The sequence below is a fragment of the Palaemon carinicauda genome, chromosome 7 (genome assembly GCF_036898095.1).
Source record: "Palaemon carinicauda isolate YSFRI2023 chromosome 7, ASM3689809v2, whole genome shotgun sequence".
Taxonomy (NCBI): domain Eukaryota; kingdom Metazoa; phylum Arthropoda; class Malacostraca; order Decapoda; family Palaemonidae; genus Palaemon; species Palaemon carinicauda.
The window spans coordinates 41,036,765-41,180,943 of record NC_090731.1 but is presented as its reverse complement, the minus strand read 5'-3'; the positions used below and the strand labels follow the sequence as shown (position 1 = coordinate 41,180,943).

Genomic DNA, 144,179 nt, shown 5'->3' with positions numbered 1-144,179 from the left:
TTCAAGAGAAAAGCAGACCAGAAAAAGCTTGACCATTTCTTTCCATGTAGTCCCTCTTCTAGGTAGCTATGAGTGAACATATCTAGAAACTAGTTCACCTGTCACCTTGAAAAATATTTGGTACAGGCAAATCCCTTTCAAGAGACAAGCAGACCAGAAAAAGCTAGACCATTTCTTTCCACGTAGTCCATCTTCTAGTTAGCTAGGAGGAAAAAATCTAGAATCTAGTTCACCTGCCACCTTAAAAAAGATTTGGTAAAAGCAAATCCCTTTCAAGAGACAAGCAGACCAGAAAAAGTTAGACCATTTCTCTCCACATATTCCCTCTTCTAGTTAGCTCTGAGGAATAAATCTAGAAACTAGTTCACCTGCCACCTTGAAAAAGATTTGATATAAGCAAACTCCTTTCAAGAGACAAGTAGACCTGAAAAAGCTAGACCATTTCTCTCAACATAGTCCCTCTTCTAGTTAGCTATGAGGAATAAATCTAGAATCTAGTTCACCTGTCACCTTGTAAATGATTTGGTACAAGCAAATCCCTTTCAAGAGACAAGCAGACCAGAAAAAGATACACCATTTCTCTCCACGTAGTCCCTCTTCTAGGTAGCTATGAGGGAATAGATCTAGAAACTAGTAACCTGTCACCTTGAAAAAGATTTAGTACAAGAAAATCCCTTTCAAGAGACAAGCAGACCAGAAAAAGCTAGACCATTTCTCTCCATGTAGTCCCTCTTCTAGGTAGCTATGAGGGAACACATAAAGAAACTAGTTCACGTGTCACCTTGAAAAAGATTTGGTACAAGCAAATCCTTTTCAAGAGACAAGCAGACCAGAGAAAGCTGGACCATTTCTCTCATTGCAGTCCCTATTCTACTTGGCTCTGAGGGAATAAATCTAGAAACTAGTTTACCTGTTACGTTGAAAAAGATTTGGTACAAGCAAATCCCTTTCAAGAGACAAGCAGACCAGAAAAAGCTAGACCATTTTTCCCCACGTAGTCTCTCTACTAGTTAGCTATGAGGAATAAATCTAGAAACTAGGTCACTTGCCTCCTTGAAAAGGATTTGGTACAAGCAAATCCCTTTCAAGAGACAAGCAGACCAGAAAAAGCTAGACTATTTCTCTCCACATAGTCCCTCTTCTAGGTAGCTATGAGGGAATAGATCTAGAAACTAGTAACCTGTCACCTTGAAAAAGATTTGGTATAAGCAAATCCCTTCCAGGAGACAAGCAGACCAGAAAAAGCTAGACCATTTCTCTACATGTAGTCCCTCTTCTAGGTAGCTATGAGGGAACAAATCTAGAAACTAGTTCACCTGTCCCCTTGAAAAAGATTTGGTACAGGCAAATCCCTTTCAAGAGAAAAGCAGACCAGAAAAAGCTAGACCATTTCTCTCCATGTAGTCCCTCTTCTAGGTAGCTATGAGGGGATAGATCTAGAAACTAGTTCACCTGTCCCCTTGAAAAAGATTCGGTATAATGAAATCCCTTTCAAGAAACAAGCAGACCAGAAAAAGCAAGACCATTTCTCTCCATGTAGTCCCTCTTCTAGGTAGCTATGAGGGAATAGATCTAAAAACTAGTTCACCTGTCCCCTTGAAAAAGATTTGGTACAGGCAAATACCTTTCAAGAGAAAAGCAGACCAGAAAAGCTAGACCATTTCTCTCATCGTAGTCCCTCTTCTAGTTAGCTATGAGGGAATAAGTCTAGAAACTAGTTCACCTGTCACCTTGAAAAAGATTTGGTACAAGCAAATTCCTTTCAAGAGACAAGCAGACCAGAAAAAGCTAGAACATTTCTCTCCACGTAGTCCCTCTTCTAGTTAGCTATGAGGAATAAATCTAGAAACTAGTTCACCTGTCACCTTGAAAAAGATTTGGTACAAGCAAATCTTTTTCAAAAGAGAAGCAGACCAGAAAAAGCTAGACCATTTCTCTCCACGTAGTTCCTCTTCTAGTTAGCTATGAGGAATAAACCTAGAAACTAGTTCACCTGCCACCTTGAAAAAGATTTGGTACAAGCAAATCCCTTTCAAGAGACAAGCAGACCAGAAAAAGTTAGACCATTTCTCTCCACGTAGTCCCTCTTCTAGGTTGCTATGAGGGAAGAGATTTAGAAACTAGTTCACCTGTCACCTTGAAAAAGATTCGGTACAGGCAAATCCCTTTCAAGAGACAAGCAGACCAGAAAAAGTTAGACCATTTCTCTCCACGTAGTCCCTCTTCTAGGTAGCTATGAGTGAACAGATCTAGAAACTAGTTCACCTGTCACCTTGATAAAGATTTGGTACAGGCAAATCCCTTTCAAGAGACAAGCAGACCAGAAAAAGCTAGACCATTTCTTTCCACGTAGTCCCTATTCTAGTTAGCTATGAGAATAAATCTAGAGACTAGTTCACCTGCCACCTTCAAAAAGATTTGGTAAAAGCAAATCCCTTTCAAGAGAAGAGCAGACCAGAAAAAGCTAGACCATTTCTCTCCACGTAGTCCCTCTTCTAGGTTGCTATGAGGGAAGAGATTTAGAAACTAGTTCACCTGCCACCTTCAAAAAGATTTGGTAAAAGCAAATCCCTTTCAAGAGAAAAGCAGACCAGAAAAAGTTAGACCATTTTTCTCCACGTAGTCCGTCTTCCAGGTAGCTATGAGTGAACAGATCTAGAAACTAGTTCACCTGTCACCTTGAAAATGATTTGGTACAGGCAAATCCCTTTCAAGAGACAAGCACGCCAGAAAAAGCTAGACCATTCCTTTCCACGTAGTCCATCTTCTAGTTAGCTATGAGGAATAGATCTACAAACTAGTTCACCTGCCACCTTTAAAAAGATTTGGTAAAAACAAATCCTTTTCAAGAGACAAGCAGACCAGAAAAAGCTAGACCATTTCTCTCCACATAGTCCCTCCTCTAGTTAGCTATGAGGAATAAATATAGAAACTAGTTCACCTGCCACCTTGAAAAAGATTTGGTATAAGCAAACTCCTTTCAAGAGACAAGCAGACCAGAAAAAGCTAGACCATTTCTCTCCACATAGTCTATCTTCTAGTTAGCTATGAGGAATAAATCTAGAAACTAGTTCACCTGTCACCTTGAAAAAGATTTGGTATAAGCCAATCCCTTTCAAGAGACAAGCAGATTAGAAAAAGATACAGCATTTCTCTCCACATAGTCCCTCTTCTAGGTAGCTATGAGGGAATAGATCTAGAAACTAGTAACCTGTCACCTTGAAAAAGATTCAGTACAATGAAATCCCTTTCAAGAGAAAAGCAGACCAGAAAAAGCTAGACTATTTCTCTCCATGTAGTCCCTCTTCTAGGTAGCTACGAGGGAACAGATAAAGAAACTAGTTCACTTGTCACCTTGAAAAAGATTTGGTACAAACAAATCCTTTTCAAGAGACAGGCAGACCAGAAAACGCTAGACCATTTCTCTCTACGTAGTCCCTCTTCTAGGTAGCTCTGAGAGAATAGATCTAAAAACTAGTTCACCTGTTACGTTGAAAAATATTTGGTACAAGCAAATATCTTTCAAGAGAAAATCAGACCAGAAAAAGCTAGACCATTTCTTTCCACGTAGTCCCTATTCTAGTTAGCTCTGAGGAATAAATCTAGAAACTATTTCACCTGCCCCCTTGAAAAAGATTTGGTACAAGAAAATCCCTTGCAAGAAACAAGCACACCAGAAAAAGCTAGACCATTTCTCTCCAAGTAGTCTCTCTACTAGGTAGCTATGAGGAATATATCTAGAAACTAGTTCACCTGCCACCTTGAAAAACATTTGGTACAAGGAAATCCCTTTAAAGAGACAAGCAGACCAGAAAAAGCTACACCATATCTCTCCACATAGTCCCTCTTCTAGGTAGCTATGAGGGAACAGATCTAGAAACTAGTTCACCTGTCCCCTGAAAAAGATTTAGTATAGGCAAATCCCTTTCAAGAGAAAAGCAGACCAGAAAAAGCTAGACCATTTCTCTCCATGTAGTCCCTCTTCTAGTTAGCTATGAGGGAATAGATCTAAAAACTAGTAACCTGTCCCCTTGAAAAAGATTCGGTACAATGAAATCCATTTCAAGAGACAAGCAGACCAGAAAAAGCAAGACCATTTCTCTCCATGTAGTCCCTCTTCTATGTAGCTATGAGGGAATAGATCTAGAAACTAATAACCTGTCCCCTTGAAAAAGATTCGGTACAATGAAATCCATTTCAAGAGACAAGCAGACCAGAAAAAGCAAGACCATTTCTCTCTATGTAGTCCCTCTTTTAGGTAGCTATGAGGGATTAGATCTAGAAACTAATTCACCTGTCCCCTTGAAAAAGATTTGGTACAGGCAAATCCTTTTCAAGAGAAAAGCAGACCAGAAAAAGCTAGACCATTTCTCTCCATGTAGTCCCTCTTCTAGGTAGCTATGAGGGAATAGATCTAGAAACTAGAGACCTGTCACCTTGAAAAAGATTTGGTATAAGCAAATCCCTTTCAGGAGACAAGCAGACTAGAAAAAGCTAGACCATTTCTCTCCATGTAGTCCCTCTTTTAGGGAGCTATGAGGGAACAGATCTAGAAACTAATTCACCTATCCCCTTGAAAAAGATTTGGTACAGGCAAATCCCTTTCAAGAGAAAAGCAGACCAGAAAAAGCTAGACCATTTCTCTCCACGTAGTCCCTCTTCTAGGTAGCTATGAGGGAATAGATCTAAAAACTAGTAACCTGTCCCCTTGAAAAAGATTTGGTATAAGCAAATCCCTTTCAGGAGACTAGCAGACCAGAAAAAGTTAGACCATTTCTCTCCATGTAGTCCCTCTTCTAGGTAGTTATGAGTGAACAGATCTAGAAACTAGTTCACCTGTCCCCTTGAAAAAGATTTGGTACAGGCAAATCCCTTTCAAGAGAAAAGCAGACCAGAAAAAGCTAGACCATTTCTCCTCATGTAGTCCCTCTTCTAGGTAGCTATGAGGGAATAGATCTAGAAACTAGTAACCTGTCACCTTGAAAAAGATTTGGTATAAGCAAATCCCTTTCAGGAGACAAGCAGACCAGAAAAAGCTAGACCATTTCTCTCCATGTAGTCCCTCTTCTAGGTAGCTATGAGGGAACAGATCTAGAAACTAGTTCACCTGTCCCTCTGAAAAAGATTCGGTACAATGAAATCCATTTCAAGAGACAAGCAGACCAGAAAAAGCTTGACCATTTCTCTCCATGTAGTCCCTCTTCTAGGTAGCTATGAGGAAATAGATCTAAAATCTAGTTCACCTGTCCCCTTGAAAAAGATTTGGTACAGGCAAATCCCTTTCAAGAGAAAAGCAGACCAGAAAAAGCTAGACCATTTCTCTCATCGTAGTCCCTCTTCTAGGTAGCTATGAGGGAAAAGATCTAGAAACTAGTTCACTTGTCACCTTGAAAAAGATTTGGTACAAGGAAATCTCTTTCAAGAGACAAGCAGACCAGAAAAAGCTATACCATTTCTCTCCATGTAGTCCCTCTTCTAGGTAGCTATGAGGGAATAGATCTAGAAACTAGTTCAACTGTCACCTTGAAAAAGATTTGGTACAGGCAAATCCCTTTCAAGAGACAAGCAGACCAGAAAAAGCTAGACCCTTTCTTTCCACGTAGTCCCTCTTCTAGTTAGCTATGAGGGAATAAGTCTAGAAACTAGTTCACCTGTCACCTTGAAAAAGATTTGGTATAAGCAAATCCCTTTCAAGAGACAAGCACACCAGAAAAAGCTAGAAAATTTCTCTCCAAGTGGTCCCTCTTCTAGTTAGTTATGAGGAATAAATCTAGAAACTAGTTCACCTGTCACCTTGAAAAAGATTGGGTACAAGCAAATCTTTTTCAAAAGACAAGCAGACCAGAAAAGGCTACACCATTTCTCTCCGCGTAGTCCCTCTTCTAGTTAGCTATGAGGAATAAATCTAGAAACTAGTTCACCTGCCACCTTGAAAAAGATTTGGTACAAGCAAATCCCTTACAAGAAACAAGCAGACCAGAAAAAGCTAGACCATTTCTCTCCACGTATTAACTCTTCTAGGTTGCTATGAGGGAATAGATTTAGAAACTAGTTCACCTGTCACCTTCAAAAAGATTTAGTACTGGCAAATCCCTTTCACGAGAAAAGTAGACCAGAAAAAGCTAGACCATTTCTCTCCACGTAGTCCCTCTTCTAGGTAGCTATGAGTGAACAGATCTAGAAACTAGTTCACCTTTCACCTTGAAAAAGATTTGGTACAGGCAAATCCCTTTCAAGAGACAAGCAGACCAAAAAAAGCAAGACCATTTCTCTCCATGTAGTCCCTCTTCTAGGTAGGTATGAGGGAATAGATCTAAAAACTAGTTCACCTGTCCCCTTGAAAAAGATTTGGTACAGGCAAATCCCTTTTAAGAGAAAAGCAGACCAGAAAAGCTAGACCATTTCTCTCATCGTAGTCCCTCTTCTAGGTAGCTATGAGTGAACAGATCTAGAAACTAGTTCACCTGTCACCTTGAAAAAGATTTTGTACAAGGAAATCTCTTTCAAGAGAAAAGAAGACCAGAAAAAGCTATACCATTTCTCTCCATGTAGTCCCTCTTCTGGGTAGCTATGAGGGAATAGATCTAGAAACTAGTTCAACTGTCACCTTGAAAAAGATTTGGTATAAGCAAATCCCTTTCAAGAAACAAGCAGACCAGAAAAAGCTAGACCATTTCTTTCCACGTAGTCCCTATTTTAGTTAGCTATGAGGAATAATTCTAGAAACTAGTTCACCTGTCACCTTGAAAAAGATTTGGTACAAGCAAATCCCTTTCAAGAGACAAGCACACCAGAAAAAGCTAGACCATTTCTCCCCACGTAGTCTCTCTTCTAGTTAGCTATGAGGAATAAATATAGAAACTAGTTCACCTACCACCTTGAAAAAAGATTTGGTACAAGCAAATCCCTTTCAAGACACAAGCAGACCAGAAAAAACTAGACCATTTCTCTCCACATAGTCCCACTTCTAGGTAGCTATGAGGGAATAGATCTAGAAACTAGTAACCTGTCACCTTGAAAAAAGATTTGGTACAAGCAAATCCCTTTCAAGACACAAGCAGACCAGAAAAAGCTGGACCATTTCTCTCCATGTAGTCCCTCTTCTAGGTTGCTATGAGGGGATAGATTTAGAAACTAGTTCACCTGTCGCCTTGAAAAAGATTTGGTACAGGCAAATCCCTTTCAAGAGAAAAGCAGACCAGAAAAAGCTAGACCATTTCTCTCTACGTAGTCCCTCTTCTAGGTAGCTATGAGTGAACAGATTTAGAAACTAGTTCACCTGTCACCTTGAAAAAGATTTGGTACAGGCAAATCCCTTTCAAGAGACAAGCAGACCAGAAAAAGCTAGACCATTTCTTTCCACGTAGTCCCTCTTCTAGGTAGCTATGAGGGATAAATCTAGAAACTAGTTCACCTGTCACCTTGAAAAAGATTTGGTACCAGCAAATTCCTTTCAAAAGACAAGCAGACCAGAAAAAGCTAAACCATTTCTTTCCATGTAGTCCCTCTTCTAGGTAGCTATTAGGGAATAGATCTAAAAACTAGTTCACCTGTCCCCTTGAAAAAGATTTGGTACAGGCAAATCCCCTTCAAGAGACAAGCAGACCAGAAAAAGCTAGAAAATTTCTCCTATCGTAGTCCCTCTTCTAGGTAGCTATGAGGGAATAGATCTAAAAACCAGTTCACCTGTCCCCTTGAAAAAGATTTGGTACAGGCAAATCCCTTTCAAGAGACAAGCAGACCAGAAAAAGCTAGACCATTTCTTTCCACGTAGTCCCTCTTCTAGTTAGCTATGAGGAATAAATCTAGAAAATAGTTCACCTGTCACCTTAAAAAAGATTGGGTACAAGCAAATTCCTTTCAAAAGACAAGCAGACCAGAAGAAGCTAGAATATTTCTCTCCACGTACTCCCTCTTTTAGTTAGCTATGAGGAATAAATCTAGAAACTAGTTCAACTGTCACCTTGAAAAAGATTTGGTACAAGCAAATCTTTTTCAAAAGACAAGCAGACCAGAAAAGGCTAGACCATTTCTCTCCGCGTAGTCCCTCTTCTAGTTGGCTATAAGGAATAAATCTAGAAACTAGTTCACCTGCCACCTTGAAAAAGATTAGGTACAAGCAAATCCCTTTCAAGAGACAAGCAGACCAGAAAAAGCTAGACCATTTCTCTCCACGTAGTCCCTCTTCTAGGTTGCTATGAGGGGATAGATTTAGAAACTAGTTCACCTGTCGCCTTGAAAAAGATTTGGTACAGGCAAATCCCTTTCAAGAGAAAAGCAGACCAGAAAAAGCTAGACCATTTCTCTCTACGTAGTCCCTCTTCTAGGTAGCTATGAGTGAACAGATTTAGAAACTAGTTCACCTGTCACCTTGAAAAAGATTTGGTACAGGCAAATCCCTTTTAAGAGACAAGCAGACCAGAAAAAGCTAGACCATTTCTTTCCACGTAGTCCATCTTCTAGTTAGCTAGGAGGAAAAAATCTAGAATCTAGTTCACCTGCCACCTTGAAAAAGATTTGGTAAAAGCAAATCCCTTTCAAGAGACAAGCAGACCAGAAAAAGCTAGACCATTTCTCTCCACATATTCCTCTTCTAGTTAGCTCTGAGGAATAAATCTAGAAACTAGTTCACCTGCCACCTTGAAAAAAGATTTGATATAAGCAAACTCCTTTCAAGAGACAAGTAGACCTGAAAAAGCTAGACTATTTCTCTCCACATAGTCCCTCTTCTAGTTAGCTATGAGGGATAAATCTAGAAACTAGTTCACCTGTCACCTTGAAAAAGATTTGGTACAGGCAAATCCCTTTCAAGAGACAAGCAGACCAGAAAAAGCTAGACCATTTCTTTCCACGTAGTCCCTCTTCTAGGTAGCTATGAGGGATAAATCTAGAAACTAGTTCACCTGTCACCTTGAAAAAGATTTGGTACAAGCAAATTCCTTTCAAAAGACAAGCAGACCAGAAAAAGCTAAACCATTTCTTTCCATGTAGTCCCTCTTCTAGGTAGCTATTAGGGAATAGATCTAAAAACTAGTTCACCTGTCCCCTTGAAAAAGATTTGGTACAGGCAAATCCCCTTCAAGAGACAAGCAGACCAGAAAAAGCTAGAAAATTTCTCCTATCGTAGTCCCTCTTCTAGGTAGCTATGAGGGAATAGATCTAAAAACCAGTTCACCTGTCTCCTTGAAAAAGATTTGGTACAGGCAAATCCCTTTCAAGAGACAAGCAGACCAGAAAAAGCTAGACCATTTCTTTCCACGTAGTCCCTCTTCTAGTTAGCTATGAGGAATAAATCTAGAAAATAGTTCACCTGTCACCTTAAAAAAGATTGGGTACAAGCAAATTCCTTTCAAAAGACAAGCAGACCAGAAGAAGCTAGAATATTTCTCTCCACGTACTCCCTCTTTTAGTTAGCTATGAGGAATAAATCTAGAAACTAGTTCAACTGTCACCTTGAAAAAGATTTGGTACAAGCAAATCTTTTTCAAAAGACAAGCAGACCAGAAAAGGCTAGACCATTTCTCTCCGCGTAGTCCCTCTTCTAGTTGGCTATAAGGAATAAATCTAGAAACTAGTTCACCTGCCACCTTGAAAAAGATTTGGTACAAGCAAATCCCTTTCAAGAGACAAGCAGACCAGAAAAAGCTAGACCATTTCTCTCCACGTAGTCCCTCTTCTAGGTTGCTATGAGGGGATAGATTTAGAAACTAGTTCACCTGTCGCCTTGAAAAAGATTTGGTACAGGCAAATCCCTTTCAAGAGAAAAGCAGACCAGAAAAAGCTAGACCATTTCTCTCTACGTAGTCCCTCTTCTAGGTAGCTATGAGTGAACAGATTTAGAAACTAGTTCACCTGTCACCTTGAAAAAGATTTGGTACAGGCAAATCCCTTTTAAGAGACAAGCAGACCAGAAAAAGCTAGACCATTTCTTTCCACGTAGTCCATCTTCTAGTTAGCTAGGAGGAAAAAATCTAGAATCTAGTTCACCTGCCACCTTGAAAAAGATTTGGTAAAAGCAAATCCCTTTCAAGAGACAAGCAGACCAGAAAAAGCTAGACCATTTCTCTCCACATATTCCTCTTCTAGTTAGCTCTGAGGAATAAATCTAGAAACTAGTTCACCTGCCACCTTGAAAAAAGATTTGATATAAGCAAACTCCTTTCAAGAGACAAGTAGACCTGAAAAAGCTAGACTATTTCTCTCCACATAGTCCCTCTTCTAGTTAGCTATGAGGAATAAATCTAGAATCTAGTTCACCTGTCACCTTGTAAATGATTTGGTACAAGCAAATCCCTTTCAAGAGACAAGCAGACCAGAAAAAGATACACCATTTCTCTCCACGTAGTCCCTCTTCTAGGTAGCTATGATGGAATAGATCTAGAAACTAGTAACCTGTCACCTTGAAAAAGATTTAGTACAAGCAAATCCCTTTCAAGAGACAAGCAGACCAGAAAAAGCTAGACCATTTCTCTCCATGTAGTCCCTCTTCTAGGTAGCTATGAGGGAACACATAAAGAAACTAGTTCACCTGTCACCTTGAAAAAGATTTGGTACAAGCAAATCCTTTTCAAGAGACAGGCAGACCAGAGAAAGCTAGACCATTTCTCTCATCGTAGTCCCTATTCTACTTGGCTCTGAGGGAATAGATCTAGAAACTAGTTCACCTGTTACGTTGAAAAAGACTTTTTACTATAGTCTATGGGTATCATCAATCACTTTGTTTATAATTCTGTACGTATTGTTTTTGTTATAATTCTTGTTAATCTAGTTTTTAAGTATGCTGTCTCTTTTTTATTTCTATTAATTCTTATGCTGTCTGGAGACATTGAGCGAAATCCGGGACCAGTACGTCCTAGATTTCGTCAATGTCGTCTTCTGTATTGCAATATTCGTGGTCTTCATGCAAATATCCAGGACCTTTCAGTTGCGTCCAGACAGTATGATATTCTTTTGTGCTCAGAAACTTTGGTTTCTAATATGAGGCACTCATCTGAGCTCCTTATAACTGGTTTTAAGAAGCCAATAATGTTGAAACGTGATGCCATCCCTAGGGCCAGGGGAATGGCGGTGTATATTAGGACCGAGTACCCTGCTTCTCATAAGTCCTGCTATCAATGTGGATGTCATGAGATTCAGGTAATAAAAGTTTGTGGCAGGCATAACAACTTTTATTTGTGTTCGATCTACCGGAATCCAGACATAGATGATTCTATCTTCGATTGTCTTCTTACCATTATGGCTAACATACAAGAAGATGATAGAAAGGCTTCTTTTGTCTTTGTTGGTGATTTTAATGCTCACTATAGGGAGTGGTTAAGTTCTATCTCTCCTACCGATCGCCATGGCTTAAGAGCTTTAGACTTTGCCTCTGAATCAGGCTGTGAGCAAATCATAAATGAAGCTACTCACAGGTCTGGTAATTGCTTGGACCTCGTATACACTGACTCCCCTGGCGTTATAACTAGTAAGGTTGGTTCTCCAGTCGGGACATCTGATCATGCCTTGATTTCATTATTAGTGAAGACTGAGCAGCCTGTCCCTGATATATCATATTCTTGTAAAATTTATATGAAATCCCAAGCAGACTGGAATGGGATTTTACATGATCTTTTGTGCTTGAATTGGTCACAATTATATAATAGTGTAGATCCTGTTGTCCCTTTGAATGAGAATCTAGTCAACATAATTGATAGGCGTATCCCTTCTCGTGTGCTAAGGTATCGAGTGAAGGACAAACTGTGGTTCAATGATGATTGTAGACGTGCTTATTTGGAGAAAAAGGAGGCCTATCATCTTTGGAAGGGGAACAGATCAGATTTGACCTGGAACAACTATACTCAGCTTCGAGCTTTTGCTCAGAGAGTTTATGCCTCAACTGAAAAGGAGTACAATTTAACCATAAAAGAAACACTTTCTGGTACAACTCAGGAACATAAATGGTGGTCTACCCTTAAATCTGCACTCTTTGGTGTAGATGCAACAGTTCCTCCTTTACTTAAACCAGATGGCTCAGTCACTCACTGTCCAAAGGAAAAGGCAACCCTTTTGGCTGATGTTTTTGACAGTAAACAGAGTAATGAAAAACTTGAACTTCCTCATTCCTGTTTTCCTGAGGCTAAACTAACTAGTTTAGCTTTTCGATCTCGTGAGATTAAAGCTCTGTTGATGGACCTTGATGCTTATGGAGGTGTAGACCCAAATGGTATTTTTCTTTTGTTTTTTATAAAGACAGCAGATTTCTTAGCTCCAAAGTTATCTGTTATTTTGCGCAAGTTAGCAAGAAGAGGAGCTTTTAGCACTAGTTGGAGAATTGGTAATGTTACTCCTCTATGTAAATGTGTTTGTGGTAGCTCAAGTCCCACTGATTACCGCCCAATTTCCATAACTCCCATATTATCTAAAGTTTTTGAACGTCTTCTGGCAAAACGTCTTAATAGGTTTGCTGAAGGTAATCATCTATTCCCTAGTTTGCAATTTGGTTTTCGTAAAGGCCTTGGAGCATGTGATGCCCTTCTTACAATCTCCAATGCTGTACAGAAATCCCTTGATTGTGGTCGGGAAGTTCGTATGATTGGCCTTGATTTTAGTGCTGCCTTTGACCGTGTTAATCATGAGGCCCTTGTTTTCAAACTGAAACAGTTGGGAGTGGGTGGGTTGTTTCTTAGCATTATTATTGATTTTTTAAGTAATAGATCTCAAAGAGTTGTTGTTGATGGGCACCATAGTGATTATAGGAATGTGATATCCGGTGTTCCACAGGGTAGTGTTCTAGGCCCATTACTTTTCATACTATATACACATGACATGTGGTTTGGCCTAGAAAACAAGCTTGTTGCATATGCAGATGATGCTACTCTCTTTGCATCAATTCCATCCCCTGAATGTAGATCTAGGGTTGGTGAATCCCTTAATAGAGATTTAGCTAGAATTAGTGCATGGTGCAAATTATGGGGTATGAAGTTGAATCCTAACAAAACTCAAAGTATGATTGTAAGTAGGTCAAGGACGGTGGCTCCTCAACATCCGGATCCCAGTATTGATAATGTTTCTTTAAATATGTATGACTCTTTCAAAATTTTAGGTGTGATTCTCGACAGTAAATTTACTTTTGAGAAACATATAAGGTCTGTGTCTTCTTCAATTGCACAAAAAATAGGCTTATTGAGAAAGTCTTTCAAGATTTTCGGTGATCAATCTATTCTGAAGAAGTGTTTTAATTCTTTCATTCTACCTTGTTTTGAGTATTGTTCTCCTGTTTGGTCTTCAGCTGCCGATTCTCATCTTAATTTGTTGGACAGAAACTTACGGTCTATTAAATTTCTTATTCCTGATCTAGATATTAATCTCTGGCACCGTCGTTCAATTAGTTCATTATGCATGTTGCATAAGATTTTTCATAACTCTGACCATCCTTTACATTCAGATCTCCCTGGACAATTCTATCCTGTTCGTAATACTAGGCAGGCAGTTAATTCTAATAGCCAGGCCTTCTCCATCACGAGACTCAATACTACGCAGTACTCTAGAAGTTTTATTCCAGCTGTTACCAAGTTGTGGAATGATCTTCCTAATCGGGTGGTTGAATCAGTAGAACTTCAAAAGTTCAAAGTTGGAGCAAATGCTTTTTTGTTGACCAGGCTGACATGAGTCTTTTTATAGTTTATTTATGACATATTTGTTTTTGATGCTGTTAATAGTTTATATATGACATGTCTGTTTTGACGTTGTTACTGTTTTTAGAATGATTTATTGTTAATTTGTTCTCTTCATTTATTTATTTCCTTATTTCTTTTCCTCACTGGGCTATTTTTCCCTGTTGGAGCCCCTGGGCTTATAGCATCTTGCTTTTACAACTAGGGTTGTAGCTTGGATAGTAATAATAATAATAATAATAACAAGCAAATCCCTTTCAAGAGACAAGCAGACCAGAAAAAGCTAGACCATTTTTCCCCATGTAGTCTCTCTACTAGTTAGCTATGAGGAATAAATCTAGAAACTAGGTCACTTGCCACCTTGAAAAGGATTTGGTACAAGCAAATCCCTTTCAAGAGACAAGCAGACCAGAAAAAGCTAGACTATTTCTTTCCACGTAGTCCCTCTTCTAGGTAGCTATGAGGGAATAGATCTAGAAACTAGTAACCTGTCACCTTGAAAAAGATTTGGTACAAGCAAATCCCTTCCAGGAGACAAGCAGACCAGAAAAAGCTAGACCATTTCTCTACATGTAGTCCCTCTTCTAGGTAGCTATGAGGGAACAAATCTAGAAACTAGTTCACCTGTCCCCTTGAAAAAGATTTGGTACAGGCAAATCCCTTTCAAGAGAAAAGCAGACCAGAAAAAGCTAGACCATTTCTCTCCATGTAGTCCCTCTTCTAGGTAGCTATGAGGGGATAGATCTAGAAACTAGTTCACCTGTCCCCTTAAAAAAGATTCGGTATAATGAAATCCCTTTCAAGAAACAAGCAGACCAGAAAAAGCAAGACCATTTCTCTCCATGTAGTCCCTCTTCTAGGTAGCTATGAGGGAATAGATCTAAAAACTAGTTCACCTGTCACCTTGAAAAAGATTTGGTACAGGCGAATCCCTTTCAAGAGAAAAGCAGACCAGAAAAGCTAGACCATTTCTCTCATCGTAGTCCCTCTTCTAGGTAGCTATGAGGAACTGATCTAGAAACTAGTTCACCTGTCACCTTGAAAAAGATTTGGTATAAGGAAATCCCTTTCAAGAGACAAGCAGACCAGAAAAAGCTATACCATTTCTTTCCACGTAGTCCCTCTTCTAGTTAGCTATGAGGGAACAAATCTAGAAACTAGTTCACCTGTCCCCTTGAAAAAGATTTGGTACAGGCAAATCCCTTTCAAGAGAAAAGCAGACCAGAAAAAGCTAGACCATTTCTCTCCATGTAGTCCCTCTTCTAGGTAGCTATGAGGGGATAGATCTAAAAACTAGTTCACCTGTCCCCTTAAAAAAGATTTGGTACAGGCAAATCCCTTTCAAGAGAAAAGCAGACCAGAAAAGCTAGACCATTTCTCTCATCGTAGTCCCTCTTCTAGGTAGCTATGAGGAACTGATCTAGAAACTAGTTCACCTGTCACCTTGAAAAAGATTTGGTACAAGGAAATCCCTTTCAAGAGACAAGCAGACCAGAAAAAGCTATACCATTTCTTTCCACGTAGTCCCTCTTCTAGTTAGCTATGAGGGAATAAGTCTAGAAACTAGTTCACCTGTCACCTTGAAAAAGATTTGGTACAAGCAAATTCCTTTCAAGAGACAAGCAGACCAGAAAAAGTTAGAACATTTCTCTCCACGTAGTCCCTCTTCTAGTTAGCTATGAGGAATAAATCTAGAAACTAGTTCACCTGTCACCTTGAAAAAGATTTGGTACAAGCAAATCTTTTTCAAAAGAGAAGCAGACCAGAAAAAGCTAGACCATTTCTCTCCACGTAGTTCCTCTTCTAGTTAGCTATGAGGAATAAATCTAGAAACTAGTTCACCTGCCACCTTGAAAAAGATTTGGTACAAGCAAATCCCTTTCAAGAGACAAGCAGACCAGAAAAAGTTAGACCATTTCTCTCCACGTAGTCCCTCTTCTAGGTTGCTATAAGGGAAGAGATTTAGAAACTAGTTCACCTGTCACCTTGAAAAAGATTTGGTACAGTCAAATCCCTTTCAGGAGACAAGCAGACCAGAAAAAGTTAGACCATTTCTCTCCACGTAGTCCCTCTTCTAGGTAGCTATGAGTGAACAGATCTAGAAACTAGTTCACCTGTCACCTTGATAAAGATTTGGTACAGGCAAATCCCTTTCAAGAGACAAGCAGACCAGAAAAAGCTAGACCATTTCTCTCCACGTAGTCCATCTTCTAGGTTGCTATGAGGGAAGAGATTTAGAAACTAGTTCACTTGTCACCTTGAAAAAGATTTGGTACAGGCAAATCCCTTTCAAGAGAAAAGCAGACCAGAAAAAGTTAGACCATTTCTCTCCACGTAGTCCCTCTTCCAGGTAGCTATGAGTGAACAGATCTAGAAACTAGTTCACCTGTCCCTTGAAAATGATTTGGTACAGGCAAATCCCTTTCAAGAGACAAGCAGACCAGAAAAAGCTAGACCATTTCTTTCCACGTAGTCCCTCTTCTAGTTAGCTATGAGGGAATAAGTCTAGAAACTAGTTCACCTGTCACCTTGAAAAAGATTTGGTAAAAACAAATCCTTTTCAAGAGACAAGCAAACCAGAAAAAGCTAGACCATTTCTCTCCACATAGTCCCTCCTCTAGTTAGCTATGAGGGAATAGATCTAAAAACTAGTAACCTGTCACCTTGAAAAATATTTGGTATAAGCAAATTCCTTTCAGGAGACTAGCAGACCAGAAAAAGTTAGACCATTTCTCTCCATGTAGTCCCTCTTCTAGGTAGCTATGAGGGAACAGATCTAGAAACTAGTTCACATGTCCCCTTGAAAAAGATTTGGTACAGGCAAATCCCTTTCAAGGGAAAAGCAGACCAGAAAAAGCTAGACTATTTCTCTCCATGTAGTCCCTCTTCTAGGTAGCTATGATGGAATAGATCTAGAAACTAGTAACCTGTCACCTTGAAAAAGATTTGGTATAAGCAAATCCCTTTCAGGAGACAAGCAGACCAGAAAAAGCTAGACCATTTCTCTCCATGTAGTCCCTCTTCTAGGTAGCTATGAGGGAACAGATCTAGAAACAAGTTCACCTGTCGCCTTGAAAAAGATTTGGTACAATTAAATCCATTTCAAGAGACAAGCAGAGCAGAAAAAGCAAGACCATTTCTCTCCATGTAGTCCCTCTTTATAGGTAGCTATGAGGAAATAGATCTAAAAACTAGTTCACCTGTCCCCTTGAAAAAGATTTGGTACAGGCAAATCCCTTTGAAGAGAAAAGCAGACCAGAAAAAGCTAGACCATTTCTCTCATCGTAGTCCCTCTTCTAGGTAGCTATGAGGGAACAGATCTAGAAACTAGTTCACCTGTCACCTTGAAAAAGATTTGGTACAAGGAAATATCTTTCAAGAGACAAGCAGACCAGAAAAAGCTATACCATTTCTCTCCATGTAGTCCCTCTTCTAGGTAGCTATGAGGGAATAGATCTAGAAACTAGTTCAACTGTCACCTTGAAAAAGATTTGGTACAGGCAAATCCCTTTCAAGAGACAAGCAGACAAGAAAAAGCTAGACCATTTCTTTCCACGTAGTCCCTCTTCTAGTTAGCTATGAGGGAATAAGTCTAGAAACTAGTTCACCTGTCACCTTGAAAAAGATTTAGTATAAGCAAATTCCTTTCAAGAGACAAGCAGACCAGAAAAAGCTAGAAAATTTCTCTCCAAGTGGTCCCTCTTCTAGTTAGTTATGAGGAATAAATCTAGAAACTAGTTCACCTGTCACCTTGAAAAAGATTTGGTACAGGCAAATCTTTTTCAAAAGACAAGCAGACCAGAAAAAGCTAGACCATTTCTCTCCGCATAGTCCCTCTTCTAGTTAGCTATGAGGAATAAATCTAGAAACTAGTTCACCTGCCACCTTGAAAAAGATTTGGTACAATCAAATCTCTTTCAAAAGACAAGCAGACCAGAAAAAGCTAGACCATTTCTCTCCATGTAGTCCCTTTCTAGGTAGCTATGAGGGAATAGATCTAGAAACTAGTTCAACTGTCACCTTGAAAAAGATTTGGTACAGGCAAATCCCTTTCAAAAGACAAGCAGACCAGAAAAAGCTAGACCATTTCTCTCCGCATAGTCCCTCTTCTAGTTAGCTATGAGGAATAAATCTAGAAACTAGTTCACCTGCCACCTTGAAAAAGATTTGGTACAAGCAAATCTCTTTCAAGAGATAAGCAGACCAGAAAAAGCTAGACCATTTCTCTCCACATAGTCCCTCTTCTAGTTAGCTATGAGGAATAGATCCAGAAACTAGTTCACCTGTCACCTTGAAAAAGATTGGGTATAAGCAAATCCCTTTCAATAGCAAAGCAGACCAGAAAAAGCTAGACCATTTCTCTCCACGTAGTCCCTCTTCTAGGTAGCTCTGAGGGACTAGATCTAGAAACTAGTTCACCTGTTACGTTGAAAAAAGATTTGGAACAGGCAAATTCCTTTCAAGAGAAAAGCAGACCAGAAAAAGCTAGACCAGTTCTTTCCACGTAGTCCCTCTTCTTAGTAGCTATGAGGGAATAGATCCAGAAACTAGTTCACCTGCCACCTTGAAAAAGATTTGGTACAAGCAAATCCTTTTCAAGAGACAAGCAGACCAGAAAAAGCTAGACCATTTCTCTCTACGTAGTCCCTCTTCTAGGTAGCTCTGAGGGAATAGATCTAGAAACTAGTTCACCTGTTACGTTGAAAAAAAGATTTGGAACAGGCGAATTCCTTTCAAGAGAAAAGCAGACCAGAAAAAGCTAGACCATTTCTTTCCACGTAGTCCATCTTCTAGTTAGCTATGAGGAATAAATCTAGAAACTAGTTCACCTGCCACCTTGAAAAAGATTTGGTACAAGCAAATCCCTTTCAAGAGACAAGCAGATCAGAAAAAGCTAGACCATTTCTCCACACGTAGTCTCTCTTCTAGTTAGCTATGAGTAATAAATCTAGAAACTAGTTCACCTGCCACCTTGAAAAGGATTTGGTACAAGAAAATCCCTTTCAAGAGACAAGCAGACCAGAAAAAGCTAGACCATTTCTCTCCACATAGTACATCATCTAAGTTGCTATGAGGGAATAGATCTAGAATCTAAATTTAGTAACCTGTCACCTTGAAAAGGATTTGGTATAAGCAAATCCCTTTCAGGAGACAAGCAGACCAGAAAAAGCTAGACCATTTCTCTCCATTTAGTCCCTCTTCTAGGTAGCTTTGAGGGAACAGATCTAGAAACTAGTTCACCTGTCCCCTTGAAAAAGATTTGGTACAGGCAAATCCCTTTCAAGAGAAAAGTAGACCAAAAAAAGCTAGACCATTTCTCTCATCGTAGTCCCTCTTCTAGGTAGCTATGAGGGAACAGATCTAGAAACTCTTTCACCTGTCCCCTTGAAAAATATTTGGTACAGGCAAATCCCTTTCAGGAGACAAGCAGACCAGAAAAAACAAGACCATTTCTCTCCATGTAGTCCCTCTTCTAGGTAGCTATGATGGAATAGATCTAAAAACCAGTTCACCTGTCCCCTTGAAAAGATTTGGTACAGGCAAATCCCTTTCAAGAGAAAAGCAGACCTGAAAAAGCTAGACCATTTCTCTCATCGTAGTCCCTCTTCTAGGTAGCTATGAGTGAACAGATCTAGAAACTAGTTCACCTGTCACCTCAAAAAAGATTTGGTATAGGCAAAACCCTTCCAAGAGAAAAGCAGACCAGAAAAAGCTAGACCATTTCTTTCCACATATTCCCTCTTCTAGTTAGCTATGAGGAATAAATCTAGAATCTAGTTCACCTGCCACCTTGAAAAAGATTTGGTAAAAGCAAATCCCTTTCAAGAGACAAGCAGACCAGAAAAAGCTAGACCATTTCTCTCCACATATTCCCTCTTCTAGTTAGCTCTGAGGAATAAATCCAGAAACTAGTTCACCTGCCACCTTGAAAAAGATTTGGTACAAGCAAATCATTTTCAAGAGACAGGCAGATCAGAAAAAGCTAGACCATTTCTCTCTACGTAGTCCCTCTTCTAGGTAGCTCTGAGGGAATAGATCTAGAAACTAGTTCACCTGTTACGTTGAAAAAGATTTGGAACAGGCAAATTCCTTTCAAGAGAAAAGCAGACCAGAAAAAGCTATACCATTTCTTTCCACGTAGTCCCTCTTCTAGTTAGCTATGAGGAATAAATCTAGAAACTGGTTCACCTGCCACCTTGAAAAAGATTTGGTACAAGCAAATCCCTTTCAAGAGACAAGCAGATCAGAAAAAGCTAGACCATTTCTCCACACGTAGTCTCTCTTTTAGTTAGCTATGAGTAATAAATCTAGAAACTAATTCACCTGCCACCTTGAAAAGGATTTGGTACAAGAAAATCCCTTTCAAGAGACAAGCAGACCAGAAAAAGCTAGACCATTTCTCTCCACATAGTACATCATCTAGGTTGCTATGAGGGAATAGATCTAGAATCTAAATTTAGTAACCTGTCACCTTGAAAAGGATTTGGTGTAAGCAAATCCCTTTCAGGAGACAAGCAGACCAGAAAAAGCTAGACCATTTCTCTCCATTTAGTCCCTCTTCTAGGTAGCTCTGAGGGAACAGATCTAGAAACTAGTTCACCTGTCCCCTTGAAAAAAATTTGGTACAGGCAAATCCCTTTCAAGAAAAAAGCAGACCAAAAAAAGCTAGACCATTTCTCTCATCGTAGTCCCTCTTCTAGGTAGCTATGAGGGAAGAGATCTAGAAACTCTTTCACCTGTCCCCTTGAAAAAGATTTGGTACAGGCAAATCCCTCTCAAGAGAAAAGCAGATCAGAAAAAGCTAGACCATTTCTCTCCGTGTAGTCCCTCTTCTAGGTAGCTATGAGGGAATAGATCTAGAAACTAGTTCACCTGTCCCCTTGAAAAAGATTCGGTACAATGAAATCCCTCTCAAGAGACAAGCAGACCAGAAAAAACAAGACCATTTCTCTCCATGTAGTCCCTCTTCTAGGTAGCTATGAGGGAACAGATTTAGAAACTAGTTCACCTGTCACCTTGAAAAGATTTGGTATAGGCAAATCCCTTTCAAGAGTAAAGCAGACCAGAAAAAGCTAGACCATTTCTCTCATCGTAGTCCCTCTTCTAGGTAGCTATGAGGGAACAGATTTAGAAACTAGTTCACCTGTCACCTTGAAAAAGATTTGGTTCAAGCAAATACCTTTCAAGAGACAAACAGACCAGAAAAAGATATATCATTTCTCTCCATGTAGTCCCTCTTCTAGGTAGCTATGAGGGAATAGATCTAGAAACTAGTTCAACTGTCACCTTAAAAAAGATTTGGTACAGGCAATCCCTTCCAAGAGACAAGCAGACCAGAAAAAGTTAGACCATTTCTTTCCACGTAGTCCCTCTTCTAATTAGCTATGAGGAATAAATCTAGAAAAACTAGTTCACCTGCCACCTTTAAAAAGATTTGGTACAAGCAAATCCCTCTCAAGAGACAAACAGACCAGAAAAAGCTAGACCATTTCTCTCCACATAGTCCCTCTTCTAGTTAGCTATGAGGAATAAATTTAGAAACTAGTTCACCTGTCACCTTGAAAAAGATTTGGTATAAGCAAATCCCTTTCAAGAGACAAGCAGACCAGAAAAGGCTAGACCATTTCTCTCCACGTAGTCCCTCTTCTAGTTAGCTATGAGGAATAAATCTAAAAACTAGTTCACCTGCCACCTTGAAAAATATTTGGTACAAGCAAATCCCTTTCAAGAGACAAGCAGACCAGAAAAAGCTAGATCATTTCTCTCCGCGTAGTCCCTCTTCTTAGTAGCTATGAGGGAATAGATCCAGAAACTAGTTCACCTGCCACCTTGAAAAAGATTTGGTACAAGCAAATCCCTTTCAAAAGACAAGCAGACCAGAAAAAGCTAGACCATTTCTCTCCACGTAGTACCTCTTCCAGTTAGCTATGAGGAATAAATTTAGAAACTAGTTCACCTGTCACCTTGAAAAAGATTTGGTACAAGCAAATCCCTTTCAAGAGACAAGCAGACCAGAAAAAGCTAGACCATTTCTCTCCACGTAGTCCCTCTTCTAGTTAGCTATGAGGAATAAATCTAGAAACTAGTTCACCTGCCACCTTGAAAAAGATTTGGTACAAGCAAATCCCTTTCAAGAGACAAGCAGACCAGAAAAAGCTAAACCATTCCTCACCACGTAGTCCCTCTTCTAGGTAGCTATTAGCGAATAGATCTAAAAACTAGTTCACCTGTCACCTTGAAAAAGATGTGGTACAAGCAAATCCCTTTCAAAAGACAAGCAGACCAAAAATAGCTTGACCATTTCTCTCCGTGTAGTCATTATTCTAGTTAGCTATGAGGAATAAATCTAGAAACTAGTTCACCTGCCACCTTGAAAAATATTTGGTACAAGCAAATCCCTTTCAAGAGACAAGCAGACCAGAAAAAGCTAGATCATTCCTCACCACGTAGTCCCTCTTCTAGGTAGCTATTAGGGAATAGATCTAAAAACTAGTTCACCTGTCACCTTGAAAAAGATTTGGTACAAGCAAATCCCTTTCAAGAGACATGCAGACCAGAAATAGCTAGACCATTTCTCTCCACGTAGTCTCTCTTCTAGTTAGCTATGAGGAATAAATCTAGAAACTAGTTCACCTGCCACCTTGAAAAAGATTTGGTACAAGTAAATCCCTTTCAAGAGACAAGCAGACCAGAAAAAGCTAGACTATATCTTTCCACGTAGTCCCTTTTCTAGTTAGCTATGAGGAATAAATCTAGAAACTAGTTCACCTGTCACCTTGAAAAAGATTTGGTATAAGCAAATCCCTTCCAAAAGACAAGCAGACCAGAAAAAGCTAGACCATTTCTCTCCACGTAGTCCCTCTTCTAGTTAGCTATGAGGAATAAATTTCGAAACTAGTTCACCTGTCACCTTGAAAAAGATTTGGTATAAGCAAATCCCTTCCAAGAGACAAGCAGACCAGAAAAAGTTAGACCATTTCTCTCCACGTAGTCCCTCTTCTAGTTAGCTATGAGGAATAAATTTAGAAACTAGTTCACCTGCCACCTTGAAAAAGATTTAGTACAAGCAAATCCCTTCCAAGAGACAAGCAGACCAGAAAAAGTTAGACCATTTCTCTCCACGTAGTCCCTCTTCTAGTTAGCTATGAGGAATAAATTTAGAAACTAGTTCACCTGCCACCTTGAAAAAGATTTAGTACAAGCAAATCCCTTTCAAGAGACAAGCAGACCAGAAAAAGCTAGACCATTTCTCTCCGCATAGTCCCTCTTCTTAGTAGCTATGAGGGAATAGATCCAGAAACTAGTTCACCTCCCACCTTGAAAAAGATTTGGTACAAGCAAATCCCTTTCAAAAGACAAGCAGACCAGAAAAAGCTAGACCATTTCTTTCCACGTAGTCCCTCTTCTAGTTAGCTATGAGGAATAAATTTAGAAACTAGTTCACCTGTCACCTTGAAAAAGATTTAGTACAAGCAAATCCCTTTCAAGAGACAAGCAGACCAGAAAAGGCTAGACCATTTCTCCCCGCATAGTCCCTCTTCTTAGTAGCTATGAGGGAATAGATCCAGAAACTAGTTCACCTGCCACCTTGAAAAAGATTTGGTACAAGCAAATCCCTTTCAAAAGACAAGCAGACCAGAAAAAGCTGGACCATTTCTCTCCACGTAGTACCTCTTCTAGTTAGCTATGAGGAATAAATTTAGAAACTAGTTCACCTGCCACCTTGAAAAAGATTTGGTACAAGCAAATTCCTTTCAAGAGACAAGCAGACCAGAAAAAGCTAGACCATTTCTTTCCACGTAGTCCCTCTTCTAGTTAGCTATGAGGAATAGATCTAGAAACTAGTTCACCTGTGACCTTGAAAGAGATTTGATACAACCAAATCACTTTCAGGAGACAAGCAGACCATAAAAAGCTAGACCATTTCTCTCCATATAGTCCTTCCTCTAGGTAGCTATGAGGGAATAGATCTAGAAACTAGCTCACCTGTGACCTTGAAAGAGGTTTGGTACAAGCAAATCCCTTTCAAGAGACAGGCAGACCAGAAAAAGCTAGACCATTTCTCTCCATATAGTCCCTCTTCTAGGTAGCTATGAGGGAATAGATCTAGAAACTAGTTCACCTGTCACCTTGAAAGAGATTTGGTACAAGCAAATCCCTTTCAAGAGACAAGCAGACCAGAAAAGGCTAGACCATTTCTCTCCACATAGTTCCTCTTTTAGGTAGCTATGAGGGAATAGATCTAGAAACTAGTTCACCTGTCACCTTGAAAGAGATTTGGTATAAGCAAATCCCTTCCAAGAGACAAGCAGACCAGAAAAAGCTACACCATTTCTCTCCACATAGTCCCTCTTCTAGGTAGCTATGAGGGAATGAATCTAGAAACTATTTCACCTGTCACCTTGAAAAAGATTTGGTACAAGCAAATCTCTTTCAAGAAACAAGCAGACTAGAAAAAGCTAGACCATATCTCTCCGCGTAGTCCCTCTTCTAGGTAGCTATAAGGGAATAGATCTAGAAACTAGTTCACCTGTCACCTTGAAAAAGATTTGGTACAGGCAATTCCCTTTCAAGAGACAAGCAGACTAGAAAAAGCTAGACCATTTCTCTCCGCGTTGTCCCTCTTCTAGGTAGCTATGAGGGAATAGATCTAGAAACTAATTCACCTGTCACCTTGAAAAAGATTTGGTACAGGCAAATCCCTTTCAAGAGACAAGCAGACTAGAAAAAGCTTGACCATTTCCCTCTGTATTGTCCATCCTTCAGATACCTTTAAGAGAACTGATCTAGAAACTGGTCCACCTGTTACCTTGAAAATGATTTGGTACAGGCAAAGCTTTATCAAGAGACATCAGACCAGAAAAGCTAGACCATTTAGACAGGGTAATATCTAACTAGTAGTTTTCTCTTTAAGCTCAGCGGAAGAGAGATGCCCTATATAGAGGACCAACGGGTTTGTATACAATCGGTTTTTTTTTATATTTAATTGTCCCCCGATGAATTCGTGGAACGTATCTCTTGTGTTTTTGTTGATTATATTTCTCTTTGTGGCGTCTTGTGTTAGACTTGTTCCTTTAGCCTTGATTGGTAATCCTCAAGACGCTTTTTATCACACACGCACTCATCCATATAATGACGAAATTTTTCATTTAACTTTAGCACTTTCCTATACTCCTGTGCCAAGAGATTTATCTTTTCTTTTTCCCTTCTCGGTTCCTGATGGAGCTCTTTTATTTCTCGGCTCCGATGGGATTGTTCCTCTCGGCTCCGATGGGATTGTGCCTTTGTTTTCTCTCTCAAAACCTCATTTCTTTTTCCCGCTCTTTTCGCAAGACTTCGATCTGTTGTTTGAATGATTCGTTCACTTTGCCTATTTTTATCAAGATGTCTTCGCAGTGCCGCATGTGACTCTCACACGCTGCCACTTTGACTTCAATTCTGTGCAAGTCTTGTTTCCTGAATTTCAATTCGCTTTCCAAATTGTCCTTTTGTTCATTGATATGTTTTAAAAGCTCTTTATATTTTCTTATCGCCTGTTTGTCATTTTCCCAATGCTTCATACAACTTTTCATTCTCCATTCAAGATCAGAATTCGCTTTTTTCAGTACCATTACATCGTTGTTCAACTCCGCTCTTTCTTTTATTAGTTCAGCGTTACGCCTCATTTTGGAAAGTTCATTCTTCATGGCTTTGTCGATGTTTACTAAATCGTCTCTCTTTTGTTTTACAAGCTCTTTATGTTTTCTTATCAGCTGTTTGTCATTTTCCCAATGCTTCATCAAACTGTTCATTCTCCATTTAAGATTAGAATTATCTTTTTTCAGTGCCCTTACATCGTTCTTCAACTCCGCTTTTTCCTTTATTAGTTCAGCGTTACGCCTCCTTATTTTGGAAAGTTCTTTCTTCATGGCTTTGTCGATGTTTACTAAATCGTCTCTCTTTTTCTGTTGAGTTACCAAAAATGATGGCCATGTAATGAGATCGTCATTCGGTGGTCTCTTGTCCTTTTCCTGTTTTAGGAAATTCGACTCACCTCTCTTGTGTTCTGCTTGAATCGGGGACTTGGACTTCCATTTCTTGTCCCCTTCCTTAATTGGGAACTCCCATTCCCATACACTGTCATTTTTCTGTGTAAGGAAACTCCACTCCCATTTCTTGTCTTCTTCCTGAATCTGGGAGTTGGATTTCCATAAACTGTCATTTTTCTGTTTAAGGAAACTCCACTCCCATTTCTTGTCCTCTTCCTGAATCGGGGACTCTGATTTCCATTTACTGTCATTAATCTGTTCAAGGAAACTCCAATCCCATTTCTTGTCTTCTTCCTGAATCGGGGAGTCTGAGTTCCATATACTCTCATTTTTCTGTTTAAAGAAACTCCAATCCCATTTCGTGTCCTCTTCCTGAATCGGGGACTCGGATTTCCTAATATCTTTAGGATTTAGGAAATCCGAATTCCATATATTGTAATTCGTCTCCAATCCATTGTTGGGTTGACTCTGGAAATAATCCTCCTGGCTTTTTTGGGCCGGTCTTCGATCGCCTTTCTTCCAATTCTTGTATATGTCCTCTAGCCATAGTTTCTCCAGAGTATCCAGCTGCTTTCCTTTGGCCATCGTCTCATGGTCTTTACCTATCCAGATTTTCTCCGGGGGTAACTCCTTGAGCATTACATTTTTTTCTCTCATTTTCAGTTCTCTCTTTAACATGGTGTTTTCTATGGCGTAAACTCGTTTCTCTAACTTTTCGATTTGAACCCTCTGCTCCAGTTTATCTATAACCGATATTGCCTCGTCCAACGTTTCGGAGAGATCTCGAGAAGTCTTCGTCTCCGGGCGTTTCTCTGACTTTCTGTCAGGGGACGCGAATTCCTCAAGCAAGAGGAATCCACAGGCGAATGCCAAAAGACGTAGAAATAAATATTTCCCATCGAGGGAGCCATAACAATAACGTAAAATTGTACGGCAAAAGCCACTCACAAGCATCATAAACATGTTTTTACTCTGATAGTAATGTACTTTCATTCAGCATTAGATTTTAAAAAAATGGCCATCCCATGATCAGATCCAAGAAGCATTCTTCAATAGATTTCGGAGACAAAAATGGAATCTTAAACGCTATTGTCAAAGGATGTGTATCTTCAAAACGTTTTCATATAGTCTTCAGAAGACATTTGAAGGCGTTTTGAATCTTTTCGATTCAGATGAAATCTAAAGACGTTTTGAACCTTTTCGATTCCATAGACATCGGAAGACTTTTTGAATCTTTTCGATTCTGAACACATCTGAAGATGTTTCGAATCTGTTCGATTCTGAAGACATCTGAAGACTTTTTTCATCTTTTCGATTCTAAAGGCACCTGAAGACTTTTTTCCATCTTTTCCATTCTGAACACGTCTGAAGACCTTCGATTCGGAAGGCATCTGAAGATTTTTTGCATTCTTTCACGGTTTCTCAGGCATGCCAACCATTCGAAGTCGGGGAGGCGAATTTCGTTGTTATTGTTCAAGAAGAAAGCGTGTGATTGGCAGTCCTATCTTATCGTTCGTATTTCCGAATCTTCTTCTTCTTCTTGTAGTGTTGTAAGTGTTATAAAATTGTTGTTAAGGTGGGTTTACACGGTCGAACGGTTCGTCGAATGCAGTGTTTGAAGTGATGTTCGAACGTGTGAACGGGGTATTTGGTTGATGAACACGTTCGTCGAACGGTTCGAAGAAAGTCTATTCTTGCCTGACTTTTGTGGTCGGGGCTTCATTGTCCGCAAAGCTTATGCATTAGTGCCTGACTCTGCTTCTTCGAACCGTTCGACAAACAGGTTCGACAACCGAGATCAACAAACCGAACCCGCTTTTAGAATGATGCGAAAAAAAAGAGGATGGGAGGAGGGTCGTTGGAACCAAACTTGCAAAAATGACAGTAGGCCAAATCCACCTGATGGACACACACACACACACACACACACATATATATATATATATATATATATATATATATATATATATATATATATATATATATATATATATATATATATATATATATATATATATATATATATATATATATATAACGGATTTTGAGCGAAGCGAAAAATCTATTTTTGGGTGAGATAGCCATGGCGTCCTGATGGAAGGTTCCTTTTTGGTAGCTTCCTTGGGTATATAACTACTAAGATATTCCCAGAGAATTTAACCACAGGTTATCACAGAATTCTAACTTCTGGAGCGAGTATCCTAAAGGTTTCCCTTTAACACATCGTATATCAACAGGGGACACATGTATTAATGCGCCACATAGCTATCTGCACCCCATACAGAGTTAACACTTCGATATGGAGGGACAGAGAATAGCTGGGGAGCTGTTCCACAGCTAATCTCGTCCGTGGCTACTTTTGGTACTCGAGACGTAAACAAACGGGCGCCATTGCTAAATGACGTCACGTCCGTCCTCATCCTGAAGCCAGTTGCTTGCCGATCACCATGATACAGCAGCTCAGGGTGGGACCTGACAAACTGAACGAAGTAGCAGGGAGGGTCCATCAGGACGCCATGGCTATCTCACCCAAAAATAGATTTTTCGCTTCGCTCAAAATCCGTTTTTTGGGCTCAAGCCATGGCGTCCTGATGGAAGAGTACCAGAGAATCAATGTATCGTGGTAGATTTTCCCCTTGTAGTGTAAGTGCCTAGGGCTTTGACAGGATAAGCATAGTAACCTCAATAAGAGAACTGATGGGAAGAAACTTCCTGCCCCCCCCCTGGCAGCGAAGTCCCAACGGACCATGCCGAAGATCAAAGTGGTCATCGAAGGGCTACTCACCTTGCTGGGAGAACATGAAGAACTCGGAGACAAGACTGAATGGTTGGCATTCATATAGGAACATTCACAAAGGCAGACAAGTGGTGGTTAGACACTGTATGTGAATAGAGTCGTCTGGTCTCTAAGGTATGATGTAAGTAAGTATTCGAGTAGGAATATTACATTGCAGAAGTGAGTATATGATAAGGGTTGAACCCTTAGTCATCTTCATCGACATAAGAGGAAGGGGATAATAAAACTATGACAGTCATGTATTTCATAGTATAAGTAGGAGCGGATTGAGACGCACAAGTGATAAAATAGAAATTTTATTTCACCATTGCAGAACATGTTAAGGAAATGCAATAAAATTGTAAAAGTTATTTACAATAAATTATAATGTACATAGTCATGAAAGACTTGCTCTTGAATCTGAAAGGGAATTTCAAATTATTAGTAGGCACTCGTTTCAGAGGAACGTCAGTCTATTAAAATAAAACACATCATGCTCTAGGCATGCGGCACTCATGTGACGACTATGACATTTCACCTGGGAGAAGAACAGTCTATGAAAAAGCACTAAGTGTTTTTTAAATCACTACGTATCACGCGAAGGTCAACATAGGCACCCGAGGAGTTAGAGTCCCAAGTAACTCACTGTTCTATGCAGAGTTAGGTGCAGGTTTCATAACACTACCTGCGGCTACCACAAATGTTTGACTTCGTGCACTTGTTTCGCATAATGTTTGAAGAAAACACGCGAGGATTTCCAGCCTGTGAAACTCTTAAGACTTTCGAAATCCATACTCTGAAAGAAATTCAGAGACGATGCAACTTTTCTAGGATCGTGACCGGCGGGTGAACTGTCAGGATCCGCTCTGCGAATAAAGTAGGTGATTTTCGCTCTTAGTTGTTACAGTGACAGGTCGCTGTCCGAAGTTTCTCCTTTAAAGAGTTGGCCTCCACCAAAGTCCGAAGTTCTATGAAGATAGACCTTGAGGCTCTCTACTGGACATAGAGAGGCATCTTCTTTCAGGGGGCATATTCTCCAAGGGCCCCATCTTTTGGTGGGTAATTCATTTTTGGCGAGAAACGTCGGATCCGGTAAGAGGGTAAGGTCACCTGAATCTGTAAACAGGATGTGGCCCTCGTCCCTTGATAATGCCACTATTTCGCTGACTCGGGCTCCTGAAGAAAGAGCTAAAAGAAAGATAACTTTCTAAGTCAGATCCTTGAGAGGGCACGAATCATTGTCCAAGTTGAAGGCAAAATGGAGTTTATTGAAGATGTCGTTGGACAGATCAATCTGGAAGGCATACATTAGTGGTCTAGTCAAGGCCGATTTGCAAGTAGAAATCGTGTTGGCTGCCAAGCCCTGTCCGTGAAGGTGAATAAAGAAGGACATGCAAAAATCAATGGTGATTTCCGAAGGATTTTTGCCTTGACGAATGAGACCCATTTTCTCCAGGATGATTCGTATTGCCGTCGTGTGGATTCGATCTTGTATTCCTCGAGGAAGTCTAGACTTTTCTTCAAGATCCCAAACCTTTTCTTCGCGGCTAGGGAGAGAAAATCATGAGATGAAGGTCCTTGATTTTCGATGATGAAGCGAAGACAGTCGACTTCTGTACTTGCTGGGAGAGTACTGGGCCCGGGAGAGGGATCAGCGTGGGCTGCAGCTCTAGGACCAGGGGGTACCAATTGCTCCGGGGCCACTTGGGAGCCACTAGGGCCGCTGTCCCTTTGAAGGTTCTCAGCTTGGAGAGGACTTTCAGCAGAAGGTTGGTGGGAGGGAACAGGTAGATCTTGGACCATCTGTTCCAGTCCAGTGACATGGCGTCCACTGCTTCTGCCTTGGGGTCCTCGGACGGGGCTACATATCGAGGAAGTTAATTATTGTCGCTCGTTGCGAAGAGATCGGTCTGAAGTTCTGGGACTTGGTGAGAGCTGAAGGAGAATGATCTTGCGTCTAGAGACCATTCCGACTCTATCGGACTTGTCCGGGATAGAGCGTCCGCCGTCACGTTGCGGGATCCTTGTAGGTGAACTGCAGACAGGTGCCATTTCTTCTTCTCTGCCAGACGGAAGATTGTCAGAAGCACCTGATTATCTGGGGCGATCTTGAGCCTTGGCGATTGAGACATCGAACTACCACCAAGTTGTCTAGGGATAGACGAATATGGATCGAGGGAGGAGGGGAGAGTTTCTTCAGCGTTAGAAGGACCGCCATGGCCTCCAAGATGTTGATGTGAAACGTCTTGAATAGGGGAGACCATGTGCCTTGAGCCTATTTTTGGTGGGAGTGACCTCCCCAACCCTCCAGCGAAGCATCCGTGTGTATGTTGAGTGATGGAGGTGAGTGTTAAAGAGGAATGGACCTTTTCAGGGCCTTTGCTTCCGACCACGGCTTGAGGAGCAGCCGAAGTCTGTTTGGGAGCCGTCTCTTGAGGTCTCTTCGAGCGATGGATGCGGAACGTCTCCAGACTCCCGCGGCATCCTTTAGCTGTGCACGTAGCACTGGGTTTGTCACTGAGGCGAACTGTAGAGAGCCTAGAACTCGTTCCTGCTGACGTCTTGAGATCCGTTTGGATTTCAGCAGTCGCTTGACAGACCCTGCTATTTCCTTCCTTTTCTTCTGGGGGATGGAAAGGCGGTGTGACTGAAGGTTCCACTGGGTTCTTAGCCATTGGAACCTTTGAGCTGGAGAGAGGCGAGATTTCTTCGCATTTATCTTGAATCCCAGGTGTTCTAGGAACTGGGTGACTTTGTTGCAGGATTTTAAACAATCCTCGGGCAATGGAGCCCAGGCTAGCCAGTCGTCGAGGTAGGCCATCATCTGGACGTCTCAGAGGCGCAGCTGTTGAACGATGGCATCTGCCAGCTTTGTGAAGATCCGAGGGGCCACGTTGAGGCCGAAGGGCATGGCCCTGAAGGCGTAGCTTTTCCCTTTGGAGTCGAAATCCTAGGTAGGAGGAAGCGTGGTGGTTCATTGGAATGTACCAATAGGCATCCGCCAGGTCTATGGAGACCGTGTAGGAACCCTGAGGCAGAGGGGTCCTTATCTGATGAAGAGTCAGCATCTTGAACTTGTTGTTCGCTATGAACTTGTTGAGGGGGTATAAGTCTAGAATGACTCTGAGATTGTCGGAGTCCTTCTTGGGGACGCAAAACAGTCTCCCTTGGAACCTGGTTGACTTTACCCTCCTAATCACCTTCTTGTTCAAGAGATCTAGGACATATTCTTCCAGAAGGGGGGGAGATTGTTGGAAGAATTGCTGGAAGGTTGGGGGTGGTTGAGTCCAACTCCAGCCTAGACCCTTGTCGACGATGCTGTGTGCCCAGGGATCGAAGGTCCGATGATCCTGGAATTGGCGGAGTCTTCCTCCCACCGGAAGCACTTCATTGCTTCTGGTGTCCCGAGGGTGTACCACCTCGGCCGCTAGCTCCCTTTCCTCCTCTGCCTCTGGAGGGACGGCGAGATGCATCTCTTGCCTGCACCTCTGCTTGAGCCTCAACCTTTGGGACGAAAGGTAGTCGTCTGTTGCTCAAAGGCAGGGGTGAAAACCGGTGATTGGGGCAAGACCGGTTGGGTGACCAGCTGAAAGGTCTGTTGTGGCTGAGCAGCCACTTGGGGAGTAGCGGGTCCCGGAAACTGCCGTCTCTGTTGACGTTGTTGAGGTTTCGGCTTGGAGGATCTCCTCTTAGGTTGAGGGCCGTCGTCCTGAGAGGATTTCCTTTTCTTCGACATGCCCCACTTGTGGAGAAGGTTCCTGTTCTCCATGGCGGCCTTGTCGGTAATCTCTTTCACCAGATCAGAGGGAAAGAGGTGCTTACCCCAGATGTTGGAGGAAATCAGCCTCCGGGGTTCGTGTCTCACTGTGGCACTTGAGAACACGAATTCACGACAGGCTCTCCGAGCCTTCATGAAGCTGTGTAAGTCCTTGACTACAGTCGCCAGATGCGTCTTGGCGAGCACCATGTAGTGGTCGGGGACTCTAGTGTCACCGGCCATGACGTCAAGCTGGACCTGGAGGGACATGGATGCGGCAAGCCTTTCTTTCGTATCTTGTTCCCGACGAAGGAGGTGGTCATTAAGTTTCGGGAGGTTTCCATTAAACTGACGTCCAGCAACGTCAGGATCTAGTTTTCCCACCAGTAAGGTATGTTGGACATCCTTCCAGTGTCGAGCATCGGGGGGAGTGACCAGGGAGAAGGGTCTGCACTCCTCCAGTGCAGGGCAAGGTTTCCCTTCTTCCACTGCCCTGTGTACCGCTGCGAAGGCCTTTTCCATGAAGGGGAGGATCGCATCATCAGGTGCGACGTAGGTAGGGTGCTTCTTGCTCAACGCCGGAAGCTTTGAGCAGGTAAAACCCCTACTTTTAAGGGTGTTGGCCATCATAGCCTGGGCCTTCGGGAGATCGAACACTATCACCTCCTTAGGTTCGGTCTCTTCTTTAGAGGCAGGTTCGGATCGAAGCCGGACGTAACAGTCCGGGTAAGCCTCAAAACTTGGGAAGAATTCCACTTCTTCCAGGACAACCGAGCCGACCTTCTCACTGATGAAGATCCTGCCCGTTGCGATCGGCATATGCTCGGCATACCTCCAGGGGTTGGCGTGCGAGCATGCAGGGAGGTCCTTAACCGAATTCCTTTTCGGCTCCTTGGAACTTCCCATGGTCCTGATGTATTCGTGTGTCTCACGGAGTTTCTTGTCCATGATGGCTTCGAGCGTCCGAAACATCTCCTGGGCGCTGGTTGGGATGGGGTCCGGGGTGGCGGAGGTAGACGGGAGTGATACTTCCGTCGGTGTAGGAGTTGGGGTGGTGGTGGAAGGCGGAGCGACCTCTTGCTCCGACCCAGCGTATTCCACTTGGTCCTACTCAAAGTCCAATTCTTCGGCCATGAGGTTCCTCTCCGTTGTCTCCGACACTTCCGACATACATTCCGCGTTGTCGGTATCCAGGCGACACTCGTGCATGGACTGAGCCATGACAACATCGGGTTCCACCGTGATCTGGACGATGGGGATCTGATCCTTGGGGACCACAGAGTCTGAGGATACCTTTGGGAACAGTAAGGCCCTCAAGTCTTCGGTGGCAAGGTACGGTCCAGTGGCGTTCTTCTGGAAGCCCCGCACCCATTTGCGTAGCTTCTCTTGAGATGCGTCCCTAACCTCCGCTGAGGGAGGGTTATTGAACGCCTCGACCAGGCGTTCCTGGTAGACCGTACAGTTCAGTGGGTCCCAGAACTTCAGATCACCTTTTTTGTTTGCACAAGGGGCGTGAGCCCTACACGCCGTGTGCCCATAAAAGTGCGGGCGCTTCACTCCACAGAAGCCATGGTCGCACTTCACGTACTCCTCCTGTAAGAGAAAGAGGACATGAGTATGGGGGAGTCATAAGGATGACTTCTATTTTAAGGTTAAGTATTAAGTGATTAATCTTTAACCTAATATTCAGTGGTAGAAATACTGTGACGTTCAGAGAGTGAGCGGAAAAGAAGGAGATAGACACATCCTCCGTGTAACCCGCCCAGCCGGTTACCGTAACCTTATCCGTAGGCAATTTGTTGTGACCGAGGACACAGGGCAGAATTCAGCATAGCATGCCGTGAAGGCAGTGGGAATTCTAGTGGGGATTGCCAATGATATAGAACTGGGACTGAGGCCCCTCAGACCCAAGGATTGGGAACGTAGAAGATCCCATAGGGTAACGGTTTCCGGTAACCGGCCATGCTAAGATACACGTAGCATGCTGGAAATCTGTGATATGCAAGAAGACAGCATGGATACTAATGGAACGGTAAGGCAATACCTATCCATTATGTAATCAAACCATCTGGTTGCGATGTAGGGCTATCAACATCAGATGATAGCTAATAGAAGGGGGTGCAAGTCGCTTGACGCCTCCGGAAGGCTCCGGCAGACCGCCGGAACGCCGGAGGCCGCTCCAGCAGAGTTTCTGGCATTAGGGAAGACAATATAGAAGTCAAGAGTAATACCAGGGTGGCGGCCGCCGGCGGGGAGCGGCGGCTCCGGCAGCCGGAGGTTGCCGGATTGGTGACAGGAACAAGGATGGTTATAGCAGAACCGGACTGCCGGCAGCGGATGCCGGCACTCCGGGGGCCGGCCGGTGGACGGACGACTGAAGCTATGAGGAAAGAGGGAAGGCCATCGGCTAGGCGCCGGTGGCAGGCGGCAGTCCCCCGGCACACGTAGGACTGACGGCCCAGAGGGCAAGGGGTAAGTCACCAAGGTAGGAGGTGGGTATCACCGACAGTAGAGGCGGCAAGGGACCGGCACCAGGCTAGTGAAAGAGACAGAAGGGGAGGATGTAGGGGTCCGGCCACGGACCCCAAGGCATCCCACCTGAGTGGGTGTACCCATGATAGAGGCTAGCCCTATCACCCAGAAGCAGGGGCCGCAGAGGACCGGGAGCTAAGGGAGCCCAAGGGAGGGCAGGGAACACCCAAGAGGGGGGAGAACCCCTGTAGACAGAATGCATCCAGTGGTTAACCCCATAGGACACTATGAAGGGTATATGTACCAGAGCAGACTGCACACAGGAGCTCAAGGTAGCCCTATCACTCCACCCTAAGGAGGAGTTGTAGGACAGGGGACAGATGGGTATAGACTAACCTAAGTATAGGCTAGGCCATACAAGAGATAGGTGGGGAGGGGAGAAGAGAAGGGTCTTCTGTGGAGGAGGTTCTGTACCAGAGTGGCCACCAAGGAAGGGAGGACACTCCCTAACCTAAAGTAAGGCAGCCTGTCTGAAAACGGTGCATGGGTATCGTTTCAGCAAGGTACAGAACTAACCCCTCCAAAACCTAACCTAGAGCAGGGATGTTACACCCTGAACTAGGAAGGATAGAAGGCGTATCGCTATTGCAGGGAAGGTCGGAGACCTAGCCCCAGCAATAGAGGAAGGACTAGCCGTTCCTCATTCTCGGACGCAACCCTAAGGGGGGATCATTCCCTTAGGGAGGACAGAGAAGCGATAAAATACTCTGATATGAGCTTGATCCCCTTACGTGGTAGGGGGAGCAAGGCTACACAGAGGGGATGCTCTAAGGCAGGAGATGAAGGAAGCATATAGGGGTCCTACTTGTAGGTTAGGTTAGAAAGACACACTATCTAACCTGTCCCTTATATGGTCCCTGAAGGCGAAAACACTTGCATCACAGTCAATAGTATTGTAAAATAATGCCACTATCTTCATAAATAAACCTAGGATCACTGATAAATATCATGCATGAACACTGATATAGGCGCTCTGGCCAGGGCTATACTAGCCACCTAGTATGAGGTCAGTTGATGACAGATAATAAAGCGTCAAAACACGATATAAAAGTTCCTAGCTATGAAGACTAAATAACTAATGGTATCGATTAGTTAATGAGGCCGGAAAACGCTGTTGAGGCTATCTAAATAAGGCATGTAAAACAACAGCCACGCCATAAAATGGCCGGTCCGGTTGAGGCACAGCTCTGCCACAAAACATCAAATATCTCGAAAAGTAAAAGTTACTTTACGGTCAGAGCTTATTTAAACAATACTGGATCCTTGTACTCAACTTTCCAGAAGAAGGCGAGGCCGAGGGTAGAGACATGGCTAAGATGCAAGTTGATAAAGATCACACAGGGAAAAGTCCGACTAGTAAGGCAAGCTACTAAATGAAGGATGGGGACGGACGTGATGTCATTTAGCAATGGCGCCCGTTTGTTTATGTCTCGAGTACCAAAAGTAGCCACGGACGAGATTAGCTGTGGAATAGCTCCCCAGCTATTCTCTGTCCCTCTATATTGAAGTGTTAACTCTGTATGGGGTGCAGATAGCTATGTGGCGCGTTAATACATGCGTACCCTGTTGATATACGATGTCTTAAAGGGAAACCTTTAGGATACTCGCTCCAGAAGTTAGAATTCTGTGATAACCTGTGGTTAAATTCTCTGGGAATATCTTAGTAGTTATATACCCAAGGAAGCTACCAAAAAGGAACCTTCCATCAGGACGCCATGGCTTGAGCCCAATATATATATATATATATATATATATATATATATATATATATATATATATATATATATATATATATATATATATATATATATATATATATATATATATATATATATATATAGGACCCTATATGGAACATAAGGATATGTTGTTTTATTTTGATTGTTTATTCTTCTCATGCAGCTTATTTATTTCCTTATTTCCTTTCCTCACTGGGCCATTTTCCCTGTTGGCACCCTTGGGCATAATTGTAGTATCTTGCTTTTCAACTAGCTTTTAATGATATATATATATATATATATATATATATATATATATATATATATATATATATATATATATATATATATATATATATATATATATATATATATATATATATATATATATATATATATATATATATATATATATATATATATATCCCAAAATTAGGACAGCCAATGAAACTAGACATAGGTATAGGTATCTGGTTGCATTTATAAGAAGGGCAATGCACATGAACCAAGGATTTTTAAAATCCATACTGAGCACACTACGTTGCCAAAAACTGATGATAGTAAGGTGTTATCCTATCTGATTTCAAAGTAGAGTAGAATGAAAGTAAAGATTGAGAAATTCATTATTAATTTGTATATGGCACAGGTAAAATAGGATTAATTACAATAATAAGAATAAGTTAAGAAGCTTTGCACCTATCTTTAAGGGGATAGACTCGAATGCCCACAAGTCGCAACACCGCAAAATTCAACCAGGACGGAATGTGTAAGTTTCAGTTTTTCTCGTCTTGTGATAAATCATTCATCATTATTCATTAAAGTTGTTGACGAATAGTTTGTTAATAATAAAAGTAAGTATCTGTATGAATAATAACTGGTTGCTGACAGTACTTATAGTGGAACCCCTAAATGGTCATTCCTAAGAGGATCAAGGTTAAGCTCAGATTTTACCTTTACGGTCTGTACTAGATTCATTGGATTATATTTATATATTCAAGTGACTTTTAAAAGCCCTTATAGCTTATATGTGAAAGATTTAGTTTGGTGTTCTAGCTATTCTTGAGAGTATTTTATTTTTGTTGATATTTACTTCTCTTGTAGTTTCCTTATATCCTTTCCTCACTGGGCTATTTTCCCTGTTGGAGCCCTTGGGCTTATAGCATTCTGCTTTTCCAACTAGGGTTGTAGCTTAGCAAGTAATAATAATACTAATAATGCCCCTTTTTTACATATTATAAGGGTATATCATTATTATCATTGTTTTTGTTATTATTTTTATTTGTATTTCTTTTATTACTCTTGTGTGTTAATATAGGCTGCATTATAATTTGAATATCCTCTACTGTCACTGGTATTATTATTATTTTTAATATTATTATTATCATTATTAATATTATTATTACCGGGGTGTATGTATGATAGCAGCCAGCAAAGAATACGGCAGTAAGGGGTTTACCACACCCCCTGTTAGGTTAGGACACGGCTTGTAGGATAAGTTATATGGGGAAGTTTAAATTAGGCGGTGCTCTCATGTAGAGGCTTTGCAGAAAAACGTCTTATGAACCACAAGAAACTTGGAAGAAAAATTCCCGTTTTCTTTGCATGGGTGGAGGAACTGGCCGCTGATCTACAAAGGCACCTTATTATCATTACTAGCTTAAGGACACGGCTTGTACTGGGGAAAAAAATTCCCGTTTTCTCTGCATGCTGGAGGAACTGGCCGCTGATCTACAAAGGCACCTTATTATCATTACTAGCTTAAGGACACGGCTTGTAGGATAGGTTTAAGTTAGGTGGGTTCTTGTGTAGAGGCTTTGCAGAAAAACGTCTTACGAATGACTAGAAACTGGGAAGAAAAATTCCCGTTTTTTCTGCGTGCTGGAGGAACTGGCCGCTGATCTACAAAGGCACCTTATTATCATTACTAGCTAAGCTACAACCTCATGTATACAGTAAAACTAATTTTCTTCAAGACAGTTTTTAGAAGAGCCAGAAACCGATAACCCCCTTGTTCCAGTCACTGACAAGGCAAGTTGGTCAGGCTTTGTCGTAGATTTTGACCCCTTTGTGTATCTCGTCAACGATCAATAACTTTATTTCCTCGAACAGGTGGTCAAAGTGGTCAGTCCAGGTGTACCAGGTTTTAGGAGATCACGGAAGGGAAGTAGGCCTATTCATTGGCTGAGGCAAATATGTAAGATGCTTGGTTGACCACCAACTACGAATGTCTGGGATGTTGCATGGCCACAACTGCCCCACGGTATTATAAATGTGATCAGGTAACAATCACGACATGCAAGATATTATGGTAACCATTCTATGCGTCAAAGATGGTCTTGTAGATGTGAGGTGGTACAGTACGTGCTTGATGAAACGGTGATTGGGTGTACTGGGGCTCACGATCAGCGTGGCAGTTGAGTGCCTGAAAATCCACACTCCGCAAGCCACTATTATGTGACACCAGCTAATGGGAGGGCCAGCGGGGACCTGTTCAATAACTCCAAGGTGTACATCTTAGTCAAGGCCTGCCTTGACATCCTGCTGCCAGTGGATGGGTATCGGAATGGGAGTGTGGTGGACAACTGGTGTAGCATCGGGATTTACCGTGAGGCACATCGGAGAGCTAAGCATCATCGGGAGCTTCTGATGTTCACACGGTAAAGATGCTGGAATGGTAATAATTAACATGCCAACGCTCTAGTTTCTCATGATTACCCTTGTCAGCACCTAATGGCAGCGATGTAGGATTGGGTGGGGGTTGCCAGTGCCATGGACAGCCTCAGGGCCGGGTAGAGAGAGGAGTCCAGAGGTGCGTGAAGTGTCTGGTGGTGAAATCTCACCAATCATGGAAAATTGGTTTGAGAGCATATAGAGGGTGACGCAAACCTGCTTTGACAAAAAGAGTTGATCAGAAGAATCCATGAAATACACTGAAGTACTCTCAAAAACATTTTTTTGATCAGAAGAATCCATGAAATAAACTAAAGTACTTTCGAAAAATATTCTTTTAAACGAGGATACCTTAAGGAAGATAGGAGTTGCCGCAAGCGGTAATGAGAGAAAAAGAGAGAAACTCCCCCGGTGGAGGGCGCCGCTGCTTCGTTAGAAGCGACTGTGTCCGCACCTATGGGAAGTCCCGTCAGTTAATCATTTTTTCAATATTAAACTTACCCGATAATCATGTAGCTGTCAACTCCGTTGCCCGACAGAATTCTATGGAGGGATACGCCAGCTATCACAATACTAGAAGGGGGTGTATTTACCAGCGCCACCTGTGGCCAGGTACTCAAGTACTTCTTGTTGACACCTCCTCAATTATTCCTCTGTCGTGCTTCCGGCAAGACGTTCTGGGATACGCTTATGTTCTTGGAGTATTTTCACGACTTTGGTGAAGTATTTCTCTTTGATTTCGGCTGTCGCTTTACTGGAAACTTCTATATTAGCTTAGTTAGCTTTTGGAATTAATTTGATTAATTTTGGTGACGAGAGAGTATGAACTCTCGTTCACTTTTCAATGGCCGACCCTTCCCTTAGACGGAAGTGTTGGTGTCTAAGAGAGTATAGACTCTCTTTCTTAATTTTGCTTAACAAAAGTTATAGATTTATTTTATATCTCTCCGCCTCTTATAGGCCTCTTCGATTAACTTCCTTTTATTATAAACTCATTAAAATTAATTTTTATATTTGTTTATATTCGACCTTCCTAATAGTAGGCGGTCTTTTACCGAAGTTAATAAACTTTGAGCCCGTCATTTCGGTTTTACCTGTTAACATATTATGCTATTTCCGCCACAGAGTTTGAAAGATTTTCTTTGACAGTCTCGTACTGTTTTCAAAGCTGAACTAACGTTTTGTTTTGTCTCTGCAGTTGTTGACGTTCAGAACGTTCAACTTGCACTCTATCGTTCACGTTGCAGTAAGAGTAACCGTGTCTAGCGTTTTGTTTATTCTTTCTTAAACTTAATGGTTTTGATCCTAATAAAGGAACTTTTCAGTTTTTTTTTTCCTTTAACAATAATATGTTTTAACGATATATATGATTGGGCTCTTCTCTCAGGTTCTAAGCAAGAGAGAGAGAGAGAGAGAGAGAGAGAGAGAGATAGAGACGGAGGGAGAAAGAGGATAAACGTTTCATTCAAGCCTGCCAGGCGTACGAGTAACGTCGTTATCGTTTTTTTTTTTGCTCTTCTCCCTAGTCTCTTTAGGGGAAGAAACTAAACGTTTCTAGAGTGATCTAGTGTTTAGTCTCTTTCCAACCACTGAATTATCTTTTATTAGATTTTTCTGTTACATTGTAATTCTGTTTTCGCAATTACTAACTTTGAGAAAGGATAGAATTGCGTATTTCAGGTACAAACCACTTAAAGTTTCGAGTTCAGTGAAATAAGTGCAAACAGAAATCAAAGTGATAAGTGATTAGTGCGTGAGGGTACTTTTGTGCGCGCCAGTCGTCCTCCCAGTCCGGGACCTCTTGCAAGCTCCCAAGCCCAGGGGAGAAGCAATGTCGAAGGGCATAAGGGTTCAGCAGGCCTTGATCGGCGCACAGAAGTATTCTCGGTGGTTGTGGGCGTGTCTTACCGAGACCGTCACTCCCACCCGCAGACGATTGAGCCCTTATTTTGCTCGTCTGCAGAAGAGATTAGGGGAGAAAATAAAAGCAGAGTAACGCTGGTCTCAGGTCTCAAGACTTCTTAAACGTTAAGTCCAGACCTATGCCAGACGTACGAAGTTAAAGTTCACAACCCGAATGCATCCATACAGTCACAACTTTCGGTCTTGATGCGTGAGTGTCGGGCTGAGAGTGTTGCACCTCCTCCTCCGCCTACACTCCCTCCACCTGTTCTCGCTCCGCCTGTGCTCGCCCAGCCTGCACCTGCTCCGCCTGTGCTCGCCCAGCCTGCACCTGCTCCGCCTGTGCTCGCCCAGCCTGCACCTGCTCCGCCTGGTTGCAGCACCATATGCCAGGCGTACGATGTTGTGAACTCTACTACAGTCCATGCAAGCACAGCTTTCGGACTTGATGAGTGAGTGTCGGGCTGAGAGTGTTGCTCCTCCGCCTCCGCCTACACTCCCTCCTCCTACACTCGCTCCGCCTGATCACAGTACCATCTGCCAGGCGTACGATGTTGTGGACTCTACTACAGTCCATGCAAGCACAGCTTTCGGACTTGATGAGTGAGTGTCGGGCTGAGAGTGTTGCTCCTCCGCCTCCGCCTACACTCCCTCCTCCTACACTCGCTCCGCCTGATCACAGTACCATCTGCCAGGCGTATGATGTTGTGGACTCTACTACAGTCCATGCAAGCACAGCTTTCGGACTTGATGCGTGAGTGTCGGGCTGAGAGTGTTGCTCCTCCGCCTCCGCCTACACTCCCTCCACCTACACTCGCTCCGCCTGATCGCAGTACCACCTGCCAGCAGTTCCACCTGCCAGGCGTACGATGTTGAGACACGTGCTGAGTTTGCTGTTCCCTGTGGTGTTCAGCCTCCGCCTTTCTTAAGGCAACCTTTACATTGGGATCAAGAGGATTATACCTCTCTTCCTCCGCCTCCACTTGCTGCTCCACCAGTGATGCAACACTCGGTTGAGGTACAACAACCTCTCCCGTCCATGAGTCAGTTTCCTCAGCTCTTGCTGCAGCGAGCTCAACCCTCCATAAGGCAAGCACCACAACACCTTAGCCTTGCGCCTCAGGAGCCTCAGCTTGCGAGACATTTACCTTGTTCTGCGCAGCCTCTTCCTCATCGCGCTCCGCTCACACCACAGGAACTGGAACTTGCTACTCCGCTTCCGCCAACCGCTCAGCAAGCGCAACCCTTGGGTTCAACCACTCATGCTAGGAGTCAGCCTCCTCCACCCATGCGCCTTCCTTCTGCTTGTCTTTTATTCAGCCTTTGCAGACTGAGCCTCAGGTGTTCCCTCATCGGAGTCTTGAAGAGGAAACCACACTATTGTTGTTCCAGCTCGTTCTGACTCTGCTGTTCAGCATACCATGGTTTAAACCCCATGCAAGCATGCATAAAGCACTCTAGCACTGGTCATGGAATTTCTGAGAAATGTTAAACGCCATGCACACGCTCTGCTTTCCTTTCAACAACATGCTCTGCATACAGCATGCTCTGCATTCAGCATGCTCTGCATACAACATGCTCTACATACAGCATGCTCTGCATACAGCATACTCTGCATACATCATGCTCTGCATACCTTACCGCATGCTTCTCAACACATCTTGGGTTGTTGCCAACTCACTAGACTGTCAAGCAGTTTCATAACGTTGCCTTCTAGTCTGCTGCTTTGCACCAGTGAACCCTCACTCAGAGAACTTAGCTTTTCTAGGATAAGGTCCCTGTAGATGAGAAAGTTCTTTTCTCCCTCCTTCTGATATTCCCTTGAGGACTCTGTCATTTGGAGGGAGCCTTTAGCTGCATAACCTCTTATGGACTTTTATTTAAGCATAACATGCTTACAGGGAAGGTAATGGTTACACTTCAGCCGCTAATCCCGTCTGTTTCCACACCTGCTCCCATAGACCTTGAGCTGTGTTGCATGACATGCAGTCCAAGCTTAGTCCTTGTTAGAGGATTTTTTGTTTACGGAGTCAATGTGTCACGGGGAAGACGTTCAACAACCAACAGAAGGGACTTGTTGTGACGCAGTGCGGCAACCTCAGCAACCCGTTAAGGAGTTGTCTGTACGACCCAGACAGTCTAGACAGATTCGGGTTGTCACTGTACTTCCTCGCTTGCCCATGATTGACGGTTTACAGACTGTGCAGCAGTATCATGATCTTGTGTCCGGCTCCGTCAGACGACTGGCTTTTAAGAGCTCCCTCAAGTCGTCGCTGTCTGGAGATTTTCAAATGGACTATGGATCTGACCAAGGAACTGGGCCTCCTGGTCAATTTTGAGGAGTCTCAGCTCGTTCCATCCCAGACCATTGTCTCCTTGGGTATGGATCTTCAGAGTCGAGCTTTTCGGACTTGTCCGTCGGCCCCAAAGGATCTTCCAAGCCCTAGAATGCATCCAGAGCATGCTGAGAAGGAACCGATGCTTAGTCAGGCAGTGGATGAGTCTAACAGGGACACTTTCATCGCTGGCCCTGTTCATCGAGTTAGGGAGACTCCACCTCCCCCCCCTTCAGTATCATCTAGCTGCTCACTGGATAAAGGACATGACGCTAGAGACGGGCTCAGTTCCTGTTTCCGAAGAGATGAGGTCTTCTCTAACGTGGTGGAAGAACAGCATTCTTCTCAAGGAAGGTCTACCTTTGGCTGTTCAGACCTCCGACCACCGTCTCTTCTCGGACGCATCGGACACGGGCTGGGGTGCGACACTGGACGGACAGGAATGCTCGGGAACATGGAATCAGGAGCAAAGGACACTTCACATCTATTGCAAGGAGTTGTTGGCAGTTCATTTGGCCTTGATAAACTTCAAGTCCCTCCAGCTTAACAAGGTGGTGGAGGTGAACTCCGACTACACCACAGCCTTGGCTTACATCTCCAAGCAGGGAGGGACTCATTCGAGGAAGTTGTTCGAGATCGCAAGGGACCTCCTCATTTGGTCAAAAGATCGAAAGCTCACGCTGGTAACGAGGCTCATTCAGGGCGATATGAATGTCATGGCAGATCGCCTCAGCCGGAAGGGTCAGGTCTTCCCCACAGAGTGGACCCTTCACAAGAATGTTTGCAGCAGACTTTGGGCCCTGTGGGGTCAGCCAACCATAGATCTATTCGCTACCTCGATGACCAAGAGGCTCCTCTTGTATTGTTCTCCGATTCCAGACCCAGCAGCAGTTCGCGTGGATGCCTTTCTGCTGGATTGGTCCCATCTCAACCTGTATGCATTCCCGCCGTTCAAGATTGTCAACAGGGTACTTCAGAAGTTCGCCTCTCACAAAGGGACACGGCTGACGTTGGTTGCTCCCCTCTGGCCCGCGAGAGAATGGTTCACTGAGGTACTGCAATGGCTGGTCGACGTTCCCAGGACTCTTCCTCCTAGAGTGGACCTTCTGCGTCAACCTCACGTAAAGAAGGTACACCCAACCTCCACGCTCTTCGTCTGACTGCCTTCAGACTATCGAAAGACTCTCAAGAGCTAGAGGCTTTTCGAAGGAGGCAGCCAGAGCGATTGCCAGAGCAAGGACGACATCCACTCTCAGAGTCTATCAGTCTTAATGGGAAGTCTTCCGAAGCTGGTGCAAGGCCAATGCAGTTTTCCTCAACCAGTACCAATGTAACCCAGATTGCTGACTTCCTGTTACATCTAAGGAACGTAAGATCCCTATCAGCTCCTACGATCAAGGGTTACAGAAGTTTGTTGGCAGCGGTTTTCCGCCACAGAGGCTTGGATCTTTCCTCCAACAAAGATCTACAGGACCTCCTTAGGTCTTTTGAGACCTCAAAGGAACGTCGGTTGTCCACTCCAGGCTGGAATCTAGACGTGGTCCTAAGGTTCCTAATGTCATCAGGATTTGAACCGCTCCAATCAGCCTCTTTTAAGGACCTCACATTAAAAACTCTTTTCCTCGTGTGCTTAGCAACAGGTAAAAGAGTAAGTGAGATCCACGCCTTCAGCAGGAACATAGGTTTCACATCTGAAACGGCTACATGTTCCTTGCAGCTCAGTTTTTTGGCTAAAAACGAGCTTCCTTCCCGTCCTTGGCCTAAGTCGTTCGAGATCCCAAGCCTGTCCAACATGGTGGGGAACGAACTGGAGAGAGTACTTTGCCCAGTTAGAGCTCTTAAGTACTATCTAAGAAGGTCAAAACCATTACGAGGACAATCAGAAGCCTTATGGTGTGCTATCAAGAAGCCTTCTCTACCAATGTCTAAGAACTCAGTTTCTTACTACATCAGGCTTCTGATTAGAGAAGCAAATTCTCATCTGAAGGAAGAAGACCTTGCTTTGCTGAAGGTAAGGACACATGAAGTGAGAGCTGTGGCTACTTCAGTGGCCTTCAAACAGAACCGTTCTCTGCAGAGTGTTATGGATGCAACCTATTGGAGAAACAAGTCAGTGTTCGCATCATTCTATCTCAAAGATGTCCAGTCTCTTTACGAGTACTGCTACACCCTGGGTCCATTCGTAGCAACGAATGCAGTAGTAGGCGAGGGCTCAGCCACTACATTCCCATAATCCCATAACTTTTTAACCTTTCTCTTGAATACTTTTTATGGGTTGTACGGTCGGCTAAGAAGCCTTCCACATCCTTGTTGATTTGGCGGGTGGTCAATTCTTTCTTGAGAAGCGCCAAGGTTAAAGGTTGTGATGAGGTCCTTTAGTATGGGTTGCAGCCCTGTATACTTTAGCACCTTTGAGTTGATTCAGCCTCCCAAGAGGAACGCTGCGCTCAGTAAGGAAGACGATCTTATTAAAGGCAGAGTAACGGTTCAAGTCGACTTCCTTACCAGGTACTTATTATTTCATTGTTATTGTGGATAACTGATTATATGAAATATGGGATACTTAGCTATCCTTTAATCTTGTACACTGGTTTTCACCCACCCCCCTGGGTGTGAATCAGCTACATGATTATCGGGTAAGTTTAATATTGAAAAATGTTATTTTTATTAATAAAATAAATTTTTGAATATACTTACCCGATAATCATGATTTAATCGACCCTCCCTTCCTCCCCATAGAGAACCAGTGGACCGAGGAATAATTGAGGAGGTGTCAACAAGAAGTACTTGAGTACCTGGCCACAGGTGGCGCTGGTAAATACACCCCCTTCTAGTATTGTGATAGCTGGCGTATCCCTCCATAGAATTCTGTCGGGCAACCGAGTTGACAGCTACATGATTATCGGGTAAGTATATTCAAAAATTTATTTTATTAATAAAAATAACATGTTTTACTCGTTTGTCCTCCAACGGAGGCTGAACAAGCAGAAACAATGTCAAGTCAAAGGCCAGTTTAATAAGGCTAACAGTAGAGATGAAACGTCTGCTTTTAGCAAGCCAAAATAAAAAAGTGGCTTGTTTTGGGAACTGCGTGTGTGAGCGGGGTGGTTGGTCCTAACCCCTGCTAACTAGCGGTGGGTAGTTAGGCCTACACCTCGCTAAAAGTCTATTGACTGGTTTTAGATGTCGCTGAAATATATTTCCATAGTAAAGAGCTGAAAGGTTTGTACAGTATTTGGTGCCGGGACAAAACTATCTTACAGTTCAGTATCTCCTAGCATTTATCTCACTTACAGATAGAGTTTATCATTACAGATGACAGATTAAAAATAATTTAGAATGATGGTTTGTATGCTGTAGAAAAAGTCTATTAATAATGTAAATGGTTTTATGTTTTTATGCAACCTGTATTTAGTTTCTTTCTTAATCATAACAGGTATATAGCTATGAAAGACATCATTAGGGGAATATTTCCTCTTGGGAGCCAAAATCTGCATAACCTTCAGTTATATCATAAACAAAGCTTCTCTCCAGTTTCCACATCATTGATCATTGGAAGACCACAATCAAACAAGACTGCAATGCTTATGCAGGTAATATAGCCAGTGTTATTTTAGAAAAGGAAGTCTGAATTCTGTAACAATGGTTGCATATTTTTTTCAAGAGTTTAGTTGGATTGTTTCATATTAATCTGCCGCTGTATATGTAAAATGATAAGTGACGATAATTATGTGTAGTACTTACTAGAACACCTGTAATACCAGCAATACTTTTTGTTCCTACATGAATTCAAACGATCGTGCCCTCATGTCAGTCTCCTAGACTCTCCCTTTTGACTTCAGCTACTAGCAGTACTGTATACACATACTCTTACTGCCTCTCAAATTTTAGCTGTTTTAATCCTTTTGCTTTCACATTTTAGATAATTGGATAAGTGTGGAGACACAGTTGTGTTTGGATAAACCTGGAAAAATTAATAAGGTGTACAATACAGTACAAGGATGACCTGCATAAATAGGACAGGTTTATTTGCAAACTGCTATTGATCTCATCTTTGTGAATGTTCGCATCATCCTCTTGTTATGTGAGGCTATACAATGACAATGACAGCCTAAACCTAAAGAAGTTTGTCTTCCATGAGCATCGCTGATACGCCATGGAGAGGAGAAGGTTTTTTACCACTGCCAGAACTTCTAAAGATCATTCCTGCTTCTTTTTTGGTGATGCTGAACAGTGTGGCACCTGATTTTGTTGGTGCGGCTTTTGAAGAGTCCCCTGTGGTCTCATCCTCCGTGGGAGCATCATCGTTGGTTTCCAAGACCTTGACCCGGAAGAAGGCTGGCAAGAAGAATAATGTGCACTTCCCTTCTTCTAGTTCATCATCATCCTCTTCCTGTTACTTTTAAGAAGTTATATAAAAAGTTGGGGGAGACTGATTGACAGGAAACACATATGACTCTGGGTGATTTCTCCCCTCTCAAGTGTGAGAAATGGTATGGTACTAAGAGCCAAGTTACACCAGGAAGTTCTATTACTATGTGATACGGGGTCTTACACTCTTGCTATCGGTGCTTGATCTTATACCGAACCAATTACACACTGTCAGTTGGAATGAAGGGCCCAGCCCCTCTTTCCTTCCCCTTTTCCTGGGTGCTAAACCAATCTGTATTATCTTATGAGAGGGAGAGAAGCAATGTGGTATCTCAGTACATGATACGGGGCCTTACACTTTTGCTATCAGTGCTTGGTGTTGTTCCAAATCAAGCACGCTATGTCAGTATGGCCGTCCTTCATCCATTCCTTCCAATGGACAATTGAGGTAAACCTCTCTCTCTCTCCTTAGGGATACTTCGGTTCTAAAGAGAGAGATATTTGCTCGTGGTGGGGTAAGTTACGAGGCATTCCTTCATGAATCATGTGAGCATCATGAGAACTATGATCATTGGTCTCCACGTGGTTGGTCCTAGCGTGATTAATAACCACCTCGTCGGTCATTGCGTTTTCATTCTTGATGCAACCCTCGGGGCCACAGGTAACGCTCCATATCCTATGTAGGGATATAGGTTTTCTCGTGCCTGATTACCAGTTAGTCCTCTCGTGCCTGATTACTAGTTAGTTCTCTCATGCCTGATTACCAGTTACTCATGGCATGGGCCTAACCTAATGCTTGTGTCATCATATTCATTTTCAGACGGTTAGGGGATGGCAAGAATCGTCACCTTCACTCTTGTACAGAACAGACGCTGTGGCATTTCAGGGGAAAGATAATACCAGCCACAGTCTCCTATTATAGGACGATGGTTTGTATCTGTGTAGGAACAAGCCACAAATTTTAAAAGTAATTTATATTTTTCCTTACTACAGTGTACAGACATGAATTCTTTAAGTTACTGTACACTTCTGCATTTACCTCCCTGCTGATTAAAAGGTTTGACTGCCATATTCCAGCCTTTGCTCTTATCCATCTCTTATAGTAATTGACTCAGGTTTGTGTAGTTAGGAAAAATACAAATTATCTAAAAAAAAAAGAAAATCACATTTCTTTAAAAAAATTCTGATATTCAATTTTGATATTCTCAGTTGTTTGAGTTAACTGCAGTAGTTTACATAGACCTAATCTTGTAGCCAACATCATTATGATGATGGTAATTGCCAATAAGTGTATAGTGTATTACCATATGATTTTTTCTCTAATCTCATTTTGTTTGAGTGTTTTAAGATCAATGAGGAAAAGCTCTTATGATAATTTGGCTATGAATCTTTAAAAGTTAATTATTGAGTTTATACAAATTTTGCATTCTTTTCCAGGCAGCTATAAGTGAGGGAGCAAGTGGTAAGCAAGTCCTTTTCATAGCGCCTAGTAAAATAACAAATTTGCCACTCAGTGTACATGGGATGTTACCACCTACATCTTCTACCATGAAAAATATTCATATGTTGTAAGTTGATTTGAAGGATATATATTTTAGATTTTAAGTTATGTGCCATATATAAGAATAACTAATTGTTTTAGCGCAAATACAAACCATTGTGTTTTACATAAGATGGATTATAAGTGAAGCTGGAGAATAGTTATTGAATTTTTATAACGAGGTGTAAACAGGTGGCTAGTAGTTACAGTGTACCTGCCGGGAAGCTCCGCCCCAGTGCTTGCTCACTGAGCACTCAATCTGATTTCAGCCGTCAGTGAGAGCATACATTCTTTCAGTGGCTGGAGTTGTTTGCTTATTGATTTTTTCTTTTCTCTCTCCAGCATGTTTATGATTGTTTGTTGCTGGGAGCACATCTACAGTTATGCAAACTTGGCTTTAACTCTTGGACACTTGGTGATATACGAGAGCCAGATATGTGCTCATTTATAACATGCACTACAACAGTGCTCTTAACATTAGTGTGGTCAGTACTTATCAAGACCAGCCTTTGGTCTCGTGTTCACCTATGGCATACACAACAGCAATTCGCTCCCACACTGACGTGCCTAACATAGGCACATACAGTTTTAGAGGAATGCATGATTTTATGGATCCACGCACTCTACAGTAAGGAGACAACTTATGTTTCCCAATGCGCATACCCTCAAGCCCACACTCATGATCTTGACCTAAGGAATGGAACAGATTTTGTTCAGATCCCGGGTCACAGGATATGCCAGACGCTAAGATGTTTCCAATTAACTTTTCTCCCCTACCTGTAAAGTTTCATGCCTCAGAGAAAGTAAGGATCTTTGGTCGGTACTGAAGAACCGATCCCACATGCCAGAAAGGATTCTCGAGCTTTTTATATCTCCAAAAGATACAGTATATCCTTACGTCCTGAATTTGTGTGCACGATTACAGGCACAGGTTCAATTATCACGAAGCGAGGATATCAGAGAAGCTCATTTGAAGCTATTGCCTTTTGCAGACCAAGAAGGAGAACTGACGAAAAACATACCAGGGCGCTATTTGACAGGCATTCAACTTTTATTTAATGGGTTTTGAGCAGAGGAAACTTCAACCTTCAGACGCTTATTGTTGAGGTCATTTACTCCTGGGAAATAAACCAGCACCCCTCACTCCTATTGGCTACCTCCAAGCACATCTCTCTCTCTCTCTCTCTCTCTCTCTCTCTCTCTCTCTCTCTCTCTCTCTCTCTCTCTCTCTCTCTCTCTCTCTCTCTCTCTCAAAAATGGGAGGGGTGCTCTGTCTGAAAAGGTTGAGATTGTTGCCTTCTATCCTCCCGAGAGAAGTTGTTTGTTGACTGGGGCAGCTTGGTTTGGAGGTATGATGCTGATTTCTTCACAAGTTGTATTGTGAAATGTTGCTGGTCCTGTTAAAAGGTCAGAGCCTTATAGTTGAAGGTTCTCCCCTTTCTTGGGAGGGACCAAAAGCTTTTTCTCTAGTTCTGTGGTAGTGAAGTATTAGCTGTGTGGGAATTAGCCTTAGCTTTACCTACTAAGAATTGAGGAATAGGAATTCACATAGAGGATAGCTGTAGAGGAATTCTATCAAACTCGGCCAAATCATGGCATTTTGATCTCAAAATTTGCTTTCACAAAGTACTGTAAAGCCTCTTAAGTAAGCTTGCTCAACAATTGCTAGAGCTGCTCTGGGAATCTAAGATCACCCAACAGCCTCCACTTCCATAGAAGACAGGACCAACACTAGACTAAGGATAGTTTGCCAGGCACCAAACTGCTGTCCTAAGATACTCTGGAATGGATGAAACTGTCTCCCAGTTGGAGTATGCCCGTGCAAGCCTCTCATTTCTTTGGGAGAAAGACCTCACGAAATCCCTTACGCTCAGTAAATCCTTCAAATTCTTTTGGATTGACCCATTAGAAGGGGATGCATATTTTAGGTAAGGAGGAATCCACTTTTAGCAACATCGCTCTCATAGAACCCAAATCCATCTTTACTATTTTGGTCTAGAAGGGAATGTTTTAGCCTGGTACTATCATTCCGTTCACAAATGAATCTACTAGACTGTAATCGAGAGACATTTCCAACATCTGAGACTGCTTCTGTAAGATTGTTAAGAGCAGTCTTGTTTATCAATGTTAAAAGCTCTGTTAAGAGTAGTCTTGTTTATCAACGGTAAAACCTCTGGGATTAAGCTGGGAACAAATTCTAGAGGATGGGTTTTTTATATGCTAACATGATTAAGGAAATGTAGCATAGTTCTTGAATTCCATATCATCGAAGGGAATATTGTAGCTCCTAGTTTGAAAGGAGAAAATAGAATTCTCTTTCAAACCTGCTGTAGTATGAACCCTATGTAGGCAGAGAAAGCAATTTATACATTCCCAAGCCCTTTCTCCAGAGGCACAGCACACAATATGGTAATGGCAGCGGGCATGGGGCCATCTTGGGAAGGTTAGCTTACTGCACCCAACTTGGTTTCTTATAACTTTGATTTCACTCATCTGTAATAGAAACTCCTAAATAAAAATGATTATTAGGGATCTCCTTAAGGACACAAGGTTACCTTCCTCTATCTCCAGGGTATCATATACAGTGGAACCTCTACACACGAACGTATCTACATCCGAATTTTCCAACATCCGAAGTAAAATTCGAGCTAATTTTTGACTCTACACCCGAATTTTATTTCGACACACGAAGTAAACATTACGCCATTGAGTGTCGAGTGCTCAGTTCTCTATTCTTGTGTGTATCATGTGGTTGTCCTCTGTTTGGTCTGTTATTAACAGTGCTTACTTTCTTCCTTTTCTCATATTTCCTTTTTGATTTTACCTATAAACTCCAAAATCAAACCAAACAAGACCCCAACGGCGGAGCTTCCCAGCACCGGCGGAAGAGGGCAATGCCTGTCGGGCAGGCAACAAGGCGGGCCTTGACATAACAAGAACCCGGCAGCCCGATGCAACCAACATCGGAGAAGCCGCCTGTCTCATATGTCTTGAGCCGCGGTGAAAATGATGTGGGCCAAGTGTGTGTGCGTGGCCGTTGCAAAGCCACGACCACCCAAAACAATATACCTAGCTACTGGCATTCTGTCGTTTCCTCCACCCTTCTTCATCTCTTTCTCACCATCATCATCATCACCACCACCAGCAAGTCCTGAGGCGACAGCACTGTGGGTGAAGGGGGCAGGCCTGGATAGCTGGAAGCCCTTAGCCCACGACTGCACTCAGGCGGCGAGTCTAAGATTCAGTCGCTCTCTGGTGACGGTGCCGTGACACCAGAGTTCGGCAGCTGGACTCGTGACTGGGCTGGCCTATTGAGGACACCGCAGCCCACCCCACATGGGGAGGCCCCTAGAAAAGGTGGGGTAAACATCGGACACGGCAAACCTGTCTGGTCAGCTCACCGCGGCTGGCGGACATCCCACTAATGCGGTCGAAATAACAAGAAAAAAAATATTAACCTTAGGTGCGTGGAACACCCGCACCCTTCAAGACGTGACGAACACCAACCGCCCGGAACGACGTACAGCCCTCGTCTGCAAGGAGCTAGCCCGCTTCAATGTTGATGTGGCGGCTCTTAGTGAGACCAGACTACCCGAAGAGGGCAACATCAGGGAAGCTGGAACAGGCTACACCATCTTCTGGAAAGGCAAGGCCCTAGAGGAGCCTCGCATCCACGGTGTCGGCTTCGCCATCCGTTCCCAGCTAGTGCAGCAGCACAACCTCGCTCCCAAGGCCATCAGTGAGCGCCTGATGACTGTCCGCATCCCCATCACGCGGGACAGACATCTCACCCTGATCTCTGTCTACGCCCCGACTATGACCTCAACCGATGATAACAAAGCTGCCTTCTACACCCAGCTTGACCGCACCATCCAGGCAGTGGCCGCCAATGACAAGCTCGTTGTGCTTGGCGACTTTAATGCCCGAGTAGGCAAAGACCATCGCCTGTGGGAGGGAATCATCGGCTGCCATGGCATTGGAAATTGCAACGCCAATGGCCAACTCCTACTGGGTCTGTGTGCAGAACACCAACTTGTGGTAACCAACACCATCTTCCAGTTACCAAAGCGACAAAAGACCACATGGAGACACCCACGGTCTAAACACTGGCACACCCTGGACTACGTCCTAACCAGAGCCAGAGACCGAGGAGACGTCCGCATCACCCGATCCATGCCCGGAGCGGACGACTGCTGGACGGACCACAGACTCCTCATCTCCCGACTCTCCGTGACGACCCTACGACCACCCAGAAGGGCACCTGACAGCGTACCACACCAACGCTTTGATTGTAGTAAGCTCCGCAACCCACAGGTGGCACAGAACTACAAGGAGGCCTGCGAACAATACCTCGCAGACCCTGTGGGTCAGGCCACTGTCGAGTACCACTGGACCACCCTCAGAAACGCCATGGCCCGTGCCGCGGAGGAAACACTAGGCTTCACCACCAAGAAACGGCAGGATTGGTTTGATGAGAATGATGCTACCATCTCTCTTCTCATTGAAACCAAACGACAAGCACGCCTGACTTTGGAAAACCAACCAACAGCAGCTAACAAATGTGCTCACAAGGTGGCTGAAGCTGGTTGCCAAAGAGGTATCCGTGAAGCCCAGAACACCTGGTGGCAAAGAAAAGCTGCAGAAATACAGAGTTTCGCTGACCAACGTGACCTGCGCAGCTTCTATGCAGCAACAAAAGAAATATTCGGTCCCACACGGTCATCAGTGGGCAGCCTAAAGGACGCGGATGGGGCCACGACCATCACCGACAGCGAGGGCATCCTGGCCAGGTGGAGGTCTCACTTTGAGAACCTCCTCAATGACCAAGCAGACACCCCAGACGATCTCCTGCGAATGACCCCGCAGCATCCTGTCCGTCACTGGATGGCACTACCACCCTCCATCCATGACTTCAACAAGGCCCTGCAGCGCATGAAGCCCGGCAAAGCCCCAGGCCCAGACAACATCCCGTTGGAGCTCCTCACTCACGGTGGCCCCGGCTTGAGGAACCGTTTGATGCTCCTTATACTGAAAATATGGGAGACCAAGACCCCCCCCCAGTGACTTCCGCGATGCAAACATCACTACCATCTTCAAGAAGGGAGACAGGGAGAACTGTAACAACTACCGGGGAATATCACTACTAAGCATCGCGAGTAAGATTTTCGCTCGGATTCTCCTTGACCGCCTCCTTATTCTCGCAGAAGACGTCTTGCCAGAGTCCCAGTGCGGCTTTCGACCTTCCCGCGGGACCATAGACATGATCTTCTGTGCGCGACAACTACAAGAGAAGAGCCTCGAACAACAGCAGCCCATAATGTTCAATCTTCTGGAATTTGAAAAAGGCCTTCGACAAAGTACCTCGACCTGCCATGTGGGCTGTCCTCAAAAGATATGGCTGCCCACCCGATTTTGTCAAGCTGGTGCGTGCCCTCCATGACGGAATGGTTGGGAGAGTCTGCCACCAGAACTCTCTTTCAGACCCATTCCCCATCAACGGCGGCCTGAAGCAGGGCTGTGTTCTGGCCCCGACGTGTTTCTCGCTATACACCGCAGCAATGCTCAACGAGATTCCCCCAGACACACCCTCAGTCGACCTACGTTTCCGCATGGATGGAGGCGCTTTCAACCTCGCTAGACTCCGCGCCAGAACCAAGACCACCTTGTGTGCAGTGCGAGAACTGCAGTATGCTGACGACAATGCCACCCCAGGTCAGACGGCAGAGGACCTGCAGTCGTTAGCTGATGCATACAACTCTGCCTACGAACGCTTTGGCATGCAAGTCAACTCAGACAAAACCAAGACCCTCGTCCAACATCCACCAGGACTGATGCTCCCCAACTTCAATACCACAGTGAATGACCAACCGTTAGAACAGGTGGACCAGTTCTCCTACCTAGGGAGCATCCTAACATCAGCTCCCACAAGCAAAAAGGACGTGGAGAACAGGATCAGGGCAGCCCACTCTGCCTTTGGCTGACTCAACCGCCGCGTATTTAACAACCACGCACTGACAATGACCACCAAAATAATGGTGTTCAGGGCAGTAGTCCTCTCCACGCTCCTGTATGCATGTGAAACATGGACGCTATATAGTAACGATCTTAAAAACCTAGAACGCTTCCAACAAATGAAACTAAGGTAGATCTTGAAAATCCCCTGGGAGAGCCACACCACCAACATTGAAGTCTTAGAACGTGCCTCGCTGTCCAGCGTGGAGGCCACCATCATCCGCCACCGCCTCCGCTGGCTAGGACACGTGCATAGGATGGAGCCATCTAGGCTCCCAAAGAAAATATTCTACGGAGAACTGACCCAGGGCACCAGACCACGAGGAGCCCCGAAAATGCGCTATAAAGACCAACTAAAGCGCACCCTGGCTCTAACTGACATCGATCCTTCCTCATGGGAAGAAACAGCCAGGGACAGGAAAACCTGGAGGAGTACAGTACACCATGGCACCGTGGACTTCGAGGAGAGGAGGAGACAAAATGAGGAGGCTAGGAGGAGAAGAAGGAGAGAGCGATTAGAACAGCCCCGCCCACCACCTACCCTCCCTTGTGAACACTGTCCGCGACTCTTCCACCACAGACTAGGACTTAACAGCCACATCAGGCATAAGCACCCACCCCATAGAAAGGAGGCTGATGGCTAACAACAGAACCCAATACTCGGACACGAGTGGGCGCCGACGACGATAATCATGGTGCCTAAGAAGCTAAGTTTCAGTACAGGAAGAACGCAATTCTTTCATTAGAATTGAAGCAAGAAATTATAGAAAAACATGAGAGCAGTGTGCATGTGAGTGATACTGTATGGCTAAACAATATGGCTGGAATAGGCCTATTATCTCGAGGATCATCAAGGTGAAGGCAGCCATTAAAGCAAATAACCATCGAAGGGGATCACCATTATTACAAGACATCTTAGCAATACCCTGGAAGAGATAGAACGCTTTTTGTTGATAGGGATAAAGGACAAAGAGATTGTTGGCAACGATCATTTGTGAGAAGGGCTAGCGTGATGAACAGAAAGAAAGAAAAAGTGAAGCAAAGAAAACCATGATAGCATTAACAAGCTCTTTTAAATAAGACTTCTCTCTTTTTCTGTTTCTCTCTAAACATAGCATTAACATGTTCTTTAAATAAAATCTCTCTCTCTCTCTCTCTCTCTCTCTCTCTCTCTCTCTCTCTCTCTCTCTCTCTCTCTCTCTCTCTCTCTCTCTCTTCTTCGCTGTTATAGTGTTAGATACGTCTAATATTTTTTTTCCGAGAGAGAGAGAGAGAGAGAGAGAGAGAGAGAGAGAGAGAGATTAAACAAAAATGTGTTTAGAGTACATATGATTTTTAACAGCGTCAACGAGTTGAAAAACAATTAAATGTAACTAAAAAAGTAATAACAGCTAATCTGAATTCCTTTATTAACTAAAACAGGAATTGCTGCGCTGTAAGAGAGACGGTCGGGGAGGAGGTAGAGATGGTGACTGCGATAACATACCGTAACTCGTCACTGAAAGTGATGAAAATAAAAAATCAAAAGAAAATAAATTTAAAAAATATGAAATATAAAAATAAAAATAAAATAAATAAGCTAAGTTAGATTAAAATTTCCGTAGTGTAAGTTACGGTATGTTATCGCAGTCACCATCTCTACCTCCTCGCCGATCGTGTCTCCTCGTGCGTGTGTGTGTGTTTGCGCATACACACACGAGTGTGTTTGTATCAATATTTGTTTTAGTTAATAAAGAAATTCAGATTCGCTGATATTGTTTTTTTAGTTACATTTAACTGTCTTTCAACTCGTTAACGCTGTTAAAAATCATATGTACACAACACATTTTTGTTTAATCTCTCATTTTTGTTTAATCTCTCATTTTTGTTTAATCTCTCATTTTTGTTTAATCTCTCTCTCTCTCTCTCTCAGAAAAAAATAATAGACGTCTCTAACACTAACAGTGAAGAAGAACAAGAGAGAGAGAGAGAGAGAGAGAGAGAGAGAGAGAGAGAGAGAGAGAGAGAGAGAGAGAGAGAATTTATTTAAAGAACATGTTAACACCATGTCTACCTTCTCGCCGATCGTCCGTCTCCGGCGTAGCAAATCCTAAACCTGCGTTGGCCTGTCTCTAAGGTAAAGTGCCAATAAAACACATTTTTTATTTATTATTTCTTTATAATTATCTTTTTTACATGCTTCTTACATATTATGCAGTAATGTTTTTGTAATGTGTAATTATATGTAGCCATTTATTAAGGATTTATTATGGGTTTTTAGGCTGAGGAACGAATTAAATGAATTACCATGTATTCTTATGGGAAAATTCGTTTTTCAATAGTAATCTTACCCGATGATCATGTAGCTGTCAACTCCGTTGCCCGACAGAAATCTAAGGTCGGGATACGCCAGCGATCGCTATACAGGTGGGGGTGTACACAACAGCGCCATCTGTGAGTAGGTACTCAAGTACTTCTTGTCAACAAGAACTCAATTTTTCCTCTGTCGTGCCACCGGCAATACCTACTTGGATACGCTGTTGATTCTGGAGTTGTTTTTCACGATTTTGGTGATGTATTCGCTCTAGATTTTAGCCTTCGCTATTCAGGAAGCTTTATCATTAGCTTAGCAAGCTTTTGGAATTAATTTGGATTAATTGTTAACGAACTTTGCTAGGTTTTGGAATCCCCCCTTGACTATTTCTACAATTCAAGATGTCTGACCAGTCTCAAGTCCCTAAGTACAGGCAGTGTAGTGTTAGGGCTTGTACTAGGCATCTTCCGAAGGCCTCCATAGATCCTCACACCGTTTGTTCCAATTGTAGGGGTAAATCCTGTCAATTGGAAGATCGATGTGAGGAATGCGCTGGGCTTTCGGAATTCAATTTTAACCAATTCCTTAAAAATGCACGTAGGCTAGAGAAGGATAGAATCAGGAGGAGTTCTTCTCGCTCTGTGGATTTTTCCTCTCCCCATGCCCCTCAACCTTTTCCTTCCCCTGTAGTGGTGACTCCCGACCCTGCTACTAGTGCTCAACCATCCATGGCGGATATGATGCGTGCCATTCAGGCTCTCGGTGACAGAGTGGAGTCATTGGCTAATGACCGTAATCAGCTTTTGGCAGATGTCAAAGAGCTGAAAGCGAAAAGTGCAGTGGGAAGTGTTGTTAGTGCAAGTGAAGTGAAAAGTGTCAGTGTCAGTGTTGCGCATGAGGGTACATCTGTTCGTGCCAGTCGTCCTCCCAGTCCGGGACCTCTTGCAAGCTCCCAAGCCCAGGGGAGAAGCAATGTCGAAGGACCAAAGGTTTCGGCAGGCCTTGATCAGCGTACGGATGTACCCTCAGTGGTTGCGGATGTATCTGTCAGAGATCGTCCCATCCACAAACAGACGAATGAGCCCTATCATTCCTCGTCTGTGGAAGAAGTTTCAAGGAGGAAACGATGGACCAAGGTCTCACGACCTCTCAAGCGTAAGGTCCCTTCCGAGCGAGTCCAACGGCCCAGGTGTAGCCACTGGGTCAGTTCCGACTCGCCGCAGTCTTCCGATGACTGCACACCTCCCAAGAGAGGTAGAGTGGTTCCACAACAGGCTACTGCTCCGTCTGTTGCTGCTCCAACCACGGTAGACCCTAAGTGGTCCATGCTGCAGACTATGCAGTCTCAGCTTGCTGCATTCATGCAAGAGTATCATGCTGAGAAGGTTGACACTGCACCTGTTAACCTACAACCTGCCACGGTTGTGCGCTCAGCAGATACTGCGGCTGCCTGCTCCCACACTCCACCTGTGAGAGCTCCACCACCGATGCGCAGTCCACCCTGCCAGACGCATGTTCTTGCTGCACCATCCGTTGACATGCGGGAGCTACCGCATCAGCAGTGGGAAGGTGCTGTAGAGCTGCCGTGTTCCGACACTATGCGGCATGCTCCGCAACCCACGGCAACCCCTCCCACGCACCAGCACTCTGCTTTTGTTGTTGCCAGCTCGCAGACTGACCAGCAGCGGCATGATGTTGGATCCGCAGCAGCTACGCATGCACCCGTGCTGCCGGATTCAGCCGTTCAGCTTTCTGCTCCACCTTTGCCACTTCCTACTCAGCTTTCGGATGATGGAGTATCGGATGACGAAGCTGCACATTTAGATGAACCGCACTCCGACTTTGAAGGGCCCAAGTCTACGCCTCCCTCCTTAGACTTTCGTAAAGTCCTTGCCTTGTTCAGGGACTTGTATCCAGAACAGTTTGTGTCTGCAACCCCTCGCTCTCCTCCCTCCGAGTTTGCTCTGGGCATGCAGTCTGCTGCTCCTGCCTTCACCAAGCTTGTCCTCGCACGCTCTTCCAAGAGAGCTTTGAGGGTTATGGGAGAGTGGTTGCAGTCCAAGAAGCAACTGGGAAAGACTGCTTTCATCTTTCCGCCTACCAAGCTTGCTTCCAAGTCGAGCGTCTGGTATGCCACGGGAGAGGAACCCGGCTTGGGAGTTCCTGCCTCTGCCCAGGGCGACTTCTCAAGTCTGGTTGACTCTCCCCGCAGGCTGGCTATGAGACGATCGAAGATCTGCTGGTCCTTTTCTGACATGAATCATCTGTTGAAGGGAGTCTTTCGTGCTTTTGAGATCTTCAACTTCCTCGATTGGTGTTTGGGAGCGTTAAGCAGAAAGACTTCCCCTTCGGATAAGGACTCTGCCATGCTGATCATGTCTAGCATGGACTAAGCCATTCGGGATGGGTCTGGTGAACTTGCGGCTTCGTACGTGTCGGGAGTGCTTAAGAAGAGAGAACATCTTTGCTCCTTCTTGTCGTCTGGTATCACTCCTTTCCAGAAGTCGGAGTTGTTGTTTGCTCCTCTCTCCAAGTGTCTGTTTCCAGAAGAGCTGATCAAGGGGATGGCTGCCTCGCTTATCCAGAAGGATACCCATGATCTGATGGCTTCTTCCGCACGTAAGGCTAAAACCTTACCTTCCGTGCCTAGACCTTTCCGTCCTGCAGCAGTAGACACACCAGCAACTAGGTTCATCCCGCCCTTTCGTGGCAGAACCTCCAGCAGAGGAGGAACCCGTGCCGACAGTCACCGTGGCAAATCCAAGAAGGGTTCCAAGTCCGCAAAAGGCAGGATCTGACTGCCTTCCTCTCCAGACAGCAGTGGGAGCCAGACTCAAGAACTTCTGGCAAGCTTGGGAGAGCAGAGGTGCAGACGCTCAGTCTGTGAAGTGGCTAAAGGAGGGGTACAGAATTCCGTTCTGCCGCAGTCCCCCTCTAGCTACATCTCCCATCAACCTCTCTCCCAACTACAAGGAGAAGGACAAGAGGCTAGCGTTGCAACAAGAGGTGTCGCTCTTGCTACAAAACGGAGCGGTAGTCATAGTCCGGGACCATCAATCCCCGGGCTTCTACAACCGTCTCTTCCTGGTAGCGAAGAAGACAGGAGGTTGGAGACCGGTGCTGGACGTCAGTGCTCTCAATGCTTTTGTCACCAAGCAGACGTTCACGATGGAGACGACGAAGTCGGTCCTAGCATCGGTCAGGAAGGAGGACTGGATGGTCTCGTTAGACCTGAAAGACGCATACTTTCACGTCCCCATCCATCCAGACTCCCAACGTTTCCTAAGGTTCGTCTTTGGAAAGGTTGTGTACCAGTTCCAAGCCCTGTGCTTTGGCCTAAGCACGGCACCTCTTGTGTTTACCAGACTGATGAGGAATATTGCCAAATTCCTTCACTTGGCAGACATCAGAGCCTCCCTCTATTTGGACGACTGGCTTTTAAGAGCTCCGTCAAGTCGTCGCTGTCTGGAGAATCTCAGATGGACTATGGATCTGACCAAGGAATTGGGCCTCCTGGTCAATATAGAGAAGTCCCAACTCGTCCCATCCCAGACCATTGTCTATCCAGGTAGGGAGATTCAGAGTCGAGCTTTTCGGGCTTTTCCGTCGGCCCCAAGGATCAATCAAGCCCTAGAATGCATCCAGAGCATGCTGAGAAGGAACCGATGTTCAGTCAGGCAGTGGATGAGTCTAACAGGGACACTTTCATCGCTGGCCCAGTTCATCGAGTTAGGGAGACTCCACCTCCGCCCCCTTCAGTATCATCTAGCTGCTCACTGGAGAAAGGACATGACGCTAGAGGCGGTCTCAGTGCCTGTTTCCGAAGAGATGAGGTCTACACTGACGTGGTGGAAGAACAGCATTCTTCTCAAGGAAGGTCTACCATTGGCTGTTCAGACCCCCGACCACCGTCTCTTCTCGGACGCATCGGACACGGGCTGGGGTGCGACACTGGACGGACAGGAATGCTCGGGCACGTGGAATCAGGAGCAAAGGACACTTCACATCAATTGCAAGGAGCTGTTGGCAGTTCATCTGGCCTTGATAAACTTCAAGTCCCTCCAGCTAAACAAGGTGGTGGAGGTGAACTCCGACAACACCACAGCCTTGGCTTACATCTCCAAGCAAGGAGGGACTCATTCGAGGAAGTTGTTCGAGATCGCAAGGGACCTCCTCATTTGGTCAAAAGATCGAAAGCTTTCGCTGGTAACGAGGTTCATTCAGGGCGACATGAATGTCATGGCAGATCGCCTCAGCCGGAAGGGTCAGGTCATCCCCACAGAGTGGACCCTTCACAAGAATGTTTGCAGCAGACTATGGGCCCTGTGGGGTCAGCCCACCATAGATCTATTCGCTACCTCGATGACCAAGAGGCTCCCGATGTATTGTTCTCCGATTCCAGACCCAGCAGCAATTCACGTGAATGCCTTTCTGCTGGATTGGTCCCATCTAGACCTGTATGCGTTCCCTCCATTCAAGATTGTCAACAGGGTACTTCAGAAGTTCGCCTCTCACGAAGGGACACGGTTGACGTTGGTTGCTCCCCTCTGGCCTGCGAGAGAATGGTTCACCGAGGTACTGCAATGGCTAGTGGACGTTTCCAGGACTCTTCCTCTAAGAGTGGACCTTCTGCGTCAGCCTCACGTAAAGAAGGTACACCCAAGCCTCCACGCTCTTCGTCTGACTGCCTTCAGACTATCGAAAGACTCTCAAGAGCTAGAGGCTTTTCGAAGGAGGCAGCCAGAGCGATTGCCAGAGCAAGGAGGACATCCACTCTCAGAGTCTATCAGTCAAAATGGGAAGTCTTCCGAAGCTGGTGCAAGGCGAATGCAGTTTCCTCAACCAGTACCTCTGTAACACAGATAGCTGACTTTCTGTTACATCTAAGGAATGTAAGATCCCTATCAGCTCCTACGATCAAGGGTTACAGGAGTATGTTGGCAGCGGTCTTCCGCCACAGAGGCTTGGATCTTTCCACCAACAAAGATCTACAGGACCTCCTTAGGTCTTTTGAGACCTCAAAGGAACGTCGGTTGTCCACACCAGGCTGGAACCTAGACGTGGTTTTAAGGTTCCTGATGTCATCAAGATTCGAACCGCTTCAATCAGCCTCTTTTAAGGATCTCACGTTAAAGACTCTTTTCCTCGTTTGCTTAGCAACAGCTAAAAGAGTCAGTGAGATCCATGCCTTCAGCAGGAACATAGGTTTTACATCTGAAACGGCTACATGTTCCTTGCAGCTCGGTTTTTTGGCTAAAAACGAGCTTCCTTCCCGTCCTTGGCCCAAGTCGTTCGAGATCCCAAGCCTGTCCAACTTGGTGGGGAACGAACTAGAGAGAGTACTTTGCCCAGTAAGAGCTCTTAAGTACTATTTAAGACGGACAAAGCCATTACGAGGACAATCAGAAGCTTTATGGTGTTCTATCAAGAAGCCTGCTCTACCGATGTCTAAGAACGCAGTTTCTTACTACATCAGGCTTCTGATTAGAGAGGCACATTCTCATCTGAAGGAAGAAGACCTTGCTTTGCTGAAGGTAAGGACACATGAAGTTAGAGCTGTCGCTACTTCAGTGGCCTTCAAACAGAACCGTTCTCTGCAGAGTGTTATGGATGCAACCTATTGGAGAAGCAAGTCAGTGTTCGCATCATTCTATCTCAAAGATGTCCAGTCTCTTTACGAGAACTGCTACACCCTGGGACCATTCGTAGCAGCGAGTGCAGTAGTAGGTGAGGGCTCAGCCACTACATTCCCATAATCCCATAACCTTTTTAATCTTTCTCTTGAAATACTTTTTATTGTTGTTTTTTGGGTTGTACGGAAGGCTAAGAAGCCTTCCGCATCCTGGTTGATTTGGGGGGTGGTCAAATTCTTTCTTGAGAAGCGCCTAGATTAGAGGTTGTGATGAGGTCGTTTAGTATGGGTTGCAGCCCTTCATACTTCAGCACCTAGGAGTCGTTCAGCATCCTAAGGGGACCGCTAGGCTCAGTAAGGAAGACGTACTTAAAAAAGGCAGAGTAATAGTTCAAGTCGACTTCCTTACCAGGTACTTATTTATTTTATGTTTGTTATTTTGAATAACTGCTAAAATGAAATACGGGATACTTAGCTTCTAATGTTAACATGTATGCTGGTCTCCACCCACCACCCTGGGTGTGAATCAGCTACATGATCATCGGGTAAGATTAATATTGAAAAATGTTATTTTCATTAGTAAAATAAATTTTTGAATATACTTACCCGATGATCATGAATTTAAGGACCCTCCCTTCCTCCCCATAGAGAACCAGTGGACCGAGGAGAAAATTGAGTTCTTGTTGACAAGAAGTACTTGAGTACCTACTCACAGATGGCGCTGTTGTGTACACCCCCACCTGTATAGCGATCGCTGGCGTATCCCGACCTTAGATTTCTGTCGGGCAACGGAGTTGACAGCTACATGATCATCGAGTAAGTATATTCAAAAATTTATTTTACTAATGAAAATAACATTTCTACATCCGAACATTTTCTACATCCGAAGTTGGTTCTGGAACGGATTAAATTCGTATGTAGAGGTACCACTGTACAGTAATTAATTGGTATTAAGTTCGACGATAAAATAATTAAGACTAGGATCTAAGTAAAACATAAAATTCTGTCATTTGATTTAGTGGCCATTTTGGATTTTCAATTGGCCAATCACCCAAATTTTGTTTGTATGTATCATTAATATTAAAGCTATTAAAATGATTATTGATTATTATTGTTATTATTATTATTATTGTTATTATTATTATTATTGTTATTATTATTATTATTGTTATTATTATTATTATTGTTATCATTATTATTATTATTATTAAAATCATTATTAATTAGAATTATTATGAGGAGATTAATTTTATTGAATAAACCTTAGTCAAACTCTACAGATGGAAGAGTAGGGGATGTAGCCAAAACTAGTAATTATCTTTCCCTAACTACATAGCAGTTTAAACTCATGATTTAATAAAGTTGATGAGTAAGAAAAGATAATAGCGAGAATACAAAGAAATAAAACTCTGGGATGCCTGAAACCTTCTTCTGTGGATTGGATGTAGTGTTATAGCAGCCAGAAGATAATATCCTTTAGAGTTAATAATTGGGTGTCTAGAATTCATGAAGATCAGAAATAAGGGTTCTTTATAAGTGCTGTAGCTGTATTAGAATAAAAAAATATTGAACTTGTTTTTACAATTGAAAATAACAAAGATAAGATAGATAGATACTGTAATAAAGCAATATATTTTTTTAATATAGTAAGCAAAACAACATTTGCAATAACCTGATATTTATTTCATATGAAACCAATGTATTTGTTAACCCTTTTACCCCCAAGCTATTTGGAACTTTCCAACCCTTAACCCCCAGGCGTTATCGTTTTCAAGCGCATTTTGCTATATGTTTTTTTTAAATTGCTCTAACAGCCTTAATTTTCATCATAGAGAGGTCAGGTTGGTCTCATTCTTTTGGAAAATGCCTGAAGTTTCTCATAAAGTTATAAAAAATATGAAAAAAAGGGAGATAGCAGTTTTTTGCAAGGACTTACCAGTACGTCCATGGGGCTAAAGGGATGAGTTTTGTGAAACGTACCGGTACGTCCATGGGGCTAAAGGGATGAGTTTTGTGAAACGTACCGGTACGTCCATGAGGCTAAAGGGAGGAGTTTTTTTAAACGTACCGGTACGTCCATGGGGCTAAAGGGATGAGTTTTGTGAAACGTACCAGTATGTCCATGGGGCTAAAGGGAGGAGTTTTGTGAAACGCACCAGTACGTCCTTGGGGCTAGAGGGAGGAGTTTTGTGAAACGGACCGGTACGTCCATGGGCTAAAGGGAGGAGTTTTGTGAAACGTACCAGTACGTCCATTGGGGGTAAAAGGATTAACTTTTCTAGCTGGAAACCATAGGCATGGGATTCAGTTTAGGCCGACCCTAGGGCAAAATTTAATAAAATTTGACTTACAAACAGCTTCTAGGAACCCATTAAAGTTTATAGGTCGAGGACCTAATCTAAAACTTGGAGATCAATATTATTGCAAAATCACAGGTGTAATTCATTGCTTACGATTCTATTTTATTCTTATCTTTACAAGGTACGCAACATCAACAATTGAGCTTCAAGGATACTTGGCTTCATTACATTTGATGCCTCGAGGGGATCTTCCTTCACTAATTGTTGTAGATGATCTGCAAAGTTATGTCCCCATTAATTATATAGAGTAAGTAAAAGATTTGAGATGTTAGTTTTAATTTATCATCGATATCATACAGGATATCAAATGGTTGGAGAATAAAAATATCTCGGCTGAATCCCTCGTCAGGCTGGGAGGAGCTGAGAGAGGAAAGGTCCTATTTTGTTCCTTTGTTTGATGTATGCTAGCCCCCAAAATTGGGGAAGTGCTTTGGTAAATAGATAGATTGTTATTCTTGACTTTGTATTGGGTTCAACACAAGATTTCATTTTCTGTTATTCTTGACTTTGTATTGGGTTCAACACAAGATTTCATTTTCTGTTTTTTTTTAAATAATTATCCAAAGATTTTTATTCTTAACCTTTGAATGGCTTTATTTTAGTTATTTTATCAATTTACTTTCGGTGATTTTGGCTTGTACTAAGAAATCTTATCTTTAAGTTATTTTTAATATTGTAGCTTGAACAGCTTGTGTATTGATAAGTTCCTCTCAACGAAAAAACAGACTTTTTTATCCTTGCATTTACTTATTGAAAGAATTGTTTTCCAACATTCACTTCACATTTTAGCACACTAAACAAATTGGATTCCTGAAGGCAAATGGTTTTTTAGTGAGTTCCCCCCTCTCCTTGGAAAATGAATCATCTTTAGCTAAAACCTTGAGATTCCAGATTTGTGATTGTAGTCTCGTCAAATTAGTCTATAGTAACTATAATCTATCCTGCCCGTGGCTTAGAAATATATTCCCATGTATAGTTGGTTCTCAACTTAAAATTGTTAAATTTTGTCCTGCAGTAGGCCTAACCTGAAACCCATGCCTATGATATCCAGCAACAAAGGTCAAAAAATAATTTGGTTTCATATGAAATAGATATCAGGTTAATACAAATGTTGTTTGTTCCGTAACCGAAATACAAACCACGCTATTTACAAAGGGTATTACTTTTAGCGCAGCTGAAATGACGAGCCAATAGTTTTTAACGAGGGTTAATTACCCCCGCGCTAGTTAGCGGGGGGTGGGGAAGGGTAGCTTGCTACCCCTCCCCCCTCCACACACCAGTGACTTGCTTCACTTCACTTTTGGCTCGGCGGTGATCAGATGTGTCTGTTCATCGCCTTCGTGACAGCCTTTAATTTTCTGCTTTTTCTTTTCAGCTTGTGTGATTGGTTGGAAGTTGACCTTCAGTTATTTTCTTTTATTTACTATGCGTACATGCCCTGGAGTTGCCGGCCGTCCTTGTGGGACTTTCATGTCGGACGTTATTGCGGATCCTCACACCCTCTGCCCTCAATGTCGGGGCCGACGGTGCGACCAGGATAACATGTGCCGTGAGTGCAGGGAGTGGTCTGCCTCCCAGTGGGAGAGGTTTGGCCGTCGGCGTAAGAAGAAGTCCAAGAGAGACCGTTCTCCTCCGGGGTTAGCCTTGAAGGAGGAAGGTTCTCGGGACTCTTCTTCCGCCGCCCAAACCTCCTCCGAAGCTCCCCCTCGTCAGCCTCCTAAGGAGAGTCGTCCGAGTGGGAGCGCAGGCCCTTGTTCTGTTTCCCTACCTTCGGTGGGGGGAGAGGGCGTCGCCTCCCATAGCGAGGCGGTTCCCCCTCCTCCTCCGGGGGAGGTTATTGATAATAATGCCTTATCCAGTGATGATCTTTTACAGATTTGGTCGTCCCTGGGGCTTAAGGGCTTGCCCTCCAGGGTCGCTCTTATTGACCTTGTCTCGTTGAGGGCCGCTGTTAAACAGTCGCCGGTGGTAGCGGAGGTAGACCCTCTGTCTATTGTCGACGTCGTGGTGACAGAGGCCTCCGACGTGGCTGGGCCTTCCGACGCAGGTGCTGTTGCTGGTGATGGTGCTAAAGGCTCTCCTCCTTCCGTGCATCCTTCGAAGGGGGAAGTGAGTCCTTCGGTCTCGACTGCTGCCCAGCTTCCTTCTGAGGGAAGTGTTTTGACGGAGACTCCCCTTCGGAGGACCGATGGTCCCGACGATCTCCCCCGAGGCCGCCTCCGCCGTAAGGCTCACCGCCCTCTACGCCAGGGCTCACCTGCTCCCCAGCGATCTCCTGCTCGCCAGCGATCTCCTGCTCGCCAGCGATCTCCTGCTCGTCGACGATCTCCTGCTCGCCAAGACTCTCCTGCTCGCCGACGCTCACCTGCTCGTCGGCTCTCTCCTGATGTTCGCCCCCCTCGCCAGCGCTCTCCTGCTCGTCAGCTCTCTTTCGAGCGTCAGCGCTCATTTGAGGACCATCGCCCTGCGGTCTCTGACCACCCTTTAGTTCCTGCTGAACTCCCTGCTCACATCTGCCTGGTCCTGTGGCTACGCAACATCGTGCTGCGCGTGTGTCAGAAACACATGTTCGCCAACGCGCCAGCGATCTTCCCGTTCCTGCTCGTGAACGCGCCGCACCAGCTGTCCTCTCACAGGACACGCGTCGACCTTCTGCTCGCCAGCGATCACCAGCTCGCCAGCGATCACCTACACGCCAGTGATTACCTCCTCGCCAGCGTTCACCTGCTTGCCAGCGCGCACAGGCGATCTTAGTATCGCCTATTCAACAGCGACAACGAACGCACCGACGTTCGCCAACGCTCCTGAAGGAACATGGTTCGCCAGCTTCTAGCTCGCCATCGCGCGATCGCCCGCCTGCATATGCCGCTCGCCATCGCTCGCCATTGCACGACCCTCCTGCGGATGCTGATCACCATCGCACCCCATCACGCGATCATTCACCTGCGCATGCTGCTCGCCATCGCACAACCCTGAACGATCGCCCGCTTACGCATGCTGCTCCTCATCGCACAACCCTGAACGATCGCCCTCTTGCGGATGCTGATCACCATCGCACCCTATCACGCGATCATTCACCTGCGCATGCTGCTCGCCATCGCACAACCCTGAACGATCGCCCGCTTACGCATGCTGCTCCTCATCGCACAACCCTGAACGATCGCCCTCCTACGGATGCTGATCACCATCGCACCCTATCACGCGATCATTCACCTGCACATGCTGCTCGCCATCGCACACCAGTGCGTCGACATACCACATCGCGACATCGCCAGCAATCTTCCTCACCTACGCGGCAGCACGATCCCTCGCCGTAGCGCCAACGCTTGCATTCGTCGCCTCGGACACGTGTTCATTCACCTGCCCACCCTCGCGCCCACTCGCCTGCGCGCCCGCGCGATCGCTCGCCTGCGCGCCCGCGCGACCGCGCGACCGCTCGCCTGTGCGCCCGTGCGACCGCTCGCCTGTGTGCCCGTGCGACCGCTCGCCTGTGCGCCCGCGCGATCATCCACCTGCGCGCCCGCGCGATCGCTCGCCCGCACTCCCGCGCGACCATTTGCCCTCGCGCGACCATCGTTCGCGGCGAATTCCACAGCCGGTGGTAGCAGCAGGGACGCGTGCTCCTAGACGGCACTCGGGATCACCTCCATCCAAGCACAGGTTGGTAGTGCAGAATGAAGACAGGTCAGTACAGCATTCTTCCCCACCTTCTTTTCAGGCAGGTACCGTCGTGTCCACTCCAAAGGATCGCCCGATCCCTTTCTCTTTAGCGAGGATTTAGGACTCTGTGTCCTTGGAGCAGCAGACTTGGTTTGGTCCGCTGGCACGGGTGTTAGTGAAGGTTATGAAACCAGCACTCGCCGGCCAGGGTGACAAACCAGTGGCTGTCTCTCCTACGCTGAAGAGAAAGAGAGGAGTGGACTTCGTGGTGACTTCCCCTAGGGCGAAGTTGGTTCCCCAGAGGTCGGTCTCGAGGGTCCCTTCTCCTGCACGAGTACTCTCTCCTTCTCCCGTGGACGAGGCCTTTCCGTCCTCAGGTGAGTCCAGTGGGGCGGTAGTCTTTCCCTCGGCACCAGGGGGGGAGACTTCGCTTCAGGCAGGAGAATCGTCTCGTGAGGAAGGGGACCCTCGAACCTCGTTGTTGGGATCCTGTATCCCTCCCATGAGGGAACCCAAGGATTCCAAGACCGTCCCTAAATCCTCTGCAAGGATTCGTCAGGAACCCAAGACTACCCAAGGGAATGTCCACGTGTCACCCCAGGAAGAGATTCCTGGGGCAGGAGACTTAGCTGCCAGCCCGCAGGGAGGAGAACAGCAAGAGTCCGAACATGCCTTCTGGCAGGTCCTAAGCCTGATAAGGACACTTAACAGACTTACGGATCCAGTCATCGCCCCCCGTGAAGGCAAAGACACGATTCTGGATGAAGTGTTTGACGTTCGGAAGGCCCCTAAGACCAGTGCAGCTCTGCCCTGGTTTTGGGGGCTGAAGAGTGCCAGAGCTAGGGCCAACGCTCAGCTCGCACTTCTTGCCTCCTCCAGTCGTTCCACTACCGGGAACAAGCTTATCCCTCCTCCTCGCCTTCAGCAGAGGAGGTATTTCGAGATCCTGGGTGAGCACAACCTCGCTCTTCCTCTCCATCACTCTGTGGAGGAGCTGGCGAAGGGAGTTCCCCTGGAGAAACTCTCTGCCCGGCAGGTGTCGTTCTCGGCGGCGGAGATCCTTAACCACGAGAAGGTCGCTAAGTGTGCCATGCAGGCCACTTCGTGGCTGGACTTCTGGCTAGGATCTCTGGGCATCCTATTGCGATCGGAGGACTTGTCCAAGGAGACCAATAGGAAGGCCCTAGAGACCTTCTTGCTCTCGGGCACCCGCTCCATCGAGTTTTTGGCGCACCAGGTTACCACCCTGTGGGCCAACTCTGTGTTGAAGCGTCGCGATGCTGTGTCCGAGAGATTCCATCCGAAGGTCCCCGCCGTGGATGTGTGTAGGCTCCGACATGCTTCCCTCCTGGGGGAGAGCCTGTTTGAGCCTCAAGACTTGGAGTGAACGGCTGAGAGGTGGAGGAAATCCAGCACGGACTCCCTCCTCCACAGGGCCCTTACAACTCGGCCCTATAAGCCTCCAGCCCCGCCACAACAGCAGCAACAGCCTCATAAGGCTCCCAAACAGGCACCGGCAGCTAAGAAAGTGGTGTCTAAGCCCCAGCCCTTTCCAGCCAAAGTCAAGAGGGGCGGTAAGTCCTCCTGGGGAGGCAAGACTCCTAGGGGTGGCGGCCGCGGCCGCAAGCCCTAGGGGTGGCAGTCCCCCTGCGTGTCCACCTGTGGGGGGATGCCTTCAGCGTTGCGTCCGCAGGTGGCAGCAACACGGGGCCGATGCTTGGACGGTCTCGGTGATCGGCCAAGGTTATCGCGTCCCGTTCACGTCATCTCAACCTCCCCTGACAGCGAATCCAGTGTCGTTGAGCTCCTATGCCATGGGATCAGCAAAGGGGCTGGCCCTTCAGGCCGAAGTCGAGACCATGTTCGAGAAGGGTGCTCTCCAGGAGGTCGTGGACGGCTCTCCAGGCTTCTTCAGTCGACTCTTTCTTGTAAAGAAGGCTACTGGAGGCTGGAGACCCGTCATCGATCTCTCGGCTCTGAACAGGATTGTCAAACAAACCAGGTTCAGCATGGAGACAGCAGACACGGTCAGACTTGCGGTGAGACCACAAGACTTCATGTGTACACTGGATCTAAAGGATGCGTACTTCCAGATCCCAATCCATCCGTCTTCCAGGACGTACCTGAGATTCTGCCTAGACAACAAGATCTACCAGTTCAAGGTGCTGTGTTTCGGTCTCTCCACAGCTCCCCAGGTGTTCACCAGAGTGTTCACCCTGATTTCGACTTGGGCACACAGGAACGGCATTCGTCTCCTTCGTTACCTAGACGATTGGCTGATCCTAGCAGACTCGGAGTCGACCCTTCTCCGGCACCGAGACAGGCTTCTAGATCTTTGCCAGGATCTGGGGATCGTGGTAAACCTCGAGAAGTCCTCTCTGCAGCCGTCCCAACGACTGGTTTATCTAGGCATGCTAATAGACACCAATCTCCACAAAGCCTTTCCATCAGACGACCGGATAGCAAGGCTGAGGAGGGTGGCGGAACCTTTCCTCAGGAGAAAAGAACTCCCCGCCCAATCGTGGTTGCGTCTCTTAGGCCACCTATCCTCCCTGGCCCGTCTGGTTCCAAACAGCCGCCTCAGAATGAGATCCCTTCAATGGCGGCTCAAGTCCCGGTGGAATCAAGGATCCGATTCCCCGGACATTCTGATCCCAATGGGGTCTCTGGAACAGACGGACTTGCGGTGGTGGCTGACCGACGAGAACCTGCGGAAGGGAGTGAGTCTTCTCGTCCTCCCCCCGGAATTGACTCTGTTTTCGGACGCGTCAAAAGAAGGGTGGGGGGCGCACGTTCTGAACCAGAGGGCCTCAGGCCTTTGGTCAGAATCAGAAAAGTGCCTACACATCAACCTGCTAGAATTGAAGGCCGTCTTTCTGGCCCTTCAACAGTTCCAACGGTTCCTGGCGGGTCACTCCGTGGTGGTGATGAGCGACAACACCACGGTAGTGGCTTATATCAACAAGCAGGGAGGCACTTTTTCGCAACAGCTATCCCATCTTGCAGTAGATACTCTGAGGTGGACCGAATCCCACTCGATAACACTATCAGCTCGCTTCATTCCTGGCAAGAGGAATGTGCTCGCCGACAGTCTGAGCAGGGCTTCGCAGATAGTGAGTACCGAGTGGTCTTTGGATCCTCAGATAGCCAACAAAGTCCTGACTTTGTGGGGTTCCCCGACGGTGGACTTGTTCGCGACAGCCTTGAACTTCAAGCTGCCCCTGTACTGCTCACCAGTCCCGGACCCCAAGGCACTCTGGCAAGATGCTTTCCAGCAACGGTGGGACAACATCGACGTGTACGCCTTCCCACCATTCTGTCTGATGAGAAGGGTGCTCAACAGGACCAGACTATCGGTCAAATGTTCCATGACTCTAGTAGCTCCGCTATGGCATCACGCGGAATGGTTTCCGGACCTTCTGCAACTCCTGACGGAACTCCCAAGGGAGCTTCCTCCACGACACGAGCTTCTCAGACAACCCCACTCCGTTGTCCCTCACAGGGCCGTAGCCTAGCTTCGGCTTCACGCCTGGAGACTATCCAGCGTCTCCTCGCGGAGAGAGGCTTTTCGCAACAGGTTGCGGAGAGAATGTCTCGGCACCTGCGAAGGTCCTCTGAGGGAGTCTACCAAGCGAAGTGGAGAGTCTTTTGTGGTAGGTGTCGTGGAAGGGGTATCTCTCCACTCGATGCTACTATTCCAGCAATAGCGGACTTCCTCGTGTATCTGCGAGAAGAAATACGCCTTTCTGTTTCGGCAGTGAAAGGCTATCGCTCAGCCTTAAGCTTGGCCTTCAGATTGAAGGGCGTGGATATTTCTTCATCGCTAGAACTCTCTTTACTCATACGTAGCTATGAGCTTACCTGCCCCCAGTCGGAAGTGACACCCCCTCCTTGGAACGTGGTTCGCGTCCTCAGGTCTCTCAAGAGACCTCCCTTCGAGCCATTACGCCAGGCCTCCGATCGCCACCTGTCTTGGAAGACGGCTTTCCTACTCGCCTTGGCCTCGGCCAAGCGAGTTAGTGAACTTCATGGTCTCTCGTACGACATCGCCCATTCAAGGGGGTGGGGGGAGGTAACGTTCAGGTTCGTTCCTGAGTTTGTGGCCAAGACTCAGAATCCTGGAGTGCCGGATCCTCGGTTCGACTCTTTCAGGATCACGAGTCTCCGTTCTGTAACAAACGACCCAGACCAGCTGCTACTATGCCCAGTGAGGTGTCTGAGGTACTACTTGAAGAGAACGGCTGCAGTCCGTCCTCATGTGCGAGCTTTGTTTGTGAGCACAGGCAGGACAAAGAGGAGGGTCACCAGGATCACCATCTCAGCTTGGATTCGAAGGGTTATCCACCATGCTCTGAATCCTGACCCTCCTCCATCACGTCGCCCTCGGGCCCACGATGTCAGGGGTATTGCTACATCCCTGGCCTTCAAGAGAAACTTCTCTGTGACGCAGGTACTTCAAGCTGGGGTGTGGAAGCGTCAAACGATACGATACGATACGTTCTCTATCGGCCCTGTGGTGGCTGCACAACAGCTGGTCTAACCTCAGGCTCCTTTTTGGACAAGTAGCAGTAGGTTGAGGGCGTTGTTACCCGGTCTTAGTCTGCGTGAATGAAAGAGTATGTCTGACCCTTCCTTCTTTCTTCATTCTCCCCTCTCTTGGGGAAGCAGCATCCTGGTCCTCGCATAGCTGACCTCGACCTCTGCAGGTAACCCATGCTTCTTTGTGCTCCTAGTATTAAGCTTAATACTGTTGCGTCTCCCATACCCTGACGAGGTGGTATGGGGAACGTCCTATCCTAGAATTCCTATCTGAAGGTCTCAAGGTCAACTTCATAGGACGAGTCACACTCTCCTCCTCACACTGCTTATGTAGGCCACTCGTTCCTAGCGATGCTAGGAACCTGTGAGGTACAGGGGCTCCCTCTCTCTAGTGCTGCTCACTGAGGGATCGAGCCCCCGGGCAAGCCGAAGTCAGTAAGGCTGGGGACTTTCCACCCTTCCTAAGGGGTAAGTCACCCTTTGTAAATAGCGTGGTTTGTATTTCGGTTACGGAACAAATGACAAATTCGAAGATAATTTATATTTTTCCTAACCATACAAACCTTAGCTATTTACACATATGTGCCCGCCATCCCTGACCCCCAAGTCAAGTCCTACCTCTAAGTGAAGTGAAGCAAGTCACCGGTGTGTGGAGGGGAGAGGGGTAGCAAGCTACCCTTCCCCACCCCCGCTAACTAGCGCGGGGGTAATTAACCCTTGTTAAAAACTATTGGCTCGTCATTTCAGCTGCGCTAAAAGTAATACCCTTTGTAAATAGCTAAGGTTTGTATGGTTAGGAAAAATACAAATTATCTTCGAATTTGTCATTTTGCTTAATGTATTAAACGATATCTTGTTTTATTACAGTATTTCTTTATCTCTGTTATTTTCAGTTGGATTTATGATTGTATCTGAATGTTTGTAAGTGAGGGACCTTCTAGATCAAGTACCCTAATTAGCAGTTGTTCCGTAACCGAAATACAAACCACGCTATTTACAGAGGGTGGGTTTACCTTTTAGCACAGCTGAAATGACGAGCCAATAGTTTTAACGAGTGTTAATTACCCTCGCGCTAGTTAGCGGGGGGTGGGGAAGGGTAGCTTGCTACCCCTCCTCCCTCCACACACCGGTGACTTGCTTCACTTCACTTTTGGCTCGGCGGTGATCAGACGTGTCTGCTCATCGCCCTCGTGACAGCCTTTAATTTTCTGCTTTTTCTTTTCAGCGTGTGTGTTGGTTGGAAGTTGACCTTCAGTTATTTCTTTACAATGCGTACATGCCCTGGAGTTGCCGGTCGTCCTTGTGGGACTTTCTTGTCGGACGTGAATACGGATCCGCACACCCTCTGCCCTCAATGTCGGGGCCGACGGTGTGACCAGGAGAACATGTGCCGTTAGTGCAGGGAGTGGTCTGCCTCCCAGTGGGAGAGGTTTGGCCGTCGGCGTAAGAAGAAGTCCAAGAGAGACCGTTCTCCTCCGGGATTAGCCTTGAAGGAGGAAGGTTCTCGGGACTCTTCTTCCGCCGCCCAAACTTCCTCCGAAGCTCCCCCTCGTCAGCCTCCTAAGGAGAGTCGGCCGAGTGGGAGCGCAGGCCCTTGTTCTGTTTCCCGACCTTCGGTGGGGGGAGAGGGCGTCGCCTCCCATAGCGAGGCGGTTCCCCCTCCTCCTCCGGGGGAGGTTATTGATAATGCCTTATCCAGTGATGATCTTTTACAGATTTAGTCGTCCCTGGGGCTTAAGGGCTTGCCCTCCAGGGTCGCTCTTATTGACCTTGTCTCGTTGGGGGCCGCTGTTAAGCAGTCTCCGGCGGTAGCAGAGGTAGACCCTCTGTCTATTGTCGACGTCGTGGTGACAGAGGCCTCCGACGTGGCTGGGCCTTCCGCCGCAGGTGCTGTTGCGGGTGATGGTGCTAAAGGCTCTCCTCCTCCCTCCGTACATCCTTCGAAGGGGGAAGTGAGTCCTTTGGTCTCGGCTGCTGCTCAGCTTCCTTCTGAGGGAAGTGCTTTAACGGAGACTCCCCTTCGGAGGACCGATGGTCTCGACGATCTTCCCCGAGGCCGCCTCCGTCGTAAGGCTCACCGTCCGCTACGCCACAAGGGCCTCCCTTTTAAGAGGCGCCTTTTTGGGTCTTCATCCTACGGGGGGGACTCTCCTCGTCAGCCTCAACCTACAGCTCCACCCTCCTTGAACCTCTCTGCAGACCGCTCACCATCTCCTGCCAGATCTTCGCCTTCTGGAGAACTCGTCACCCGACGGGCAACGGTCCCTTCGGGGCTAAGGGATCCTTCCCTTACGCGAGCAGTGCTAGCGCACAAGCGCTCTCCTGCTCGCCAGTGCTCTCCTGCTCGCCAGCGCTCTCCTGCTCGCCAGCGCTCTCCTGCTCGCCAGCGCTCTCCTGATCTTCAGCGCTCTCCTGCTCGTTGACGATCTCCTGCTCGCCGACGCTCACCTGCTCGTCGGCTCTCTCCTGATGTTCGCCCCCCTCGCCAGCGCTCTCCTGCTCGTCAGCTCTCTTCCGAGTGTCAGCGCTCATTTAAGGACCATCGCCCTGCGGTCTCTGACCACCCTTTAGTTCCTGCTGAACTCCCTGCTCACCATCTGCCTGGTCCTGTGGCTACGCAACATCGTGCTGCGCGTGTGTCAAAAACACATGTTCGCCAACGCGCCAGCGATCTCCCAGTTCCTGCTCGTGAACGCGCCGCGCCACCTGTCCTTTCACATGACACGCGTCGACCTTCTGCTCGCCAGCGATCTCCAGCTCGCCAGCGATCACCTACGCGCCAGCGATTACCTCCTCGCCAGCGTTCACCTCCTCGCCAGCGTTCACCTGCTTGCCAGCGCGCACAGGCGAACTTAGTATCGCCTATTCAACAGCGACAGCTAGCGCGCCAACGTTCTCCAACGCTCCTGAAGGAACATGGTTCGCCAGCTTCTAGCTCGCCCCTGCACGATCGCCCTCCTGCGGATGCTGATCACCATCGCACCCCATCACGCGATCGGCCACCTGCGCATGCTGCTCGCCATCGCTCGCCCCTGCACGATCGCCCTCCTGCGCATGCTGCTCGCCATCGCTCGCCCCTGCACGATCGTCCTCCTGCGGATGCTGATCACCATCGCACCCCATCACGCGATCATTCACCTGCGCATGCTGCTCGCCATCGCTTACCATTACGCGGTCATTCACCTGCGCATGCTGCTCACCATTGCACGCCAGTGTGTCGACATGCCACATCGCGCCATCGCCAACTTGAGCGACTGCACTCACCAGCTCGTCAATGATCGCCTGTGGATCTACATCGCCAGTGATTTTCCTTACCTACGCAGCAGCGCGTTCCCTCGCCGTCGCGCCAACGCTTGCGTTCGTCGCCTCGGACACGCGTTCATTTACCTGCCCACCCACGCGCCCGCGCGACCGCTCGCGCCGCGCGCCCGCGCGACCACTCGCCTGCGCGCCCGCGCGACCATTCGCCCTCGCGCGACCATTCGCCCTCGCGCGACCATCGTTCGCGGAGAATTCCGCAGCCGGTGGTAGCAGCAGGAACGCGTGCTCCTAGACGGCACTCGGGATCACCTCCATCCAAACACAGGTTGGTAGTGCAGGACGAGGAGAGGTTAGTACAGCATTCTTCCCCACCTTCTTTTCAGGCAGGTACCGTCGTTTCCACTCCAAAGGATCGCCCGATCCCTTTCCTTTTAGCGAGGATTTCGGACTCTGTGTCCTTGGAGCAGCAGACTTGGTTTGGTCCTCTGGCACGGGGGTTAGTGAGGGTTATGAAACCAGCACTCGCCGGCCAGGGTAACAAACCAACGGCTGTCTCTCCTACGCTGAAGAGAAAGAGAGGAGTGGACTTCGTGGTGACTTCCCCCAGGGCGAAGTTGGTTCCCAAGAGGTCGGTCGCGAAGGTCCCTTCTCCTGCACGAGTACTCTCTCCTTCTCCCGTGGACGAGGCCGTTCTGTCCTCAGGTGAGTCCAGTGGGGCGGTAGTCTTCCCCTCGGCACCAGGGGGGGAGACTTCGCTTCAGGCAGGAGAATCGTCTCGTGAGGAAGGGGACCCTCGAACCTCGTTGTTGGGATCCTGTATCCCTCCCATGAGGGAATCCAAGGATTCCAAGACCGTCCCTAAATCCTCTGCAAGGATTCGTCAGGAACCCACGACTACCCAGGGGAATGTCCACGTATCACCCCAGGAAGAGATTCCTGGGGCAGGAGACTTAGCTGCCAGCCTGCAGGGAGGAGAACAGCAAGAATCCGAACATGCCTTCTGGCAGGTCCTAAGCCTGATAAGGCAACTTAACCGGCTTACGGATCCAGTCATCCCCCCCCCGTGAAGGCAAAGACACGATTCTGGATGAAGTGTTTGACGTTCAGAAGGCCCCTAAGACCAGTGCAGCTCTGCCCTGGTCTCGGGGGCTGAAGAGTGCCAGGGCTAGGGCCAACGCTCAGCTCGCACTTCTTGCCTCCTCCAGTCGTTCCACTGCCGGGAACAAGCTCATCCCTCCTCCTCGCCTCCAGCAGAGGAGGTATTTCGAGATCCTGGGTGAGCACAACCTCGCTCTTCCTCTCCATCACTCTGTGGAGGAGCTGGCGAAGGGAGTTCCCCTTGAGAAACTCTCTGCCCGGCAGGTGTCGTTCTCGGCGGCAGAGATCCTTAACCACGAGAAGGTCGCTAAGTGTGCCATGCAGGCCACTTCGTGGCTGGACTTCTGGCTAGGATCTCTGGGCATCCTATTGCGATCGGAGGACTTGTCCAAGGAGACCAATAGGAAGGCCCTAGAGACCTTCTTGCTCTCGGGCACCCGCTCCATCGAGTTTTTGGCGCACCAGGTTACCACCCTGTGGGCCAACTCGGTGTTGAAGTGTCGCGATGCTGTGTCCGAGAGATTCCATCCGAAGGTCCCCGCCGTAGATGTGTGTAGGCTCCGACATGCTTCCCTTCTGGGGGAGAGCCTGTTTGAGCCTCAAGACATGGAGCGAACGGGTGAGAGGTGGAGGAAATCCAGCACGGACTCCCTCCTCCATAGGGCCCTTACAACTCGGCCCTATAAGCCTCCAGCCCCGCCACAACAGCAGCAACAGCCTCGTATGGTTCCCAAACAGGCACCGGCAGCTAAGAAAGTGGTGTCTAAGCCCCAGCCCTTTCCAGCCAAAGTCAAGAGGGGCGGTAAGTCCTCCAGGGGAGGCAAGACTCCTAGGGGTGGCGGCCGCGGCCGCAAGCCCTAGGGGTGGCAGTCCCCCTGCATGTCCACCTGTGGGGGGATGCCTTCAGCGTTGCGTCCGCAGGTGGCAGCAACACAGGGCCGATTCTTGGACGGTCTCTGTGATCGGCCAAGGTTATCGCGTCCCGTTCACAACATCTCAACCTCCCCTGACAGCGAATCCAGTGTCGTTGAGCTCCTATGCCACGGGATCGGCAAAGGGGCTGGCCCTTCAGGCCGAAGTCGAGACCATGCTCGAGAAGGGTGATCTCCAGGAGGTCGTGGACGGCTCCCCAGGCTTCTTCAGTCGACTCTGTCTTGTAGAGAAGGCTACTGGAGGCTGGAGACCCGTCATCGATCTCTCAGCTCTGAACAGGATTGTCAAACAAACCCGGTTCAGCATGGAGACAGCAGACACGGTCAGACTTGCGGTGAGACCACAAGACTTCATGTGTACACTGGATCTAAAGGACGCGTACTTCCAGATCCCAATCCATCCGTCTTCCAGGACGTACCTGAGATTCTGCCTAGACAACAAGATCTACCAGTTCAAGGTGCTGTGTTTCGGTCTCTCCACAGCTCCTCAGGTGTTCACCAGAGTGTTCACCCTGATTTCATCTTGGGCGCACAGGAACGGCATTCGTCTCCTTCGTTACCTAGACGATTGGCTGATCCTAGCAGACTCGGAGTCGACCCTTCTCCGGCACCGAGACAGGCTTCTAGATCTTTGCAGGATCTGGGGATCGTGGTAAACCTCGAGAAGTCCTCTCTGCAGCCGTCCCAACGACTGGTTTATCTAGGCATGCTAATAGACATCAATCTCCACAAAGCCTTTCCATCAGACGACCGGATAGCAAGGCTGAGGAGGGTGGCGGAACCTTTCCTCAGGCGAAAAGAACTCCCCGCCCAATCGTGGTTGCGTCTCTTAGGCCACCTATCCTCCCTGGCCCGTCTGGTTCCAAACAGCCGCCTCAGAATGAGATCCCTTCAATGGCGGCTCAAGTCCCGGTGGAATCAAGGATCCGATTCCCCTGACATTTGGATCCCAATGGGGTCTCTGGAACAGACGGACTTGCGATGGTGGCTAGCCGACGAGAACCTGCGGAAGGGAGTGAGTCTTCTCGTCCTCCCCCCGGAATTGACTCTGTTTTCGGACGCGTCGAAAGAAGGGTGGGGGGCGCACGTTCTGAACCAGAGGGCCTCAGGCCTTTGGTCAGAATCAGAAAAGTGCCTACACATCAACCTGCTAGAATTGAAGGCCGTCTTTCTGGCTCTTCAGCAGTTCCAACGGTCCCTGGCGGGTCACTCCGTGGTGGTGATGAGCGACAACACCACGGTAGTGGCTTATATCAACAAGCAGGGAGGCACTTTTTCGCAACAGCTATCCCATCTTGCAGTGGAGACTCTGAGGTGGACCGAAACCCACTCGATACCAATATCAGCTCGCTTCATTCCTGGCAAGAGGAATGTGCTCGCCGACAGTCTGAGCAGGGCTTCGCAGATAGTGAGTACCGAGTGGTCTTTGGATCCTCAGATAGCCAACAAAGTCCTGACTTTGTGGGGTTCCCCGACTGTGGACTTGTTCGCGACAGCCTTGAACTTCAAGCTGCCCCTGTACTGCTCACCAGTCCCGGACCCCAAGGCACTCTGGCAAGATGCTTTCCAGCAACGGTGGGACAACATCGACGTGTACGCCTTCCCACCATTCTGTCTGATGAGAAGGGTGCTCAACAGGACCAGACTATTGGTCAACTGTTCCATGACTCTGGTAGCTCCGCTATGGCATCACGCGGAATGGTTTCCGGACCTTTTGCAACTCCTGACGGAACTCCCAATGGAGCTTCCTCCACGACACTAGCTTCTCAGACAACCCCACTCCGGCGTCCCTCACAGGGCCGTAGCCTCGCTTCGGCTTCACGCCTGGAGACTATCCAGCGTCTCCTCGCGGAGAGAGGCTTTTCGCAACAGGTTGCGGAGTGAATGTCTCGGCACCTGCGAAGGTCCTCTGAGGGAGTCTACCAAGCAAAGTGGAGAGTCTTTTGTGGTTGGTGTCGTGGAAGGGGTATCTCTCCACTCGATGCCACTATTCCAGCAATAGCGGACTTCCTCGTGTATCTGCGAGAAGAAATGCGCCTTTCTATCTCGGCAGTGAAAGGCTTTCGCTCAGCCTTAAGCTTGGCCTTCAGATTGAAGGGCGTGGATATTTCTTCATCGCTGGAACTCTCTTTACTCATACGTAGCTATGAGCTTACCTGCCCCCAGTCGGAAGTGAGACCCCCTCTTTGGAACGTGGTTCGAGTCCTCAGGTCTCTTAAGAGACCTCCCTTCGAGCCATTACGCCAGGCCTCCGATCGCCACCTGTCTTGAAAGACGGCTTTCCTACTCGCCTTTGTCTTCGGCCAAGCGAGTTAGTGAACTTCATGGTCTCTCGTACGACATCGGCCATTCAAGGGGATGGGGGGAGGTAACGTTCAGGTTCGTCCCTGAGTTTGTGGCCAAGACTCAGAATCCTGGAGTGCCGGATCCTCGGTTCGACTCTTTCAGGATCGCGAGTCTCCGTTCTGTAACAAACGACCCAGACCAGCTGCTACTATGTCCAGTGAGGTGTCTGAGGCACTACTTGAAGAGAACGGCTGCAGTCCGTCCTCATGTGCGAGCTTTGTTTGTGAGCACAGGCAGGACAAAGAGGAGGGTCACCAGGAACACCATCTCAGCTTGGATTCGAAGGGTTATCCACCATGCCCTGAATCCTGACCCTCCTCTGTCACGTCGTCCTCGGGCCCACGATGTCAGGGGTATTGCTACATCCCTGGCCTTCAAGAGAAACTTCTTTGTGACGCAGGTACTTCAAGCTGGGGTCTGGAAGCGTCAAACGACCTTCACAGCCCACTACCTGCAAGACGTGACCCACAGGAGCCTCGATACGTTTTCTATCGGCCCTGTGGTGGCTGCACAACAGCTGGTCTAACCTCAGGCTCCTTTTTGGACAAGTAGCAGTAGGTTGAGGGCGTTGTTACCCGGTCTTAGTCTGCGTGAATGAAAGAGTATGTCTGACCCTTACTTCTTTCTTCATTCTCCCCTCTCTTGGGGAAGCAGCATCCTGGTCCTCGCATAGCTGACCTTGACCTCTGCAGGTAACCCATGCTTCTTTGTGCTCCTAGTATTAAGCTTAATACTGTTGCGTCTCCCATACCCTGACGAGGTGGTATGGGGAACGTCCTATCCTAGAATTCCTATCTGAAGGTCTCAAGGTCAACTTCATAGGACGTGCTGCTCACTGAGGGATCGAGCCCCCGGGCAAGCCGAAGTCAGTAAGGCTGGGGACTTTCCACTCTTCCTAAGGGGTAAGTCACCCTCTGTAAATAGCGTGGTTTGTATTTCGGTTACGGAACAAATGACAAATTTGAAGATAATTTGTATTTTTCCTAACCATACAAACTTTAGCTATTTACACATATGTGCCCGCCATCCCTGACCCCCAAGTCAAGTCCTACCTCTAAGTGAAGTGAAGCAAGTCACCGGTGTGTGGAGGGGGGAGGGGTAGCAAGCTACCCTTCCCCACCCCCCCCTAACTAGCGCGGGGGTAATTAACCCTCGTTAAAACTATTGGCTCGTCATTTCAGCTGCGCTAAAAGGTAAACCCACCATTTTTAAATAGCTAAGGTTTGTATGGTTAGGAAAAATACAAATTATCTTCGAATTTGTCATTTTTCTTCCACATCTCGTTCATCCTTTAGCCTTTCAGTGTATTTTTTATTTTAGTAGTGAATGATGAATACTCGATGCTTCATCAAACACAGTGGGGTTTGAATGTCCAGTAGTCCTCATATTTGATTTTTATTATTATTATTTTATTACATACATATACTAAGGCACTTCCCCCAATTTTGGGGAGTAGCCGACATCAACAATGAAACAAAACAAAAAGGGGACCTCTACTCTCTACGTTCCTCCCATCCTGAGTTTATTATTATTATTATTATTATTATTATTATTATTATTATTATTATTATTATTATTACCCCCTATGGCCGCGGGGGTATAAAAACAAGAATAGTGCCAACGTTATCCCTGCGTGTCGTAAGAGGCGACTAAAAGGGACGGGACGAGGGGCTAGGAACCTCCTCTCCTGTATCTACATCCTGTGAGACATTGACAAAGAGATGGAGCTGGGGGGAGAGTGACTGCTCCCTGCACTCTAGTTTTGGGGTGTCTGAATGTGCGTGGATGTAGTACGATAGAGAGTAAAAGATGTGAAATTGGAAGTATGTTTAGGAATAGAAGGATGGATGTATTGGCCTTGTGTGAGATGAAGATAAAAGGAAAGGGTGAAGTGATGTTTCGTGAAATGTCTGGTAGAGTGTCTGGGATTGAAAGGGGAAGAGCGAGAGAGGGTGTGGCTTTATTGCTGAGTGAATGGATGACAGGTAAAGTAGTGGAATGGAAGGAGATATCATCTAGGTTAATGTGGGTAAGGGTTAGGTTGGGTAGGGAATGTTGGGCGTTTGTCAGTGCGTATGGGCCAGGTAGTGAGAAAAGTGAAGAAGAGCGGAATGAGTTCTGGAATGAATTAACTAGGTGGGTAGAAGGAATTATGTAGTTGTCATGGGTGACTTAAATGCTAGAGTGGGCGCTGGAGAGGTAGAAGGTGTCATTGGGAAGTATGGCGTACCAGGTGAAAATGAGAGTGGTGAGAGACTGGTAGATATGTGTGTTGAGCAAGAGATGGTGATAAGTAATAGCTTTTTCAAAAAGAAAGATAAAAATAAGTATACATGGGTAAGAGTGGCAAATGGAAGAGTAGTAGAAAGGGCATTAATGGATTATGTGTTGATAACTAAAAGAATGTTTGGAAGATTGAAAGACGTGCACGTGTTTAGGGGTATGGCTAACGGTATGTCTGATCATTTTTTGGTGGAAGGAAAATTAGTTGTAGCAAAAGAATGGGGGAATAGAGTAGGTGGATGTAAAAGGGAGGTAGTGAGGGTTGAAGAGCTAATAAAACCGGGGGTATAAAGTAAATATCAGGAAAGGTTGAAAATGATATATGATGAAGTGAAACTAGGAGAAACTGGCAATTTAGAGGAGGAGTGGGAGTTAGTAAAAGAAAATTTTGTTGGGATTGCAAGTGATGTGTGTGGAAAGAAGGTTGTTGGAGGCAGCATGAGGAAGGGCAGTGAATGGTGGAATGAAGGAGTGAAGGTAAAAGTGGAAGAGAAAAAGAGGGCTTTTGAAGAATGGCTGCAGAGTAATAGTATAGAGAAGTATGAAAAATATAGAGAGAAAAATGTTGAAGTAAAGCGCAAGGTACGTGAGGCAAAGAGGGCAGCTGACCTGAGGTGGGGTCAGGGATTGGGTCAGTCATATGAAGAGAATAAGAAGAAGTTTTGGAAAGAAGTGAAGAGAGTAAGGAAGGCTGGCTCAAGAATTGAAGAGACAGTGAAAGATGGAAATGGAAGGTTGTTAAAAGGAGAGGAGGCAAGGAAAAGATGGGCGGAATATTTTGAAAGTTTACTGAATGTTGAGGATAATAGGGAGGCAGATATAATTGCTGTTGCAGGTGTTGAGGTGCCAGTGATGGGAGATGAGAATGAGAGAGAGATTACAATAGATGAAGTGAGGAGAGCACTAGATGAAACGAGAGTAGGAAAAGCATCTGGTATGGATGGTGTGAGAGCTGAGATGTTGAAGGAGGGGGGTGTGACTGTACTTGAATGGTTGGTGAGATTGTTTAATATGTGTTTTGTGTTGTCAATGGTACCAGTAGATTGGGTTTGTGCATGTATTGTACCATTATATAAGGGTAAGGGAGATGTGCATGAGTGTTGTAATTCAAGAGGTATTAGTTTGTTAAGCGTAGTTGGAAAAGTGTATGGTAGAGTAATGATTAATAGGATCAAGGATAAAACAGAGAATGAAATCTTAGAAATACAGGGTGGTTTTAGAAGAGGTAGGGGTTGTATGAATCAGATTTTTACAGTTAGGCAGATATGCGAGAAATATTTAGCAAAAGGTAAGGAGGTGTATGTTGCGTTTATGGATCTGGAGAAAGCGTATGATAGAGTTGATAGGGAAGCAATGTGGAATGTGATGAGGTTATATGGAGTTGGTGGAAGGTTGTTGCAAGCAGTGAAAAGTTTCTACAAAGGTAGTAAAGCATGTGTTAGGATAGGAAATGAAGTGAGTGATTGGTTTCCGGTGAGAGTGGGGCTGAGACAGGGATGTGTGATGTCGCCGTGGTTGTTTAACTTGTATGTTGATGGAGTGGTGAGAGAGGTGAATGATCGAGTGCTTGGACGAGGATTAAAACTGGTAGATGAGAATGACCATGAATGGGAGGTAAATCAGTTTTTGTTTGCGGATGATACTGTACTGGTTGCAGACACAGAAGAGAAGCTTGGACGATTAGTGACAGAATTTGGAAGAGTGTGTGAGAGAAGGAAGTTGAGAGTTAATGTGGGTAAGAGTAAGGTTATGAGATGTATGAGAAGGGAAGGTGGTGCAAGGTTGAATGTCATGTTGAATGGAGAGTTACTTGAGGAGGTGGATCAGTTTATGTACTTGGGGTCTGTTGTTGCTGCAAATGGTGGAGTGGAAGCAGATGTACGTCAGTGAGTGAATGAAGGTTGCAAAGTGTTGGGGGCAGTTAAGGGAGTAGTAAAAAATAGAGGGTTGGGCATGAATGTAAAGAGAGTTCTATATGAGAAAGTGATTGTACCAACTGTGATGTATGGATCGGAGTTGTGGGGAATGAAAGTGATTGAGAGACAGAAATTGAATGTGTTTGAGATGAAGTGTCTAAGGAGTATGGCTGGTGTATCTCGAGTAGATAGGGTTAGGAACGAAGTGGTGAGGGTGAGAACAGTTGTAAGAAATGAGTTAGCAGCTAGAGTGGATTTGAATGTGTTGAGGTGGTTTGGCTATGTTGAGAGAATGGGAAATGGCTGTCTGCTAAAGAAGGTGATGAATGCAAGAGTTGATGGGAGAAGTACAAGAGGAAGGCCAAGGTTTGGGTGGATGGATGGAGTGAAGGAAGCTCTGGGTGATGGGAGGATAGATGTGAGAGAGGCAAGAGAGCGTGCTAGAAATAGGAATGAATGGCGAGCGATTGTGACGCAGTTCCGGTAGGCCCTGCTGCTTCCTCCGATGCCTTAGATGACCGCGGAGGTAGCAGCAGTAGGGGATTCAGCATTATGAAGCTTCATCTGTGGTGGATAATGTGGGAGGGTGGGCTGTGACACCCTAGCAGTACCAGCTGAACTCGGTTGAGTCCCTTGTTAGGCTGGGAGGAACGTAGAGAGTAGAGGTCCCCTTTTTGTTTTTGTTTCTTTGTTGATGTCGGCTACCCCCCAAAATTGGGGGAAGGGCCTTGGTATATGTACGTATTTTAAAAATAGGAATCAGTGGTCTTGTTAGTCTAATTAATAAAAAAGAATTATACATACATACATACATATACCAAGGCCCTTCCCCCAATTTTGGGGGGTAGCCGACATCAACAAAGAAACAAAAACAAAAAGGTGACCTCTACTCTCTACGTTCCTCGCAGCCTAACAAGGGACTCAACCGAGTTCAGCTGGTACTGTGCTAGGGTGTCACAGCCCACCCTCCCACATTATCCACCACAGATGAAGCTTCATAATGCTGAATCCCCTACTGCTGCTACCTCCGCGGTCATCTAAGGCATCGGAGGCAGCAGCAGGGCCTACTGGAACTGCATCACAATCGCTCGCCATTCATTCCTATTTCTAGCACGCTCTCTTGCCTCACTCACATCTATCCTCCTATCACCCAGAGAATTATAATTTGCTAAATTTAGGGTCACCTTTTCCCGGGTTTTTCAGTAATACAGTACTGTAATTTAATTTCTTTTTTTACCCAGCGATGTCTCCCAAATACTTGTGAAAATGGCCAGGATTTTATCATTGATTCAAGAGGCAGCAGGATACTGCCAAGATTCCCTCGCAAATCAGATGAATACAAGCAGTAGTCAAAGCAGTTCGAATATGGGACAAGTTTGTAATTCAGGTAAGAATGACAGTTGAAGGAAATTGCTGTGAAGCTAGTCGTATCTGATCTTGAATTGCTTTTGTTAACGTAGAAAGGGGAAGTATTGGAATTTTGATAATAAAATCTGTTTTTTCTATAATTACCCGATTTTCATTCTGTATTGCTGTGCTCTCAAAGTTCTGTTTTTACTGTATGGACATTTATCCCCCAAAATCTAGAAAATTCCCATTTTCTTCCCATCCCGCTCTTGGGCTCTAATATAGTAATGAGATAATCTTGCAGCTAATGAAAATAATTTTCTTGGGTATGTCATGCTGTCTTTTGACTTTCACTCTTAAAGTCAAAATTTACCCTTGGTTAGAATTATCTAACTCAAATCAATATTAGGCAAGTCTTTATGTTTCAACTTACCTGCACTATTTCTGAAACAATCGTCTTGGTTTCGAATTTTTATAATTCACTTTCAAAGGCAAAAGAACACTCATTATTAAGGTCCGGCCGGTACTGAAATTCTGCAGAGACTGAACTTCAAGTCGGACTGAAACATATCATCAACTCTTTTACCTTTTCCGAAACTCTCGAACAACCGTTGAAAAATAAAGACGGAAAAACAAAACTGTTCCTTATAAGGAATACATTTAACATTAAATTAATTAATTCAATTAGAATACAAAAAGGGGAAAGTTAAAAATTTGCATTTAATATTAACAAATGGCAATCATTCAGTTTACTTTCCATCCATAAACGAACACCAAAAATGAGAACAAAAAGTAAGGAACTAACTAGTCAATTCGACTATTCTCCCACGAATGCAATTACCATTCTCCAATCAACTATTTCTACTCATTGTAGTCTGGACACCATTATTGGGGAAAAGGATTGGCATGTATATGATGATCAGGTGAATATCATCATCAGCATCATCTCCTCCTACGCCTATTGACGCAAAGGGCCTTAGAGGATTCATTTGCTAGATACATCAAAGGGTAGCCAGTTCCTTGTGATGCGTAGTGCCTATCTAACTAAGGCAAGTGACCCCTGCCGGTCCATACTAATTCTAGTAAGATCAACTGCCAGGCATCAGGAGTAAAAGCCAAAGAGACCTTTTGTCCATAGCCTTAAACCCAATCCGTCACCCTTCTGCCAGTGTCTTCATCGAGATTTAGGTGGGCCATTTCCTCCACACCCAAAGCTCTCATTGAATATAGAAATTACAAATTCCAAATGATTATAATTCCATTTATTTCTGTGAACATCCCCCTGATGTTTATATTGCCGACTCCCACAGACTGATGGAGATTACTCGAATGCCATATTTGGATGAGTTCATGGTGAGGGGTAGATGGAGATGGTTTGTGTATGCTCTTTGCACTCCTTGACAGATTACTTCACAAAACATTTAACTTGGCTCTACAAGGCACCAGAAGAGTTGGAAGACTTGGGCCTACATGGCTGAGGACTATGAAGTGTGAAGTAGGAGATGATGAATGAAATATTGATTTGAAAGCTCAAGATAGAGACGACTAGTGAAATCTAACCGAGGCTCTTTGCGTCTATAAGTGTAGAAGAGGATGAATGTATATTTATATTTTTCATCAGCATTACTATCTATATTACATATACTATATATCAAATATTACTTAAACATAATATATGTATGTACTTCTTTTAATAATTTTTATTACTGTATTAGAATTACTATACAGAGTTTATCATGGAATAGTTTACATGTGTTAGCTGTAATTTGCAGTGTTCTGCTTTGCTCAGTTGGTTTGAAAATATCTGGCCTCTAGAATAATTATAGGGAAACGGCGACTCTGTGATTTTTTTATTTAATATGTTATATAGTTTTCTGTATCGCGAACCACCAAATTCACAGAGCGAACCTGCAAATATGGAGGGCCTACGAAACATTTGCTTCACGTCTCTCTCTTGAGGTATGTTCATCGTATTTCTTTATGTGCTTGTTTATATATTTACAAATTTTGTCATAGTTATGCTGAAAGATGCATAAAGTGTCAGAGATGATAACTTAAGTGTAAAATTTTCCCAGAAAAATACGTAGACGAGAATATATCCTGTCAGCCACGTCTTGCTCTTTTGTGCATACAGTATTTAGTACTTATAGCATATATATTTATGGATGTGAGGGAAGGGGCTCACCACTATTTATTAGATAACCCTGGTATTACGAACAGGATGGAACTGTCCGGGAAGATCTGAATGTAAAGGATGATCAGAATTATGAAAAATCTTATACAACATGCACAACGAACTAATTGAACGATGGTGCCAGAGATTAATATCTAGATCAGGAATAAGAAATCTAACAGACCGTAAGTACTTGTCCAATAAATTAAGATGAGAATCAGTAGCTGAAGACCAGACAGAAGAACAATACTCAAAACAAGGTAGAATGTAAGAATTGAGGCACTTCTTCAGAATAAATTGATCACAGAAAATCTTAAAAGACTTTCTCAATTAGCCAATTTTTTGTGCAGTTGAAGAAGACACAGACCTAATGTGTTTCTGAAAAGTGAATTTTCTGTTGAGAATCACACCTAAAATTTTAACAGAGTAGTTCATAGTTAATGAAACATTATCAATGCTGAGGTCCAGATATTGAGGAGCCACTGTCTTTGACTTAGTTACGATCATACTTTTGAATTTTGTTAGGAATCAACTTCATGCCTCATAATTTCCACTATGCACTAATTTAGCTAGATCTCTTTTAAGGGATTCAGCAAACGTAGATCTACATTCAGGAGATGGAATTGATGCAAAGAGTGTAGCATCATCTGCATATGGAACAAGCTTGTTTTCTAGATCAAACCACATGTCATGTGTATATAGTATGAAAAGTAATGGACCAAGAACACTACCCTGAGAAACAGCAGATATCACATTCCTATACTCACTATGGTTCCCATCAACAACAACTCTTTGTAATCTATTACTTAAAAATTCAATAATAATGCCAAGAAATGACCCTCCCACTCCCAATTATTTGAGTTTGAAAACAAGGGCTTCATGATTAACACGGTCAAAGGCAGCACTAAAATTAAGGACAATACAACGAACTTCCTGACTACAATCGAGGGATTTCTGTACAGCATTGTAGATTGTAAGAAGGGCATCACATGCTCTAAGGCCTTTATGAAAACCAAATTTTTCAATATTTAACTTAGCCGGTGATTATAATAGCTGCAACTCTGTTGCTCGACAGAAAAACTACGGAAAAATTCGCCAGCGATCGCTACACAGGTAGGGGGTGTACTCAACAGCGCCATCTGTCGTTCAGATACCCAGTACTCATTGTAAACAAAGAACTCAATTTTCTCTCTGTCGGGCTACCGGCAAGACCTACTAATTCGCTGTTGCTAACTGGATTTGTTTTCACAACTATTTGGTGAAGTACACTATTCTAGTTTTGAGCTTTCGCTATGCAGGTGTTTTATCTTCATCTTAAAACTTGAACTCGTTTTAGATAGATTTAATTATGGTGACAAAGAGAGTATGGACTTTCTTTCACTTTTAAATGGCCGACCCTTCCCTTAGACGGAAATGTGTTTAGGCTTTTAGTAATTATCTTATCACGTTATAGATTTTCCCCTATATATTTTATATCTCTCCGCCTTTATTAGGCCTCTTCGATTAACTTTCCATTTTTTATAAACATATAAAAATAAATTTTAATGCTTTGTTTATATAGACCTTTCCTGAGAGTAGGCGGTCCTAACTTGGAAACCGAAGTTAATCAACGTTGAGCCCTTTGTATCGACTTTAGCTTTTAAAGAGCTAAGGATTTAAAACTTTTTAAATGTAATATTTTATGAAAGAATTTCTTTGATAGTCTTCGTACTGTTTTCAAAGATGAACTAACGTTTAGTTTTTTATGCTACGCAGTTGTTGACGTTCAGGACGTTCAACATGCGCTCTATCGTTACGATAGAGAGAGAGTGTATCACGGTTTCACTTTGCAGTAAGAGTAAATCGATTCTGACGTTTTGTTCATTCTTTCTTAGCTTAAATGTTTTAAATTCTAATTTAAAGGAACTTTTTATTTGAATAACCTTTCAGTTTTTTCCTTTAGTCAAATAACATGTTTTTTTGACGATATATAATTGGGCTCTTCTCTTAGGTGCGAAATCAAGAGAGAAAGAGAGAGAGAGATAGAGACGGAGGGAGAGAGAGGAGAGAAAACGTTCCGTTCAAGCGGGTAACGTTGTTCTCGTGTTACTCACGTCCCTAGTCGCTGTACGGGGAGGAAGGATAAAACGTTTTTAGGTTTTTATTCTCGTCCCCAGGCTATGTGCGGTGAGAGATTGAAAACGTAGTTATATGAACTAGTGTTTAGTCTCTTTCCCAGCCACTGATTTTTCTTTTTATCTTAAAATATGTTTTCTGTTTTTTGCTGGTATTATGAGCTTGCATTATACGACTAATTTCGCAATTACTACCTTTTAATGAAGGGTAGAATTGCGTGTTTCAGGTAGAAATAAGTGCAAAACAGAAAATCAAAGTGATAAAGTGATATGCGCAAAGTGTTACAGTGTTGCGTCCGAGGCGCAAAGTGATACAGTGTTGCGTCCGAGGGTTCGTCTGTTCGTGCCTGTCGTTCACCTAGTCCGGGACCTCTTACATGCTCCCAAGCCTAGGGGAGAAGTAATGTCAAACGACTTATGGGTTCGAGAGGCCTTGACCAACGAACAGACGTTTTCCCTCTATGGTATCGGGTGTATCTTACCAAGATCTCCCCTACCATAAGACGAGAGAGACGTTGTTTCTCCTCGCCATCCGTAGGCTTTTCGCATAAGAAACCTGTCACAAGGTTTCGAAGCCCTTAAGCGAAAGTCAGTCCTTTCAGGACAGGTCCAGCGTCCTGGTTACAGCCATTAGGACAGCTCTGACCCTATGCAGTCATCGGATAACTGCTCGTCGCCTAACAAAAGCGTAACACAGACTCCGAGAGTCTTTTTTTGTAGGCAAAGTGTTGCGGTCACAGACGTTACCCTCGTCTATTACCACAACCATTTCCGTTGATCCTTAAGGGGTTGTATGGCAAAACATGCAGTATATGCTTGCCTCCCTTATGGAAGACTATTCTGCCGATTAGTCCGTTGAGTCTAGCCGTTTATCTCATCGATATCCTGGCTTTCAGCCAACCTAACGTTCCTTTGTGCTTACTGTTGACGTTGGCGTAGCTTAGTCACGTCAGTCAGGTTGTTTAGAACCACACTCGATGCGGTCTCGTGTGGTTTTTCAGCCGCATTTGGACGTTAGGCCACTGGCTGATGCTCCTGTTGACGTTCAAGACGTTCACTAACAATCGGAGTTGACTTGTTTTGACGCTGTGCGTCAACCTCCGCATTCTAGAGTTGTTTTGACTGCTCAGTCTAGGCAGTCAAAGCAGTCTCGAGTGGACGCTGTGCGTCCTCACGCACCTGTTGTGGTTGACAGTTCAGTTGTTGACAGTTCACAGACTGTCAAGCAGTTACATGACGTTGCGTTCTGGTCCGCTACTAATGCACCAGTGAGAGACTCAGCTTTTATCGGACAAGGTTCCTGTAGATGAGGAAGTTGCTGTTCTCCCTCCTACTGATATTCCCTTGAGGACTCTGTCAGATGGAGAGGAGCCTAAAGCTGCTTAGCCTCCTATGGACTTTAATTAAATCATGATGATTTTTTTAAGGATCTTCGTCCGGATCTTTTTGTAACTGCTGCTCCTCGTTCGCCTAAACGTCAGAGCTTACACTAGGCCTAGCTACTTCGAAGCCGTTGTTTTTAAGCTAGTGCTCTCTCGCTCTCCTAGAGAGCGTTACGTTGGCTAGGGGACTGGTTTTTCACTAGGAGGAGTTTGGGGGATACAGCCTTTGCTTTCCCTTCTTTTAAACTGGTTTATAGAGCGAGAGTCTGATATGACACGAGAGTAGTTCTCGGCTTGGGAGTTCATGCCTCTGCCCAGATAGACTTCTCAATTCTGGTAGACTCTCCCTGGCGCCTAGCCAGGAGACGCTCCAAGTTGTTTACAGGTCAACTTCACAGCTGTTGTCGAGCCTTTGAAGTTTTGCTGTACTATTATGTCACGCATAACAAGGCTTTCAGGGATGGTAAACGGTTCCACCTCAGTCACTAACCCCGTCTGTTGCCACACCTGCTCCCGTAGACCCTAAATGGGCTTTGCTGCAAGACATGCAGTCCAAGCTTGCGTCCTTGATAGAGGACTTAAATGCGGAGAAGAACCTTCTGGCCAACAACCTTCCAACCGGTCGGTTGTGCGCCCTGTTGACGCTGAGGTAACCTACTCGCGTCTGCCAGTTGAGGTGGTTCCTCCACCGATGCGACCCAGTGTGGGTTGCCAGCCGCACGTTGACGTTAAGCGACGCTCGGAGGTGGTTTTTGACGTTCAGGACGTTCAACAACCAGCAGAGGTGACTTGTTTTGACGCAGTGCGTCAACCTCAGCAACCCGGTAGGGTGTTGACTGCACAACCCAGACGGTCTAAACAGTCTCGGGTTGACGCTGTGCTTCCTCGCGCACCCATGGTTGTTGACAGTTCACAGACTGTGCAGCAGTTCCATGATGTTGCGTCTGGCTCCGTCACGCATCCACCAGTGCGACCGGATTCAGCGAGCCAGACGTTGCCCACTCCGTTGCCGTTTCCTCATCAGTTTCGGATGAGGAACCCTCTGATGAGGACGTTGCTGAACAACAAGACGATCAGCCCCCAGAATAGATCAAGCCCTGCTATCCATCCAGAAGATGCTGAAGAAGGAACGCTGCTCAGTCAGGCTGTGGATGAGTCTGGTAGGGACGCTGTCATCCCTGGATCAATTTGTGTCACTAGGAAGACTACACCTCCGTCCTCTTCAATACCATTTAGCTTTTCACTGGAAAAAGGACAAGACGCTAGAAGCGGTCTCGATCCCGGTTTCCGAAAAGATAAAGTCTTGTCTGACTTGGTGAAAGGACAATATCAACCTAAGAGAGGGTCTTCCCCTGACTGTTCAGACTCCCAACCACGTTCTCTTCTCGGACGCATCGGACGTAGGCTGGGGTGCGACATTAGACGGTCGGGAATGCTCGGGAATATTGAACTCGAGTCAAAGGACAATGCATTTCAACTGCAAGGAGCTACTGGCAGTACGTCTGGCCTGGAAAAGCTTCAGGTCTCTCCTTCAAGGCAAAGTGGTTGAGGTGAACTCGGACAACACCACGGCTTTGGCGTACATCTCCAAGCAAGGAGGGACCTACTCTCTGACGTTGTACGAGATCGCAAGGGACCTCCTCACCTGGTCAAAAGGTCTAAACATATCACTAGTAACGAGGTTCATCCAAGGCAACTTGAATGTCATGGCAGATTGTCTCAGTCGGAAGGGACAAATAATTCCAACAGAATGGACCCTCCACAAGGATGTATGCAAGAGACTTTGGGCCACCTGGGGCCAGCCAACCATAGATCTCTTCGCAACCTCGATGACCAAGAGGCTCCCAATATTTTGCTCACCAATCCCGGACCCAGCAGCAGTTCATATAGATGCCTTTCTCCTAGATTGGTCACATCTAGATCTATATGCATTCCCTCCGTTCAAGATTGTCAACAAGGTACTGCAGAAGTTCGCCTCTCACGAAGGGACAAGGTTGACGCTAGTTGCTCCCCTCTGGCCCGCGAGAGAATGGTTCACCGAGGTACTTCGATGGCTGGTAGACGTTCCCAGAACACTTCCCCTAAGGGTGGCCCTTCTACGTCAGCCACACGTAAAGAAGGTACACCAAGGCCTCCACGCTCTTCGTCTGACTGCCTTCAGACTATCGAAAGACTCTCGAGAGCTAGAGGCTTTTCGAAGGAGGCAGCCAGAGCGATTGCTAGAGCAAGGAGAACATCCACCCTTAGAGTCTACCAATCGAAGTGGGAAATTTTCCGAAACTGGTGCAAGTCAGTATCCGTATCCTCGACCAGTACCTCTGTAACTCAAATAGCTGACTTCCTCTTATATCTGAGGAAAGAACGATCTCTTTCAGCTCCCACTATCAAGGGTTACAGAAGCATGTTGGCATCAGTCTTCCGTCACAGAGGCTTAGATCTTTCCAACAATAAAGATCTACAGGACCTCCTTAAGTCTTTTGAGACCACGAAGGAGCGTCGTTTGGTTACACCTGGTTGGAATTTAGACGTGGTACTAAGATTCCTTATGTCAGACAGGTTCGAGCCGCTACAATCAGCCTCCCTGAAAGATCTCACCTTAAAGACTCTTTTCCTGGTATGCTTAGCCACAGCTAAAAGAGTCAGTGAGATTCATGCCTTCAGCAAGAACATCGGATTCTCATCTGAAACGGCTACATGTTCTCTACAACTTGGTTTTCTAGCCAAAAACGAGCTGCCTTCTCGACCTTGGCCAAAATCGTTCGATAATCCAAGCTTATCGTATGGTTGGAAATGAACTAGAAAGAGTCTTATGCCCTGTTAGAGCTCTTAAGTTCTATTTAAAACGAACTAAACCTTTACGAGGCCCGTCTGAAGCTTTATGGTGTTCAGTTAAGAAACCATCTTTGCCTATGTCAAAGAATGCTTTATCCTATTTTATCAGACTGTTAATACGAGAAGCTCATTCCCATCTGAATGAGGAAGACCAAGCTTTGCTGAAGGTAAGGACACACGAAGTTAGAGCTGTCGCAACTTCCGTGGCCTTTAAACAAAATAGATCTCTGCGAAGTATAATCGACGCAACCTATTGGAAAAGCAAGTCAGTGTTCGCGTCTTTTTATCTTAAGGATGTCCAGTCTCTTTACGAGAACTGCTACACTCTGGGACCATTCGTAGCAGCGAGTGCAGTAGTGGGTGAGGGCTCAACCACTACAATTCCCTAATTCCATAACCTTTTTAATCTTTCTCTTGAAATGTTTTTATTGTTGTTTTTGGGTTGTCCGGAAGGCTAAGAAGCCTTTCGCATCCTAGTTGATTTGGCGGGTGGTCAAAGTCATTTCTTGAGAAGCGCCTAGATTAGAGGTTTTGATGAGGTCCTGTTGTATGGGTTGCAACCCTTGATACTTCAGCTCCTAGGGGTCGCTCAGCATCCTAAGAGGATCGCGAGGCTCCGTAAGGAAGACGTACTTAAAAAGGCAGAGTAATTGTTCAATTCGACTTCCTTACCAGGTACCTATTTATTTTGTTTAGTTATTTTAATAACTTCTAAAATGAAATAAAGATTCTTAGCTCATATGATGTAAACATATTTTGCTGGTCTCTACCCACCCCCCTGGGTGTGAATCAGCTATTATAATCACCGGCTAAGTTAAATATTGAAAAATGTTATTTCTAGGCTCGAACCTGTGCCGCCCAGTGAATAAGCTCCATTTAGCACTTATTCTTAGGTAATTTACTGCTAAATATACCAGAGAAAAAATGTAAAGGAGTGCTAGGTTAACTAGCTCGCTCACCTATTGGTGTCGGTATAAAATTGGGCGTATAATCCAGAGGTCCCGCACTATTTAGATTCATCCACGACAGAAACCCCAATAGAGGAGAGCCGTTCAACCTCACTCGGTACTACTAACACTGCATCCGCTCAGAACCCAACTCCTTTTAGCACGTCTTGTGTTGTAACCCGCTTTTTTGTTGTGCTCTCGTTTTTCCACTTATTTTCATTGGATTATGGCTTCTTCGTCGGTTTCCCAGGAGACACCGTCTAAGTTAAGTACCAAGCTTGGTTTTGCTGTGTTTTGAGCAACCTAGATCGTTTAATATTTGAATTATAGGAGTTTATTCTCTTCGTTCATATCGATCTTGCTTGATTCCACTTACAGTTGGTACTCCTGTTTTGAGAGCTTTTAGTTTCACTCGCGGTGTTACTATATGTATTATTTTTATTATTTTTATTATTAAATTTTATTTTGTTATTGTGGATATTCATTATTTAGCGTTTAGAACCCTCGTGGTTCACTTTTTGGGCCGATATCATTTACGTATCGTTATGGCTGCCGACCTTCATTGCTAGGCGGCAATGTTATTTTTTAAGCCATCAGGTGTGTCTTTTGTGATTTAATTATTATGTTGCATGCCTTGCCCAAAAATTTTTATGTGTTTATTTTATATTATCAACGCTATCACTATTATAATGAATATTGTGCTATTACTCCGTTTGATCTGTCTGGTTGGGGATCGTCAGTTGGTAGCCCTGCTGCTCCGTATCACGTGATCCTCCCCCATGCTCCCCCTCTCGCTAGGTGGGCGGCTAGGCTTCTCTCCCCCCCTCCCCTAGGGGACCGTTGCCTTCCCTCCTTTTAGAGGGGGTAGTTCAGTGTTTATGGACTTTGTCCTCCGGGTGTCCCGGCAGGTTCGTCTCTGTCTAGTCTGGTTGGCCTCCGGTCAACAGAGTTGGATCCCGGTGCACCCTATTTTATATTCACTTATCACACTGGTTTATGTTATATGAAACCCTCTGGGTTCGGTTGGCGGTTCTTATCTACAGTTCCGTCCCCCTTTTAATTTATAACAGTTCCTATGATTATATATAATGATTATATGACAGATCACTATCTCGGAGTTCCTATACGAATTGGTTTTGGATACTTTTATTTCCCGGCCCGGGGCTTAGCCTCGCCCCGGGAAATCAGACACCATGTGTCTTAATTTCTTGTTGTTGCATCCTTTTTTATGTTCCCTGCTCGACCGGAATGGATGGCTATACTTTAGTCTTAAGCTAGACTTATGTTTAGGCCCGGGTCCTCCGGACCCGCCCCTACTTAAGAATATTACAGTTAAGCTCTAATCTTGTGTTAGGCTTATGTTAGGCCCGGGTCCTCCGGACCCGCCCCTACTTAAGAGAATTACAGTTTCTCATATACTATTCTTTTTATAGATGGTGCATTGTCAGACGACGGCCTGTGCAGCTGTTCTACATCAGCCCTGCGGCCATACCGTCTGTCGGTCTCACGCCCTCTGCGGAGTGCAGCTGGAGGATGTCGTGGTATGGCATCCGGATAACTGTGTGGTCTGTTTTGACTTCGTTACCACCCTTGGATCTGACTCGGTGAGTCCCGTTGGCTATGTTGCCTTCTTATTTATCTTACCTTTTTTGGCATACATACACTATTTAGTAAGATATCTATGGTCTTGAAGGACCACTGGGAGTCTTCCCTTTTTAATTCCCACTATTATTTCAGGCATCCCCGGAGCAAAAGTCTGCGGCTCGGGCCACACTGAAAGTGTGGGTTGGTGGTTTTGCCCGGAACGTGAAGTCCAAGCGGCCGTACGTCCTCTCCGAGGACTACTGTTCCTTGATTTACCCCAACGCCAAGTCTTCAGCTGCTGTGGCTAGGCATGTTGCAGCTCCCATCATTGCCCACATTGATGCCACCATAGCGGGGTTCATTGATCCAGAGCAGGATCCGTCGGACGCCCCCGGAGATCTAGAAGACAATGTTGCCTCCATGAACCTTGACGTGGAACCCATGTTATTGGATGATCCAGATACAGGTAGGGTGGTAAGTGGGGCAGGTGTTTGCGGCGCTGAGATTCCTATCCTCAGCCCCTCTCTTTCTTCTTCATCTGATCGCTCTTCCTTTCATGGTTTTTCTGGGGACCGTGATTCGTCCCAACGATCACACTCGGTTCCCCCCAAGAATAAGTCTAGAACCTTACCTAAAGCTCATAAGCCTCATAAGGCTTCTCATGGTTCTAAGCAGAAGACAAACCTGTCATCTAAGGCTTCTGGCTCCTCCTCTAAGTCTCGCGACCCGGGAGTTCATTACGCCACTCCTGCTGCTAGTTCGGGCCTTTCCGAATCAGCCATGCTTCGCATCGTGTCGGAGATGCAGGCTAAGTTGGTATCAGAGAAGCAGTCTAAGATGGACACGATGTTCTCTAACATCGGTCAGAGACTTGGGGCATTAGAGCAAGGTGCTCCGGAGCGAGTCCAAAGCTCTCTCATCCCGGATGCCTCTAAGCTCCCGCCGTTTGCCAAGAATAACCCTTGGCGTATGGCTCTTCATTCCCCGTTCTCAGACGGAATGTTAACTTTGGAGGGTCTTGGCACTCGTCCCCTAGAGGACTTTGAATTCTTTCCTCCTGGTCTGGCATTTCCATTTCATGGTTATGCCAGGCTTACCGAGGAAGCTTTGGTTCGGTTAGACAAGGTCCCCAAAGAGACAGTCATCTTCCCTAAAGAGCAAGCCCAATCTGTGTGGGCCAGATTCCTGAATGACATCGGCTGCACCAACACCATGTTGACGCCTTATAAGAGCTCCTTCACAATGTTCTTAATGGACAAAAACACCGTGACTCCATGTGTCAATAAGGTAGCAGAGCTTGCCTTCCAATATGCTCTAGAGGAGAAGCCCTTGCCTCCCATCCGAGAGGTGGATCCAATCTCCCTCCTTCTTCCTTCAGGCATTGAGTGTTGGGACAACGTCCATACCACTTTTACCTCTGGCAAGCTAGCAGCAGACTGTGCTTCAGTAATGTTTAGTGAGCGGCTTCCCCGTCTCCCGGAATCCCTCATTAAACAGGAGTATGATTCCCGCCTACGCGTTGGCCGTACTCTGAACTTGGCCACTTCCACGGAGTCGATAGCCTTGACTTACGATACTGAGAGTATTTTTAAGTCTCTCAACAAGGCTACGTTGCAGTCATTATACTATGACCTGTATGACTTCGCTATTGCTAAACGCAGGTGTCGCAAACATGTCCTGGCAGAGGCGACTATTAGGCATGAACCTAATAAGCTTATCCGGTCCTCCTGTTGGGGTCCAAATCTCTTCCCTGAGGTTCTTGTAGAGGAAGTCTTGGCGGAGGCCACTAGAGTCAACCAGAGCCTTAAAGCCCGTTGGGGTTTGACTCCTAAACGTAAATATGACCCTGCAAATTACCAAGCCCGGGGTAGGAAGAAGCTCCGTCCATATACCTCCACCCAGTTCAGGCAACAGCAGAGTGGTTCGTCCAATTTCCGGCTGCCTCTTCCCCCATCTCCTGTTGCCCCTGCACAGCCTTCCACCTCTCAGGCTCCTTCGGACGACTATGTCACCGTTCTGCTCCCTAAGAGCCAGCTTTCCGGTGCCTCCGCCACTTCTCCTGCCTTTAACCAGTCTTATGAGGCTCATAGCTCTTCCCAGAGTTATGATAGAGGTAGAGGCTACCACCGTGGTTCTAACCAGAACAAAGGCAGGGGAAGAGCCTTTCGCAGGGGAAAGAACTTCCGAGGCGGACGTGGAGGCAACTCCTCAAACCAATACTGAGGTGCAGCAGGTAGGGGGGAGGCTCTATGCCTTCCGCAACAAATGGAGGTTCAGTCCCTGGGCGTTCAGTATCATCTCCAAGGGACTGGGGTGGAGTTGGATTCAAGGACCTCCCCCTCCGAACAAATTTCACCAACATTCCACTCCGGACCTGGTCGAATTTGTCCAGGATCTTTTGCAAAAGAACGCCATACAAGAAACGAAACACCTGAAGTTTCAAGGTCGGCTGTTCAGTGTCCCGAAGAAGGATTCAGACAAGAGAAGAGTGATTCTAGACCTATCCCTTCTCAACTTGTCCATTCAATGCGACAAGTTTCGAATGCTTACCGTCTCGCAGGTGCGGACCTTACTTCCCCGTGGGGCCGTCACCACCTCTATCGATCTTACAGACGCCTATTATCACGTCCCGATAGCGAGACACTTCCGTCCGTATCTAGGCTTTCGCTTAGGGGACAAAAGTTACTCCTTCAAGGTGATGCCTTTCGGGCTCAACATCGCCCCAAGGATCTTCACAAAGTTAGCAGAAGTCGCTGTTCAGGAACTCAGAAATCAAGGGATTCAAGTAGTAGCCCATCTGGACGACTGGCTCATTTGGTCAGACACCTCCCAAAATTGCCTAAAAGCCACTCACAAAGTCATCCATTATCTTCAATCTCTAGGCTTCCAGATCAACTTCAAGAAGTCCCGTCTTCTTCCAAAATCGAAGTTCCAATGGCTCGGCCTGCAATGGGATCTTATATCTCATACTCTGTGTCTTCCCAAACCCAAGAGGTTAGAGATTGCAAGGAACACCAAACGCTTTCTCAAAGACAAGTAAGTTCCAGACGACTCCAAGAGAGGATTCTGGGGTCCCTTCAGTTTGCCTCAGTGACGGATCTTCTTGTGAAGGCAAAATTGAAAGATATCAATCGTGTCTGGCGTTCGAGGGCGAACCGGAAGCTCCGGGACAGGAAAGTCCGCCTTCCTCCCATTCTACGGGAAAGACTTCTTCCTTGGACAAGAGCAAACAGTCTGTCAAAGTCAGTTCCCCTTCGATTTCCGCCTCCGAAGTTAATCATTCACACGGACGCATCCTTATCAGGTTGGGGCGGCTATTCTCAGCTCAGGAAAGTTCAAGGTCTTTGGTCCCCCTTGTTCTGCCAATTTCACATCAATGTGCTGGAGGCCATGGCAGTTCTTCTAACCCTGAAACGTCTCGCTCTTCCCAAGAGACAACACCTTCGTCTGGTCCTCGACAGCGAAGTGGTGGTCCGCTGCCTCAACAGAGGCGGGTCAAAGTCAGGGCCTCTGAACCATGTTCTAGTAGCCATATTCTCCCTAGCAGCCTTGAACCATTGGCATCTTTCAGCTGTCCACCTGGCGGGAGTCCGGAATGTAGTGGCAGACGCCCTGTCCCGGACCTCCCCTCTAGAATCGGAATGGTCAGTCGATCTAAAGTCATTTCGGTGGATTCTCTCTCAGGTTCCCGGTCTCCAAGTGGACCTCTTTGCCACGGAGTCCAACCACAAATTGAGAGTATATGTGGCTCCCAATCTAGACCCTCAGGCTTACGCCACAGACGCCATGTCTCAGAATTGGGACATCTGGGAAAAGATTTATCTCTTTCCCCCGGTGAATCTTTTGCTGAAAGTTCTAGACAAGCTGAGATCCTTCAAGGGACAAGTAGCCTTGGTCGCACCCAACTGGCCCAAGAGCAACTGGTATCCTCTCCTGCGAGAGTTGAGACTATACCCTCACCCGATACCCAATCCGGTTCTGTCTCAGATAGTACAAACACGCGTTGTGTACGCTTTCTCAAACATTCAGAGCGCCCTAACTTTATGGACTTTATGAAGTTTGCGGCCATGCATGGTGCCAATATTGATCCTCAAAACACCCTGTTCCTAGAATCGGATAAACGGGATTCCACCATCCGCCAGTATGACTCTGCAGTTAAAAAGTTGGCAAAATTTTTGATAGACTCAGACGTGAACTGTATGAACTTGAACCTTACTGTCACTTTCTTTAGATCTTTATTAGAATCAGGTCTGGCAGCCAATACTATCACCACTATTAAATCTGCTTTGAAAAAGATCTCCCTAGTGGGTTTTAACATAGACTTAACCGACTCTTTGTTAGCTTCAATTCCGAAAGCCTGTGCCAGACTGAAACCGGTTACTCGTCCTACCCCGGTGACCTGGTTCCTTAATGATGTACTCAAATTGGCTTCTGATACCCTTAACAGTTCTTGTGATTACATTCCCCTTCTCAGGAAAACACTTTTCCTGGTGAGCTTGGCTTCCGGGGCAAGAATTTCTGAACTGGCAGCTTTGTCGAGAGACCCGGGTCATATTGAGTTCCTGCCTTCGGGAGAGGTCCTTCTTTCACCTAACAAATTCTTTTTGGCTAAGAACGAAGACCCTCAGAACAGATGGTCCTCCTGGAAAATTGTTCCCCTCACGCAAGACCCGTCTCTGTGCCCTGTTACTACTCTTAGGTCTTATTTATCCCGGACCTCCTCTAACTCCTCGGGGCTTCTATTCGTTAGAGAACAAGGCGATACCATTACTATTAAAGGGATCAGGCAACAAATTTTGTATTTTTTTAAACAAGCTAGCCCTGACTCTCTTCCTCTTGCATATGATATCAGAGCGGTTGCTACTTCGGTGAACTTTTTTCACCACATGAATTTTACGGACCTTTCCAGGTATACAGGGTGGAAATCACCGTCAGTGTTCAAGAAACACTACCTTAAACATTTGGAAGCCCTAAAATTTTCTACAGTAGCTGCAGGGAGCGTAGTTACTCCCAGGTAACTCACAGGTTAATGCCTTGTCTCTTTATCTCTCCCTCTTATTGGTCTCGCACCTGAATACTATTATTATATTTGTAAATTTTTAAAACTCCTGAGTATCTGTATTTATTATCACTCACGGCATTACTATACCTACCTTATTTGTCAATTGTCCACCAAGTGGATTTATGTTCATGTTTAAGATACCCTTATAATTGTTTTTTGGTACTCATCTCTGATTAAAGCATCCTGTATTTCCCTTACGCTTATGTTTTTTCCTTTATTTTGCAAGTTTGGTGACATATTCTCTTGTATAGATTCACTGGGCGGCACAGGTTCGAGCCCAGACAAGGGATTTTGACGTAGGAAAAATCTATTTCTGGGCGAGGGACCTGTGCCGCCCAGTGAACCCTCCCAGCTCCTCTCCCTTGGAGTCCCCAAACTTTGGGTGCTAAGGAGTTGGGTTCTGAGCGGATGCAGTGTTAGTAGTACCGAGTGAGGTTGAACGGCTCTCCTCTATTGGGGTTTCTGTCGTGGATGAATCTAAATAGTGCGGGACCTCTGGATTATACGCCCAATTTTATACCGACACCAATAGGTGAGCGAGCTAGTTAACCTAGCACTCCTTTACATTTTTTCTCTGGTATATTTAGCAGTAAATTACCTAAGAATAAGTGCTAAATGGAGCTTATTCACTGGGCGGCACAGGTCCCTCGCCCAGAAATAGATTTTTCCTACGTCAAAATCCCTTTTTGATAATAAAATAAATTTTTGAATATACTTACCCGGTGATTATAAATTAAAGGACCCTCCCTTCCTCCCCAATAGAGACACAGTGGACCGAGGAGAAAATTGAGTTCTTTGTTTACAATGAGTACTGGGTATCTGAACGACAGATGGCGCTGTTGAGTACACCCCCTACCTGTGTAGCGATCGCTGGCGAATTTTTCCGTAGAGTTTTTCTGTCGAGCAACAGAGTTGCAGCTATTATAATCACCGGGTAAGTATATTCAAAAATTTATTTTATTATCAAAATAACATTATAAACTAGGGCACAGATGATTACCTTCAGCAAACCTAGTAAGACGCTTTGACAAAAGACATTCAAAAACTTTAGATGATATGGGAGTTATGCAAATTGGGCGGTAATCAATTGGACTTCGGCTACCACAAACATATTTACAGAGTGGAGTGACATTACCAATTCTCCAACAAGTGCTAAAAGCTCCTCTTCTTTCTAACTTGCACAAAATGGCAGATAACTTTGGAGTTAAGAAATCTACAGTCTTTATAAAAAATAAAGGAAAATACCATTTGGGTTTACACCTTATTAAGCATCAAGGTCCATCAAGAGAGCTTTAATTTCACGAGATCATAAAGCTAAACTAGTTAGTTTAGCCTCAGGAAAACAGGAATGAGGAACATCAAGTTTCTCATTACTCTGCTTACTGTCAAACACATCAGCTGAAACGGTTGCCTTTTCCTTTAGACAGTGAGTGACAGAGCTATCTAATTTAAGTAAAGCAGGAACTGTTGCATCTATGCCAAAGAGTGAAATTTTAAGGGTACCCCACCACTTATGTTCTTGGGTTGTACCAGAAAGGGTTTCTTTTATGCCTAAATGGTGTTCCTTTTCAGTTAAAACATAAAGTCTCTGAGCAAAAGCTCTAAGTTGAGTATAGTTATTCTATCTTGAGGTACAGCTTTGGTAACCTTACCAGCTGGACTTGATCTGAAGTATAGGTAAGCACATGGGGAAGTCTTTTCCCCCATACTCCTTACAAGGAGGAATAAGAGGTATCCAGGCAAACCAGTAGTCCATAAAATGGCATTCTTCAAGACCTTTGACTAGCTCATCACTTTTGCTAGGCTTATAACACAGAGGATTCTAGCTCAAGCATAACCACTTTCAGACACAGGCCATTATACCCACAAGCATGCTTATGGTTCACAAGGTGTAGGAACCTTAACTCTTCAGCATCTCATGCTCGAGTCTTCAGTTCCTGGACAAAGTTCTAGCCAGTTGGAACCGGGACTTCCTCCCACTTTAAGATGAGTCTCCTATAGTAATAGATAATGGTTTGTATTTGTGTAGGAGCAAACTACAGTATACAAACTTGAGTCCTTTTATCCAAACTTTCTCGCAAACACCATCCTCCAGTTGCAATCCAGGTGAGTGAGTTGTGAGCCTGCTGGTTGTTTACACCCCATTATAAGTTTTAACTCATGTTCAGCTTTGCTGTTTTCTATCTCCTATAGTAAAGGACTCAGGTTTGTTTAGTTGGGAAAAATACAAATTGATTTAAAAATTTTTAATTCATAAAAACCCTGAATAGCTACTGTATTTATTTTGTCTTTGTTAATTGGTTTGCTCTTACAGCATTTGATTGTTAGCACTCGACAGTATTGTGATTGAAATTTTGACTACTGAATTTTACAAATATAATCTGTCTTGCAGGGAACCCTTGTGGAATTTTAATGTCATGGACCAACTTTAACACAGATCTTCTCAAAGTTGATGAGCTGAAAAAGTTTGCCAAAGACTACTGTCACAATGTTTGGACAGTGAAACTTCTTAAAATGCAGGTACAAAAATTTGTTCAGTTAATCTGTTTTTAGGTTTAAAAGGTTTTTTTTTAAACTTTGACTTATTGGAAAATGATTAATTTATCAAATGTTCTTAGTAACTATTATATCATTTATTATTATCATAATTATTATTATTTCTATTACTGTAATCGTTATTCTTTTTATTGTTATTACTGTGTTATTATTATTATTATTATTATTATTATTATTATTATTATTATTATTATTATTATTATTATAAGACCAGTTATGTTTTATGGAACAGAAACAGCAAGTATAAGAAAGACAGAGGAGGATATGGTTACTGTATAACAGAAATGAGAATGTAGAGATGGATGTCTGGAGTAACTAGGGAGGGCAGGATTTGAAATGAGTATATAACAATTAGAATGGCGCCAACGTTATCCCTGCGTGTCGTAAGAGGCGACTAAAAGGGACGGGATGAGGGGGCTGGGAACCCCCTCTCCTGTATAAAAATCCTACGAGGCATCAACAAAGAGATGGAGCTGGTGGGAGAGTGACTGCGCCCCGCACTCTAGTTTTGGGGTGTCTGAATGTGCGTGGATGTAGCACGATAGAGAGTAAAAGATGTGAGATTGGAAGTATGTTTAGAAGTAGAAGGATGGATGTATTGGCCTTGTGTGAGACAAAGATGAAAGGAAAGGGTGAAGTGATGTTTGGTGAAGTGTCTGGTAGAGTGTCTGGGATTGAAAGGGGAAGAGCGAGAGAGGGTGTGGCTTTATTGCTGAGTGAATGGATGACAGGTAAAGTAGTGGAATGGAAGGAGATATCATCTAGGTTAATGTGGGTAAGGGTTAGGTTGGGTAGGGAATGTTGGGCGTTTGTCAGTGCGTATGGGCCAGGTAGTGAGAAAAGTGAAGAAGAGCGGAATGAGTTCTGGAATGAATTAACTAGGTGTGTAGAAGGACTGAGTAGAAGGAATTATGTAGTTGTCATGGGTGACTTAAATGCTAGAGTGGGCGCTGGAGAGGTAGAAGGTGTCATTGGGAAGTATGGCGTACCAGGTGAAAATGAGAGTGGTGAGAGACTGGTAGATATGTGTGTTGAACAAGAGATGGTAATAAGTGCTAGCTTTTTTAAAAAGAAAGATAAAAATAAGTATACATGGGTAAGAGTGGCAAATGGAAGAGTAGTAGAAAGGGCATTAATGGATTATGTGTTGATGACTAAAAGAATGTTTGGAAGATTGAAAGACGTGCACGTGTTTAGGGGTATGACTAACGGTATGTCTGATCATTTTTTGATGGAAGGAAAATTAGTTGTAGCAAAAGAGTGGGGGATTAGAGTAGGTGGATGTAAAAGGGAGGTAGTGAGGGTTGAAGAGCTAATAAAACCGGGGGTAAAAAGTAAATATCAGGAAAGGTTGAAAATGGCATATGACGAGGTGAGAGTAAGAGAAATGGTAATTTAGAGGAGGAGTGGAAGTTAGTAAAAGAAAATTTTGTTGGGATTGCAAGTGATGTGTGTGGAAAGAAGGTTGTTGGAGGCAGCATGAGGAAGGGCAGTGAATGGTGGAATGAAGGAGTGAAGGTAAAAGTGGAAGAGAAAAAGAGGGCTTTTGAAGAATGGCTGCAGAGTAGTAGTATAGAGAAGTATGAAAAATATAGAGAGAAAAATGTGGAAGTAAAGCGCAAGGTACGTGAGGCAAAGAGGGCAGCTGACCTGAGGTGGGGTCAGGGATTGGGTCAGTCATATGAAGAGAATAAGAAGAAGTTTTGGAAAGAAGTGAAGAGAGTAAGGAAGGCTGGCTCAAGAATTGAAGAGACAGTGAAAGATGGAAATGGAAGGTTGTTAAAAGGAGAGGAGGCAAGGAAAAGATGGGCGGAATATTTTGAAAGTTTACTGAATGTTGAGGATAATAGGGAGGCAGATATAATTGCTGTTGCAGGTGTTGAGGTGCCAGTGATGGGAGATGAGAATGAGAGAGAGATTACAATAGAGGAAGTGAGGAGAGCACTAGATGAAACGAGAGTAGGAAAAGCATCTGGTATGGATGGTGTGAAAGCTGAGATGTTGAAGGAAGGGGATGTGACTGTACTTGAATGGTTGGTGAGATTGTTTAATATGTGTTTTGTGTTGTCAATGGTACCAGTAAATTGGGTTTGTGCATGTATTGTACCACTATATAAGGGTAAGGGAGATGTGCATGAGTGTTGTAATTCAAGAAGTATTAGTTTTTTGAGTGTAGTTGGAAAAGTATATGGTAGAGTAATGATTAATAGGATTAAGGATAAAACAGAGAATGCAATCTTGGAAGTACAGGGTGGTTTCAGAAGAGGTAGGGGTTGTATGAATCAGATTTTTACAGTTAGGCAGATATGCGAGAAATATTTAGCAAAAGGTAAAGAGGTGTATGTTGCGTTTATGGATCTGGAGAAAGCGTATGATAGAGTTGATAGGGAAGCAATGTGGAATGTGATGAGGTTATATGGAGTTGGTGGAAGGTTGTTGCAAGCAGTGAAAAGTTTCTATAAAGGTAGTAAAGCATGTGTTAGAATAGGAAATGAAGTGAGTGATTGGTTTCCGGTGAGAGTGGGGCTGAGACAGCGATGTGTGATTTCACCGTGGTTGTTTAACTTGTATGTTGATGGAGTGGTGAGAGAGGTGAATGCTCGAGTGCTTTTACGAGGATTAAAACTGGTAGGCGAGAATGACCATGAATGGGAGGTAAATCAGTTGTTGTTTGCGGATGATACTGTACTGGTAGCAGACACAGAAGAGAAGCTTGACCGACTAGTGACAGAATTTGGAAGGGTGTGTGAGAGAAGGAAGTTGAGAGTTAATGTGGGTAAGAGTAAGGTTATGAGATGTACGAGAAGGGAAGGTGGTGCAAGGTTGAATGTCATGTTGAATGGAGAGTTACTTGAGGAGGTGGATCAGTTTAAGTACTTGGGGTCTGTTGTTGCAGCAAATGGTGGAGTGGAAGCAGATGTACGTCAGTGAGTGAATGAAGGTTGCAAAGTGTTGGGGGCAGTTAAGGGAGTAGTAAAAAATAGAGGGTTGGGCATGAATGTAAAGAGAGTTCGATATGAGAAAGTGATTGTACCAACTGTGATGTATGGATCGGAGTTGTGGAGAATGAAAGTGATGGAGAGACAGAAATTGAATGTGTTTGAGATGAAGTGTCTAAGGAGTATGGCTGGTGCATCTCGAGTAGATAGGGTTAGGAACGAAGTGGTGAGGGAGAGAACAGGTGTAAGAAATGAGTTAGCGGTTAGAGTGGATATGAATGTGTTGAGGTGGTTTGGCCATGTTGAGAGAATGGAAAATGGCTGTCTGCTAAAGAAGGTGATGAATGCAAGAGTTGATGGGAGAAGTACAAGAGGAAGGCCAAGGTTTGGGTGGATGGATGGTGTGAAGAAAGCTCTGGGTGATAGGAGGATAGATGTGAGCGAGGCAAGAGAGCGTGCTAGAAATAGGAATGAATGGCGAGCGATTTTGACGCAGTCCCGGTAGGCCCTGCTACTTCCTCCGGTGCCTTAGATGACCGCGGAGGTAGCAGCAGTAGGGGATTCAGCATTATGAAGCTTCATCTGTGGTGGATAATGTGGGAGGTTGGGCTGTGGCACCCTAGCAGTACCAGCTGAACTCGGTTGAGTCCCAGGTTAGGCTGGAGGAACGTAGAGAGTAGAGGTCCCCTTTTTTGTTTTGTTTCATTTGTTGATGTAGGCTACCCCCCAAAATTGGGGGAAGTGCCTTTGGTATATGTATGTATGTATATAAGAAGATCAACAAAGGTAGTTGAAGTGTCAAAGAAAATAAGGGAGGGAAGGGCTAGATGGTATGGACACTTATGAAGAGATGAACATCATGTTGGAAAACATACAAAGGAGTTGGAAGAGAGGAAGCCCAAGAAAGGGATGGATTGATTGTGTAGGGGAAGATTTGCAATGGAAAGGTATTGAGGAAAACAAAGCACAGGGGCGATCATTTATGAACTGGGTCGAGATTGATACGCGTCCCCTTTGCTCAAACAGCCGTGGTAAGCGATGTTCCTTGAAATTCCCTAGTGATTTTTTTAGGGAGCGGCCATCCTACCAGAGGGAGAAATATTCTAGTCGTAAGAAATGAGCTAAGAGGGATCGTTCCCCTTCCTCGTCTTCTTTCAGAGACAGCAAGAATCGTAAGCTTGTTTCTATGAGACACGATATTCCCTACTCCTCTCCTCCTTTTCCATAGCCCTCAGTTACTATGGTAACTGAGGATGGTAGCCAAGAGTTACTTACATTGCATATTAATGATACACTTATTAATGTACAGTATTATTGCCTGTAAGGCCTTGTGGTCTCAAATCTCTACTAGAAACTGATCCCCTGGCTACAATCCCTGCACTTTTGGTGCATGATTCAGTCCCTGTGTCATTAGTACCAGGATAGGATGTATTACATTTTGGTTACTGTAGAATATGTAAATAGTTATTTAGCTAAAGAATTATGTTTAGATGAGGTCAACACATAAAATTTTTGTGAAAATTTTATTAAAATGAAAACTAAATACAACAGGTTTTATAATGCTACCAGGTAGCTGCAAAATGAGATGTACTGCAATTTAATTTATGTACATATTACAGTATATACAAGTCTTGACTATCTGGAGCAAGCAAATTTTGGATGAGTAGCAATAACCTTTTTCAGCACACCAGGTTGCAAAAAATGCTTGAGCAGGTCAACCCCACTCAGTCCCCATGGCCTGTAATGAGTAATTTTTTCACATTCCACGAGATAATGACTGAGAGTGTGCTTCCTTAGCCCGCCACATAGTCTGCAGCTTGTTTCTGATGGACTGGTAGCTGATAGCACCTCCCAAAGGTATCAGTTCTGCATCCTTAGTCTGCTATATGTTGTTTGTTCTCTTCTGCTCTCCAGTCCAAGGTGTTTATAATCAGGTGGTTTTCCTTCAGTAATTTCAAGATATTTTCTTATTGATGTGTGTGTTTCTTTGAGCATCTCTATTCTCTCATTGTAACTATTCATTATTTCCATTCCAACAGAGTCCTTCAACATGTTCAGGGATAGTGTCAGTTTGTAATCTACTCTTTCCTTCCTTGCGCCTTCTTTAGCGAGCTCATCAGCTCTCTCATTGCCTCTGATTCCAATATGTGAAGGCACCCATATGAATGCAATCATTCTGCCCGCTTGTTTGATCTGTGATAGCAGGTCTATAGGTCTTCTCACTATGGTGTTTGATTCAGCTTTTCTTGGTGTTAGAGATTGCAGGGCACCCAGGCTGTCTGTTGCTATTATGGCATTGTCCTTATTCCTTTTTATAATGCTTAGTGCAGCCGTAATACCCAACAGTTCTGACAGTAGTGTGGAGCATCCATCTGACGATCGTAGGGACAGAGAGTGTACCTCTGCTCTATTCTGATACACAGTTACCCCGCTTCCTGCTCTCCCATCTGTGTAATAATGAACTCGTTCCCCTTGAATACCGTCCAGCCTCTGAAAATAGTCATTCTTCAACAATGCAGGATTCATCTCTTCCTTTTTCCCTTTTAAAGTTGAAAGCAGTATCTCAGTCTCTGGTATACTCCATGGCGGAATGCTTTTTACATCTATCTTGGTTACGTCTAGATATTCTTTCATGCTAGAGGCCTCTATTAGTTGTCTTGCTGTGGTAACCCAACCATTCTTTAGTCTTTTAGGGTAGCTGTGAATAGAGTATCTCTTGTTAATCCATCGTCATCTGTCAGGATACACCTATACAATTGGATGATCGCTGTTATTGCTAATCTATGATGTATTGCCTTCAGACATACCTCATTCCTCAATATTTCTTGCCTGAGACTTTTAGTTGCCCCTAGTATACTTCTTGCTGCCTTGTTCTGGATGATTTCTAGGATACCAATATAGCTCTTCCTCAGTGGCAGCAACATGCTACTACTGTAATCAATTATTGATCTTATCATAGATGTATAGAGTTACTTTACCATTGGTACACTTGCACCCACAGAGCCACATTCTACTTTACAAAGAAGGCGCAACCTCAGTGCTGAAGCCTTAACTATTCTCTTAACTTCATACAATTTATGACACCTGTTACTGAGTATGACACCCATGTACTGTACTTGTACTGGGCTATCTTCTCTATTCTTTGCCCTTGTATGTGCAATATCAAGGGGTTGGGTGTGCCCCTTGCTATCATCTTTGTTTTTTCAGGTGATATGACTAATCCTATGCTGTTACATAATGATGTGCAAGCCCTAATTGCCCTTTTTATTCTCTTATCTGTGCTAGCTTGTACCACTATGTCATCTGCATATATGGTTATTATGATTCCTGGTATGTTAATTTTCCCATGTACATTCATTAGAATATTAAAGAGAGTGGGTGATAGAACTCCTCCCTGAGGGTTACCCAATTCCATTTTTTCCCATCTTGATTGTAGACACAACTGGCTCTATCTATTAGGTAGTCCATTATGAGCTGTAGTAGTCTTCCTTCTATCATTTCTGCTAGCTCAGTCAAAATGATTATATGACTAGCCCTATCAAAGGCCCCCTTTAAATCTATGAACACTGTGTATTTTAACCCTAAGGCTGCACTTTCTATGAATACAGTGGTGTGTGCTCCTCCCAGGTATGTAGTCATATAAATTCTTTGACAGCTTTTTCCTAATAAAGAAATTGAGCCTGTTTAGTACTATTCTTTCAAATACCTTGCACAGACATGGTGTTAATGAAATGGGTCAAAATTCACCTGGCTTTCCTTGTTTTGGTACTGGTATTATGAGGGACAAATGAAACAAAACAAAAAGGGGACCTCTACGTAGAACGTAGAGAGTAGAGGTCCCCTTTTAGTTTTGTTTCATTTGTTGATGTCAGCTACCCCCCAAAATTGGGGGAAGTGCCTTGGTATATGTATGTATGTATTATGAGGGACTTCTTCCATGCTTTGGGTATGGGCTGCCTTGACCATATCATGTTGTAAAGCTCCAGAACTGGATTTCCACTCACTGTTGTGAGGAACCTGATAGCATTATATGTAATCCCATCTAATCTGGGTGCAGTAGACTTCCCACTCCTTAAAGTTTCCTGCAGCTCTTGTTCTGTGAAGGGTTTGTCATCACACTTCCTATCTTCTTGAGTGCTTCCCTTAACTTCTTTATTTTCTTCCTTATCCTTTTCTCAACTGCCATAACCTCGATAGGTAATGAATCATTGCTTGCATAAGATACCCACTCTGTCATAAGTTCATTTGCTCTTTCTCTCGGATTCGGATGGAGGGGTTCTCTGTTTTTCTTCCCTTGGGCTATCCTCACTGGCCTTGCGACCTCACAAGGAGGTGTTTTTTCATTGATGCCTTGCATAAACTTAATCCAGTACTTCTCTCTTGAGTTGTTTTTAACGTCTTGCACTTGTTTCTCTAGTCTTCTATATATTGTTAGGTTTTCTGGGCTGGGTTTATTCATCCACTTCTTCTTTGCCTTGCTATACTGCCTGTTTATTCTCTTCACTGCACCATCTGCATTATACCAGCTTGTTAGTGGCTTTTGTGGTTCTCTTCTCTGCTGATGTGTGCGCTCTAGCACTTCCTCTTCTAGCCTTTTTATAAGATCCTCATTGTACTGGTCACTGCTTTTGGCTTCATAGCCATCATGCCAAACATTCATACTTTTTTTGATGCTGTCTTCCCATTTTTTTAGTACGTTGATTTTCTTTCATGCTGTAATCTTTCTTTTAAAAGTTTTGTTCAGTACAATCTCTGCATAGATGCCAAAGTGGTCTGATGTTAGGGTATCCACTATCTCACAGCTGTGTTGCACATCTACATCTCCAACTATGCAGATGTAGTCAAGCTTGTTTCCTGTAATATGTGTTGGTTCTGAATCATTTAGAATTCTTATATTGTTTTCTCTGCTCATGAGGTACTTGTACATATGTATGCCATGTACATTTGCAGAGCCTAATTTTGGATGTACTGTATTAAGATCACCCACTATCAAATAGTAGGTTATTACTATCAATGTCCAGGGCCTGTGCTGGGGAATATGTATTGCACACGCATAATAGCTGCTTTCCACCTTCATCATGTATTCCTATGGTAAGGCAGTCTGTGTTTGCACCTAATCTTGGGTTTGTGCATTTTGTTTACAGCTAGGTTCTTTCTGTAGTATGTTATTAGCCCTCTACTCATTATTGTTCTGCCATCAGTCCTGTTGGCTTAGACACTATATTTTGAGACAAAGTGATACCCTGGAATGGCTATATAATCTGTGGGCATGTGCTTCGTTTCCTGCAGACGTATGATGTCCACCAGATTTTCAAGAGCAAATTGTTGCACTTCAATTAGTCTATTTGCCAGACTGTTTGTATTCCAACTACAGATCTTGAGAAGGTCCATCTTGTTCATTCTCAGAGTTAGTGTCTTTTATCATCTCTCTTATTCTCTCATCTCCATACTATGTCTGTGGGCAGCTACTGCCACTTTTGTTATCATTGCTGGTGTTTCAGAGCTATTTTCTTTATATAAATTTACTTTTGTGAGTAATTCCTTGATCTTTTTTGGCAATGCTATTTTCATATGAATGTTGTCACAGTTTAAGACATCCTTACTGCTTGAGTTACCATCTGCAATTGCTGGTTTGTTCCTGCATGCTGTAATATCTTGCCGTAGCTTCTTAATTTCCTGGTGTAGCTTTGTATTTTCCTCTCTTAGTTTTTCGTTTTCTACTGTCAGTTGCTTAATCTCTTGTTTGTCTTCATCTGCCTGTGGATTCTTCATTGGTGCCTTATCCTTTTCTGATACCAGTTTATCTAGTATTTTGCTCTGCCCTACAAGGTGTTCACTTAAGATTTGTATAGTTGGTCTGAGACTTTCATTTTCTCTTCTGGCTGTCTCCATATAGTCATTGAGCCTATTATTTAATACCATCAAGGGACTAACCTCTGTTCTTGGTTTGGATGTTGTAGCTTCTGTAGTAGTCCATGCCCCAGGCAGGGGTGGGATATTTTCCTTATACATTAGGCTTCCACTCCTGGGAAGGACATGTCCTGCTGGAGGCCCTGAGATGCCTCCCTGCTCTTCTCTGCTAGTTGCTGCACTATGGGCTCCAGGGGCTCGAGCTGCAATAGGGTGCTTAGTGCACTGGCTGGAATTTGCATTGTGACTGCCTTCACAGTTGCAACATAAAGGAACAATATCATTCCCAGCATTGATAAGAGCTCGACATGTGGCTGACTCATGGTTTTGGGCACAAAATTTGCATCTAGCGGAATTCTTACACTTATCCTTACCATGATTCCACCTAGAGCACTTTTCACACAGAATAGGCCTTTGCACATATTCTCTGATCCTAAGGGGATGAGGATAAATTGGAATTAACAGATGGTCATGGATGTCTCCCCTTCCCCACCCAATTATTTCACTGTTTGTTCTGCTCCATTTATTCCATGCAAGTCCACTGATAGCAGTGTATGCTTCTTGTACCCGTTCCAATGTCATGTAGCTTGGATTAACATCTAGTATTATAACTTTTTTTTTGTCTTTCTTTACCCTCAGGTTGATATAGCACTGCTCCCTCGTTTCCTGTAGTTGTTAGCAATTGTAAGGTTTCTTTTGCACTTACTAGCTCTATTAGGCCCTTTTTCCCTGGGTAAGCTTTCATTGAGTGCCCCTTATTATGCACTTCAGATATCCACTTTTCTTTATCTTTTTCATTTCCAGTGTAACCTCGTGGGAAGTAGAGTGCAGTTGACTCCTGTGCTGCTAAGTTATCTACATTTGCTTTTGAAATGCTATTTAAACTATTATTTGAGTCATTTCCCTTCTCACTGTTCTCTTTAATACCATTAATACTATTCCACCATTTCTAATCTCGTTAATTTTCACAGCAATGTTTTCCTTCTCTCGCCTTCTCTTTTTTTTTTCCTGAGGCTTGGAATCATAGTCTTTAAAATTACCTTCATTCCCGTTCTCCTGGTCATCCTTACTCTCATCCGAAATTCAGCGAGACGGGTTCCATTGTTTTGACATATCTTCTGAGGGCTCTCCCATGGTGGTAGAGAACACGCACGTTGCGTTAGGTCAGCTGTAAATTTGGAGAGAGAGAGAAGGGGTGAAAGGTAGACCAGGAAGGTGGGGATTTGGCGGGGAGAAATGGCGAAGGACGAGATGTAGGAGGATTAATATATAATAAATCCTCCTAGGACGATATTAATACATCGAGGTAAAGTTTAACCATCGTATCAGAGGTCACTGGTTTGGGATGGGAGGTTGGGATTAGGCATACCTTGGGATTAAAGGTCATTTCTCACTGTCCTCATCCATGCGTTGTTATGGCTGCTTTCGACACGATCCCCCTGTGTAGCGACTACACTAGAGAAAACGAATATGACTGCTTTCACTGAATGACTTCATTTTATCACTACAAGTATCACAGCTCAATATATCCTCCACAACAAGTAAATGTTATATAGTTCACTGTACGAACGAATCAGTACAGGATCACAGCACAGGTACCACTATAATAAATCCATGTGGGCCCCAAGAAAGAACACGGGCTGTGACATGTCCTCTCACAACCGAGACCAGAAGGCAACTCAGGGGTGGAGAGAAAAAAGGTAACTAATGATCCTGGTAATCTGTAACTCTGTCCCATAAAAGCAGTCAGCAAATTCCTGAAGAGGACAGTGCCTTTCAGACCTAATATTTTTAATCTGTTCTCAAGTACTGGTCGCTCTAAAAAGTAGGTTTCTAGAAACAGGATTTCCTTTTGGTTGTGGGAGACTGTTATGAGAACCTATAAATCCTCAGGGAAAGTGCTGCCAGTGCCCGCCCCCCTTGAGCACATGAAGCAACTTTAGCATTCTGCAAGAAGCATGTTTGAGGAGACACTCGGTTGTGTCAATAAGCAACAACACTAACGTAGTGGCCGACACCTTCTCTGCAAAGTGATGAAGCGAATGCATACCTGGGCGACATTTCAACACCGTGGAGTTGTCAGCCAGGTGCAGACATACTCGTTAGCCTAGAGCAGATTGTAGGGTGAGAGTGATCCTACATCCTTGTGTGGTGGAGAGGTTCTTGCCTTGTCGGGTTTCCAGGGATTGACCTCTTCCTCTTTGCCACATGGTTAAACAGGAAGCTCTTCGTGTTTTGCTCCCAGACCCGTGGTCTATTTTCAAATATGCCTCCCAACACCCATGAGATTGCTTGGAGGCATATGCCTATCTTGCATTCAGCCTGATGTGGCCCCCTTTTAATTAACCGTGTGTTGGTTACACCAGGACTCAGGATGACCATGGTGGCTCCCAGATGGTCCCCATGCACAGTGGTATCTCAATCTGCTAGCTCTTCTAGTCGAGGTCCTGAGTGAACTACCCCAATGGTTCACGCTCTTCTGTCAACCTCGCCTTCAGAGATACCAGCAGTCCGTGAAGTCTTTGATCATCATCATCATCTCCTCCTACGCCTATTGACGTAAAGGACATCGGTTAGATTTCGACGGTCTTCTCTATCTTGAGCTTTAAATTTAATGCTTCTCTAATCATTCATCACATCTCACTTCATAGTCCTCAGCCATGTAGTCCTTGGTCTTCCAACTTTTCTAGTCCCTTTTGGAGCCCAGTTAAACGTTTGGGGAACTAATCTCTCTTGGGGAGGGCAAAGAGCATGCCCAAACTATCTCAATCTACCTCTCACCATAATCTCATCCACATATAGCGCTTGAGTAATCTCTCCTATAGTCTCATTTCTTATCCTGTCCTGTCATTTACCTCCCAATATCCTTTTGATGGCTTTGTTCTCAAATCTACTAAGTCTGTTGGAGATTGTTTCATTGTCATACCATGACTCATGTCCACACAGTAACACCGATCTCACTAAACTGATATATAGTCTGGTTTTTCTATGTAATTTCAGGCAATTTGATTTCCAAATTTTACTTAACCAAGCCATTGGCTGATTTGCTTTTTTAAATCTTTCACTAAACTCTAATTCTAAAGATACTGTACTGGAGATCATAGATCCTAAATACACAAATGATTTTACCTCTTTAATCTTTTCTCTAACTAATGATATTTCATCTTCCATACAACATAGCATACAGTTATTGGTCAGAGGAGAGTAAGTTGAGGTTGATACTGTCAGATACTGTCAGTACATTTACAAACCCTTGTGGGATAAAGGCTTTATGTATATACTGTCAAATGCCCTGTTCTGTGTTTGGGGGTATTATGACAGAATGCTTTCCTGTCTTCTTCTTTGTCTACATCTTTTCCCACTTCTATATGGGGTCGATGTTTCTGGTCAGTATTCTCCATCTACCTCTGTCCCACACCACATCACCGGTTAATCCCTTTGATCAAAGGTCATCCTTGATACAGTCCACCCTCCTTTGCTTTGGTCTCCCTCTCCTTCTTGCTCCCTGTGCCTCCATTTCCATCACTCTCCTCCCAATATACTGTTCATCTCCTCTCATGACATGACCATACCACCTCAATCTACTTTCTTGGATCTTATCTGATAGTTTTCTAACTCCTGTGGTACCCCTAATGACCTCATTCCGTATCTTATCTCTTCTTGTCACCCCACACATCCATCTCAACATTCTCATCTCCGCCACATCCACCATCCTCTGACAGAATGGTTTCCTGTATTGGTTTTTATAGTGGTTGGACTTGTTTTGAAATAGTTTTGAAATGGGTCTCTTATTTCATCAGGGATCCTCCAGTTTGTCTCAGAAGTACGAAATGGAAGACACATTTGAAGATGCCTCGTGTAGAATTTCCTTCATGGTTCGTAAATCTTCTTCCATGTCACAAGACATCGTTTTGCAGCAAGTGGTTTTAGAGCGCGAGGGTGAACACGAAGAATCGTCTACTTGAATTCAGAGGTATAGAATTGTGACTTTTGTAGCCAGTTACCTAGGGTTTATTCCAACACAAGATGCTTAACTAGATACTATTCTACTATTGAATTTAGTCATTAATCAAGGAGTCACTCAAGTGATCATATTTGTCCAGTACCTTATCTTAGGTGACTGAAAGAGCCTCGTAAATCATCGAGGTAAGGGAATCCAAAAGTGAGTACAGCACAGTGTAAAATACAGTATTTGAAAATTAATTCACAATCATTTAGAGAAAATGTGCAATTCATGATTCTTTTCTGTAAGAATGTCATTCTTGGAAGACATATCAAGAAAGTTAAAAACCAGATTCCACCTTTATTTTGTAAAAATTATTTTTGTTAAGAGCAATAAATATTTTTGTTTAAAATTGTATTGTTTACTTCAATAAACAGTATTTACATCATACAGTTATCCCCATACAATAGAGTTTAGTATTTGTGCGACTAGCAGGCTTGAAGAACCTACCTGGCACTTGGTGAGAAAGGGGAGAATTATGTAGGCTAGAAACTAAATATAATACAAAACCCATACATTATCAGCAGACATATACACTTGTGATACCATTTATCCTAAAAATGAAACAAGTAAATTTGCATCCGAAGAGTAAAGTATATAACAAAGCAGAATAGAGTACAGTTAGATCTTTTAATTTGCTTGTTATAGTTAAAAGAAACCAGCAAATGAGAGAAAACCATGAATGATTTTCTCAGATCTCACCTTTCCTTTTGTGACTAGAAAAAAAACCGTTACATTAAAATCTAGAGAGAAAGTACAAACATAATGGCATTCATAGTTATTTATCAAAAACTACAAGGAAAGCACCAATAGTTAGTATAAAACAAAAAATAGATTATAAAAAGCCATAGTTAAAAAAAAGAGCTTGAATATTATAAAGTTGGTCTTCCTTATTCACAGGGGTTAGATAACAGAGACAAGCACAAAAAGCGAGAAGCCGCAAATGCTTGCTGCCCCAGGGTAGGTTAACTCATTTCTCATAACTATCCAACTCTGACCATTACCTACCTACAGTTGACCAACACACTAGGTAATCCACTTTACTGCACTTAATTCTTTTCACATACTTTCCATCTTGGTTTTTTTTAGTAAATACTACTTTTCAGAGTTTTTTTTTTAGTAAATACTACTTTTCAGAGTTTTTTTTTTAGTAAATACTACTTTTCAGAGTTTTTTTTTTTTAGTAAATACTACATTTCAGAGGTAATTGTACATTATTAACACGCTTCAGTACAAGACGAAAGTCATCGCCACACCACGCTTTGTTCTATCTAACAACATACAATGATACTGTAGACTCTACAGTATTAAAAACACTACCCCCAGAATTACAGGATACTCTAAATACCATTATAAAGACAGTTATATTTATAAAAGGTAGTGCTCTTAATACATGCCTTTTCAAGAAACTCTTCCAAGATAAGGATGCAACTTATGGAACCTTCCTATTCCATACGAAAGTTCGCTGGCTGTCCAAAGGAAATATAACTCTGCGAGAGAAGAGATAACCCTCTTTCTCATGATACAAAATAAGCAAGATTTACCATCAGCATGGTCTGTAGAAGACTTCTTAATGTGGCTTGCCTACCTTGTTGACGTATTTAAACAGTTGAATACACTCAACCAGGAACTCCAAGGGAAAGGAAGCTTGAAGATAGATTTTGTAGACAAAATCAAAGCTCTCGTTCGTAAAATGGAGAATCGGAGCAAAAAGTTCTAATGGGAAACTTAGCAATGTTGGAAACGGTATCAGAAATGTCAAAGGAATATGATGCTGTCACCCACAACCTAATAAGACCTTGGAAGGGTCATTTAAAAGGTGCTTCTGAAATATCCCAAGCCAAACCTCTCAGCTAGTAAGGTTTTGCTTTACTGTTATAGTGACATGCATTACTGATGACAGTGATGATGGCCAAACTAAGCTGTTGGCGCTTGAAGAATATTCAGAAGCGAATATTAAATTTGAACAAGTCACTCAGTATTTTAGTCATCAATTGCAGCTTCATATCCAAACTTTATGTGACTTAGCCTTTCGCCACCTCCTGCCATTTTCATCAACTTATTCATGTGAGGCTGCATTCTGTCAAATACTTCACATTAAAACAAAATATCATAGCAGACTTGATGTGAAACTTGACATACATTGCTTTTCAATATTTAACTTAGCCGGTGATTATAATAGCTGCAACTCTGTTGCTCGACAGAAAACTCTAAGGTAAAATTCGCCAGCGATCACTACACAGGTTGCGGGTGTGCCCAACAGCGCCATCTGTCGTCCAGATACCCAGTACTCAATGTAAACAAAGAACTCAATTTTCTCTCTGTCGTGCTCCCGACAAGACGTGCTTATTCGCTGTTGCTAAACTGGATTTGTTTTCACAACTAATTGGTGAAGTACACTATTCTAGTTTTGAGCTTTCGCTGTGCAGGTGTTTTATCTTCATCTTAAATCTTGAACTCGTTTTGGATAGATTAAATTATGGTGACAAAGAGAGTATGGACTTTCTTTCACTTTTAAATGGCCGACCCTTCCCTTAGACGGAAGTGTGTTTAGGCTTTTAGTAATTATATCACGTTATAGATTTTCCTCTATATATTTTATATCTCTCCGCCTTTATTAGGCCTCTTCGATTAACTTTCCATTTATTATAAACATATAAAAATAATTTTAATGTTTTGTTTATATAGACCTTTCCTGAGAGTAGGCGGTCCTAACTTGGAAACCGAAGTTAATCAACGTTGAGCCCTTTATATCGTAATTAGCTTTTCAAGAGCTAAGGATTTAAAACTTTTTAAATGTAATATTTTATGAAAGAATTTCTTTGATAGTCTTCGTACTGTTTTCAAAGATGAACTAACGTTTAGTTTATTTATGCTACGCAGTTGTTGACATTCAGGACGTTCAACATGCGCTCTATCGTTACGATAGAGAGAGAGTGTATCACGGTTTCACTTTGCAGTAAGAGTAAATCGATTCTGACGTTTTGTTCATTCTTTCTTAGCTTAAATGTTTTAAATTCTATTTTAAAGGAACTTTTTAATTGAAAAACCTTTCAGTTTTTTCCTTTAGTCAAATAACATGTTTTTTTGACGAAATATAATTGGGCTCTTCTCTTAGGTGCTAAATCAAGAGAGAAAGAGAGAGAGAGATAGAGACGGAGGGAGAGAGAGGAGAGAAAACGTTCCGTTCAAGCGGGTAACGTTGTTCTCGAGTTACTCTCGTCCCTAGTCGCTGTACGGGGAGGTAGGATAAAACGTTTTAGTTTTTTATTCTCGTCCCCAGGCTATGTGCGGTGAGAGATTGAAAACGTAGTTATATGAACTAGTGTTTAGTCTCTTTCCCAGCCACTGATTTTTTTTTTTATCTTAAAATATGTTTTCTGTTTTTTGCTGGTATTAATGAGCTTGCATTATACGACTGATTTCGCAATTACTACCTTTTAATGAAGGGTAGAATTGCGTGTTTCAGGTAGAAATCAGTAAAAGTTTCGATTTCAGTGAAATAAGTGCAAAACAGAAAATCGAAGTGATAAAGTGATATGCGCAAAGTGTTACAGTGTTGCGTCCGAGGGTTCGTCTGTTCGTGCCTGTCGTTCACCTAGTCCGGGACCTCTTACATGCTCCCAAGCCCAGGGGAGAAGTAATGTCAAACGACTTATGGGTTTGAGAGGCCTTGACCAACGAACAGACGTTTTCCCTCTATGGTATCGGGTGTATCTTACCAAGATCTCCCCTACCATAAGACGAGAGAGACGTTGTTTCTCCTCGTCATCCGAAGGCTTTTCGCATAAGAAACCTGTCACAAGGTTTCGAAGCCCTTAAGCGAAAGTCAGTCCTTTCAGGACAGGTCCAGCGTCCTGGTTACAACCATTAGGACAGCTCTGACCCTATGCAGTCATCGGATAACTGCTCGCCGCCTAACAAAAGCGTAACACAGACTCCGAGAGTCTTTTTTTGTAGGCAAAGTGTTGCGGTCACAGACGTTACCCTCGTCTCTTACCACAACCATTTCCGTTGATCCTTAATGGGTTGTATGGCAAGCATGCAGTATATGCTTGCCTCCCTTAGGGAAGACTATTCTGCCGATTAGTCCGTTGAGTCTAGCCGTTTATCTCATCGATATCCTGGCTTTCAGCCAACCTAACGTTCCTTTGTGCTTACTGTTGACGTTGGCGTAGCTTAGTCACGTCAGTCAGGTTGTTTAGAACCACACTCGATGCGGTCTCGTGTGGTTTTTCAGCCGCATTTGGACGTTAGGCCACTTGCTGATGCTCCTGTTGACGTTCAAGACGTTCACTAACAATCGGAGTTGACTTGTTTTGACGCTGTGCGTCAACCTCCGCATTCTAGAGTTGTTTTGACTGCTCAGTCTAGGCAGTCAAAGCAGTCTCGAGTGGACGCTGTGCGTCCTCACGCACCTGTTGTGGTTGACAGTTCAGTTGTTGACAGTTCACACACTGTCAAGCAGTTACATGACGTTGCGTTCTGGTCCGCTACTAATGCACCAGTGAGTGTGGACTCTGCTTGTAAAGCATTGCCACCACGGTAGGTCTCTCCCTTGCTTGAGACTCAGCTTTTATCGGACAAGGTTCCTGTAGATGAGGAAGTTGCTGTTCTCCCTACTACTGATATTCCCTTGAGGACTCTGTCAGATGGAGTGGAGCCTAAAGCTGCTTAGCCTCCTATGGACTTTAATTAAATCATGATGATATTTTTTAAGGATCTTTGTCCGGATCTTTTTGTAACTGCTGCTCCTCGTTCGCCTAAACGTCAGAGCTTACACTAGGCCTAGCTACTTCGAAGCCGTTGTTTTTAAGCTAGTGCTCTCTCGCTCTCCTAGAGAGCTTTACGTTGGCTAGGTGACTGGTTTTTCACCAGGAGGAGTTTGGGGGATACAGCCTTTGCTTTCCCTTCTTTTAAACTGGTTTATAGAGCGAGAGTCTGATATGACACGAGAGAAGTTCTCGGCTTGGGAGTTCATGCCTCTGCCCAGATAGACTTCTCAATTCTGGTAGACTCTCCCTGGCGCCTGGCCAGGAGACGCTCCAAGTTGTTTACAGGTCAACTTCACAGCTGTTGTCGAGCCTTTGAAGTTTTGCTGTACAATTATGTCACGCATAACAAGGCTTTCAGGGATGGTAAACGGTACCGCCTCAGTCGCTAACCCCGTCTGTTGCCACACCTGCTCCCGTAGACCCTAAATGGGCTTTGCTGCAAGACATGCAGTCCAAGCTGGCGTCCTTGATAGAGGACTTTAATGCGGAGAAGGTTGCTACCGAACCTTCTGGCCAACAACCTTCCAACCGGTCGGTTGTGCGCCCTGTTGACGCTGAGGTAACCTACTCGCGTCTGCCAGTTGAGGTGGTTCCTCCACCGATGCGACCCAGTGTGGGTTGCCAGCCGCACGTTGACGTTAAGCGACGCTCGGAGGTGGTTGTTGACATTCGGGACGTTCAACAACCAGCAGAGGTGACTTGTTTTGACGCAGTGCGTCAACCTCAGCAACCCGGTAGGGTGTTGACTGCACAACCCAGACGGTCTAGACAGTCTCGGGTTGACGCTGTGCTTCCTCGCGCACCCATGGTTGTTGACAGTTCACAGACTGTGCAGCAGTTCCATGATGTTGCGTCCGGCTCCGTCACGCATCCACCAGTGCGACCGGATTCAGCGAGCCAGACGTTGCCGTTTCCTCATCAGTTTTCGGATGAGGAACCCTCTGATGAGGACATTGCTGAACAACAAGACGATCAGCCCCCAGAATAGATCAAGCCCTGCTATCCATCCAGAAGATGCTGAAGAAGGAACGCTGCTCAGTCAGGCTGTGGATGAGTCTGGTAGGGACGCTGTCATCCGTGGAACAATATGTGTCACTAGGAAGACTACTCCTCCGTCCTCTTCAATACCATCTAGCTTTTCACTGGAAAAAGGACAAGACGCTAGAAGCGGTCTCGATCCCGGTTTCCGAAAAGATAAAGTCTTGTCTGACTTGGTGGAAGGACAATATCAACCTAAGAGAGGGTCTTCCCCTGGCTGTTCAGACTCCCAACCACGTTCTCTTCTCGGACGCATCGGACGTGGGCTGGGGCGCGACACTAGACGGTCGGGAATGCTCAGGACTGTGGAACTCGAGTCAGAGGAGCATGCATATCAACTGCAAGGAGCTGTTGGCAGTACATCTGGCCTTGAAAAGCTTCAAGTCTCTCCTTCGAGGCAAAGTGGTTGAAGTTAACTCGGACATCACCACGGCCTTGGCGTACATCTCCAAACAAGGAGGTACCCACTCACTGACGTTGTACGAGATCACAAGGGACCTGCTCATCTGGTCAAAAGGTCAAGACATCTCCCTAGTAACGAGGTTCATCCAAGGCGACTTGAACGTCATAGCAGATTGTCTCAGTCGGAAAGGGCAAGTAATTCCAACCGAATGGACCCTCCACAAGGATGTGTGCAAGAGACTTTGGGCCACTTGGGGTAAACCATCCATAGATCTCTTTGCAACTTCGCTGACCAAGAGGCTTCCAATCTATTGCTCTCCAGTCCCGGACCCAGCAGCAATACATATAGATGCTTTCCTCCTAGATTGGTCACATCTGGATCTCTACGCATTCCCACCGTTCAAGATTGTCAACAAGGTACTGCAGAAGTTCGCCTCTCACGAAGGGACAAGGTTGACGTTAGTTGCTTCCCTCTGGCCCGCGAGAGAATGGTTCACTGAGATACTTCGATGGTTAGTAGACGTTCCCAGTAGTCTTCCTCTAAGGGTAGACCTTCTACGTCAGCCACACGTAAAGAAGGTACTCCAAAGCCTCCACGCTCTTCGTCTGACTGCCTTCAGACTATCGAAAGACTCTCGAGAGCTAGAGGCTTTTCAAAGGAAGCAGCCAGTGCGATTGCTAGAGCAAGGAGAGCTTCTTCCATTAGAGTCTACCAATCGAAGCGGGAAGTCTTCCGAGACTGGTGCAAGTCAGTTTCTGTATCCTCGACCAGTACCTCTGTAGCTCAAATAGCTGTTTTTCTCTTATACCTGAGAAAAGGACGATCCCTTTCAGCTCCCACTATCAAGGGCTACAGAAGCATGTTGGCATCGGTCTTCCGGCATAGAGGCTTAGATCTTTCCAAACATAAAGATCTGCAAGACCTCCTTAAGTCTTTTGAGACCACCAAGGAGCGTCGTTTGGCTACCCCTGGATGGAATTTAGACGTGGTACTAAGATTCTTCATATCAGACAGGTTGGAGCCGTTACAATCAGCCTCCCTGAAAGATCTCACTCTTAAGACTCTTTTCCTGGTATGCTTAGCCCCGGCTAAAAGAGTCAGTGAGATTCATGCCTTCAGCAAGAACATAGGATTTTCGTCAGAAAAAGCCACTTGTTCGCTACAACTTGGTTTTCTAGCCAAAAATGAGCTGCCTTCTCGGCCTTGGCCTAAATCTTTCGATATCCCCAGCTTATCGGAGATCGTAGGCAATGAACTAGAAAGAGTCTTATGCCCTGTTAGAGCTCTTAAGTTCTATTTAAAGCGTACTAAACCTTTACAAGGCCAATCTGAAGCTTTATGGTGTTCAGTTAAGAAACCATCCTTGCCTTTGTCAAAGAATGCTTGGTCAGACTTTATCAGATTGTTAATACGAGAAGCTCATTCACATCTGAGTGAGGAAGACCGAACTTTGCTTAAGGTGAAGACGCACGAAGTTAGAGCTGTAACAACTTCCGTGTCCTTTAAGCAAAATATATCTCTGCAAAATATAATGGACGCAACCTATTGGAGAAGCAAGTCAGTGTTCGCGTCATTTTACTTGAAAGATGTCCAGTCTCTTTACAAGAACTGCTACACACTGGGACCATTCGTAGCAGCGAGTGCAGTAGTGGGTGAGGGCTCAACCACTACAATTCCCTAATTCCATACCCTTTTAATCTTTCTCTTGAAATGTTTTTATTGTTGTTTTTTGGGTTGTCCGGAAGGCTAAGAAGCCTTTCGCATCCTGGTTGATTTGGCGGGTGGTCAAAGTCATTTCTTGAGAGCGCCTAGATTAGGGTTTTTGATGAGGTCCTGTTGTATGGGTTGCAACCCTTGATACTTCAGATCCTAGGGGTCGATCAGCATCCTAAGAGGATCGCGAGGCTCCGTAAGGAAGACGTACTTAAAAAGGCAGAGTAATTGTTCAAGTCGACTTCCTTACCAGGTACCTATTTATTTTGTTTTTGTTATTTTGATAACTTCTAAAATGAAATAAAAATTCTTAGCTCATAATAATGTAAACATATTTTGCTGGTCTCTACCCATCCCCCTGGGTGTGAATCAGCTATTATAATCACCGGCTAAGTTAAATATTGAAAAATGTTATTTTGATAATAAAATAAATTTTTGAATATACTTACCCGGTGATTATAAATTAAAGGACCCTCCCTTCCTCCCCAATAGAGACGCAGTGGGACGAGGAGAAAATTGAGTTCTTTGTTTACATTGAGTACTGGGTATCTGGACGACAGATGGCGCTGTTGGGCACACCCGCAACCTGTGTAGCGATCGCTGGCGAATTTTACCTTAGAGTTTTCTGTCGAGCAACAGAGTTGCAGCTATTATAATCACCGGGTAAGTATATTCAAAAATTTATTTTATTATCAAAATAACATATTTCAAGTGAAAGACAATCAAGAATCAAGACTTTTGTTGATAATCTACAACTTCACCCATCACACTGATTGGAACGGGCATTCAGGTAAGGGAACGTGAATCTGTGCATGAATATTCAGAGCAACTGGTGGGAGCAGTTGGGTATGTGGGTACTGTAAGTCATGGTTCTGGCAGTTAATTATGATTCCCTATGATATACCGGTAATTATTTCAAAATTATAAAGTTATTAGGTTTGTCATGTCCAAAAATCATATACAATTTTGTAGGAGTAATGGTTTTTTAGTCTATTGAATGTATTTTTATTTATTTTTATCATGTTATTGCTGAAACTGCTTTTACAAATTATGCGATTTGTGATTACTTCTTATGTATGGAAATTATGATAATTTTGCTTTTTTTACATTACATTACTTCCTTAGTTTCATTTTGATATTTGCTACAACAAAGACAACATAGAAATTTTATTCCTTGTTGAAAAGTGGAATTAGTAAAAGTACAGATATTACCTCTGCCAACGAAGTTGGAAGGAGGTTATGTTTGACCCCCTGTTTGGGTGTGTGTGTGTTTATTTATGAACAGCTTCCTGGCTACAATTTTAATCTTAGAGTAATGAAACTGGCAGGTATTAACTGTTATCTAAAAAGCTGGATATGATTAAATTTTGGAAATTCAAAGGTCAATGTCACGGTCAAGCAAAACGTCCAATTCACGTAATCAGCCATAAGTTAAGACATCGTTGTCACAGAGACTTTAAACTTGGTTCATATTTGAGTGTATGAAAATCCACACCAATTATTACATGTTAAAGTCAAAGGGTAAGGTCAAGGCCAAGCAAAAGGTTGAGAAATAAGCTGCCAAGGCAGAGGTCTGCGTTCTACTGAGTACCCCCTTAGTTAAGTTTGTTTATATATGAACTAAATGAGTGTAGGAGTTCAGACAGACTGCAATCATGGGTTATGGATCGGTTCCCATGGATAAGGGTCATCCATGATTGTCTAATGACCAAAAAAAAAAAAGTTTGGGAACCACTGCTGTCGAATAAAATGTCACTAAGAGTTGGTAGTTAAAATGCACTCAAAATTGGAAATAAAAGTGAAAAATGCTTTAATGAAGCACAATTATATTTTCTGAAAGCCAAAAGTTTTTAGAATGCGATAATGTCTGCTTACAATGTACTGTAGTCTGTCTGAGCCGACGAAACCGAATGCCGAGTTGTAAGGTTTTCATATACATTTCTATACTATAAACAGATTTTGAGCTTAGCGAAAAATCTATTTTTGGGTGAGATGGCCATGTCGTCCTGATGGAAGTTCCTAAAGGGTAGCTTCCTTGGGTATATATAACTACGGCGATATTCCCAGAGAATTTACCTTAAGGTACCCAGAATTCTAACTCCTGGAGCGAATATCCCTAATAAAAGAACCAGGGATATCGCGAAATATCAGAGGACGTATTCTTGACACGCCACATAGCAATCTGCACCCAGAACAGAGTTAACACTTCGAAGGGGTCAATTGGCAAGAAAACGAAAAACGAGAAAGAAAGGAGAGCCGCTCGCAAGGTACCTCTCCTCTCCCGTTTCGTAAGCGTGCATTGCGCCGCTCACGGCGCCATCTGTATTCCTTGTAGCGATACACGAGGTGCTACAGATAATGTATGTAGGGAGGGGACCTACAGCCCTTTTTAGAAGAAAAGGGAAGGGCGGGTCCATCAGGACGACATGGCCATCTCACCCAAAAATAGATTTTTCGCTTCGCTCAAAATCCGTTTTTTGGGCTCAAGCCATGTCGTCCTGATGGAAGTATACCAGAGCATTACTGTATCTGTGGATTCTCAAAACGTGCCGTACTCCCCGAAGGTATTTCCTGGCCAACTAGACCTAGAGACTTAAGATATTACCGTCATACATCTTTTCATCTAACCATAGACCACGTTAGTGCTTCCTGCCCCCTACAGGGAAGAGTCATACTAGACTCTGGAAAAGTCTCGAAGAGTACATATACCTATGTATGAATAACAGACAAGCCAATATAGCGGTCTCACCCTATATCATGTAAAGCATAGTTTGTAAAGAACCACTGAGTTAATAGGAAATATCGACCAGTTCCCCGTTCATTACTGGATTGGACTAAGGTTTATATCCGGGTAGGAGGAAAACTTGCATATCCGCCACCGTCCCCTTAGGGCATGAAGTCCTCCCGCTAGGGGAAAGCATAAACCAATGCAAAAAAGCTTGCATAAAGGAACATTCTATTAGAATTATCCCAGATAAATATACATAGTGAACGTAATGCTAAATCATTTCAAGAAAATGACACAGGCGAAGGAGACGCAAGGTTCACAAGAACTAGTTTATTGACAAACAATAAAATAAAACAGGTTAAACAACAATTATACATATATAAGAGGAGGATAACCAAAAAATAAGCATAAGCATGATAGTAAACAGAACACTTGTTTATCTGAAAGAGAACAATAACGCCACTTTTAACATACCGAAGTATCAAAATCACAAAAGTCTGTATTACTAATCAGTTACATTAGCGTTGGAAACGCTTGGCACACATGTCTGCACTTATGCTAAGTTTGCCTTTAAATATGGAACAGCCAATGTGGGCACCCTCATGTCCTAACACTTGGTTTGTAGAACAGTTCGTAACTACACACCTACCCCGGAATTAATCGTCCCAATTAAATTCAATGTTCCTTGTAGAGTCAAACAGCAGGTTTAACGACACTACCCACTGCTACCACAGACCTCTTAAGTTGCTGCACTTGCTTCGCATAGTGACGAAAGAAAACTCTGGAAGACTTCCAGCCAGTATATGAGCGAAGATGTTCAAAATCCATACTATTGAAGAAATTTAAGGATGAGGCAACTTTCCTCGGATCGTGATCTGCGGGTGTACTGTCTGGATCCGCTCTGCGAATAAAATAGGTGATTTTCGCCCTAAGTTGTTTCAGGGATAAATTTGAGCCTGATGTTTCTCCCCTGAATAGTTGACCACCCCTGAAGTCTGAAGTTCTACGAAGATAGACCTTTAGGCATTCCACTGGACTTAGAGATGCATCTTCTTTCAGAGGGCAGATTCTCCAGGGACCCCACCTGTTGGTGGGTAACTCGTTCTTGGCGAGAAACGTAGGATCCGGAAACAAGTTTAGTTCTCCCCCATCCAAGAACTGAACATGGCCTTCCTCTCTCGAGAGGGCCACAATTTCACTAACCCTGGCCCCCAAAGCGAGTGCAAACAGAAAAATAACTTTTTGGGTCAAATCCTTTAAAGCCCACTCCTCATTGTTCAACAGCGAAGCGAAATGAAGAACTTTATCCAGAGACCATGAAATGGGCTTCGGAGGTGCTGATGGTCTGAGCCTAGCACAGGCTTTCGGAATTTTATTAAAAATATCGTTAGAGAGGTCGACCTGGAAGGCATACAAAATGGGTCTTGTCAAAGCAGATTTACACGTTGATATAGTGTTGGCTGCTAAACCTTGACCATGGAGGTGGATGAAGAAAGATAAGCAGAAGTCCGTCGAGATCTTTTGCGGATTCTTCGCCTTGACAAAGGCCACCCATTTTCTCCATGATGACTCATATTGCCTTCTAGTGGATTTGCACTTATATTCCTCTAGGAAGTCTATACTGTCTTTCGAAATCCCGAAACGTTTTCTCACCGCTAGGGAGAGAAAATCATGAGCTGCAGGTTCCGGGTTTTCTGCGATGAAGCGCAGACAGTCGACTTCTGAACTCGCTGGATCAGAACTGGATCTGGTAACGGTAGACACTTCAGCCGTAGTTCCAATGCCAGAGGGAACCACACGCTGTTCGGCCACTTGTGAGCCACTATTGCCGCTACTCCCTTGAAAGATCTCAGTTTGTTGAGGACCCTCAATAGAAGGTTGTGAGGAGGGAACAGGTAAATCCTGGACCATCTGTTCCAGTCGAGGGACATCGCGTCCACTGCTTCCGCCAAGGGATCCTCGTACGGGGACACGTAAAGGGGTAACTTCTTGTTGTCTTTCGTTGCAAAGAGGTCTATCTGCAGTTCTGGGACTTGACTCAAGATGAAGGAGAATGATCCTGCGTCTAGGGACCATTCCGACTCTATCGGTGTGAACCTGGATAGAGCGTCCGCTGTCACGTTGCGGACTCCTTGAAGGTGAACTGCTGACAGGTACCACTTCTTCTTTTCCGCCAGTCGAAAGATGGCCAACATCACCTGGTTGAGTGGTGGTGACCTTGATCCTTGTCGATTCAAGCATCTCACAATCACCTCGCTGTCCAGTACCAACCTTATGTGGATCGAGCGGCGAGGAGAGACTTTCTTCAAGGTAAGGAGAACTGCCATAGCTTCCAGAAAGTTTATGTGAAAACTCTTGAATAAATTGGACCAAGTTCTTTGGGCTTTCTTCCGATGAGAATGACTTCCCCACCCCTCCCTCGAGGCGTCTGTATGAATAGTCAGCGAGGGGGGAGGTGGCTGGAGAAGCACCGACTTCTTTAGTTGCCTGACTCGGGACCAAGGCCTGAGAAGCGCACGTAGACGAAGCGGTACTGGTCTTATCAGATCTCTTCGCGCGTTTGATGCATAACTTCTCCAAACTCCGGTTGCATCCTTTAGCTGTGCTCTTAGCACAGGGTCTGTTACTGAGGCAAACTGGAGAGAACCCAGCACTCTCTCCTGTTCGCGTCTTGATATTCTTTCGGAATCCAGAAGTCTCTTGACAGAACCAGCTATCTCCTTCCTCTTCTTCGCCGGGATGGAGAGTTGGTGTGACACCAGGTCCCAGTGGATTCCCAGCCACTGGAACTTTTGAGATGGAGAAAGCCGAGACTTTTTTCTGTTGATCTTGAAGCCTGGATGCTCTAGGAACTGGATCACCTGTAGGGAAGCTTGCAAACATTCTGTCTTGGATGCTGCCCACACCTGCCAGTCGTCCAGGTAGGCTACCACCTGGATTCCCTTTAGGTGTAATTGTTTGAGAGCTGCGCTCGCAAGCTTCGTGAAGATCCTTGGGGCTATATTTAGCCCGAATGGCATGGCTCTGAAGGCGTAGAGTCTTCGATGTAGCTTGAACCCTAGGTAGGGGGAGAGTTGGCGATTGATTGGAACATGCCAATAGGCGTCTGACAAATCTATGGAGACGGTATATGCCCTCTTGGGCAGTAAGGTCCTTATGTGTTGCAGTGTTAGCATCTTGAACTTGCAGTTCACTATGAACTTGTTGAGTGGCGACAAGTCCAGAATGACTCTGAGTTTTTCTGAGTTCTTCTTGGGAACACAAAACAGCCTCTCTTGGAATTTGATGGACTTTACCCTTCGGATTACTCTTTTCTCCAAGAGTTCTTGAATGTACTCCTCCAGAATGGGGGTGGAGTGTTGGAAAAATCGTGGGCACGGGGGTGGAGTGCTGTGCCAGCTCCAACCCAGTCCATTCTTGAGTAGGCTGTGGGCCCAGGGATCGAAGGTCTAACGATCCCGAAAAATCTGAAGTCTCCCTCCTACCGGTATCATTTCACTTTGGCTGCTGTTACCCTGAGGTCCTGCCTCTTTGACCGTGACCACTCCTGAATCCCCTCCCCCTTGAGGGGCGTCTAGACGAACCTCTGGCTGCTCCTCTAGGCTTTGCTCGAAAGGTAGTTGACTGCCCTTCGAACGCTGGGTTAAATGCCGGAGACTGCGTAGTCACGGCTTGGGGAACCCACTGGTACGTGGCCGGGGTTTGTGCCACCATCTGGGTCACTGTAGGCAAAGGAAGTTGTTGCTGCTGCTGTCTGAATGGCTTGGCTGGCCGAGAGGGTAGCCTAGTCTTCTTAGTCTTCCTCTTTGGTTGGGGACCCTCATCCGGGGAAGACTTTCTCTTGAGAGATAGGCCCCACTTCTGGAGAAGGTTTCTATTCTCCGTGGCGGCCTTATCTACAACCTCCTTGACCGCTTCACTAGGGAAGAGGTCTTTGCCCCAAATGCTGGAGGAGATTAGTTTCCTTGGCTTGTGCCTCATCGCAGCCGAGGCGTACACGAACTCCCTACAAGCCCTCCTAGCTTTGACGAAGCTATAAAGGTCCTTCGTCACTGTGGCTAGGTGTGTTTTACCCACTACCATAAACATTTCATGGACCTTGGGGTCACTTGCCATTGTCTCCAGAGTTGTTTGATGAGACATTGAGGCAGCAAGTCTTTCTTTTGTCTCAAGCTCCCTGCGCAAAAGAAAGTCAGACAGCTTTGGGAGGTTCTCACCGAACTGATGTCCGGCAATATCGGCCTCCAACTTCCCGACTGAGAAGGTAAGATGGACGTCCTTCCAGTCTTTGTGGTCCATGGGTAAGGCCAAAGATAGAGGTTTACACTCCTCCAAAGAGGGGCATGGCTTACCTGCCTCGATCGCTTTCAGCACGGCCGTAAACCCTTTCTGCATAAAGAGGAAGGCTCTAGAAGGAGAGGACACAAAGGAAGGGTGCTTCTTACTCAAAGCAGGTACCTTTGAGTTTGTGAAGCCCCTCTCTTTCATCGAGCTTGACAACAAAGCTTGAGCCTTAGCATGGTCAAAAACTATGACCTCCTTCGGCTCCGTTTCTTCCTTTGAGGCTGGTTCCTTCCTTAGACGGACGTAACAGTCCGGATACGACTCCTTGCTGGGCCAGAATTCCACCTCCTCAAGGGGGAGTGAGCCCAACTTCTCCGAAATGACGATCTTTCCCGTCGTCATAGGCATGTGCTCGGCATACCTCCAAGGGTTGGCATCTGAGCACAAGGGAAGGTCTTTCATGCTGAGCTTCTTCTGGGGCCCATGTGATGCTGCAATTCTCCGGATCTCCAACTTCATTACAGCAGCCTTCTCATTATTTTCCTTCTGCATCTGTTGGATCATTCCAACGATGGAAGAAAGGGTCTTTCCCAGCTCCTCTGGGAGAGAGGACGATGTTGAGGGAATAGGTTCAGGGGCCTGAACCGGGGTAGCCGACACCTCGTCGAATTCCTCCTCCTCATGGTCTAGAGCCTGCTCTTCTTCCTGGTCTTCTGCCAGAAGGTCTTTTTCCAAACACTCGGACACCTCCGACATCCTATCGTCCAATTGGATGTCCTGCAGGGCGTCGCGACTTCAGCATCCACCGGGATCTGAACTAATGGTATCTCCACTTGAGGCTGGGGAATCACTGCCTCTGCTGACGCCTAGGGGAAAAGGTAAGCCCTCATCTTCTCACTTGGAAGATAGGGGCCAGAAGTGTTCTTCTGAAAGCCCCTTACCCAGGTACGAAGCTTCTCCCTTGCTGCGTCCGTTGACTCCGCTGTCTTAGGGGAATCAAATGCCTCAGTAATCAGGTTTGTGCATACGGTACATACCTGCGGGTCCCAATACCGGAGATCACCTTTGGAGACTGCGCATGCTGCGTGCCTCCTACACAAGTCATGTCCGCAGAATTTCTTGCTGCGGACGTTGCAGAAAACGCTTCCACACTTCGGATGGTCCTCCTGTAAAGAGAAGAAAATTCCATGAGTATCAAGTGAACTACATATCACTGGATATACATAGCTTAGAGTAACTAAACTAGAAAGGAAGGACACACACTTGTATTTCCTGCCCAGTCCATTGCTGTAACCTTCCAGATAATAAAATTGTATGGTTATTCTATACTAGAGTGACCAAAAAATAATTTCCAGAGGAAAACAGGTGTAGCTCACACCAAAATAAGTAATTTTAAAATACTGGATAGTAGAAGAGAAAGAACTCACTTTCTTTATCTGTATGGTTTCACCAAAGGGCTGTACAAGACAACACAAGAGTGTTAGAAAAACTTAGTGTTGTAAGTTATACTATACTAAAGTTTTCTCCCTGCAGTATATCCTATACTGAAAAATACTGGCTACAGTATATAAGATAATGTGCCGGCCGGCACATACCTTAACTAGTTCCAAAGTTTACTACTTTTAGACTATTAGGCGGAAGAACGCTGGTTCAAATGCGTGTGCCGGCCGGCAACTAAACAAGATAGCACCCGGCTGCCGGCCGCCAAACATAGCGGCCGGCAGAACATTGGTGTGTTTCTATTGCCGGCCGGCAACTAAACAATGATAGCACCCGGCTGCCGGCCACTAATCGTAGCGGCCGGCAGAACTATGGTGTGATATTATAGCCGGCCGGCAAAGGTATACAACCAATGCCGGCCGGCAGTAAAAGAACCAGAGAACTTCCAACTGCCCAGCTGCCGGCCACTTAGGCTGGCAGCCGGGCTAGGGTACAAACACTAGAAGAAAAACAGAATGGATGCCGGGATAAGAGACTGTACTGCCTCATAGCCCGGCAACCCGAAAGAGTGCACATAAGGAAGGGGAGAATATAACTTCAGGCTTCCTTGACCAATGCCATCTGGCTCTACAGACAAACATGGATGAGAGACCAAGGGAGGTCCGGGGAGCACTCAAAGCAGAAGACCCTTGCCGCGTGCGTGCCGGCCGGCAAGGGACTGAGTCAACTCCACATCCTAACCTATGCTAGGTACAGATGTAGAATGACGGACAGGGATGCAATGGCTAGACCATCACTAAGGAAAGAGGGGGAAGGGGGAAAGAGGGTCCTGCCAACCTTGCTCTAATAATGAATCACCCGCAGCCAAGAAAACTCATCTTAGCCTAGGGGAGATCCAAGGAGGGAGGCCAGCAGTACTTGCCAACTCCCTCGGAACCAAAGCAAGGAAGGCGTTGTTATTCACAGAAAAGGAGGATCTCATCCTCCACACCGAGAACAACAACACAGGACTAGTCTGCTAGATCACATAAAGAAGGAATCATTTCGTACAGAAACCTTCGAAAGTGAACCAAGGAGGCTAAGCCTCCTATGTCTGCTGTCAACCTAGCAAGGGAATCTCAACCACAATGCTAGACAGAAACAGACTCAGACTAAGAACTCTGATGTCCTGCCCCTTCCTGAAGCCAGACTTACTGGAAACAGGAAAGAACAGAAACACCCTAATATAGTTGTATCTAAAGTCAATTCAGATAAACCCTTAGGGTTAAGCCCAAGGCTTAAGCAGAGGGAAAGGGATTGCACACATTCTCCGAGGAGAAGAGAGCAACCGGGGAGTGTGAGAAAGTATACTAGGGCCCCATAGATAACTAGCCTAGGTGCGAAGAGAATCGATTACCTAAATCACCGAAACTCACTCGTATACTATCTTGGAAGAAAATCAAGATAATCTTAAATGTATAAAACTGCCTAAAGCTTCAATAAAATTTTAAAACACTCGGAAATCTGAATATCATGCAAGAAAGTACTAGGGCCAAACGACTAGGCTACAAGGTCTAGCGTAGGCCAGAATCGGCAAATCATTCGCAAAAACGAAAATACTAAAAGCATCATATAAAGAAATCCTATGTAAAGCTGAATAGCTAAAATTATTAAAGCGAAACAGCCGGGAACGTCGCTCTGGCTAACTAAATGACTCATGCATGGCGAGTGACAGCGTCCAGGACACCTCCGGTAAGCAACAGCTCTTGTAACAAAGATATCACTATCAAATTATCTTAAATTCACCAAGAGCTTACATTTATACATAAGAGAGATAATACTCAACTTATCAGAGGCAGAAGAAGTTGGAGTAAGCATCATAATGTTGAAAATAATCCAAGAATTGCGAGATAACACAGGGAAAACACCGAGTTGTTGAGCTACGCAAAAAGGAATACAGATGGCGCTGTGAGCGGCGCAATGCACGCTTACGAAACGGGAGAGGAGAGGTACCTTGCGAGCGGCTCTCCTTTCTTTCTCGTTTTTCGTTTTCTTGCCAATTGACCCCTTTGAAGTGTTAATTCTGTTCGGGGTGCAGATTTCTATGTGGCGTGTCAAGAATACGTCCTCTGATATTTCGCGATATCCCTGGTTCTTTTATTTAGGGATATTCGCTCCAGGATTAGAATTCTGGGTACCTTAAGGTGAATTCTCTGGGAATATCACCGTAGTCATATATACCCAAGGAAGCTACCCTTTTGGAACTTCCATCAGGACGACATGGATTGAGCCCAAAAAAATAATACTGATAATCAGTTAAGAAACCGGGAAAGTTGTTCTGGCTAACTAAATAAAGCATGCGAAGCAAACAACAGCGTCAGGACGCCTCCAGTTTAGGCAGCAGCTCCGCCACAAAACACAGTTTGTTCCGTAACTAAAATACAAACCACGCTATTTACATAGGGTAATTACTTCAGCGTAGCTGAATGACGAGCCATAAGAATTTTAATGAGGGGTTACTACCCCACAGCTAGTTAGCTGGGGGTAGGGAGGGGTAGCTTGCTACCCCCACCTCACACACACTAGTGAGTGTTTCACTTTACTTTTGGCTCGGATGGCGAGCGGACGTGTCTGCTCCCATCCTCGCTTGACAGCCATTAATGCTTTTGTCTTTTACTTACTTTTTCTTATACTGTACTTATATATAAACATTCTTGGTGTTTATATATATATTTGTGCATAGAATATAGTAAGTTTTTCTTTTCAGTGTTTGTGCGGTGTGTGTAGTGTACGACAATGGAGAGTGAAACCCCGGCTTAGAGCTAGGCCACCGCGGTTTCACTTCTTGGTACGCGGCCCCTCTACTTCTAGGCCACCACGGTTGCACTTCATGGAGGGCGGTCTCTCTTCTCGAGGTCGTTCACCTCTTACCACTACTACGTAATACTACTCGGAAGCTTCTTTCCCGTTGCAGGCTGAGTTGCTATTCCGTTTATTTATCTCAATTATTTTTATGAAATCTAATTGTATTTACTTTTCAGCTTCTGGAAACACTCTCCTTCAGGGGTCTGTGTTCTTACTTTGGGAAAATTAAAAGATCAGTTACATAATTATAGTTATTATAATTCTGTTTTTGTTAAAGTTCTCCGCCCACTACCTTCTCCCGTGAATGTCAGTGGGGGAGGAGGGCGCATACCTAACTTTTGTTCTTATGTTTTACTTTCCCTCAGGGTTACTCTTCGGAGTTCCACCCGGGGGAATTTCTGTTAAATAATTATTTAACTTTATTTTCCCAGTTAACTATGCAGTTTCTTCGTTTGACTGAAGTGTGCCAACGAAGCATAGCTGTCCTGTTTATGCCTGGGGAGTCTGCTGTCGCTGACGTCTCTCTAGGACATCGTCATGGGCGTTATCCCTTCTCTTAGAAGTTCTCCCGTGACAACTGTCAGCTCTTCAGTTCATCCTAGAACGATGAGGAGGTTCGCCTCCAAGGGTAGTTACTTAACTTCCCTTCTTACCTTAATTTTCCTAGTCCTTAGGCGGTTATGCTCTTAGGGCTGAGCGACCTCCCTTGTAACCATGCTCAAGGGGCTGAGCGGTTGCAAGGCCGGACCATGGAACTTCAAGCGACTATGCTCTTGGGGCTGAGCAGTCACTTCTGTAGCTATGCTCAAGGGGCTGAGTAGCTGCAGGATCAGTCTTGTGCCCCCCCTTGTTCGCGAGGGAGGCCACTCATAAGGGCTCCTCTTCGGAGGATTGCTCCTTACAGGTCAGCTTGCTGACCCCACGGCCCTTAGGGGCGCCATCACCAGTGTCTGGGTTTTCCTGGTTCTTAGGCGGTTATGCTCTTAGTGCTGAGCGACCTCTCTTGTAACCGTGCTCAAGGGGCTGAGCGGTTGCAAGGCCGGACCATGGAACTTGTGACTATGCTCTTGGGGCGAGCAGTCGCTTCTGTAGCTATGCTCAAGGGGCTGAGCAGCTACAAGTCAGTATTGTGACCTCTCTCGTTCACGAGGGATGCCACTCATAGGGCTCCTCTTCGGAGGATTGCTACTTATAGGTCTCTTCTACGAAGTGTCACCTCTCTCGTTCGCAAGAGAGGACACTCATAGAGACTCCTCTCTGGAGGATTGTTCCTGATAAGGTCAGCTTGCTAGTCCAACGGCCCTAAGGGACACCATCACCAGTCTCTTCTACGAAGTGTTCACCTCTCTCGTTCGCGAGAGAGGCCACTCATAGAGACTCCTCTTCGGAGGATTGTTCCTGATTAGAACAGCTTGCTGTTCAGTCACTAACACTTGGGTGTTTAGTGACAGGGAAACTTGGGTTTCTCGTTACGCTGACCCTTCGGGGTCTCGTAACTTTAGTTACGCAGAACCCTTGGGCTCTCGTAACTTTAGTTACGCAGAACCCTTGGGCTCTCGTAACTTTAGTCACTCCTACACTTCAGTGTTTAGTGACAGGGAAACTTCGGTTTCCCGTTACGCTGACCCTTCGGGGTCTCGTAACATTAGTTACGCAGAACCCTTGGGCTCTCGTAACTTTAGTCACTCCTACAGTTCGGTGTTTAGTGACAGGGAAACTTTGGTTTCTCGTTGCGCTGACCCTTCGGGATCTCGCAACTCAGGCTACGTTAGGCCTTTGATCTCTCGTTCCCTTAGTCAAGACCTGCTGACCTGCCATCTCCGTTCCTGGCTGCTGACGCGCTGTGGGCGCCCACGACTAAACCTGTCATTGAGCATAAGGGACTTCAGCGCAAACTGCGCCTCTAATCCTTCAGCTCCAGGTTTAACCTGCGCCCCCTCATGCTGCTGCTGTTCCAGACTTAGCGCCTCAGCACTCTCCTGCGCGCGTGCGCGCACCTGTTCCTGTTACGCGCAAGGGTTCCCCTGCGCCCCCACACTGCGCGCCAGCACCCACCAGCAGTTCCTAATTTAGCGTGCCAGCGCTCACCTGCACAGTACTTCCAGTGTGGATCGTCGGCTCTGTGCTGAAGCAGACCTGCCTTGGTCCTCTTCAGGGGATGCCCTCCCTTTAGGGACACATCCCTGTCAGATCCTTCAACCTAGCACACAAGCTCAGGCGTGTATTTACGCACGCGCACACGCGCTAGCGCCGACGATCTTCTTATGCACACAAACGCCGACGATCACACCTGCGCTGACGATCTTCATACGCGCGTAAGCGCTGATTATTGTCCGCGCGCAGGCACCAATGGTTTCCCGCGCTCCTATATTTTTCCACGCGCGGCCACCAATGGTTTCCCGCACACATTCGGCACCCCTGCGCGCCCACGTAAGCATTTCTTTAATTTACGTGCCCATCGCAGTATCGTACACCTGTGCTCCCGCACCCTGTTGCACGCCCATCACGCGCAGTTCCTGATATAGCGCACACGCGCTCACCAACGCCCCAGCGCGCTTCTACAATTTAGCGCGCAGTCCAGGATGTGCCTAAGTTAGCGCACGGGTGCTCACAGGTACCTTTGGACTCTCCATCCAAATTGCGCAATCCTGTGCGCACGGTTCCAGTTGCACGTAAGGTTCCGGTTGCGTGCAATTGGCCAGTTGCACGCAATGTTCCAGTTGCTCGCGATATTCCAGTTGCTCGCCCATTGCAACAGCACACACTTATGTGCCCGAATCCGATTGTGGCGCACATCGTGGGAGTTTTTTTTTTTTTCCCGAGAGATCGCAGGCGCTCACCAGTGGTTCAGCCTGCGGGGTCTCCAAGTCTCTTCTACGAAGGGCTCCTCTCCCATTCGCGGGAGAGGTCTCTCATAGTGACCACTCCTCGGAGTATCAAGTCTCCTGCGCACCCAGCGCACCCATGAGCTCCTCAGGGTATGATGCCTGTGCAGACTGTGCAGCGCTCACCTGCGCGCCAACGTGCTAAGTCACCCTCACGCGAGCCCGAGGCTGCGCAATCACGCCCTCGCCCAGTCTTTCCAGACACGCACCCACGCGCTACTGCACACTCACGCCCAACAGTCTTGCATCAGGTTGCTGCGCGCCCGCGCACACGCGATCAATTGATTGCGCCCATCCAACTTTCAACCATCTCCTACGTGCACCCGTGCCCGCGCCATCTCCTTCGCGCGCTCACGCCATCAATCCCGCACGCCCGCATCCTTGCGCGCCCGCTCGCTCGTGAGCACAAAATTCCTGCTGTGCACGATCCTTTCCAGGAATCATCGCGCTGCCACCAGCTCAATCTGCGCCCCGATCGCAAGCGCGATCACACACAAAATCTTACGGTGCTTCAGGCGGACAGGTCTGTGCCTGTGCCTGCTGGCAGGGGAACGGGACGTTCCCCTGCCAGCAGGCACAGAACAGCGCGCTCGCCTGAGGAGGGGAAGTTTCCGGACAGGTCTAGGCCCCCTTTTTGTTTCAGCTTCGTTCAGGCGAACCCTTGTTTGTCAACTCCTCCAAGGGATCGAACGATCCCCTTCCCTCCAGAGGGAGTGTCTTGACAGCTCGACTGTCAGCCAACAACCCTGATTTAGGACCATAGTCAGAGCTCTTTTGCAGGCTATGAAGCCTGTGCTCACTGACCTCTGTCACATATCAGGGGCAGCTCCCTCCCCTCCTGAAGAGGAAAAGGGGAACCCCCTCCGGGATGACTTCTCCAAGGGCTAAACTGTCTCCTCGCAAATCCTTGCGCAAGGCTCTTTCTTTACCCCAGACTTTCTCCCCCTCCACTGCGGATGAGGATTACCTATCCTCTGGGGAGTCGGACGAGCCGGTCCGTTCCCCCATCGCACCATGGGGGGAAACTCCGCCTCTTCTTGAGGGGTCTTCTCACAGGGGTAGAAAAGAGCCTGCATCTATCGTTACGGGAGTCCTGTATCCCTCCCAGGAGGGAACCGAAGGACTCGAAGACTGTTAGTAAGTCTTCGGCAAGGATCAGACAGGAGTCAGCTAGACCTTCGGAGAATGTCCACAAATTCCCCCCAGGAAGAGCACTGGGGACGAGAGACTTTACTGCTAGCTCATCAGGAGAACACCAAGAGTCAGAACATGCGTGCTGGCAAGTTCTGACCCCCAGGAGGAACCTCAACAGGTTTTCAAACCCAGAGGCCCCTCCTAGTGAGAGTAAGGACTCGGTCTTGAACCAAGTCTATGGCACCCAGAAACCCTCTAGGGCCAGTGCAGCTTTGCCCTGGTTGCAAGGGATGAAGAGTGGCAGAGACAAGGTTGAAGGCCAGCTCTCTGAGCGCGCCTCCTCCAGCAGATCCAGTGCCAATAACAAGCTCCTCCCTCCTCCTCGAGTCCATCAGAGGAGATATTTCAAGATCCTAGAGGAGACTTGTTTGGCCTTAGGGTTCACCACTCCGTGGAAGAACTCACTGGGGGAGTCCCTCTAAAGAGACTCTCCAACCGACACGTGTCCTATTCTCCTACTGAGATCCTAGGCCAGGAGAATGTAGCGAAGTGTGCCATGCAGGCAACTTCATGGCTTGACATCTGACTGGGGTCTCTCGACATCCTACGGGAAGGAATAGATCTCCTCGTTCCTTTCCCTAAATTGAAGGCTGTTTTTGGACACCTCAAAGGAACGGGGGTGGGGGGGGGCACATTCGGTACCACAGGGACTCAGGCCTGGGGTCATAATCGGAAAAGTGCCTCCATATAAATATGCTAGTGATGAAGGCCGCTCTTCATCAGTGCCAACAAAGATCTAGCGGATCACTCTGAGGGGTTATGAGCGACAACACCACAGTAGTGGCTTACATCATCAAGCAAGGAGGTACCTTTTCAAAGCAGCTATCCCATCTCTCAATAGAGATACTGAGATAGCCCGAAGCCCACTCGATCCCTCTATCGACTCGCTTCATTCCAGACAAAGGGAATGTGCTCACCAACAGTCGGAGCAGAGCATCTCAGATAATGAGTATCGAGTGGTCCTTGGATCATCCAGTAGCCAACAAAGTCTTGACTTTGTGGGGTTATCCGACTGTGGATCGGTTCGCTACAGCGCTGAACTTCAAGCTCCCGCTGTATTATCCCCAGGCCCAGATCCCAAAGCACTCTGACAGGATGCCTTCCAACAACGGTGGGACAGCACCAACGCGTGCGCTTTTTCCCCGTTCTGTCTGATGAGGAGGGTGGTCAACAAGACCAGAATATCGGTCATTCGCTCGATGACCCTTAATAGCTATGCTATGGCATCTCGCGGAATGGTTAGCGGACCTTCCGCAACTCCTAACGGAACTTCTGGGAGAACCCCCTCTGCGACACAAGCAAACAACCACATGCCAACAGCTCCCTCAAAGCCGTAGCTTCGCTTCGACTTACCGCCTGGAAGACTATCCAGCATACCCTCACTAAGAGAGGATTGTCGCAACAAGTTGCGAACGGGATGTTTGGACACCGGCGCAGGTCATCCACAGGGGCCTACCAGGCAAATTGGCGAGTGTTTTTGTGGTTGGAATCGTGAAGGAGTATCTCTTCACTCGATACCACTGTTCCAGCAAGAGCGAAGTTCTTTGTTTATTTGCGGAAAGAATGCGCCTTTCAGTCTCAGCAATGAAAGGGTATCGCTCAACCTTAGGGCTAGCCTTCAGGCTCAAAGGAGCGGACATTCCTTCCTCGCTGGAATTTTCCCTACTCATACGAAGATACGATCCTACCTGCCCTCAGTCAGAAGGGACACCTCCTCCAGAGCACTTGGTTCGAATTCTCAGGCCTCTTAGGAGGCCTCCCTACAAACCATGTCGCCAGGCTTCAAATCGACACCTAGCTTGAAAGGCGGTGTTCCTGCTAGCCTTGATCTCGGCCAAGCGAGTCAGTGAACTTCATGGTCTCTCGTATGACATTGCCCGTGCAAGGGGATAAGGGGAGGTAACGTTCGTAATCGTCTCTGAGTGTGTGGCCAAGACACAGAATCCGAGAGTGCCGGATCCTCGATTCGACTCTTTCTGGATTTCGAGTCTTCGTTCTGTAACAGATGACCCAGACCATCTCCTAATGTGTCCAGTAAGGAGTCTGAGGTTATATCTCAAAGAACGTCTGCTTTCGTCCCCAAGTGTAAGCTTTGTTTATGAGCACTGGGAGAACAAGAGGAGGGTCACCAAGAATACCATCTCCGCATGGATTCATAGGGTGATCCATCTGTCCCTGAATCCTGACCCTCCTCCGTCATGTCGCCTTAGAGCGCATGATGTAAGGGGCGCAGCAACGTCCCTGAACTTCAATAAGAGCTTCTCAGTGACGCAGGTTCTACAAGCATGGGTGGAAGCATCAGATGACCTCCACAGCCCACAACCTGCAAGACGTGACACACAGGAGGCTTGATACGTTCTCTATCGGCCCTGTAATGGATACACAATAGCTAGTCTACCCTCAGGCTCCTT

At 45.1% G+C, this 144,179-nt stretch overlaps 2 protein-coding genes across 6 annotated transcripts; one reads left to right on the top strand and one right to left on the bottom strand.

Moving 5' to 3' along the window:
* Nucleotides 1-24,949: 24,949 nt before the first annotated feature.
* On the bottom strand, nt 24,950-26,644 carry LOC137644258 (golgin subfamily A member 6-like protein 22). Its single transcript, XM_068377253.1, has one exon. The coding sequence runs from the start codon at nt 26,642-26,644 to the stop codon at nt 24,950-24,952; it is 1,695 nt and encodes a 564-aa protein (XP_068233354.1).
* A 10,361-nt stretch (nt 26,645-37,005) lies between these two features.
* On the top strand, nt 37,006-118,805 carry LOC137643560 (uncharacterized). 5 transcript variants are annotated; one of them, XM_068376293.1, is made up of 7 exons: nt 37,006-37,024; nt 46,809-46,965; nt 49,181-49,311; nt 65,702-65,827; nt 86,857-87,002; nt 105,449-105,576; nt 118,262-118,805. In XM_068376293.1, the coding sequence occupies exons 2-7, from the start codon at nt 46,819-46,821 to the stop codon at nt 118,424-118,426; spliced, it is 843 nt and encodes a 280-aa protein (XP_068232394.1). In that variant the 5' UTR covers nt 37,006-37,024; nt 46,809-46,818; the 3' UTR covers nt 118,427-118,805. The 5 variants fall into 5 exon arrangements, with proteins under 5 accessions (XP_068232394.1, XP_068232392.1, XP_068232391.1 ...); XM_068376291.1 differs by lacking the exon at nt 37,006-37,024 and adding an exon at nt 37,179-37,230; XM_068376290.1 differs by lacking the exon at nt 37,006-37,024 and adding an exon at nt 37,180-37,315.
* Nucleotides 118,806-144,179: the final 25,374 nt, after the last annotated feature.

Bases quoted from the DNA above. Each gene is read 5' to 3' on its own strand.
- LOC137644258 (XM_068377253.1), bottom strand. From the start codon at position 26,644: ATGTTTATGATGCTTGTGAGTGGCTTTTGCCGTACAATTTTACGTTAT.
- LOC137643560 (XM_068376293.1), top strand. From the start codon at position 46,819: ATGAAAGACATCATTAGGGGAATATTTCCTCTTGGGAGCCAAAATCTG. The intron at 65,828-86,856 runs GTAAGTAAAAGA...TTTTTTACCCAG, and splicing joins GTCCCCATTAATTATATAGA to CGATGTCTCCCAAATACTTG. The intron at 87,003-105,448 runs GTAAGAATGACA...TCTGTCTTGCAG, and splicing joins GGGACAAGTTTGTAATTCAG to GGAACCCTTGTGGAATTTTA.